The sequence below is a fragment of the Hirundo rustica genome, chromosome 7 (assembly GCF_015227805.2).
Source record: "Hirundo rustica isolate bHirRus1 chromosome 7, bHirRus1.pri.v3, whole genome shotgun sequence".
NCBI lineage: Eukaryota > Metazoa > Chordata > Aves > Passeriformes > Hirundinidae > Hirundo > Hirundo rustica.
In genome coordinates, this window is record NC_053456.1 from 38,275,984 (window position 1) to 38,398,343 (window position 122,360).

At 47.3% G+C, this 122,360-nt stretch overlaps 1 protein-coding gene across 7 annotated transcripts; it reads left to right on the forward strand.

Annotated features, from left to right (window-relative positions):
• Positions 1-6,305: 6,305 nt before the first annotated feature.
• On the forward strand, positions 6,306-64,575 carry COL6A3 (collagen type VI alpha 3 chain). 7 transcript variants are annotated; one of them, XM_040069725.1, is made up of 45 exons: positions 6,306-6,549; positions 15,049-15,195; positions 20,626-21,228; positions 25,204-25,806; positions 28,048-28,647; positions 29,898-30,464; positions 33,136-33,756; positions 34,867-35,466; positions 36,046-36,648; positions 37,035-37,637; positions 39,300-39,646; positions 40,138-40,216; positions 40,565-40,710; positions 41,893-41,985; positions 42,379-42,432; positions 44,025-44,096; positions 44,994-45,020; positions 45,139-45,183; positions 45,287-45,340; positions 45,506-45,568; positions 45,954-46,019; positions 46,709-46,762; positions 47,522-47,557; positions 48,082-48,144; positions 48,415-48,477; positions 49,168-49,230; positions 49,680-49,742; positions 49,955-50,005; positions 50,127-50,162; positions 50,259-50,321; positions 50,457-50,519; positions 51,174-51,206; positions 51,299-51,335; positions 51,444-51,455; positions 51,611-52,104; positions 52,696-52,795; positions 53,002-53,700; positions 54,818-54,926; positions 55,654-55,919; positions 57,203-57,457; positions 58,649-58,723; positions 60,275-60,454; positions 60,570-60,623; positions 63,488-63,658; positions 63,791-64,575. In XM_040069725.1, exons 2-45 carry the CDS (start codon positions 15,108-15,110, stop codon positions 63,829-63,831), a joined length of 9,015 nt encoding a protein of 3,004 aa, XP_039925659.1. In that variant the 5' UTR covers positions 6,306-6,549; positions 15,049-15,107; the 3' UTR covers positions 63,832-64,575. The 7 variants fall into 7 exon arrangements, with proteins under 7 accessions (XP_039925659.1, XP_039925660.1, XP_039925662.1 ...); XM_040069726.1 differs by having other exon boundaries at positions 33,139-33,756; XM_040069728.1 differs by lacking the exon at positions 28,048-28,647.
• The last annotated feature ends 57,785 nt before the right edge of the window (positions 64,576-122,360 follow it).

Genomic DNA, 122,360 nt, shown 5'->3' on the forward strand with positions numbered 1-122,360 from the left:
CTTGCCAAGCAAATTAGCAAAACAACATTATTTTCCCCAGGAAAGTAACTTCCTAATGCTGTCTTTTGGGTGGTGGTTTTTTTTTTTTTTTTTTTTTTTTTTTTTTTTTTTTTTTTGTTTTTGTTTTTGTTTTTGTTTTTGTTTACCTCTTTTACCCCAATCCTTAGCAGGAGCATACATCTGGTCCCTTGTGCCGCTGTACCAGATTAATTTGGTTTGTTTTTCACATTTGAAAATTAATACCGAATTAAGGCCTCTCACTTTCTTGCTAGTTTGTACTTGACTGCGTGGGAATAACCTGGCAGTGCCAAGGAACTGATGTTTTCTTTAAGAAAAAAATCTCCAACAGAGCTCTCATGCAGCAAAATCCATCGCTCTGAAAATTGCCTAGACCAGCTTCAAGTGAGCTTCTAAATGGATTTGGGCAAAACCCGTGGCTTTTTAACTTCCAAAGTTTTCCCTCCGTGTTAGGAACTCGGCATCTCCAGATGTATCAAACATCTCAAGGCAAACATCTCAAGCACAAGTTGTTCCATATGCTCACTATAAATTGTGGACAAGCCCCTCAGGAATAAATACATACCGACCACATACGTGCTGTTTCCTGGGATTTTTTTGGACACTGACTCCAAACAGAACAGCCACGACGTGGAGATGGTGTTTATATAAGCTCCCCCATCAACCGACAGGAAGTTTACAAGGGAGAGAGTGAGATGATGCAGCCTGGATCCCTGTACCCAGCCGGGGGGACTCCCATGGCCTCAGGGAGACCTTAGAGCACCTTCCAGTGTCTACAGAGGCTCCAAGAGACCTGGAGAAGGAATGATGGCAGAGGCATGGAGTCACAGGATGAGGGGAAACAGCTTCCCACTGCCAGAGGGCAGGGTTAGATGGGATATTGGGAAGAATTTCTTCCCTGTGAGGGCGGTGAGGCCCTGGCATGGGTTGCCCTGAGCAGCTGTGGCTGCCCCTGGATCCGTGGAAGTGTTTCAGGCCAGGTGGGAAGGGGCGTGGAGCAACCTGGGAGAGTGGAAGTTGTCCTTGCCTGTGGCAGGGGGTGGGACTGGATGAGCTTTAAGGTCTCTTCCAACCCAAACCCTTAAGTGATCCTATGGAAAGAGATGGAGTGTGGATTCAACCCTCCTCAAATCTCTGTGCTCACCTTGAGCAGAATGTAGGGATTTTTCCTCCCTTAATTCACAGCTCAAGTCAGGAGAGTGGTCCAGTTTTCACAGCTGAATTAAACCTGCTCAGCTTATCCCCAAAGATTTAAACGCAGCAACATTTTGGACAGACCACCGGTCAGGAAGTCACGGCCAGGGCTGACTCAGGACCTGGTGCCCCAGGGGGGAAGCAGAAGCCCTGGCAAGGTTGAGGTGTGGGCCACGATCCTCACGGGTCATTTCAGACTCCAGCACTGCTTGTCTGCAACTTCTGTCTCACCCTACTCACAGGCAGGGAAAGTCATGGAATATTCTATCACGTAAAAAACCACATAGGCAAAATAAAAAAAAGTATTTTCTTATCTCTTTACTAGGGAACCCTAACAAGAACATCCCCCTGGGGCCTGGGTTGTGTGGCACACCAACACAGAGCTCTGCATTTCCTGGGGTCTCTTCTCCCTTTCGCCATAACACACGATTTCTTTCTTTTCAGCACTGGGGCACAATGACCACAGGTTTCCAAGGAACTGCCTACAGCAAACCCCCAGGTATATTTTTCCCCTCTGCATCTTCCCAAGTAACACAACACTCATTCATGGGTATGAATAATTGCTTACAATTCCTCTTTGAGTACGAATAATTCCGCATAATTCCTCTTCAGCTCCTCTGCCATTACATCATCCTGTCCGTGTGGGCAGTGAGTATTTCTGGCCTCTCCGTTTTTCTGACTCCAGCTCTTTTCAAGCCACCTCACCTCTCTCCCTGTAATTAGCAACAGGCTTTTCCATCACAAAAGTTGGAAGTTTCATTGAACTGCTGAAATCCAGCCCATTTCAAACAGTTTTTTGTGCCACACAAGTTGCCACGGGACAGTGAGGCCAAGACTTGGAAAGATTTTTTCATCCCCTTGTGCAAGGCATCACCTGGAAAGGCTCTAAAACAAGAAACCAGGAGTAACCCAGAGCAAAGGCTGGCAAGGTCTGTGTGGGCCAAAACACATTTCATACTCCCTGAATTATCTTTTATTCTGAAAAAGAGCTGAGTTATCTTTCCTAGAAGCCAAGCATCACAGTTCACATTAGAGTTTACTGACCGACAGACTGAGCATTGTGTTAGAGGGGAAGATATCCATATTATTTACATACTTGAGCATAGTTTGTTCCCTGTAATCACAGAAGCTGAAAATCCTTTCTAGCAGAAGGGCTTTTTGCAGGATGTGGTTGGTTAGAGCTCCAAGTTTCACCTTTTGAATTATGATCTTTTTGCAGGCCATGGATTAAGTGTGTATATACACTCAGATAACGCACACAGCCCGGTGTGGGCTTGTTTCTGTTGCTGAGATTTTTTTTATGAGAGGGGAAAAAAAATCATAGAATCATAAAATCACAGAATGGTTTGGTTTGGGAGGGACTTTAAAGTTAATCTTGTTCCAACCACCTGCCATGGTTAGGGACACTTTCCACTAGACCAGGTTGCTCCAAGGCCCGTCTAACCCAGCCTTGAACACTTCCAGGGATGGAGGATGGGAGATTTTGCAGAGATGTTTTACATTCTTGGCCAGTGCTGCAGGATGGGAAGGGCAGAGCCGAGGGTCTCTTATATTTTCTTAATTCCCACTCTGACCTGCCCATCTAGAGGTGCTCTTGCCCCTTTCCCTGACTGCTCCAAAGTCATTTGATGAGACAAAAATACACCAAGAAATATTTGCACAAGGGCAGACAGACAAACAGGAGGAGAAAAGCAGAACCAAGAAAATTTCAGGAAAGTATTTCCTGGACCATTTCCTAACCGGGGTGCTGGGGTGGCATTTGGATAAAAGCAATAGCAAATCCTTTGGAACAAATGAAAACCATCTATTGCAAGCAAAATTAAAATGCAATCTGCAGCTCTGCCCTCTGTCCCAGCAGAGCTGCTCTTTGCCTTGGTTTCCAAACAGGAAAAAGAGTTTGTTCTTTAAAATTGGGCTGTGAGGGGTGGCACCCTGAACCCCTAATCCGCTGTGCAGATGCTCGGCTGAGGATGGGAAAGTAATGGAGCAACGCTTGGTTTTGGTGGTATTCCCTAATTTCAGAGCAAGAAGCATCTCTGTTTTGCAGGAGCAGCTTTTATTTGAGGGCAAAAAGATGACTTTGGGTTTAGCAGATGCCCGAGGAGTCCCTGGAGGAAAAGCCAGCAGATGGTGCTCAAGGATGGAGCCAAGGCGGGATGCTCCTGGGTGTCACCGTGTGTCAGGGACCCGCAGCCAGCCACCCTGTGCTTTGCATGAATCACACGGCCAAAATCCACAGAAGTTTCCTAACTGAGGGTAGAAATTGCCCAGCTGAGTCACATCAGAAAAGAACTGCAAAATTTAACCACTCTGCTAGTTTCACTGGATTTTTTTTTTTAAGAGCTGGGACCCTCATTTCGGGCGGTAGGAGGATATCAAAGTCACCTTTGCATCGTGGAAATGATGTAGCACACAGGGCTTTTAATTTTTTTCATGTGTAGAAAGAGAATTCCTCAAAACCCTCTTCCTGACTCATAGCATTAATCACGTCTGGTTGTTAATGCACCAGGGAGGAAATATTGCTAAACTTAGTCCCAGCTGCCTCTAGAAATTACCAGTGTGATGGGATCCAGTCTTTTACTAATTATCAGAGGGTTTGGTTTGGTGTCTGGGGGTGGAAAGTAGTCTGTCCCTGCAGATGTCACCCCCTCCCAAGGGGTGTCACCCACCCCTGGAATGCCACAGCAGCCACACCCTGGGTTCCCATGGTGGATGGGGATCGCTTTGCTGGGAGTCACCAACACAAACAGAGAGGGAACTGCTAAAGAAAGGATTGTAAGGGGTTGTGAGTGAAAGGGGGGGAAGAATAACCCCACCCCAAAATATCCTGGGCATCCTGTCTGGCTGCTCCCCCACTATGTGTCCCCTTTTTGGAAAGGAAAATCTTCCAGCTTGGTTATTACAGGCACAAAGACAGTCAGATGGGAATTGAAGAGCTCTTGCAGCCTCATTTAATTATTGCAGCACTTGGTAATAGTAATTTCAATATTAAAACCATGTTAAGACAATGAAAAAAAAAATGGAAAAAGAAATGCTAACAGCACAAAAAGGAATCAATCTAACTTCCAAGTTAAACATGTTCTCAGTTGAGCTGTGATAGGCACATAACACAGCTCACACACGTTTTACCAGTGTTGTTACATTATTTATCTGGAATTCTTTGACTTGGCTGTTTTTCACTACTGTTCTGGGGATGCATAGAGATTTCCTGTGGTTTGTTCTTTTAGGGTTTTTTTTTGTTTTTTTTTTTTTGGTTTTTTTCAGTAAATTAAAAGTGTTTCCCTGCACTCCTTCACTGCCACACAGAAAACTCTTGTTTTCAAGGCAGATCTGAAGAAAAGGCAACACAGATCCCAGCTGCATACTGGTTACCACTGGTGGTGGCAAACTGGAATCACTGGTGGATATAATTCTTCATTACAGTAGCAACTGTAGCCTTAAATTCTTGCTTTACTGAATCTCAGAATACCCTGGGTTGGAAGGGACCTTGAAGACCACTTTGTTCTATCCCCCTGCCATGGGCACGGGCATCCTCCACTAGACCTGGTTGCTCCAAGCCCTGTCCAACCTGGCCCAGAACACTTCCAGGGATGGGGCATCCCAGTTGAGCTCTGCCTGACAGCCAAAATCTCCTGGAAAGGCTTTTGGTTTGGATGCTTCTGCCCACATAATGCTCCTCCATCATATGCATTTGACCTTTGAGCTGTCCCTCACCCTGGGTGAAAAGAAAAAAAAATTAAAAATTAAAAAAAAAATAAAATAAGCTGTTTGTCATGGCTTTCCAGCAGTTCCTGTTTCCACCATCCCTTGTTCAGTGCTCTCCTCACTGGGTGAGGAGCTGCAGCTCCCTTTTGCCAGGCTCATTTATTATCTGGGAACTCCCTGCCTGTAAGCTCCAGCTTGACAGATTTTGGAGGGGTGACATAACGCCCTGCTTGCCTTTGGGCATGAGGCTGGAGAGTTTCACTCTGGGTCCCACTGTGTCTTCAGCCTCTGCCAGTGCCAAGCCAAGCACCATTTCTACAAGGAGTTATTGCCTCAGTCCAAGGGCTTAGCACTTCCCTGAAGCATTCCAGCTATTTCTTTATGTGACTGGTCTTTCAAACAGCACAAACCCAGAGCAAACATCATAAATCCCCCTCTGAAAAGAAAAGAACTTGACTATTTGATTCCAGGGACGCCATCTCCACTCCAGCCTTATATGGAACCAAGAAAGAGCAAGAGATAAGAGTTAAAGTTTCCATACCAGTCTTTATTGCAAAACACAACCCAGTCCAGCCTGAAGTGTTTAACTTTGGCCAGTGATCTGCTGTCATTCAAGACACAGAATAAAATTAGCCCCAAACTTTTTAGGCTCTGCTTAATGAAAGGTTAAAATGTTATTTCACTTCACATATGTTTAAAAAAAAAAAAAATTAAAAGTCACCAGTCAGGAACTTGCAGACTGGATTTGTTGCCTTTTTTTCCTTTAAACCTAAATATCTTTAAAAATACTTATCTGTATGCTAAGGTGTTGACTTTTATTTATAAATTATGTATAACATAATTCCCCACTTCTGCCTCCCCCTCTGGGTAGGCACAAAAACCTGCTGTTGCATTTCACCGGGAAGGTACACTGGGAAGACACTGTCCCGGTGTGCTGATGGGACAGTCCCCGCTCAGGGAGAGAGGCTGAGCTTTCCCCAGCCCCGACCATCCCCGAGCGGCGCTGCTCCGGAGCCCTGCGGAACTCAGAGTGGTCCTCGGCACATCCTGACTCCTGCAGGCATCTAAGACTAGCCCTTCCCGACCAAAAGATATAGTTAAACCAGCTTTCTCTAGTTCCACAGAGCTTTCTTTTTTTTTTTTTTTTTTTTTTTTTTTTTTTTTTTTTTTTTTTAATGTTACTACCTGTTTCTCACCTCCAGGCGATCAGCGCTTTGGACGCGGCAGGGCCGGCGCAGGGAGGGGAAGCCACACAGCGCGGAGGCGTCCCCCGAGGCGGGGGGGTGTGGGGGACTGTGTGTGATGAGCAGCTCTGACCTCAGCCCCCGGAACGCCAGCACCAACCATCTGGATCCCATTTGCGACGCCGGCTCGCCCGGCCCCCCGGCATTCCCGAGCCGGCTGCCTCCTCCGGCCTCGCTCAGACCCACGGCAGCCGTCGCGCAGGGACCAGCGTCCCTCCGGTCCCCTCATCCCACCGTTCCCTCATCCCACCGGTGCCTGCACCCCACTGAGCAAGGCAAGAGGGGACTGGGAAGGCTGAGCAGCACCGCGCGCCATGAAGCAAGGGTGAGAGGCGCTTTGGAGCAGAAAATCCTGGAATAAGCAACTCTTCTGGAAGTTCACTCAGGGGTAAGTGTTGCTTTCCGCGTGGGAGCCCTCAGCCTAAGCTCAGCAGCGGCTAAGCCATGGTTCCCTTCCTTGGTGAGGTGATAGGATTTGGTTTTTTTTTTTTTTCGGGGAATTTTGGACAAAACCCATCCCCAGGTTTGTATCAGTCTTAGAAAAGTGGAGCGATGCTGCTGGCTTGCTCAGCTCGTGAGCTCCTCCTGGAGCTGATGCACCGCAGGTGTGTGGGAACACTCCTGTCCCCACCGCCGCAGGGGAATGAAACCCATTCAAAAGCGATGAACAGTTCATTCCCCCTGCTGCCTCAGCATGGGTTTTGGATTTGATGCCTGAGAATCTCTGCAGCAGAAGTGTGATGGGATGGGAGCAAGATGACACGGGAAGCAGTGTCCCAAGGAGGGCATGTGGTGGTTTGGGAAGATGTATCAGCTCGAGGAGGTGGGGGCACCAATGGAACCTTGCAAGGAATGTGCTGATGGGGGATCTCAGTGCCCCTTTCAAGCTCCCAGGGCTGGGGGGTGTCGGATAGCTGCCCTCACCCCTCCTGCCCCAAGGTGAGGTAGGATAAACCCAGCAGAGGCGCTCGGCTATGCCTCTCGGGTCCTGCTGCCAGGCATGTCCCCACTGCTCCGAGGTGGGCCAGCATGTGGCTCCAGGGATAATCCTCATCCTCTTGTGGTCATCCACAGAGAGGGAAATGAGCCAAGCAGCAGCTTTTTCCCCTCAGGGAAAGGGCTCTCCAGCCCTGCATGGAGCCACTGTCCCTCTCCACGGCTCCCATCTGCTCTCCCTCCTGCCTTCCCCAGCCCTTTCCCCCCACAGCCCGAGTTGCCCTCAGCCTCCTGGGACTTGCTGAGGGGGCGGCTATGACTAATCTGGAGACACCCTGCCACCATCCCGCTGGGCTCAGCAAAGCTCTCCCTTCTCAAGTAGAGCTGGGGCGAGAAACGGTTGTGGCCAAACTGATTTCCTGAGCAAGCAAAAGGGCCAAGACTGCCTGGAATGGGGGGAGCCAGAGCCGCTCCGGTTCCAGTGCGTGCAGTGGGAAACTCTCAGCTCGTTTCTGGTTGCTGTGATGATTCATGTGCGCTCTTGGGGGAGGTATCCTGCGTTTTTCAAAATCCTGGCTTTACCCCATTTCTTGCTGGTTTAAGGAAAAAAGAATCAGTATTGGTGGCTGGATAATTACGGTGCTTATACAGTTGTGCTTCTGGGTCACAAAATACCCAGTTTAGGAGGTTTGTAGAGAGATGCCTCCAGACTAAGGCTGTCGCAGGGAGCTGGAGAATTCCTCCAAGGTCGTGTAAGAATGCATGGCAGAGGAGAAACTCAGCCCCACATCTCCCTGGCACCATCCCTCCAGTCAGAGCTCGGGGAAACAGGCTTTTCTTCCCCAAACTTGCTCTGTCTTTGCAGAGAGATTGGTCATGACCAGGGCTGTGACAGTCTTTTAAGACAGGAGCGCAGCGCTGCGTGCTTGCTGCCACCACATCATCGTTCATTCATTCCCTTTGCAGTTTCCAGCACCCTCCCCAGTCCCCTTTCTGGTTTTTCAAACATCTCCACGATTTTCCATTCAAACTCAGTAACTTCCCCTGATTTCAGGGTGAGCTGAACCAGCCCCCGCTTTATTCCCACATGTCAAGGAGGAGAAAAAATATTTTAAAAAATCATGTTCCTCTTCTACTTTTGCTACGTGCCTGTCCAGGAACAGGAGGGAAGGGAACAACTTATTCCTTCCGTCAGTACAAACTGTGGTAACTGCACAGCCTCGCCAGCCTTGGATTGTGTTCCCCACTGGATTTCCAGCAAGGGGGTGAGTCTGCCCCGTGCTGGGCGTGCACGGCGCCGGGTGGCATTGCGTGCCTGCTCCCCGCCGTGAATCACAGCCAGCCTTACCCCTCCACATGCCCATCACTTTTTCCACCTTTTTAAGTGATCTGTGTTCCACATTAAGGAGCCGATTTGTTTGGGTGGAGAGGCTCCGGGAGGCTCCGGTTACTATACATAAAGAGTCATTGATCTTTGAGGGAGTTTCCTCTTTCTTTTTTTTTTTTTTTTTTTTTTTTTTTTTTTAGCAAACACTCCCTTTCCTCTTATTAACGACTCTATTTTGGTCTCAGTCTTTGGATGGAGACAACAACTAGATTTTAAGCCAACAGCATACTTAGAAGGACAGAAATTAATACGAGATTCATATTAAATTCTAGCACCCAGGGAACTTGCCTGGGTAGGATATGGAAGCACCCTAACTCTATTGCTTGCAAAAGTAGGGAGATTTTTTTTTTTCCTCCCACCACCACCCCCCCTTCAGGATTTTTTTTTTTTTTTTTTTTTTTTTTTTTTTTTTTAAATGTTCAGGTCTGCCTTTGTAGGAATTAATGTTTTCAGGGGTAACCCTCAGCCCCACAAGCCTCACCTTCCCACTAGCACTTGGCAGCAACATTTACGCTTCAAAAGAGCTGAGACAAATCTTAATGTCTCCACCTGGAGCCACGAATAAATCCAGGATCCGTCCAATTCAGCTCATCCTGAGTCTCTAGAGCTAGCTTTGCATCTCCCGAGGGCTGTGGAAGCAGGCAGAATACGCTGCAGTGTGATGAGGAGGTGGCCCGGCATGGGACACTTAGGTCCCTTGAAAAGGTGACCAAGCTTTTTTCGCGCTGAAAAACCATGGCATTAAGCCTCAAAATCACTCCGGGAGTGGCTTTTGGCTAACATTTTCCCCAGCTGAGGGAAATTTAAGGGGGAATTCATCCAGGCGAGAGAGGAGCATGCCTCACCTCCAGAGGGCAATCTACAGCTCCCTGGCTCCACATCAGGATTTTGGGAGCTGGCTCTCCCAGCTTCTCACTCCACAGCCATGACTGCAATCATAACCCACTGCTGGGGATGCCAGAGTTGTTCTGGGTGCCTAGTGTCCACTTCCAAGCCACTGGCAGGGCTCACAGCTGCTGCCCCCCATGGCTGTGGATACAGCAGAGAGCAGCCAAGCCAAGGGAATTTGAGGCTGAGCAGTTTGCTTCGGAAACAGGGTGATGGTGGACAAGGGAAAATCCCCACAAAGCAAATGAAGGTGAGGGCAGGCTCTGGTCTGGTGCAGGTGTTTTGTCTCTGACATCCCCGTGAGACAGACTTCTGGAGGGGCCTAGAGGATGCTCACAGCATCCTGCACCAGCTATGGGATGATGCTTTGCTTCCCCTGTCCCCCTTTCAGAAGAGCTGTTGGGGACCCACCTGCAAATCCACCTCTTTTTTTCCACGAGAAAAGCATGATCCACCCCACATGCACGAGGGAATTTAGGGGCTGCAATTGCTTCTCAGGTTTTTAGTCAATATATTTTTTGTGGATGCTGCATTAGCTGGGCAGGAAAACCGGACCAGATGTCCTGTGAGCTGAGGCAGTGAGGCATCGCAGAAGTTCCTGGCCATGCCAGCTAGGAAAGCTGCACAAGGCCAAGCCCAAATCCAGGCCATTTGTCCCCAGAGAATGTGCCAGTCCTGGCTCTGCCTATCATGCTTGCCATGCTCTGATCCTTCCCAGAGGCTGCTCAGCTTTCCCTCAGGAATGTGTCACAGGAACAGGGAGATTATGGGAACAAATGTCATAAATACAATCACAAAATAGTTTGGGTTGGACGGGACGTTAAAAACCATTTTGTTCCATACCCTTCAACACTTCCAGTGATGGGGCAGTCACAGCTTCTCTGGGCACCCTGTGCCAGGGCCTCCCCACCCTCACAGGGAAGACTTTATTCCCATTATCCCATCTATTTTATTTTAACTACACTCTAGTGAAAAAGAAAAAAAAAGACCCCAACACACGCAAACAACTGCTCAGAATGTGAATTTGAAACATCCCCTCAAAGGAAAAAAAAAAAAAAAAGTAAAATGTCAAATTTTATGCGCGGAGAAGTATGCTATATATGCAAAAAATAGCTGCTGGGGAAAATATTTAAGGAAATCACTTCATTGTGTCAGGGGTAGAAATGATTGCTTTTTGAGAGCAGTATTAGGAACAGATGTATTTCTTCTGATGAAATACTGTAATATTAAGAGGTCGGTACACACTATATAAACTCTAGACAGACATAAAACTTTCAGATTATTGAAGGCTACGGGAGTTAATCTTTTAGCACATGAATCATGAAGAAATTGGCTCCCCAGGTTTTGGTGCTAACTTAACAGTTCAGGAAAACTCTTTCCTTTCCTAAAGGCATTTAGCAGTCAGGTTTTTCAGCATAGTTTTCCCAGCTTAAAGTGGATATAGCAAAAGCTTCACCAGAGCTTTTACCCCACAGGACTGCAAGGAACTTTTTATTTAAAGAAAGAAATAAATCCACAATTAAATTGCCCTGTTGAAAATACATTATTAAAAACCCAACAATGCCAGAGAATGTAGTTGCAAAACAAATACTTACCAAAACCAAATATTAAAATGATTTCACATCTCTGATTTTATCATCCATCCCCTGTAAGCTGGTGCCGCCTCCAGCTTCTGTAACTGGTGGTAATTTGGGACACAAAGCAAGAACACATTGAGCAACGGAAATGACTTCTTGTGTCTCACTGGGGCAAGCCAAGCAATAAAAATCACAGCATTCACTGCCTTAAACCCACTTTTCTCGCTGAGCCAGAGACTTTGCTCAGTCAAACAGAGCTGAGTAGAGTTTTGGGTGAACTCGCCCATCCAAGGAAAGAAAAAGAAAAATATCCCCACCCACCCAACTTCCACTACATTACCTTTATTAAAAAAAAAAAAAAAAAAAATCTGTCCTTGCTGCATTGTCTTCTTCTCAAGGGCCACCCCCTAAAGGAAAATCATCTCCTTGCCCACCCCTTTCTGCAGGCACCGAACTCTTCCTCATTAGCTAATGAGTGCAATGGGGAGGGGGCTGTAAGAGAAAACCCTGCTCAGGAACAGCTCTTCTTAAAGGCTCTTCTTTTCCTTAAGCTGTCATTCTCTAAAAGACATCCATCACCTCTTCCTGCAAGACTTTGCTGCCTTTTTCCTTCTGATGACTAATCCTGGCTCCTGTGACTTTAGTATGGTTTTGTGTGATGCTAAAACTCATCTCTTGTTGATGGACGAATCCCCCTGCTTGCACAGAACTATAAATACCATGATGGAGGTCACAGAAAAATGGAAATAGATCTGGAGGCCTTCTAAAAGACAAAATGGGGAATGAGGTGAGATGGGCTGCCCAGGGAGTGGTGGAGCGTCCATCTCTGGAGGTGTCCAGGGAACACCTGGATGTGGCACTCAGTGCTCTGGGCAGGGTGACAAGGTGGGAATCCGTCTCCAGGTTGGACTCGATCTTGGAGGCCTTTTCCAGCTTAAGAAATTCTGTGACTCTGGAAAATCTCAGCTTCCCACTGCTATGGGAGATCATGGGTGATCCTGTGGGCAGGGCAGATTCCATAGCACTGGGAAAAAGTTTCACTTTTCCCTTTGGCTACATTTCGTGGCTGTGAACAGGACCTGAGCAGCTGCTCGATGTTAAAACCAAAAAAGCCCCCAAATGTTTGCTTCAGTCCTGTCACTTTTTAGCCAGCAAGACATCAATTTTCACTGGTTTATCTTGATGCTCTTGCTCATCCCCAGCTGTTGTGTCTGAAGAGGGATTGGCTGCCAGCAGCTAATAAACAGGATGATAACATAACTTCCTGCATTTTGGGAAAGAAATAAGAGCAGTTTTACAGCGCACATTACTTTAATGGGCTGTTTTCCTTAGTGTGGATTTTATTTCATATTTTTCATTCATTGCTAGCAGCCTTTTCACTCTGTGGCATCCCATCCTTATGGGGAAGGGGGCTCCCAAGGTTTGTAGGTGCTCATGGTTGAAAGAAAAGACATAAGTGAGAAGCCCCGAGAAAGTTACAAAGTTTTATTAACAATTTACACACTTGGCGTGGAATTTGGTGTGATCTCCCTGATCTCAGTATAAGCACGTGGCAGTGGCTTTTGGATAAAGGATAGAGTGAAAGGGAAGAGGGAGAGGCAGAAAGGGAGAAAGAAAGATCACCATTCCTGATTCCAGTGTTGATCCAGCTGATGGGCTATCCAGGGGCACAGATGCACTTGGGCTTCATGGCTGTACCTTTTATAGCTGCATTTTCCCCGCCCTGGAGAAAAAAACCTCTCACTTTCTGTGCAAATTAGTTAACAAGTTTTTCCTAGACCTCTCTTGAAATGGGTCAAGGGGCTCCAGAGGTCTTCCTGCTTCTCAACATCATCCCTGTGCTGTGCTTATCTCCCTTAGCCAGAATAAGGACCTTTGTCCCATAAAATGCTGCCCTACCTCCACGTGGCCTCTCCTCCAGCCACATCCTGTTCTTTCCCAGAGTGGGTTACTGCCAACAATCCTTGGTTGTTATTACCAGCAATCCTTGGTTGGCTCCGCAGCTATGAGGATTTGAGACATACACATCTTGAATCAGAGAATCATGGAATATCCTGAGCTGGAAGGAAGCCACAAGGATTATCAAAATCCAATTCCTGGCCCTGCACAGGACACCCCAACAATCCCACCCTAGGCCTGAGAGCATTGTCCGGTGCTTTGAGCTCTTCCAGGCTTCTATACAATCCCAATGGATGCCACAAGCTAATCCCACTCAAAAACTTGAAGCTCTTCCATAAATTTCTTCCCAGAGGGAAGACTCTCCCATGGGGTTAGGTGAGTGGTTGTCATGAGCTTGGTGCTTTTTGCAGAACTCAGCTCTGGGACCTACAGTACTTCCTTTATTTTTGTGCTCAGGGGACAAACCCTCTCCTTGTGTCCTTTGGGTGAAACTGTTTTTTTCTGGGAGTAAGATGCCCATCAGGGACACAGTCCAACTGAGCAGGTTTGCACCTGCTGGAGGCACTGGGAGGTTTGGCATGCACTGGAACAGCCAGGGGGATGGATGGGTGCCAGCTCACAAAGGTGATGGTTTAGTCTCTCTAGGAATTACAACGATACCTCTGGGCTGCAGCAGCTGCCTCTATAAATAGAGGGGCTACCAATAAAAGGGAAGGCTTTGCAATGTCTTGCGTGCTAGCTGCTAGTTCTGGGGGCCTGTTCAATTGTCTCTCCACCTGGTATCATCATCATCATCATCATCATCATCATCATTATTATTATTATATGTTGAGGGAAAGGCAGAGGGGATCTTTTGCCAGACTCAGGCTATAGGACATTCATAAATTCCATCTGGAACACAGGAAAGACCAAATGCTGCAAGTCTCTTCTCTCAAGAAAGACCAGACCCCAGCCCAGCTTTGACACCCAGGGAGCCAGAGGAAGTGTCAGGATAACACTGTATTTCAGGAAACCAGGTGGAAGTTGTCCACTCCTTTCCACAGAGCTACCCTCTGATAGCTTTGAGGAGTGTCTCTTCAGCAGAAGTGGGATTAACTCCTTATGTTCAGATTTTCACATATTCCCAACTCTTGGTTCTGTTTCCAGCCATGCCAGCAATGACCATCAGTGTAATTACCACAGTTTTCCTCAGAAATAAGAGTTACTCTTCCCTTTAGTCCTCTTAGGCTCTTGTATTGTTCTGGTTTGATGGAATTGGCAAGGATGGTAATAAGAAAATTAAATCACTTTTTTTTATTATTATTATTCTTTTGTGATGACCTGGTTAACACTTTGCTGAATTGGAGTAGTTTTTGGCTGATTTGAATAATTGAATCCCTTTGGGGAATGAAAGGTATTAAATCATTGTGTTCCCTTTTGGGAGGATATTTTCCCAGTTAGGCAAGCCTTGCTGGTTTCTGCTCTGTAGGCTTGGAAATTAAGATTAAATAATAAATTGGTCATCTCTATGACAACAGAAACACTGCCTTCATGGCGGAGACGTTGTGTCAGAAGGCTTGCCAGGTGGATCACAGATAAGAAACTTGCTTAAATTATATTTTTGGCTCTAGCAGATAAAATATTATTCTTGGTGCCTTTCCAAAATATGATCAGCCAGTGCAGGCTATTCCTAAACTGGGGCTCTGAGCTTGGGGGAGTCCAAGGGCTTTTTGCTGTGCAGCCAGATCATGTGGCTCACTTGGGTCTAGAGTGCTTAAATTTCCATTTGTATATTTGAGACAGCTGAAAAGGTGAGCTGAGGCAAAGGGGGATGTTCAGGGCAATTATTGTAGTGTTTGGAAGAAATAAAGTGAGAAAAGGCAACAGCAAGAGGAAGTATCTTGGCAAAGTGGTATCAGCTGATCATCCATGGGTGGGGAGGGCAGGTGGGAGACCACTGTGTATATTGGTAATAGAAACCTTAGCATTTTCCTATGTATTACGTATTACCTGGGACAGCACAGGGAAAAAAAAAAATCTAATTCCACAGAAGTGATTAAAGGTCAATTATGTGAATTGTCACTCTGTCCAGTAGCACAGAACTTTTTTTCCTGCCAAAGTGCCACAAAAGCCACATAGTTTGGCTTTTCTACCTCGTACCTCTATCTGTGCCTGGCCAGCACTGCCGCTATTTCTCACTCTCCCTGTTTTCCTCCCTTAGGTCTCACGTCAGGTGCTTCGAAACAAAGAGAATAAAAGAAAAACTCACAAAAGAGCAAAATGAGGAAACATCGACATTTGCCCCTTGTGGCAATGTTTTTCTTCCTGCTCTCAGGCTTTGGCTCAGTTGGTGCTCAGCAGCAAGCAGGTAAGCCCGGGCTGCTTCACCTGACTTTGGCCCTGTACAGCTGCTCATTGGCACTGTTTGGTGTTTAGCGTGCATGTCCATGGGATGTTGTGGATGGATGACCCTCTGCCCCTCAGCTCCCACCTCGCTGAGGGTCCTTGGGACCCAGGCCTTGGCCAACACTCGCAGTGCATGACACTGGCATGACGCTGGCCGGTGCCGTGCCATGGAGGATGCTCTGCAGGGCACCAGGGTGTGGGACCTGCACTCGGGGTGGTCCTGAGAGGGTCGTCTTCTGGGCAGAGCTGTTCTGCCCTCCCTGCATGTGTAGGAGGGCTTTTAGCAGTGAGAAGAGCACAGCCACTGACCTGCAGAAAGGCCGTTTAAAGAGGTGGTGCTGGTGCCTTTGGGACTGGAGCTGGTGTCACCGAGCGGGCGTTAACAGCTGGAAAAATTCCGAAAACTCATGCCAGCACCCAGGCTGCTTAAACCAAGTTGTTCTTCCTTCCTTGAGCACCACCATGGAGCCAGCAAAACACATGCAAGAGACACTGGCAGCTAGAAACTGGATGAGCCTGAATTCACAGACGAAGCTGCCGGTGTCTCTGCCAGGCTCAGGGCTGGTGTCCAAACCCGTGGCTGGGGGTGTGGGAGGGCAGAAGTGCCTTGGCTCCCCCCCTCTGGGCAGAGCAGGTCGCATGCTGTCCCCCAGCACCTGCGGTGCCAGGGCTCTGGTGGCTGCATGGTTGCTCTCCAGCGCTTCCCATTTTGCTGTGGGCGATAAGGGGAACCTGAGCTTCACTTTCACCGTGCCAAGGAGGCTGTTAGTTGTTTGGATGAGGAGGAGGAGGAGGTGTGCTTGTGCTGGCCGATAGAAAATCCTAAACCCCCATCTGTTTTTTTAAAGCTGTCAAAACCGTTGCCGTGGCTGATATAATATTTCTAGTGGATTCCTCCTGGAGCATTGGGAAGGAACACTTCCAACTCGTTCGAGAGTTTCTGTATGATGTTGTAAAAGCTTTAGATGTGGGAGGAAATGATTTTCGCTTTGCCCTGGTCCAGTTCAGCGGAAACCCCCACACAGAATTCCAGCTAAATACCTACCCTTCCACCCGGGATGTCCTGTCCCATATTGCCAACATGACTTACATGGGGGGAGGCACCGAGCCTGGAAAAGGATTAGAGTACCTAATCGAGAAGCACCTCACTAAAGCTGCTGGAAGCAGAGCCAGTGAAGGCGTGCCCCAGGTTATTGTAGTGCTAACAGACGGACAGCCCCGGGATGATGTGGCTCTGCCCTCATCTCTCCTTAACTCGGCCCGTGTAAACCTCTTTGCGGTCGGCGTCCAGGACGCAGTGGAAGGGGAGTTACGGGAAGTAGCGAGCGGACCCCTCGATACGCACCGCTTCAACCTAGAGAATTTTACCGCTCTCCACGGCATAGTTGGAGACTTAGTGGCGAGTGTCCACTCCTCCATGACTCCAGAAAAGGCTGGGGCCAAAGGACTGGTTAAAGACATCACAGGTAATGGCTGACTGGTGGTATCTGCTGGCGCTGTGCTCTTTGGCATTGCCACTCTCTAGGGGCAAGACTGAGATGGACGTTCAGAGGCTTAAAAACAAAGGTTTGAAGCCTGTGGCCCCGTGTTTGCGGCTGCCGAGGTGCTGCTGTTTGCAGACTGAGCCAGGGCTGCCAGGAGTCAGGGCAAGAGTCCTTGAATGGGCAGTGGCACCTTGCAGCCTTCCTTTGGCACACATGTCAAGGAAATTCGAGCGCAGGGAGCTCTGCAGAGTGAGTAAATTGCCCTGGCACCTTGTGGCCATCCTTTGGCACACATGTCATGGAAATTCGAGCGTAGGGAGCTCTGCAGAGTGAGTAAATTGCCCTGGCACCTTGTGGCCATCCTTTGGCACATATGTTATGGAAATTCGAGCGTAGGGAGCTGCAGAGTCAGTAAATTGCCCTGTTCTGTTCACTCCCAAGGTGGGGAAACAGGGGATGAACACACCAGACCTGATGGTGACCCTGACTGAAAATCCTCTGGAGACCAACCTGCTGGTTGTGGAGACACCATGATGGATGTCTCCTTAGAAACAGGTTGGGGGACAGAGAGCTATGCATTGTGCCATTCCAGAAAGTCACTCTTGTGCAGTGTGCCCTTCCAGAAAGTCGCATTCTTGGCTGAAGACAGCAAAAAAAGCTGAGTGGGGAATTTTTCAGTCAAAAGGCCACTCCTGAGCTGTCCCTTAGCCTCTCTCCTCATGCACCTGGAGAAGGTGTGTGGTTGGAGAGTCTTCTCTGAAAGCCCATGGCTTCCACCTGCTGGAACACCAGACCTTTCCCTTGAGTGAAACCTCCTTGCAAACCACGTTGGCTTCAATGCACCTGCACTGACTGCAACACAGGGCCCAATTTCCCTGGAAAAAACCCAAACAAACCAGTCTTCCTCTGTCCCTTCCCTGTTTATGAAATTCCAGCATGGCAAGAGCCTTCTGAGCAGCTTTGTTGTTTTTCAAAACAGAAGTCCTGAGGATCAAACCTTTCTTTTTATTCCTGAGACTCCATCTGAAGGTCGAGAGCTTGTGGGGCAACATAAGGCCACAGCAGTGTGATGAGGCAGTGTGACATTAATCCCCCTGTGTTGTCTTGCCTGATTAACCCTCACGCCAGTTCACTGGGTGCTCTCCATCACTGCATGACACCGAGCAGCACCAAAAGGCTGTGCTCATGTGTGTTTTTTGTCATGCAAAGTGCTTGACAGGGCAAATATCTAGGTTATAGGAAAGTTACAGGGGAGTAGCTGCCCCACAAATACAACAAAAGGCTCGCTAACGCTAAGGAAGTGACACCAATATACGTGGAAAATGAATGTTACACTCAGCCTGCTGACAGCAGGCTGTTACACTCAGCCTCCTGTGGCTGTTGGGCATCTTAGCCATGAAGGAGCCCAGTGCTTCCCTGTTGAAATCAATTGGGGAATTGATCTCTGGAAGCTGGCTGTCCTCCTCTGGGCCATGCCAGCAGGTAACTCCACTGAATGGAAACATCTGGAATCACAGACATTCCTTTAAAAGCTTTAAAGCCAAATTCCTACTTTGTGTATATCATGCATTTCCAGGTTTGTTCCTGCTTAAAGGTATTTTTTGCAAGAATTTCTTTCCCATCCCTATAACACAGATTAAGTTAATCATACTGTTGTAGAATTGCCTCTGTGTGACTTGCATGGGTGATATACAGAGTATTGTTAAATATGGGAAAAGATGTTACAGGTCCTAGACCTTGGATGATAACAGTGTGCAAAGCATGGTGTAAATAACACAAGAGTTTAAGAACTCAGTTTTTCAGCCGATAACTACATGTGGCATTAAAATGTATGAAAGTGCCATGGATACTCTGTTGGAAATGAGCCCTAATATGAAATGGAAGTGTACAAAAGCCCCAGCCCTGTAGTGGTTCCAGTAAAGAGAACCAAAACTGTTGGCCTGTGGCAGTCCCCAGAGCTGACTCACGTAAGTACAACAGTCAGCCCCTAGTTTGCCCTGAAGTATTTGTTAAATCTGAGCTGTCTGTCTCATCTGACCCTCCTTGCTTAGTTGTGTAACCAGCATGCTTTTATTTGTTCTCCACACCGGCTTGTTCCATAAATACGCACTGAAGTACAAGGTTTTTTTACAGTGATGACAAATTATCCAACGCATCTGTTTCATATCTATTTTCTCTTCAGTGGGAGCAACTCATTAATGCCTGTAATTTTACTCCTCCAAAAAGATATCCAGGATATCTAAAGCATCCCTCGGTAAAACCACTGTGAGGTTTCCCTTTCATTTTTATGATGAAGTGGAACGTGTGCATCCCAATTAAAAATGGCTCAGTAAAACCAAGCCTAGGCACCCCTAAATTTTGCCTTGATGAAAAAAAAAACCCTGGAGCTCCTTGAAATTCTGAACCCTGGCCATTTCCTCCAAGCCAACACTGGCCATTGAGTTGGTCCAGGGGAGTGATGGTGATTTTCAGACCTTCTCCATTGTTGCTGGAATTGCAGCATTATTTGAATCTCCTGGTATATGAAAACATGTGCTAGAAAAACAACTAAATCGGCAATAAATTCAGTGGCAGTGCTGGTTAATAGCAAAGACCTCGGGTTTATTCCTGGCCTTGCTAAACCACATACCAGCTTTGCTGCTGGTTTCACCTTTGGCTTTCAGAAGTTCAGAGCTGACTGAGACAGATTTCCAAATGTTGTTTGTCATCCATTTGCAAATAGTCTGAAATTTGAAATCTTGATGAGAGTGGAGAGTAATAGCATGGAAACATCTGAGCATGCTTTGGGGTTTCCGCACCCCTCCTCTTTTTTGCATGCATACAGCTCTTGGTGATTTTGATGGTAAAATTAGTTGAGCAAAAGAAATAAGAGCAGGCACCAGGGCATTTTGGGTCTGCTTTGGTAAGTCTCACAGCAAAAATAGTCCCCCCTCAACACCACGTTTATGCCATGTGCAAGCTTTGTTTGTGTGTGTACATTCTCAGCAAATGCTTGTGATCATCTGGGTATGGTCACAACAACTAGAGTTGGATAATTGTGTCATGACTGGTTTCATCACCCTTTTTTAACCTGATTCTGCATTCCTTGATTGAATATCCAGAATCCCTATGAAAAATACAGGCCCCTCTGGAAATAATCAACCCATATTTCTGCAAAATATTTAAAGTGACACAATTTTTGCATGGCCTGGCTTGAGAACTGTGTGGGTCAGCCTGCTAGACACATAACTTCAGGTCGATGCTGGCAGCTGCTCAAAGAGTTACAGTCCAAGAAAAATAACTGAAACCTTTTCAATTGTTTCTAACAAAGGCATTTTAAATAATACTTATTCACGGTGGGAGAAACCCATATATTCAGCCTCTGTGTTTAGCCAGCAAAAGAGCAGAATCGTGACAGAGAAGCTGAAACTTTCCCTGCATCCAGTAAATCCTGGCTTTTTTCCTCCCAAAAAGTAGAAGGCAGCAATGATGAAAACCTCCTCACCCTCTGCTTTCAGCGTGAATTGCCACCAAAGCCCACCTTTTTATTTTGGCTCTGTCTGAATATTTGGACAGTACTGGCCACTGATGGAATGTACCTAGATTTTCAAAAACTGTATTTTGCCAAGGTTTCTCCTTGTGTGCCAATAATGCCGACCCCCATGTTACTACAGTCACTGGCTGGTGTTGTTTCCACTCAAGCCCTCCCTTGATGGGATGTGGATGTTGCTGGGAAGGGCCTGAGAGCTCATATTCAATCAGAATGCAGAACTAAGAGGCAAAAGTCACCTCCTCAGTGATCACGTTGTTTTGTTTTCTCATTTTCGTGTTTCTCACTGGTTTTCCAAGAAACATGTCAGAACACTGTTACAACTGCATGTAATCACCCATTTTAATGCTTTCACCTTTTGCATTTCTTTTTTTTAAAGCTCAAGAGTCTGCTGACCTTATTTTCCTTATTGACGGATCAAACAACATCGGAGGTGTCAATTTTCCAGCCATACGTGATTTCCTTGTAAATTTGATTGAAATCCTCAGAGTTGGAGCTCAGCAGATACACATTGGGGTGGTGCAGTATAGTGATCAACCCAGAACGGAGTTCGCTTTGAACAGCTACTCCACAAAAGCGGAAGTCCTGGATGCCGTGAAGGCACTCGGCTTCCACGGGGGCGAGGAAGCGAACACCGGTGCGGCACTGGAGTTTGTGGTGGAGAACCTCTTCACCCAGGCGGGAGGCAGCAGGATAGAGGAAGCGGTGCCTCAGATTTTAGTGCTGATAAGTGGTGGAGAGTCTAGTGATGATATCCGAGAGGGCTTGTTAGCGGTGAAGCAAGCTGGTATATTTTCGTTTAGCATTGGGGTCCTGAATGCTGACAGTGCAGAGCTGCAGCAGATTGCTACTGATGGAAGCTTCGCCTATACTGCCCTGGATATCCGTAACCTTGATGCTCTTCAAGAATTATTACTGCCCAACATTGTTGGAGTGGCCCAAAGACTCATTTTGTTAGCAGCCCCAACCATTGTGACTGAAGGTATGTATGCCTTTCTAGACCCTTGCATTTCGGTGAATCGATGAATGACTGAGATTTTGCACACTTTACTAGCACATTTAAAGCTGTATGTACTTTTAATTTTTTTTCCTTTCAATTAATCTCTCTGGTCTGGTTTTGGAGAAGCAATGTTTCTGTGCAGAAACTCATTGGTCCAGTGGGTCATCTCTCAAAAACCATGAGGTCTTGTTGTAATAACTGGCATGACATGGGGCATTTTAAAAGACAGGAGCAGAGTATTAAAAAAAAGGGCTATAATAAAATAAAGCTCATATAATACTTATTGAGGTATCTAAGCAGCCTGGGAGTAAACACTTGCAGCACTGCCAGTTGTAAAAATATTTATGCCATGTAAGCTTACATTATGTGTCAGTTGAAAGTGTCATGAGCATAAAATGTGGCTGAGGAAGGTAACAGGAATGCTAAATGGATCCCTGTGTACCAGAGTTGATACCTGCTTGCTAAAACAGTAAGATTCCACAACTCACTGAAGCTCTGGGCTGCTCTTGGTAAAAAAGGTGACATTCCTGTGTTGTTGAACTTAAAAGCTGAACAACCTTTTGTTCTTCTGAAGTAAAATCCCTACCTTTGATCCATCAGCTGAGAAAGTTTACAGCTTTCCACGAGGCCATGGGAATTAAAAATGCTGGTGCTAATATTCCCCTTACTTTGTCACCTGTAAGTTCCATTGACATAATTTCTGGACCAGCATCAGTTCAGACGTAGAATAATGAATATCTGGATTTATGGGGCAAATAGGTGATTTATGAAAGACACAATATGTCATATTGCAGAGGAGCTGCTGCACTTAGTTAACAGGATGCTTAGGGCAAACAGCACTTTTGGGATCCTGTTGTCAGTCTGGAGTTCTGTACACACTGTTCCTCATGGTGTATGTTGACATATAAAACTGCATTCCAGATGTCTTCACTGATCCCTGCCTAAACATGATTGCTATCCTGTGGCTCAAATCAAAGGGAGGAATTTGCCTTAAAGATCATTTTATGACCTTGCCTTGATTATTCCAGGAAAGAACATTAAGAACTCTTTCTTGTAGCACCCTACAAGAACAATATTTAGCCAAATAATATGAAATCAGCATGTGGAGCTAAAATGTGTATGCTGGGATCCATGCAACTCAATGGAAAATCTCTCTTTCCTCTGTTCTTTAACAGTTTTAATGGCAAGATTAAAATTTTTTGGTACATTTTGTTTCATCTGCACTTGCATATTTCTCACTTAAAGTGCCAGCTCATTTGTGGAAGGTACTATGTCAGCCTGTACAGTTACATACAGATGGATATGCTAAATAGGGAAATAGATTGTTTTTAAAGGATCTTTAGGGAATTTCCTACCCCTGGCACCCATGGAAATCAATTTTGACTGGTTTGCTTGGTTCACATCAACAGCTTGGAAGGCTGCAGGGTAAAGCAGTTTGGGAGACGCTGCAGCCCAAAAGGAATGCCAAACCCTCTGAGGTGCCAAGCACTCCTATGAAATACTGAAGTCATCTCGCTTCGCTTTAGCTCGCCAGCTGTTCATCCTGGGATGAAGGGGTGCTCCAAAGTGTCTTTCTGTTCCTTCACCTCCTGGGGGAACCTGGATGCTGAAGTTAGATGAGGTGCTTCACCAGACAGCTGACACGGCAGTGAGGATGGAACTACGCAGGGCTGGGTTCAGGGCTGACACCCTCCAAACATTCCCAGCTTTGAGAGTCAAAGATACAATGCTTTGATCCCAAATCCTTTGAAATTCTTGGGAGACTTGCCATCAGCTTTACAGGGCTTTGGATTAAACCCTTTGAGATGTGCACAGCCCTGCTTAAAGGCTTTTGCATTAATTGTGTCCATGCAATCCATAACTGTGGGTTGTTTCTTCCTGTGTGTTTTGGGTTTGGTTCTTGCATTCCTCTGAGGAAATATACTGCAGGATTTGAGAGTTGCAACAGGAATGAGAAGCAGAGGGAACTCTTCCTTCCCAGCCTCCTTCATCTTTCCAAATCCCCTTTGATGTTTGCCCCAAAAGTCAGAAGTTTCCAGGCTCTCCACTTTTGGGTTTCTAGCTGCTGACAAGCTAAGGATGTGCTTTGGACATTTCTCCTGGGTCATACAATGCAGCGATGTCAGCCCTTGTTATCCATTTGGAAAGTTTCCCATTTCCAGCCCTCCCCTCAGTTGGAATAACTGAGGAGGAAAAAGAACCTGGCTGGAGGGGTGAACGCTGGAAATCATGGCTCTGGGAAAGGGATCATTTACACAAACTCTCGTTGCTTTTTGCGTGGCTCTGTTCTGACAGCCTGGGCAGCCAATGCAGACCACTGGCAGCTCACTTGAGGTTGTGGCTTGAGGAGGGCACCACCACGTTTGTGCCCTCCTTTGTGCACATCCTCAACATTTTATGCCAGACAGCACCATGGCAGGCAATTTTAAACTTCAATTATTCACAGCTAGTCCTTAATGACAGTATTTCTAGCATGACTCGATGAGGGGCGTTTGCAAAGGTTCACATTTCCTGACACAGGCAGGTCTTTCAGGGCCTGAGGGCAGAGGGGCAGCCGAGTCACAGATGTCATCCCCAGCTCCAAGTCACCCCTCGGGGCAGCCCGGCCTCATGGCACTGACCCGTAGTGAGGAACCTGACGGCACCCAGCCTTTGGGAGCACTGCTATCCGTGGGCAGCTGATGTCGGGCCAAGGAGGACTGCAGCCAAAGTTTTGTTCCTTGTTGAAATCCAAAGTAAACAGTCTCCACGCAGAGAAGCCCAGATGGGCTGGGGGCCGCTCTTCTCCATCCAGGCAGAGCAAGGGAGTGTTTGCTACCGCCCTGAGGGGTGTGAGATCCCCACGGGACTGGGTGTCCTCTCCCCCCAGGCTGTGCACAGCGTGTGGCTGTAAGCCTGGGAGGTGATGGACCTGTGTCCTTGAATCCTGAACCCATCTCAGGAGCTCTTAGGTGGGTGGGTGATTTAAGGATACCCCAAGTCCAACATAACACAGTGATCCATAGTGCTCCAGTATAACTTGGAAGCAACACAGAGTTTCCTTTCTCATGTCAATGGCATGAAATCAGGGAGGTGATGATGTGAGAGGATTTGTCTAAAGGATGGTATTAAGATTAGGCACCACGATAATCATATATAATGCTGTTATCACAATCACATTGGTCTTGTTAATATCTACCTTTAAAAAAATATATATTTGCTGTATTAAATATCATGATGCTTTGGTTCCAATGCCACACAACAGGGTTTTTTTCCTCCCTATCTTTCTTCAAACTTAGCTGGGGCACTGGAGAGCTAATTGTGCTCTTTCTGTGCTCTGTGCCATCATCAATAATAAAGTTTCAGAAGGTACAAGCCAGGGAACCTGTTTGTTAAAGACGTGGCCACCAGAACATAATCCAGCTCATCCATGACTGGGCCACCTGTGCCATGAAAGACCATAAATTGTTTTTGTTAGATATGGAATAAGATTTATGTTGCGAAGACCAAAAATCCAGGTTGAATAGGTGGAGACTGTTCTTTCCTTATGTCATTGCTCTCAGGAACCTAATACTTCTCATACCAAACCACCACCGTTCAAGTCATTCCTCTGTGGATAGAAGGAGAAGCACCTGCTTATTTTATCTCCTGTGCCCCCTGAGTGCCAAGATTTCTCCTTACTGCCTTTCATTCTTGCTTTGACATGTACACGTATTTTAACATTTGAGTGTGTAAAAATCACAGCTTTTGCAACTCTTCAACTCTGTGGTGTTTTAGAAAGGGGAAACAGATTTACTATTAGTCCTCTGCTAGAGCCTAAAAAAAATAATTCTCTTTGGAAAGCAAGACCTTTTTAAAGGCATTGAGAGTAACAGTACTCCAAGCAAACAAGAGGTCCTGAACATTGCTGAGTTGTTGACGGTAGAATTGATGCAGGGTGCTTTGAAGGCTAACATGATGTTCATGTGTTACTTGCAGTTATTGAAGTGAACAAGAAGGATATAGTCTTCCTGATAGATGGCTCAACTGCTTTGGGGGCCGCCCCCTTTAACGCAATTCGTGATTTCGTTGCCAAAATTGTCCAAAGGCTGGAAGTTGGACCCGACCTGATCCAAGTGGCAGTGGCACAGTACGCAGACACTGTGAAGCCAGAGTTTTATTTTAACACCCACCAGACCAGAAAGGATGTGATGGCCAATGTGAGGAAGATGAAGCTCATGGGTGGCACGACACTCAACACCGGCTCGGCGCTGGACTTTGTGAGGAATAACTTCTTCACCAGTGCTGCTGGGTGCAGGGTGGAGGAAGGGGTGCTCCCCATGCTGGTGCTCATCACTGGGGGTAAGTCCAGGGATGCTGTCGACCAGGCCGCAGCGGAGATGAAAAGGAACCGGATAGTGACCCTCGCCATTGGGTCGAGGAATGCCGACCTGACAGAGCTTCAAGAAATTGCTCATGAACAAGATTTTGTGTTCAACCCTAACGATTTCCGCCTACAGTTCATGCAAGCCATTCTTCCTGAAGTGCTGTCACCTATCCGGACCCTCTCTGGAGGACTGATTGTCCCAGAGCCAGCACCAGGTAATTAATGGCCTTTTTCTAATTAGGGAGGTGTGGTTTATGAGTTTGCCAATTCTTATTCTATGACGTGTAGAGATAATGGGGGAAAACCACATCAAACGCATGTTCCAGCATGGTTAAATGTGAGTGCACGAACAGTTCAGTGAACTGGGCAGTGTGGTTGTTGTTACAGCTTTATCTTTCCTTCCTGGAGATTTTTGTCATGTTCTGATTTTTTCACCAACCAAGTCTTTAAAGGCCTGGATGTGGAAGACGTGCTTTACTAGATAGGTATCCAAATTGTCCAGTGGAGGTTTTTGCTCTTCTTAGGGTCTGTGTAGCCTATGAATGGGATACCCATGAATGTTAAAGTCTCTTCCTCAGTTTGGGAATCATCCATGGTGGGTGTTTGCTCAGGAAAGTAGAGGTTTCTTTGGAGGGTAAAGAACATAAGTGAATTTGTTTGTGGAGATGTTCGGAGCTGACATTGTTGGACTGAAACTCACCCTTTTAAGAACATATTTAGTTTTCTTATGATTTACTCAGCTCAAGCCCTAAGAGGCATATTTCAGTGTTGATTTTCATTTAATCTGTTTGGAAAATGATCCAAAGCTGCACAAAGTCAGTGGACTCTTTTTAATTGTCCTTGTCGTGGACATCAGTAGACTTTGGAAGAAACCAAATCATGAGGTCGTGTCTTTTGAGGAAGTTCCCCTTGCATTTCAAGAGATGTTCCAGGTGCATGGAGGTTTTATAGCAAATTTCTCAGAATTTCTTCACAACAGAGATACTTGAGGTGAAATCCATGTTGCACTAGATCATATTTGAACCTTGTATTTCTGTCTCACGGCATATGAACATTAGAAAACCAGGATTTCTTCCAGCTCCCAGTAAGATCAATAGTGATGTTCCCATTGGCTTAAGTAGCTGTTGAATTGTGCCCGTATTTTTTTCTAGTTTCTCTCGTAATTTAAAATTATAAACCGCAGTGGAAAAGAAAGAGAATGTTTGGAAAGAGTTCTGAAAGAATATAAGCATGTGTCTGATTTACATGACAAGAAGACATTTTGAAATCAGTTTGCCAATACTTCTCTTTAATGAAGATGAATATCACAGGACTTATCATTTAATAAGCTTTGTTCCAGAGTGCATTTCCAGCTAATACAGTTTTGCATGGCTGTACACCAAACCTGACATGTTTATTTTTCAATGTAAATTAAAAATGTTCCTGTGTTTTCTTGTTCTTTTAAGGTCATTCATGCAGCTTCTCTATTTTTCCAGTCTTCTTTTTGTGCTCATGGCTATTCACAAACATAATAAGCAAGGCATCATATACTACCTCTACAAATTATTATTGGTAGTAACAAAACTGATTTTGACACTGGGCAGTTGTTTTTTAACTGGCTATTGTCTCACCCTGGGCCTTGAATGCCACTTTTCTGGGAAGAACTAAAAATACAGAAAGCCAACACAATCTGTAAAATCTGAGCGCAATCCCTATGTTCCAAAGAGCCCTTAATTTCCTTTTTGTTCTGAATAGCTCAGTATTTATATAATTTATATACAGGACAGCAAGCTTACAGGGAAAAGGCAAACTAGAGAATGGATTAATCTAGCCAGAAATGTTTTAAACAGAAATATAATGGGCAAAATTAGCAATGGGCATAAATAAATCCTTGAATAACTCATTTGGAGGAAGGCATCTCTAGGGGGATGTCTTGGATGACATCAGTTTTCCGAGATTTTATTTAAAAACTTGGCATTTTGGTCTGTGATCTAGACATGTTAAGAGCAAAATAAAAGACCACAGGATGATGACCCTGTGGTGTCTTTGGGGTGTAGGCTTATGTCCTGGAGCTCAGATACTTGGAGATAGGCCAGGAAGGATTTAACCTTAAAAAAAGAAACCAAGAGCTGGCTGCTTACTGCTGAAAGTGGGAAATTTCTCCCCCTTCAACAGCCTACAAAACGGATGTCTATGACAACAGACAGTAAAAGTGCAGAGCTCAAGAGGGCAGGTATCCTCAGGTAGCTGTTGAACATTTAGAAGAGTTGCTAATCCTTCCCTGCCCAGTGCAGTCATTTCCAGCAAGGTCCTTGTTACTTCTGTGCTGATCACACCCTTGCTCCTCTCCCTCTCTTCTCCCCCTGCAACACGGTTCACATGCGTGTACGGCGTATGCTGCATGCACACATGATAAAAAAAAATTTCCATTTTTGTTTTCTGTGATGTCTCATGTTGTTTTCTGTGCTCTACTGCAGTTCAAGTAACCAAAAGGGATATCATCTTTCTTTTGGATGGATCACTCAACGTTGGAAATGCCAACTTCCCCTTTGTGCGGGACTTTGTTGCCACCCTAGTTAACTACCTTGATGTCGGCACTGACAAAATGCGAGTTGGCTTAGTGCAATTTAGTGACACTCCCAAAACCGAGTTCTCCCTGTACTCCTACCAAACCAAATCTGACATAATCCAGCGCCTGGGGCAGCTGAGGCCCAAGGGTGGGTCAGTGCTGAACACTGGCTCCGCACTGAACTTTGTGCTCTCAAATCACTTCACGGAGGCCGGTGGGAGCAGGATAAATGAACAAGTGCCCCAGGTCCTAGTCCTGGTGGTGGCAGGGAGCTCTGCCGATCCCTTCCTCCAAGTTTCCAATGAATTAGCTCGGGCCGGAGTGCTGACTTTTGCTGTTGGCGTTAGGAATGCGGATAAGGCAGAGCTTGAACAGATTGCCTTTAATCCAAGAATGGTGTATTTTATGGATGATTTCAGTGCTCTGGCAGCTTTACCCCAGGAGTTAAATAAGCCTATAACAACATATGTTAGTGGAGGTGTGGAAGAGGTTCCACTCGCCCCAACAGGTAATACCTACCTTCCTGCATGCTCAACTGCATGAAGTTAATCTTGTTTAAGTGAATTTATTTTTTCTGTTGTACACCTTGACACAGGTCCGAGCCCTGAGTCATCAAAGTGGTTATGGCTGTGCTTAACTTGATGATCTTTAAGGTCTCTTCCAAACCAAACCATTCTGTGATTCTATGAATACATGACTTGACACTGGCAGCTCTTAATTTTGTTCAAGTCATTGCTGCCACACCTTATTTAAGTCTTTTAGTAGGTGAGGACCAAAGGAGGACCTGAGTGAGTCTGTACCCACCAGTCACTGACTCTGGTGTTCCCTTGCTGTTCCCATAATAGGGCCACAACCTGTAAATGCATCATGTGCCCTAAATCAGGCAATGGGAATATGAGATTTTGACAAGAAGTGGTGCGGAAACATTAAAGTCATGCCAAAGAGCACAGAAGAAGCAAAGGTCTAGCCAGGAACAGATGGACAAATCCATCCCCAGAACCACTTGGTCAAAGTGATGCCATCAGGCTGTCACAGAGGCTGGATTTGACTCCAGAAATTCAAAGTTAACCTCCAATATTAAACCCAAAGGCTTTTGGCAAGTCGAACCCTTTTTAAACAGGAACTTTCTCACAAATTCCATTTTTGTGGCTATGTGCCCATGAAGACCTAAGAGCAACTGGGATGGTTAGTATGGTAAGGAGACCATTAAGATTAACATGAAGGTACAAGAGGCTTGGGTTTGCCTTGGGTATTCAGTGACATCAAAAGGACATCAAATTGAAACAGGTGAAAGACTTTTATGGATTTAGATACTCCTTGTAAGTGGGAGAAGATCCAGAAAATGTTTTGTGTACGTGTGCATGAACTGTCTACTTGTTGTCTACTGAGCCTTTAAATAGGAAAAACCCCAATCAGCCCTCCACTGCTGCTTTACTTCATGTCTATATTGTCAACACATTGCTAGAGCTTAAACATCACTGAATCAGCTAATTCATGATGTGATCGGATGTGATGCAATACATGGTATTTCCGTCTGGTGCCTGAATTTATTGAATCTTAGGATAGATATGTCCTTGCTTCCCCTTTTTCCTCAGATGCTGTATAATTCTGCAGACTTTGAATACTTCGGTAAATGAAAATACTGAAAGATTGAAACTCAGCTAACTTGTAGACAATTTTCTAGGATGACATATATGAAGAAAAATGCTTTCATTTCTTTTTTTTTTTTCCCTCTTTTCATTTGTAAATTTATTCTAGAAAGCAAGAAAGATGTTTTATTCCTGATTGATGGCTCAGCCAACCTCTTGGGCAGCTTTCCTGCCGTCCGGGATTTTGTACACAAAGTCATTTCTGACCTGAACGTGGGTTCCGATGCCACACGAGTTGCTGTAGCTCAGTTCAGTGACACCGTCCAAGTGGAATTTAACTTTGCTGAATACTCATCCAAGCAAGATATGCTTGTCAAAGTGAAAAGGATGAAGATTAAAACTGGGAAGCAACTGAATATTGGAGCTGCACTTGATGAAGCTGTAAGAAGGCTGTTTGTGAAGGAAGCTGGAAGCAGGATTGAAGAAGGGGTTCCTCAGTTTTTGGTCCTCCTTGTTGCTGGGAGATCAACTGATGATGTGGAGGAGCCATCAGATGTTCTGAAGCATGCTGGCGTTGTAACCTTTGGTATCAAAGCCAAAAATGCTGACCCCGTAGAGCTGGAAAGGATTGTTTACGCCCCGCAATTCCTTCTGAACGTTGAATCCCTCCAACGGATTTCAGAGCTTCAGCCAAACATAGTCAACCTGTTGAGAACAGTCCAGCTTCAGCCAACAGGTACAGGGAGCCTCGAGGTTTCCAAGAGGCTGAAAGATATGACTTACAAGCCCTGCTCAATTGGTAACTGGAGCATCTGGGTCTGGTGGTGTTTAAAATGATTGTGTAGAAACTGCTGTTGTACCTGGTGTTTCCTCTGCTCACACACTGACCCAGCAAAGCATTAAGTTCCACACCAAATTTTAATGTTAAGTGGTGAAAATGACTTTTTTTCAGCTGCAAGAGCTGCAGCTGATGTTCTTTCCAGTGTGTAGGACATGGGGCAAACCTGAAATAACAGGATGTTATTGCCCCAGAGATGTTGCATTAGTTGATGTGCAGTGCTGGACAAGGGCTGACAGAAGCAAATACCAGCTTGTCTCAATTTCTCTTGCCATCTCCCCTTTTCTGGAGAAGTGGAATCCAGCACACTGGATTCACTCTTGCTCTGTTACCTCTCCCAGGATATGATGGCAGTTTCTACATTTTCTACATACACACCAATAAATCAGATGCTCTTGACTTGGTGACTGTTCAAGCTCAGTAGATGGATTAATTGAAGAATAATTATTAAAAAGTCTTCAGAAAAATCACATGGCCACAACAATAAATTCACACCGCAGTACAGGAAATTATGCATCTCCAGCTGTGTGATTTCCTGAGGCAGCCCTAATTGGAGCATTAGTTCATCTCCCAACAGGAGGTGGAAACAAGGAAAAGTGTCGTAACATCCATACCTTCTCTCCCTAAAAGGGGCAGATGGACTTAGAATCACAGAAACATAAAAAAGAAATAGGGCTGGAAGGAATCTCAGGGTGCCATCTGCTATACACCCTTGTCCCCAGCAGGATCTTTTTGCCCAGAACTAGATGACATTGATTATCCTCTTCTGGAAACCCTTTGGGGGAGACTTCCCAGATTCCATGACCAAACTGTTCAGTTGCTTTTATCAACCAGCACTTTCCCTTCATGTCACACTGCTGTCTCCCCAGTCACAGTTCAAGCCTTCTACATCTCCTTCAACCTGAGGAGGACACAGATGTCAGCTCACTCCCGAATTTTGTGTGGCAGTCTTTTCATCTACTTCAGGCTTGACATGTAGGTCTTGTCTTGGTCCTTGTGTCACCAGCTGTATACCCAGCTTGTTCAATCCTTCCTTGTAGGTCTTGTAGGTTTTCTACATTTTCACCCTTGTCACCCCAACATCAGCCTGCTCTAAATGACCAGAGCGTGACAATGACATCCCCCGTCATCTCTTACCCCATCCTTTCCATGCGGATTCATGACCCTTCCCATATTTGGGCAGCTTCTCTCTCAACCAAGACTTGTGCAATCAGTGCTCTTGAATTCCATCCTCCCTTTAAAAATAATTTCTGTCTTGTCCAGACCATTCGGAATCTCTTTGACCACCAAGGACTATTAATAATTACGCTATTTGCTCAGGGATAGCTGCATCCACCCAGTTTTCCTAGTATTCTTGGCTAAAAGACATCCATTCCATAGGAACAACCATATTTTTCTTCATCTGCTACACCAGGACTTTTAATAGGACTTTTCTATTGTTCCTGAACTTTAGAGGAAGTAAATGAAACTGTGATACACCAGGCAGTGTCTGCTCCCGCTTCTCATACGTTAATATTCCTATGCATTAACCCACAAGGTTTCCAACAATCCACTTAATAAATAAATTTGATCTGAAGTCTGCATTAAGAATTCAGCTGCTCTTGTTAACTTTTTATAGGGCTAAGCACTCATAAGTAGGTAATGAATATTTTCTTCAGAGGGGCAGAATATGCTTCTGCTTCTCCCAATCGACCTTGCTCTAAACAAGCCAACAGTACTTTTTGGGATGTCATCCAGCAGTTGCTGTGTTTGAGAGGCAGTGATGTTTTCTGCTTGGCTCAGCCAAAGCTCTGCAATTCTTTTGGTCAGCAGCATAACAGGTCGAAGTTCTCTGATCTTTGATACTTCATTTTTTTGTTTGCTTCTTTGGTGTTTTTTTTTTTTTTTTTTTTTTTTTTTTTTGGTTTGGTTTGGTTTGGTTTGGTTTGGCTTGGTCACAGTTAGCATGTTTTTCCCGCCTGAAGATAGTAGAGAAAAAAATCCCAAAGATCAGTGTCTAGCATTTTGGAAGAGCATTTTAGCATTTTTAGCTGGATGTCCTCTCAAGCAGTTTCTTAATTTCTTTTCCGAAGTATTTATTTCTAAGTTCAGTAATGCATCAAAAAAGCTTTTCTCTCCCTCTCTTCACCATCTCCCTGTGAGAACTCGTATGCCATTTCATCCAGAAACTCATTGTTTCTTGGGAACAAAAGATCCCAGGCTCCTGTTGCATATTGCAAAGCCACAGGTCACCTTCCCATGCCCCTTGGGAGCTGTTGACTTTTCCCAGCCTCAAGTAGGAGATGGCACCCAGAAGTCCCTTGGCACCCTGTTTCCCATGGTTCTGTGATTCTATGACTTGGTGAGTAAGGCATGGAATGTGCTGCACTCCCGTTTCCACCAACTTCCACCCATCTGCCTCCTCACCAGGGATTGCATCCAGTGGCAAAGGAACCCAACAACTTCTCCTGACATCTTGCCTTCCCCTCCCCAAGCTTTGTATCCCTTCAGTTCAATGTATGAGGAGAATATTAATCACCGCAAAAGATAATCTCACTTTTCCTCCCCTTCCCTTACTTGTCTCAAACAGTAGTTGAGAGAGGTGAGAAGAAGGATGTGGTGTTTCTAATCGATGGCTCGGATGGGGTCAGAAGAGGTTTCCCTCTCCTGAAGACGTTTGTCCAAAGAGTTGTTGAGAGCCTGGACGTTGGCCGTGACAAGGTGCGCGTGGCTGTGGCACAGTACAGCAACACCATACAGCCCGAGTTCTTGCTCGACACCTACGAGGACAAAGCAGACCTCGTCAGTGCCATCCAGCAGCTGAAGCTCATGGGAGGGTCTCCTCTGAACACCGGGGCAGCCCTCGACTATCTCATCAAGAACGTGTTCACGGTGTCCAGCGGCAGCAGGATAGCGGAGGGTGTCCCACAGTTCCTGATCCTGTTGACTGCAGACCGGTCCCAGGACGATGTCAGGAGGCCCTCAGTGGTCCTGAAGACGAGTGGCACGGTGCCCTTTGGCATTGGGATCGGAAATGCTGACCTCACAGAGCTGCAGACCATTTCCTTCCTCCCAGATTTTGCTATCTCTGTGCCCGACTTCAGCCAGCTGGACTCGGTGCAGCAGGTCGTCTCCAACAGAGTCATCCGGCTGACCAAGCAAGAGATAGAATCTCTTGCCCCTGATCTGGTTTTTACATCACCCAGCCCAGGTGAGAAGATGTTTGTGTCTGCACCGAGAGCCAGTGACAAAATATGATGTTTAGTAACATCATGGCTGCAACACAAACTGAGAAAAGCAAAGATGGTCACGACTAAGACTCCAGGTCTGTCGTGCTCTCCCTATTGGGAGGAGATGTTCAATTAAACTGAGCCACTTTTAAGCCCAGCCCCTCGAGGTGGTCCATGCTGTATCCACGTGGAAGACCCACAAAGTGAATGCTATTGCCTTAATCTTATTTTAAGTGGATGGATCTTAAGTCCATGCTGTTCCTTCTGGAATGGAAATTGTGTCATTTAGATGCTACAGGGACACCTTCACACCACTATAAATCAAGGTCAGCTTTCTGCTAAATGTAAGACATGCTGATTTTTCCTACTTTTGCCTCCCTCATTCACTGGGGAAAGGGAAATTGGAAGTGGGCACCAGGAAAAGGATCAGATCTTACATTCCTGGTCTCCCTTGGAATGAAATCCAGCCAGCACATGCCTGGGATGAAGAGTATCCACCCTGGATCAGTTCCTTAGAAATTCGCTGTCCTACTCTGTTCATTCCCATCTAAGCCAGATCATTTTCCTCCATCCCCATTTATCAGTGTGATATTCTGTGATAATTCAGGCTCTGAATTACCTGAATTACCACTGCAGAAAACACTTTATTAGGAATCAAAAAGTCATCCTGGAAGGGTAGAAGCTGAGAATAATAGGACAGAATCCTTCCTAGAGGGCAAAGCCAAAGAAAGAGGGGTGGTTGTGAATGTAAAGCAACCTGCTCTGAGTAAGGACTGCCACCGGGCTACATTTTCTTGGGTAGAGATCTCACAAGGAATTACTGTTCCGGGTGTTCTGTTGCTCCCTCCCCCTTCCTTTGCTCTGGAAGTTGCTGTTCTTGTATGCCCTGGGATGTGCCTTGCAGACTGCTCCTGTCTCTGGGTTGAACCCAGAGCTTCCTGCTGGGGCTCCCAGGAGTTATCCCAGGCAGGGAGACAAGGAGTACCATCCCCATGGCCAGAGGCATGGGTCAGAGGTGTAGATGATGAGCTTAGCTGCTCTCTGTAAGCAATTCCTGCGGTTCCTTCTGACCAATGTCTTCTCTCCTGCAGCGGGTGTGAAGAGGGACGTCGTGTTCCTGGTTGACGGCTCCCGCTACGCTGCCCAGGAGTTCTACCTCATCCGTGACCTCATCGGGAGGATCGTGAACAACCTGGACGTGGGCATTGACACCACCAGGATTTCGGTGGTCCAGTTCAGCGAGCATCCCCACGTGGAGTTCCTGCTCAACACCCACTCCACCAAGGATGAGGTGCAAAACGCCGTGAGGCAGCTGCGGTCCAAAGGTGGCCAGCTGGTGAACGTGGGGGAGGCCCTGGAGTTTGTGGCCAAGACCATCTTCACCCGGCCCTCCGGGAGCCGCATAGAGGAGGGCGTCCCGCAGTTCTTGGTCCTCCTCTCCTCCCGCAAGTCTGACGATGACTTTGAGTATCCCTCCCTCCAAGTCAAGCAAGTGGGGGTGGCACCTATGATGATAGCAAAGAACGTGGACACTGAAGAGATGATACAGATTTCCCTTAGTCCTGAATACATATTCCAAGTCTCCAGCTTCCAGGAGCTGCCCAGCCTCGAGCAGAAGCTGCTGACCCCAATTGAAACCCTGACTGTGGATGAAATCAGGCGGCTGCTGGGAGATGTGCAACCCCCCATAGGTAAGGCACTGGCTCTCTCTGGGTTGCTGCTCGAACAAATGTTGCCCAAAGGACCTTCTCTTCAAGTCAAGATTTTCCTGTGTTAAAACCAAAGCCATAGCACATGTACAATTTTGGAAGGAAAGCTTTAGATAGATGGCAGTTCTACCCAAGTACTTAAATACATTATAACCTATGATTTCCAAGTCAAGCACCTAAACATGACACCTGTTTGGGTCAATTTCAATTCAAATACACGATGTATACAATTGGCTATCCCCACTTAGCAACTCCCTAGGAAACAGGTGTAAATCTGGGGCAAAATAAAGCTGGAAACATTGACAGATCCAGAGAAGAGTATTAATGAATGAAACAGATACGGCTCTGAGTAATGCTTGCTTCAGATACTAGGCAGACACCCATTCCCACTTGCACACAGCCCCTTTTGGAGAGGCTCCCAGAAGCACCATGCCTAAGGTGGGCCAAAATACACAATGTGGTTTTACCTCACATGACAGCGGATCACACAGAAATCCTCCAGCAGAGCTAAAGCAAAGGCTTGGCACGCCAATAATTTCCTCTCTTCTCACTTCCCCATAGATGTTTCTGGAGATGAAAAGGACATAGTCTTCCTCATTGACAGCTCTGACAGTGTTCAGCCAGATGGGCTTGCCCATATTCGGGATTTCATCAGCAGAATTGTCCAGCAGCTGGAAGTGGGACCAAACAAAGTGCGTATTGGGGTGGTGCAGTTCAGCAATGGTGTCTTCCCTGAGTTCTACTTGAAGACCCACAAGTCCAAAAATGCCGTCCTGGAAGCCATCCGCCGCTTGAGGCTTAGAGGTGGGTCCCCCCTGAACGCTGGCAAAGCCCTGGACTTCGTGGTGAAGAACTACTTCATCAAGTCTGCGGGGAGCAGGATAGAGGATGGAGTGCCCCAGCACCTGGTCGTCATCCTTGGAGACAGGTCCCAGGATGACGTGGACAGACCTGCCAGAGTGATCACTTCCACAAGCATCAAACCTCTGGGTGTTGGAGCCAGGAATGTGGACAGGGACCAGCTGCAGGTCATTACCAATGATCCTGGGCGCGTGCTCGTGGTACAGGACTTCACGGGACTTTCCACCATAGAAAAGAGGGTGCAGAATATTCTTGACGAGCTCCCGATACCTCCAACTGACTCACCCGGACCATTCCCACCTGGTAAGGCTGCTATTCATCCTGAAGACTTTTCTGAACAGGTGGTATTTGTATAAAGTGAAAATGATTCCGCAATAACACCTTTTGATTCCCAAACCTTTAGTTGTATTGATTGAAAGAACTCTTTGAAGTTGTTGAGTTAGGAAAGAATTCAATTAAATTTGAAAGGAGATGAGGGTGCCTATCACAAGTAATGCTGTATGAAGTGTTATACAAAAATCTTCTTTTATGGATGTAAAATTCTGCCAAGAGTTAATGAAACTAAAATGGTAGAAAGAAGAGGAAAATTTAATTTACAAAGTGCTACTTCACAAAGGCCTGAGCAGCTTAAATGTTATAGATGCTGCAAGCAATTACTAACAACCGTGTTTTCTTCGTAATCTTTTCAGGAGGTAAAAAGCAGGCTGACATTGTGTTTTTGCTGGACGGCTCCATCAATCTGGGGAGAGATAACTTCCAAGAAGTTCTCCAGTTTGTCTACTCTGTTGTTGATGCCATTTACAGGGATGGTGACTCTATCCAGGTAGGACTGGCCCAGTACAACTCAGATGTCACTGATGAGTTTTTCCTCAAGGACCACTCCACCAAAGCTCAGATTTTGGACGCTATCAACAAAGTCATCTACAAAGGCGGGCGAGTGGCCAACACGGGTGCGGCCATCAAGCACATCCAGGAAAGACACTTTGTGAAGGAGGCCGGCAGCCGGATTGACCAGAGGGTGCCCCAGATCGCCTTCATCGTCACGGGTGGGAAGTCTACGGATGATGCGCCAAGGGCCTCTCTGGAAATCACACAGAAAGGCGTCAAGGTGTTCGCAGTCGGCGTGAGGAACATTGACCTGAAGGAAGTCAGCCTGCTGGCCAGCGAGAGCGCCATGAGTTTCAGAGCATCCACAGCCCAGGAGCTGTCAGAGCTGAATGAGCAGGTCCTGGTCACACTGGAAGCCGCCATGGAGGAGAGATTGTGCCCAGGAACAACAGACGTGACAAGAGGTAAGGATAATCCCTTCATAATGTTCTCAGGTCATACTCAGGGGTGGCTTTTAATGCCCAGTGTGCTTTGATGGACTCGTCTGTCCTACTGTTATGCTTTGCCTATGGCCTGAGGTGCAGCATGGGTTCACTCCTCCTCCGGGAGACTGATGGGGGCTGCAAACCTTTGGTACAAGAGCTGTCTGTCCATGGCCTTCAGCCTGTGGATGACTAGGGTAACATCACCACAGAGGTGCCACCGTGGTGGAATTCATTCCAGATGTGACAGCCAGGCACTAAATCGCTGGCCTCCGAACACCACATTTAGCCTTTGGACTAAATTCCGCTTTGGACTTTCTCACAGGGACATGATACCAGTATTGTCTTGACAGACCAACTTGTTTCTTGCCAAAATGATGTGTTTCCTTTGTTTCCCCTCCCTGTGTCTATTGCAATATAATTGGAATTTTTGGCCATTCAGGCATGCATGGTGTGCTGGAAATCACAGAATCATAGAATTCTAGTATAGTTGGAGTAGGAGGGGACCCCAAATAACATCTCCTTCCAGCTTCCCTGCCATGAATAACCTTCCACTATCCCAGGTTGCTCCAAGCCCTGTCCAACCTGGCCTGGAACACTTCCAGGGATGGGACAGTCACAGTTTCTCTGGGTAACCCGTGCCAGGACCTCACCACCCTCACAGGGAAGAACTTCTTCCCAATATCCCATCTAACCCTGCCCTCTGGCAGTGGGAAGCCATTCCCCCTGCTGTCACTCCAGGATCTTGTCCAAAGCCTGTATCCAGCTCTCTTGTAACCCCTTTAGACAATGGAGGGGAAGAACAGAATTTCCCTTGCCAGATCATCCAGGGTGTCCACCTGATCTCTTGACAGGTATATGAGGAAGAACCAGGTCACGAGAGGTTTTAGTTCAAGGTAAAATTGGCTTAAGAAGGAATCCCATGATTTGGCTACTTCAGAAGCCAAGCAGGGGAATTGTAGTGAGTAAGTGAGCTGGTATTGCTGTTGGCTCAGACTCCCAGCAGCTGATTTTACTTACTACATTACAGCCAGTCCTACTCCCAGCACGACTGACCATGGCTCAGCCCTCTGACTTTGAGCAGAGGCATCTCCTGAACCTTTGGAGAAGCAGAAGGAGAGGCACAACAGCCCTGAGCTGAGCAGCAGATCCAGCTGAGAAGAAAAACTGAGTGCTGGGAAAATCAAACCACTGCTGGTGGTATTAACTCATCCCAAGTGTGGTTAAGATATTAACCAGGCAGCGTGGCTAATATGAAAGAGATTTCAAACACCTCCCTGTGATTCTCTGAGTGTCACTTTGAGCATAGGCAGAAGGTGCACACTGTACAAGTACTGATGGGTTTCCATGTGCTGGAGAGAGAAAAGCAGTCTTAGCTGCCTGATGAAAATGCAAATTTCTCTGGGACTTGGTTTAGGCTAAAATTGCTAAAATTAACAAAAGCAAATTAATAAAACACAAGTTTTCCCAGGTTATCACGCTATGGTGAAAGGAAACAGAAAGCACTTGTGCAGCAGGCGGTGTCAGTTCTTAATGCAGTGTCTTCATTAACTACTAAAAGGGTAATTAGAAAAGCCATTACTTGAAAACCAATCATCACACTGCTCCATGATGCTCTTCTCTCCTTCTTTATTCCCCTCTCAGACTGTGACTTAGATGTGATAATTGGCTTCGATGTCAGTGACGTTGGGCCCGGTCAAAGCGTATTCACTTCCCAGCGAGGTCTGGAGTCGAGAGTGGAGTCCGTGCTGAAGAGGATAACGCAGATGCAGAAGATCAGCTGCACTGGCAACCAGGCACCCAACGTCAGGGTGGCCATCATGGCCCAGGCCCAGGGGGGACCCGTGGAGGGGCTGGACTTCTCCGAGTACCGGCCCGAGCTCTTGGAGAGGTTCCTGGACATGCGGACCCGTGGGCCCTATTACCTCAGGGCAGACACACTGAGGTCCTACCTGAGCAAATTCCGATCCTCGCCCTCTGGCAGCACCAAGGTGAGTCGAGGCCAAGGCCTCTGGGGTGATATTGGCCAGTAAAGCTGACTTCTGGTGTCCTTTAGTTGGTAAGGAAACTGTAAATTCATAATAATTTTTTAAAATGTATTAAATTAATTGAATTTATTCACCATGAATTTAGTCACTTAAGCCCTACTTGTTTGCTGCACTCTCCCTGCATTGTCGAGGTCCTGTCCTGGCAGCTGATGAGCATCACTGCAACCAGTTCCCACAATCACTGCTTATCTGCAAATTATTGCTCTCCAGAAATTTCCCACGTTGTACTCTAGCAACACCTGCGTGATGTACAGGAACAGGGATGTACAGGAACCTGGCACAGGAATGCAGAGCTCCATGGCCTGGAAAAGGTCTAGAAGTTCCCTCACCTTGTCTCGGATGAAGCATTGGAAAAAGGCCCTCCAGGTTGCACACTGATTGGGTTTCACACCTGAAATATTCTGGCTCCTGACAGAAATTTGTTTCTCTCCCAGGTCATAATCCATTTTACTGATGGTGTAGATGAGCCGATAAGTCAGCTGGAGGCTGCTTCATCTGCTTTACACTCAGAAGGTAATTTTTTTGCTCTTCCAGGTGGTGATTATAGTCCATGTTAACATGTAGCCCATTTTACCACCATTTCTCCTAAATCCATCTGCTTTTGATAGTAAAGGCTAAGGATTTTGTGAGAAACATGCACTCGCTGTTCTTCACTGCCTTCCTGTGATGTTTAGCTGCCTGCTGCCACCTCAGCATGTGGGCAACTTACACTGGATGTGTCTGAAGATGTTTGTTTTCTACTGAAAGGGCTCTTTGTGCAATCAGAGATGTGGATAGCGAAGTGTTGTCACAGGGTACGGTGTGCAGGCCCTCCAGAGCACCTCTCCCCACCACAAAATCCCTTTTGCTTCTCCCTGCCAGGAGTCAACGCTCTCATCTTTGTTGGGCTGGACCGAGTGACCAACTTTGACAGAGTGATGCAGCTGGAGTTTGGCCGTGGGTTCACCTACAACAGACCACTCAGAGTTAATCTGCTGGACTTGGATTTTGAGCTGGCAGAGCAGCTTGTAAGTAACTTGGCGCAGGCAGTGCTGCCTTGTAATGCTGGAGGAAAGCCCATGGCTGGATCTCCAGCGGGGCTGAGCCGTGGCTGGATTACACCCTCTTGGCTCTGCTCCTCTCCCCTCCCTGCCTCACGTCAGCTCTTTTCACAGATGCCACAGCAAATAAAGTTCAGAGCAGATCACAGTCTCTTCCTGCTCCTGAAGAAACCCTGCTCCAGCTGAGGTTTTAGGTCAAATGGGATGGGATGAGATGCCATCAAAAGCTGCAGTGCCAAAAACCCGCCCTCTGCCTGTGTTTATACTGTTGGTTTTTTTAACCGTACACTAATGCCCTGTTGTGCCTGGTCAGTGCTAAACCTCTTGTAAAAGCGTTGCTTTCGAGGTTTTTCCCTGATCTCATACACTGCCTGTACTTCAGACATGCTTTCCACAGAAGAAGCAGCTGTCCTTTAAGGCCTTTCTTTTCCACAGATTCACTTCTTTCCCAAGGCTTTGTCCCTCTCAAGTGTTGACTTAATTTGCTGTCAACCTCATTATGTCCAGTTCCTCCCAACTTCTCAGCTGCTACCAGCATGATTGAGCTCCTTTTCCAGTAGATTTAATGATTGGGCTTAACCACTGGTCCCTGTGGTAACCTTGCTGGGCCCGTCCCTGCACATCATACTGAAGCCACTTGTGAATGGTGTTGGGTTTTGGGACAAGAGCTGGTCCTCAGCCCCTCCCCAAGTAATTCAGCCTGGAAAAGTCCTTCCAAAATGTAAACGCACAAAGCTGGCATGAAACGTTTGCAGCCAGCAAATGTACTTGGCAAAGAAAGTGAATTTTTTTTCCCTCTTCTGTTGGATGATGTAAAACCAAGCTGTGGTTTCTCTGAGTCCATATCATTCTTTTTAACGCTCTTTTTCTCCTTTACTGTGTGCTCGTGAATCATTCTCAGCCTATGGGCTGCTGGTGAGCTGCTCACTGCATTGACTTTCTCAAGGCCCTCTCCACAGCCTGGATTTTTTTCTTTGGAGATGAGATTTCTCTCTTCAGTGACAGGCACTGCTCTGGGGACTGATGTCTTGCTAAATGCACTCTACGAATTCTGCCCCACGCAGTTTCTGTTTAAACCCTCCCCTCTGATGTCCAAAATCAGGAGCTGGGGCTCTGGCAGGTTTCTAAGGCTTCCCATTTTTCCGGCAGGACAACATCGCAGAGAGGACGTGCTGCAAGGTCCCCTGCAAGTGCTCAGGGCAGAGAGGGGACAGAGGTGTGCCAGGCCCTATAGGACCAAAGGTAGGCCATTTCACTGGGGGGTGAAGGGTCCCTGTGCACAGGAACCTGGTGTTGACATGCAGGTCATGTAGTTGTAGTGGGTGATGTTAAAGGGGGATCAGCTCCACTTACTCCTCCCATTTGGAACCTGACTTTGGGACACGCAGAGCAATTGAGAGCTGCTCTTCCCTTTCCCCACAGCCTCAGCGCTGCAAAACATCCAAGAGGGTAGGGATAAATGGCTGGAAAGATGGGGTGAAGCATCCTGTAAAACAATTTAGGGGCATCAAAAGGAGATTATATCTCTCATTAAGACATAGGACCGAGCGGCTGCTTTGTGCTTATCTAGGGGAACCTTGAATACCAATCACAGAACTAGGAAGGAAATTCACAATTTTCTTTGTTGTCTTCTAGGGTGTCACGGGGGATCTTGGCTACGGAGGCTACCCTGGTGATGAAGGAGGACCGGTGAGTGACTGTCCCTGTGCAAATGGAGACCTCACCATAGTCAAGTATTTGGAAGTGTTTCTACTAAATTGTCCTGGTTTGGGACAAATTTGGGAGAAAACCCCTGTAGAGGATCCCTCTAAGGAAGCAAGCCCAAGTGGCCCCTCCCTCCAACCGGTCCAGTAAAAAAAAAACCTCTTTGGAGAAAAGTAGAAAAAACTATTTTACTAAACAAATGAAGTGCATACAAGTATAAAGAATGAATAATAAGAAACAATAAGACCTCTCCTTCTGAAGTGAGATGGCAAATTGAGAAAGTCCTTGCCGTGGGTGTAGCTTGGCTCTCTCTCTCAGTCTCTCCTCAGTCCCAGTCTCTCCGGCGCTGCTGGAAAATGCCGAGGTCCAGGCCCCGGTGGGCCGCAGGTGCAGCCCCCAGTGCTCCCCTGGGCTTTCAGTCCAGAGCAGGTTTAAACAGTTCCAAGAAAAAGGAAAAAAAAAACAGTCCAGGGAACTTCTCTGCCCTAGCTAGCTGAAACTAACTAAAAGCAAAATAGATCTCTGTCTTGCAGTCTCTCCAAGCCTCCGCCGAACACCCCGTCCGCAGAAGAATGTGGAGGAGTCGGGCAGTTTTCTCAAAACAAACTCCGCGCTTCTCCTTGCTCTTAGAACCAGTCTTAAAGGCACAGGACTCAATATACAGCACAAACAGAACAGACGATTGGGGATACAAGCATCATAAAGTTACCCTAGGACATAAATGAAAGGCCTCCAAACTTTTTTCTGCTGGGAATAAGGATCTGGGTTAGAAGAGACACCAAAAGTCCCGAGTTTCCCACACCTGACAGGCTGAGTTGCTGGTCCCAGCTTCTCCCAAAAGAAAGTCAGTAGGGAGCTTCTCAAGAGCTGGAGAAGGATGGTGGCTGTGTAACTCCCATTATTTGATGTGACTCATCTCTGTGCTGTTCCCCAAGGCAAATAAAGTCCTCAGCTTCACCAAATCTGCAGCCTGCGCCGAAGTTATCCGTACCACCTGCAGCTGAAAGATCTGAGTTAGTCCAAAAGTGAACCAAGAGCGATGTTCCTACCCATCACACGGTGGACAACATGAATCCCTTGAATTCTTACTAACCCTCTTCATCCAAACTCTGCATGAATCCCACGTCAGCCCTGGAATAAACGTCCCTCCATGCATCACTCCCAAGGGGAGGGGGCCAAGGGGCTGACGTGCTCATGGCTTTTCCAACAGCGCAGGCAGGGGCTAAAGGCTGCTGTGAGACATCTCATGCCAGACAACGTTTCCTTGGGGCTTGAAGGTCAGGATGGGATTAGACATCTGTGCAGAACCCTGAGGACTTCGTCTTGTCATTTTAATTTTGAAAGAGAAGCTTCCCAAATCTCTTTCACAGCTGAGGGACTGGGAAGGGTGTTTCTCTCTTGGTGATGAGGACTTACAGTTGGTCTCTACATCAGGAAGGTTGTGGGCAAGAGATAGTGGGGTGGCCAGGCAAAACCTGCTGCTCCTGTACCTCCACACCACCTCCTGTGACAGGTAGCCACAGAAACAGGCTTAGCAGGCAACTCCTGACTGTTGTTTTTTCCTCTCTGTGCTCCAGGGTGAGCGTGGACCACCAGGTGTGAATGGGACACAAGGTTTCCAGGGATGCCCCGGGCACAGAGGAACAAAGGTACGTGTGTGGAACAAGAGCAAACCCAGAGAGCAGTGGGTCTGGGGAGTCCTCCAGGGGTAACTCCTGCTGCCTTAGGAGGTCACACATGCCCTTGAGTGGTTGTGTCCACCTGGGCAGGCACCAGGGCTTTCAGAGGCTGCTGTGGCTTTGGTGTTGCTATGAAGAACAAAAAGGCAGGCCAGAGACCCAGGCTCAATCCGCAGACAAGGACGATCTGTCTTCTGCAGTCTGGCTCTGGCGGAAAGATTTGGGAAGAGATGGATGTGCGTGTCTTGGCACATGGCTGGGACAGTGAGTGGGTGGAACTCTGCTGTTGGGGAAGAGGGAGACAAGTGAGCCATGGCTGAGGCTTTAAGGAGGAGCCTTGAGCTAGTGGTCCAGGACAGCAGCTGCACCCCAAGCCAGAAAAGGTGCTGAAACATATAATATTTATGGGAAATAGTGAAATTAAGGGGATGTTTCCTACCATTTGCTCTGACCACATGATCCTCTGGCAGGGAGAAGAGGAATGCATGAACCAAGCCCATTGGTTGCAGCTGAGATACTGAGTCTCGTTAAAAATCTGTTTGGCCTTGGACAAAGGCACTAGGACTGGCTCTGGATTAACATAAAAATGGGTGCAGGGGGAAACAAAAGTCATGAAGGAAGAGTTATGGCTAAGGAGTGAGATATTTTATTGGATCAGCTGGATTAACTCCCATGCCCCACATATTTTACCTTGGCACAAATGCTAGGGAGGCAGCTGAAGACAAACATTGACGTAAGAGAAATTAGGGAAAGCCCTGTCCTGGTCATGGCTCTGGGTCTGTCCCCAAGCCCAGCCCTCCTTTTCCACTGCTTCTGACGGCAGTGAGCTGGACAAAAGTGGAGTAACTCTCTTTTCCGTCTCCTTAGGGTTCTCGGGGATTCCCAGGAGAGAAGGTAGGGAGCTATTTCCTCATGCCCCAGCCATGAGCGTGACTGTGCGGCGCTTCAACATCCCCCATGCCCATTCCCCCTTCCTCTCAGTGAGCATTTGCCCCCTGTCTCCCTGCCACAGGGTGAACTCGGAGAAATGGGTCTGGATGGCATTGATGGAGAAGAGGTCAGTAATTTTAATTGTTTTTCTCTTAATGACACGATGCTTCAGTGAAGTATCTAAAAAGCACCTTGGAAGTGGCAAATATCCTAAAATCTTTTTTTTTTAGGGAGACAAGGGTTTGCCTGGCTCCTCTGGAGAGAAGGGATATTCTGGCAGGAGGGTAGGCTTTAATCACTTTTACGGTGGGGCTAAATGATGGTGTAGGGGTGGATTTGAGCCAGGGGAGGGTGGAAAGCCATCATGCTCCCCTCAGGGCTGAGGCCTGGGCAGAGATGCTTTCAACAAGCAAGAGCTGCTCCTCCTAACTTTCCATCTCTTCCCACAGGGAGATAAGGGAGTCAAGGGAGAACGAGGAGAACGAGGCGACCGTGGGCTCCGTGGAGATCCGGTAAATACTGCTAAGGCATCTTCTTGATTTTCCACCCACTTCCCATTGATCCCAGGGTCATCAGAGAGGGTAGCTGTGGCTTATTTAAATGCAGCTTGACAGTGGCAGGTCCCATGACAAAGCAAGAACTTAGAGGCGACATGTGGGTACCACATGATACCAACCCATCAATTTACCATATTAAAATTCCCCTTCCTCATCTTCTTCAGTATTATTTCTCAGTTGAAAAGCTGCGTCTGTCTGAAAGCAGCAGCAATACCTCATCTATTTCAGTCAAAAAAGGGAAAAAAGAGAAGTTGGTTCTCGGCTCTAGCAGAGCAGTTTGGGAAATTTGCTTTTCATGTCCCACTTACACAGATGTTTCTCATTGCTCTGTTGCTTTCAGGGAGATTCAGGAGCTGATAATACTCAGCGGGGCCCCAGAGGACAAAAGGGTGAAATTGGACCAATGGTAAAATTTCTTTGTTGTCTTGTGCTGTTTTTTTTTGGTTTTTACAACAGAATGGGCCAGAGAAAGGAAGAAAAAAGGATGCTGCCAAAGAGATGCAAGTCTTTAAACTCACTGTGCCTTGTCAGATGGAATATTTTTCTCCACTAGAAAATGTTGTTGGTTTGCAACCAAAACTTTCTCTGGAAAGATGTCAGTTTAGAAGATGTTTTGTGTAAAAAAGCACCTTTTAAAAAAATTATTATTATTTTACAACGCCTTTTTGGGATATTGCCTGTGAAAATAACTTTGTACTTGGAAATTACCTTTGCATGTTCTCATGGGTCAAAAGCAGAGAACTGATGAGATTATACCAAATCTAGACCTCCTGCTTCACCTGAAACCTTTGCAAGAAAAAACACCCCACATGCTCCTTGGAAAATTTCAAAACCCATCTGTTTTCACATCAGCTCATAATAAAAAATGCATCTTAAATTGCCAGAAGGCATTTCCCAACGAATAGGAATGCTGACTTCTGCTGGCTCAGAAGCTTGATGGAAAGTCTCTGTGAGTTGTTAGAAGGATTCCCACCAAAGCAGGACTATTAACTAGTGTGAAAGCATGAAGGGAGCCATTTTTTTTTGAGATTTGAAACTGTTTTGGCAGTGCCTGCCCATCTCAGGGCTCTCACTTGAGTTGTGTTTTTCCCTTAGGGAGATCCTGGACCAGCAGGGCTGGAGGGCCAAGATGGTGAAGCCGGGAGGAGGGTGAGTTGCCAGACCCCCAGTCAGCAAAGCCCAAGCTTAGACTGACAATAACTTTTCCCCTCCTTCCTTTCCATGTATTTTGTTTCACGAACGCCAGGCATTCAACCCTAAAATCCAACAAGCCACCCCCCAAAAAAGAAAAAAAAAATCTCAAAAGGAAAATGCCTCATGGCTTCTTGGCTCATTGTAGGGACTTTAAAAGTTGAATTTATTCCCGTGCAAAAAACTCAGTGCTCAGAACAGTGGAATTACACAGGATTCATATATAAGGCCAGGTTGGAATGTGCTTGCAACAACCTGGTCTAGTGGAAAGTGTCCTTGCTCGTGGCAGGGGGCTGGAATTAGATGGTTTTGGAGGTCCCTTCCAATCCTAACCAGTCTGTGATTCCGTGATACACATCTGCATTTGGCTGCTGGTTTTGGAAAGGCAAATCCCAAGCTGGAGCTGGGATGTCTGGGATGCGCTCCCTGCTGCATGTCCCTCCTGTCCCATGGGTGGTGACATACTCCTGACAGGCATGAGGGAGCAACTCATCTACGTGGGGGATGTGAGGAGGGAGAAAACATGCCCAAGTCTAATTTAAGAGATCTGACCATGTGGATTTCCCTCTCCCTTTCCCCCCCAGTAGTTTAAAATGTACATCCAAATGTAATTTTTGGACTATAAGAAGCATTGATAACAAGCATTGATCTAAAAGCAATAGGGAAAGGTGTGCTTACATATTAGATCAACAAGCCTCATTGTTCCTTCATTTGCAGGGCATGGCAGGACGAAGGGGGCCTATGGGAATTAAGGTAGGTGGTGATGGGACAACACATGGGGCTCCTGCCATACTACGGGCCAGGCAGCCTCAGCACCCAGAGAGATGTGCCAAGAGAAGGGTCATGAAGGCTTTGCTTGTTCCTCTCTGCCTCCTCTCTCCTCCAAATTTCCCAACTCCTCCTCAGGTTCATCTCCCTGTGTGCTTCTTGCTGGACTCAGTGCAGAACCAACTGTCCACGTGCCTGCCTGTGTCCTACAGCATTCCCTGGTCAGTTGTTTTGTCCCTGTGTGCTACTGGAGCAGTGTAACAGGGCCAGAGCATGGTGGTTGATGCCCATCAATTGCAGGAGGCAAATTACCCCCACCATCGCTGTGTTTATTGCCTGCTATCACCATATCTTGGGAAAAAAAAAAGCAAGAAAGAAACACCCAACTGAGAATCTGTTCTTCCCTGCTCTTTGTGCAGCTGTGGATACCCTGATCTCCCCTCTCCCTTCCCATGGTGCTGACCATGTTCTCCTGTGCTAACCTGCACTGTCCTGTTTTACACTTCCAGGGCACCAAGGGCTCGCCTGGTCAAGCAGGGCCAGCTGGAGAGCAAGGCATGCGAGGGCCACAGGTCAGTGAGCTCCCAGCAGGGAAAAGGCCTTGCCTCATGATGCTGTGGTGCTCCTTCATCACAGCCACTTCCCCAAAGAGTCTCCTCCACAAAGACTATTGGGATTTGGGTATTTTTTGGGGGTGCTGCGGCCTGGCCACTGCGTTCACACCAGCCAAGGTGTGATGTGTTTGCAAAGCATCCCTCAGACACTGCAGCATTTGCTTCCCCTTGGATCTCAGTGTGTTCCTGCCCACGTGTGCTGACAGCCTCTCTTTTCTTCCCACACAGGGTCCCCCTGGCCAGGTTGGCACACCAGGCATCAGAGGAGAGCAGGGTGTCCCTGGACCCAGGGTAATCCTTCTGCTGCTTCCCAGAGACTGGTCCAACTCTGCTGTTGTTGAACTAATAAGATTCCAATGTGTCTTCACATTCCCCTCTCCTAGGGCTCCAGCTCTGCTCCACTCTCTTTTAACATACTCTTCCAGCATGATTTTCCTCTCAACTTATGCTTAAGACTTCTTGATCAAGAGTTACAGAACAGAAGGAGCTAAAAGCAACCACACAGGGGTCAGGACTTCAGTGTTTGGCCCATTATTGCAATTTTAGTTAAAGAGGATCCCTGAGTGACTGGTGGGGCATCTCTGTGATGCTTCATCCTCTGAAACCAGAGCATGACCATCGCACATGCCTGCAGGGGCCACCTCATGCATTTGGTTCTCCCTCCTGCTGCATTCCTCAGCCATACCCATCAACATAAAGCCATATTGCATTTCCCCACCCCCAGCATGATTTGCCCCCTCCTGCTTTCCCGTGGGTGTTCTCTTAGGGACCATATAAATTGCTGCTGACATTTGCATTGAACTGAGCTGGACCTCCAGCTCTTCCCAAACATGAAGCAGACTTCTGAATCTCCTGAAGTGTTTTGAGAGACGCCAGCCCTGGTAGCCAATACGTGATTTCTATGGTCATCCAATTCCCCAGTTCCTGGCACACATGTTTTATTGAACGTTGCCAATATGCCTCTCCCCGTTTCCATTCCAGGCTGGGAGTGGACCTCCAGGACCCCCAGGAGAACGTGGCAGGATTGGTCCCCTGGGAAGGAAGGTGTGTCCTTAGGAGCACTGGGCATCAGCAACTAAAGCTGCATTGAAAAGCTACTGGATTTTGTATGGGCTTGAAGAAATACATGAGATGAAGCTCTTGGGCTTGCACAGTGAGGAGAAAAGTGACTCTGTCCTCATTGTCTCATTAGGCTCCCATTTCAGTGAGCAGAAAGGCAAAAGAAACTGACCAACTGAGATTCCCAAGCAACTTTCCTGGTCAGATTCTCAGAAAATGCCCACGTGGGAAGGTTTTATCTTTCCTGAAATCACCAAAGGTCCCCCTAAAGAACACTTGGCAGCATTTTGGGCTGTGTAGGTCGGGTCAGGCATTTCTGCCACAAGGAGGGCTGCAGACTGCTCTGTGAGAAGAAACCAGTGTTGGTGGGTTGGGGAAGGCTCAGAGCTGCCTGGAGTTTCAGCACATGCTTTAACAGATGCTCCTCTTTTTAGGGTGAGCCTGGAAACCCTGGACCCAAAGGGCCAAATGGACAGCCAGGCCCACGAGGAGAGATGGTGAGTGTGGCCATGCCCTCACACCTCTAAGGACACCTAAGGAACTTTAAGGGCACTTTAGGAGTTTCACAAAGGCCTGTGGGTTCTTTCTGTTGGTGCTGCTGGACCTGTGGGGTTTATGTTGTTTACATATGACATTTACAGATGTCATATGTCATATGTTGTTTATATATGACGTTTACAGATGAATGATTTTGGCTTTCCAATTTTAGGGTGATGATGGACGAGATGGAATTGGTGGCCCGGGTCCTAAAGGCAGGAAGGTAGGTGTATGCTCAGCATTCCCACCTCCTCAGCAAGGATGAGGAAGCAGCCAAGATCTCCAGTACAGATGGATAAGGGCATTTCCTAGAACATATTCAAATTAACCTTTCTGTGTTTCAGGGAGAACGTGGCTTCATAGGTTATGCTGGGCCAAAGGTAGGTGCAGCCCATGAGCTGTGCATTTATTTTCCAAGCAATTTTCCATGGACCTGTGCAGATTTAGAGCTGCTGTTTGTGGTTTTCCCCTCCTAGGGTGGACCTGGTGACCGTGGTGTCGCTGGAGGCCCCGGCCCCAAAGGAAACAGAGGCCGCAGAGTAAGTTGGACTGTGGTACCAATTTTCTCTTCTGCATGAATGCCCTGAAAGATGGACACATCTTTTCCTCCAATTGCTCCTGGGAGTCTTCCTGCAGATGCTCATGGAGAGGACTTCTCTGCTCTCTCTTTCTAGGGAGATGCAGGAGTACCTGGGACACCTGGTCAGAAAGGAGAGATTGGATACCCTGGGCCATCTGTAAGTGTTCATTGCATTGCTGATTGGCTTCACGTAATGGTCCCTGTGGGTGCTAGGGGTTAAAAAAGTAAGTCCATCACTGCCTCCTGCTGATTTCAAGTTGGTGAAATCCCTCTTCATTTGTCTTGGATTTGTCTCTATAAATATTTAAGCAGCTGTTTATTGCTGACAAATATTTACCCTTCCTCAAACCAAAGGAAAAAGTCAAGAAACATGCTCTTACTAGACATTAGGAATTCCCCATGGCAATATGCCCCTTAAAATTCCTTCTAGGAGATTCTCGTCTCTTTATCATTTACTACCCCACACAGGATATGTGCCATGACCAAATCTGACTAGAACAAGGCTCCCTAGAAAAGCCGAGGTGACTGGGCTTGCTTTGCTTGTGAACCTGGAGCACCATAACCCATAGAATGGCCTGGGTTGGAAGGGACCTGAAAGACCACCTAGTTCCAACCTCCCTTTTAGGTTTGGCCTCAGCTAGGTTTGGTCCTCACACAGAAGAGCGCTGCACTCTGTAGTTGGAAACACAGCTGAAAACAGATTTTCCCTTGGCTTCTGCATGGCCCATGGTTCAGAAATTATTCTGACAGGGTTCATGGGGCACCCTGGAGATAGACTTTGCACTCAATTTCTCTTCATTCTTTGAAACAGGGCCTTAAAGGCGAGAAAGGAGAATCCAGAGATGTAAGTGTGGTATAATTTCTCTCTTGTTTTGAAACACCCTTGGGCTGGCTGTGTGACGTATCTCTTTCCCTCCCTTCCTTCATTTTCTACAGCAATGCGCGCTGGTGCGGAACATCAAAGACAAATGCCGTGAGTACCTCAGTGCTTTGCTAAGCCCCTCTCTCCACCCTTATTTGCTCACCATGTTACAAGAATGGCACTGACCAAGCTGTATTTTTCTCTCCATCTTTTCCACAGCTTGCTGCTATGGTAAGTCTCCTTCAGCCCTTTAAACCCCAGGGTGGCTGCCTGTCACAATTCTTGCTCTCCCCACATGTGGATGATTTACTGCAGCTGGGGACACTGTCCTCGAATCCTGACAGCTGTTTGAGGCATGACTTGCTCCCAATGCACATTCCCAACAGGTCCCAAGGAGTGCCCTGTCTTCCCAACCGAGCTGGCCTTTGCTATTGACACCTCCTCGGGTGTCGTGAGGGAGGTTTTCAACAGGATGAAGCAAACTGTGCTCAGAGTGGTCAACAACTTGACCATCGCCGAGAGCAACTGTCCCCGGGGGGCACGGGTGGCTCTGGTCACCTACAACAACGAGGTCACCACTGAGATCCGCTTTGCTGACGCCAGGAAGAAATCCAGCCTCCTCCAGCAGATCCAAAACTTCCAGGCAACCCTGACCACAAAGCCACGCAGCCTGGAGACCGCCATGTCCTTCGTGGCCAGGAATACCTTCAAGCGTGCCCGCAGTGGTTTCCTGATGAGGAAGGTGGCTGTCTTCTTCAGCAACGGGGACACGAGAGCATCCCCGCAGCTCAACGATGCTGTGCTGAAGCTCTACGACGCCGGGGTTGTGCCGGTGTTCCTCACCAGCAGGCAGGATGCGGTTCTTGCCAGAGCTCTGGAGGTTGGGGTCCTTCACCCTTCCTTTATTTTCTCTTCATGCCCTTGGTCTGGTTTGATGGTGTTGGGTGCCACGGGCAATGCTTGGCTTTCACAGGCCTCTCAAATGTGGAAGAGAGTATTGCTGGCCAAACTCATCCATCCATTGGGAGAGAAACCCTAATTCCATAATCACCACAGTAAATGCTGGGAAATGCTAGTGAGACTCTCAGGAATCACTCTTTTCCCAGGCCATGGCTCCAGGGTGCCAGGTGTGGGATGAAACAGAAGGGAGAGTCTGACGAAAAGGCAAAGGGTGGGAAGGTGGGAGCGCATTAGCTTTGTTGGCAGAGGGAGAGTAGACAGACAGAGATTGAAAGCCACAAAAGAGCCCCAGATAAACTCACTGAGCACTGGTTCAAGTGGTCCCTCTTCTTGGAGTTTGTGACTCTAAACTGACATCGGGGGCACATGGGTCCTCCAAAAGGGAACCACCGAGAGCACTGTGCTGAGCAGAGAATCCCTCAGAGCTGTGCATTGCCCTCCCCTCCTCCGAGCTGAGAACAACAGAAGTCAGCATAACTGACTCCGTGTCTTTCTGTTTCCATCTCACCAGATCAACAACACAGCGGTTGGTCACGCCATTGTTCTTCCCACCAGCGGCGGTCAGCTGAACCAAACCATTCAGAGGCTTTTGACTTGTCACATTTGTTTGGGTAAAGCATCCAATTTCTCCTCTAGGCAGTTCCAAATCCTTCTGGTCACACAACGGTCGGTTGTAAGAAGGGAAGCCCACTTGGGAATTGGCCCCTTTTGCTGATGAATAAGGGATTCTTGAGCTGAGCAGAAAACATTGGCATTGTGAACGAGGGAGGGTTATGTTTGGGTCCTGCAGGTGAAACCCACTGTATTTCTTCCCCAGATGTGTGTGACCCCCATCCCAGCTGTGGTGGAACTAGCCAGAGACCTTCATTCAGAGACAGAAGGGCAGCTCCCACAGACGTGGACACGGACATAGCCTTCATCCTGGACAGCTCTGAGTCCACCACCCCTCTGCAGTTCAGCGAGATGAGGAAGTACATCTCCCATATTGTAACTAACCTGGAAATCAGCTCAGAGCCGAAGGTATCCCAGCACCACGCCAGAGTGGCCGTTCTCCAGCAAGCTCCTTACGAGCACGAAACCAACTCAAGCTTCCCACCAGTAAAAACTGAGTTCTTACTAACTGATTACACATCCAAAGAGAAGATTGTTAATTACCTCCACAACCAAATGACCCAGCTCCATGGCACGAGGGCCCTAGGAAATGCAGTTGAACACACAATCGCTCATGTTTTTGAAAGTGCGCCGAGCCCTCGGGATCTAAAAGTCATAGTACTGATGATGACTGGAAACGTGAACAAAAAAGAACTTGAGCACCTGCAGAGGGTTGTCATCAATGCAAAATGCAAAGGGTACTTCTTTGTTGTCCTGGGCATTGGCAGGAAGGTGAATGCCAAGAACATCTACAGCCTCGCCAGCGAGCCAAACGATGTCTTCTTCAAGCTGGTTGACAAGGCAGGAGAGCTCCATGAAGAGCCCTTGCTGCGTTTTGGGACACTGCTGCCATCCTTTATCAAAAGTAAGGGTAGCATCCTGCAGCCAAAGTGTCATGGAAGGGGCAGCATGTGGCCTCAGAGGGGTTAATTTGAAAGGTTCTGGGGAGCAGGGCCCACTGAAGTTAGTCTCTTTTTTTATGGTTTGTACTGTTTGGTGCAATTTGGGGTGCTGATACTTTACCTAGTTGGGCACGTCTGGGTTTTGTTCACTTTGGCCTCCCCACCCCCTTCCATGTTGACCCACCAAGTACAGTTTGCACTTCAGTGTGCTTTGCCTTGGTGTCCACGGGCTCACCTGTGGATTCTGATCTCATCCCACCTGGCCTGCCTCTCACATAGGTCCTACTGAGGCCCTTTGCAGCATTTCTTTGGAGCTCCTTGAACACCCAGCAGATCTTTCTTCCCAACTTCAGCATAAAGGTCATGTCCAGCAGGCCCCTGGCTGGCTCAGGCTGAGATCTGGAGTTGCTGTATGCAGATTTAAGGACCAGATGTACAGGATTCTTGGCTCAGGGATAAATAAAGCTGCTGTATTTAGGATGTGCTGACTGTGCCTGAAAAGTTTACATCTCAGCTTAGCTAGAGACCCCAGGCTGGACCTCCAGCTGCCACAGATCCTAAACACACCTGTCCAGCAAGGATAAGAAGTAGACTTCTTTTAGAAGATGTAGTATTTAGCAAAAAATCCTGAAAATCAGCTTAGTGGGCTGATGTACCACAGATTCAGGAATGTCTTGCCCTAAATAGGAAGCAAACATCTGGAAATAAATGTTTAGGTTATCTCAGTTTGCTTTTTTCATTTAGTGCTTACAGGAGCCCTGGAAACGTCTAACTCTTGAAAAAGTAACATTACCTATGTGGTTGGAAGTGCCTTGTTGTAAGAAATGTGTTTATAAGTGATAGACTCAGGAAAACATCCCTCTTATAGTTAAGGCCCTCATGTCTGTAAACTGGAATAACAAATCTCCCTGCCCAGGATGTTGCAGTAACCAAACATGAAGAAAGAAAAGTTATTTTGGTGGGGTTTTTTTTCTTGTTGTTTGTTTTTTCATTTGTTAAATTAAGAAGTAAGTGTAATGTGTTGGTGGTGAGTACCCACCGTCCTGAACTCCAGTATTTTATGTCTCTCTCTATCTCCAGGTGAATTTGCTTTCTACTTGTCTCCAGAGATAAGGAAACAGTGTGAGTGGCTCCAGAATGGTCAGCAAGTCCAGAGCCAACAACCTGTGCTCACCGGGCAGAAAGCAGTGTGAGTAATACTTTGGGAAAAAGGAAAGAAAATGCATCTTCACTTTCAGAAATAAGGATTATCTTTTAGTTAATATAATTCTAATAATATTTCAATTAATTTTACTGATTCCCCCAGTGCTGTGTCAAGAGAGCATCAAAGATATCTTATAGAGAAGGATTATGTATAATTTTAAACTTGGAGTAAATTTCATATATGTATAAAAATATAAAGGAGGAATATGCTGACTTTGATTGTGTAGGTCAGGAATTCCAGAAATTACTATTCATTTGGGGCTTTCTACTCCAAACACAAATTTCAGAGGCTGGGCTGCCCTGGATTATCTGATATACAGAATCCATCACAGCATTCATGCTAATATTTTCTGAAGAGAAGTGAAAGCTTGTGGCACCCAGACTCACTGGTGGCAGAGAGCTGTCCTGGCTTTAGAAGGCCAAGCCCCTTGAAGTCAGGCATGCTACAGATCTGCCTACTGAATTCACTCTTATCAGAGGACCCCAGAAGAGTTTGAGTTGGAAGGAACCTTAAAGAACATCTTGTTCCAGCCATGGGCAGGTACACCTTCCACTAGACTAGGTTGCCCCAAGCACTTTTTGGCTCTTGGATCTGAGCACTTTGCACTCTTCACTGTGGGCAAATCTAAAGCCAGCAAAGACCCTTGACCTCAGGTGGGTTCTTGCCAATGGTTTCTACATCCACTCTTCTCCCCTTCCAAAATTCTGCTCAGGTTCGTGGCTCCCAACGCGACCGTCAGCCGAACCTTCACTGCCAGCACCACGGTCAGCGCAACCATCAAGCCGGCGGCGAGGGACAGACCCACCCCTGCCAGCACCACGGCCCAGGGCAGAGCCACCGAGCCCACCCCGGCCACCTCCGTGGTCCAGGGGAACATCACCGCCCAGGGAGCAGCCAGTGCCACCGCCCACACCAAAGCCAGCGGCCGGGCCACCGCCAACACCACGGCCACTGCAGCCGGCGGCAGGAGGAGACACGGTACGTGAACAACTCTCCCCGCGTGGGCAGTGCCTCCCCCTAGGCTGAGCCACAGCAGGCTGTGGCTCTTCTTGCCCCCTGAGAGGATTATTCCTCTGGGAAATGTCACCCAGAGGCCAAATTTCGGTTTTAGGTGTAAATCTGGAAATCCGTGCTGGGGCTTTGCCAACTTGTGTTAAGAATTTTGTGCAAAAATGGGTGGGGCACAGGCTGACCCTAGGCAAAACACAGTCAGGAACAATCCATCCAGCTACAGAGAATTTATCTTTCTAGTGTGGCTTATTTGTTTCCATGACTTCCTCATAGTATCGCCCCTTGGCCAAGTTTTGCTATTTTTGGTGGTTCATATAGTGGCATTTTTTGAACTCTCAGCTAAAATGAATAGTTAGTTCATCAGTGGATCAGTGTGGATACCTATTTGGGAATGCCGAGCCTCTTTCATGTGAGCACAGTTCATACAAAGGAGGTTTTCCAGGTATTTTTGCAAGGGGGTACAGGCAGATCTGCTCTAGCCGAGCAAGGATCAAAGAATGTGTCCAAGCACATCCAGTCGCTGATCGCACGTCCCTGCATAAATAATAAATAAAAAGCAATAAATAAAGGCAGTCAGCTTTTGCAGGGCTTATGCTTTTATCAGCTTGAAGGGAATAAATTTTTCTGAGTGTTTCTTGCTCCACCAGTGCTTTAAGTATTGTTTATAAAGGTCTTATCCAGTGATCTGCCAGAGCAGGAAAACCTTTCCATAGTAATTTCTTTGACCTGTTAAGGTTATCGTCCCTGGAAGTGTTCAAGACCAGGCTGGATGGGTCTTGGAGCAACCTGATCTAGGGGAAGGTGCCCCTCCCCATGGCAGGGGGTTGGAATGAGATAGTTTGGAAGGTCCCTTCCAACCCAAACCAGCCTGTGATTTTGTGTTCACTCTTAGGCAGGCTTGGCTTGAAGGTCTTCAGCAGTTCAGTGAATCCCTTGCACCCTAGAGAAGGAACAATCTGACTGGGCACACTTACAGGAATTTCAAGCTGTGAGAATCTTGCTAAAAAAAAAATAAATAAGGCTTTGATTTGCTAGATTGCAGCAGATTATTAAAGACAAATAAACCACTTGGTGAATCATCTGAGCTATGGAAAACAAAGCCTCCCCTGCAGTGGCATTTGAGAGAGCCAAGTACCAACCTGGCTTGCACTTTCCATGGAAAGAAGATTCTGCAGCACTGAGGCACTTTTCCCTTGGGACCTTTCCCCCTTCATTCACTGCCTGGTGCCCCTTCTTATTCTGCCCTGCAGCAAAGACCCATGACATCCAGATCACAGACGTCACCGAGAACAGTGCCAGGCTGCGCTGGGCCAGCCCCGAGCCGCACAACACCTTTGATGTCACCGTCACCTTGGCCCACGACCACTCCCTCGTGCAGAGGCAAAACCTGACGGGCACAGAGCACGTGATCCGAGGGCTCAGGAGTGGGCAAAAGTACGTCGTCGTCATCACTGGCTACCAAAAATCCCAGCCCAAAGTAACCTACACAGGGTCATTCAGCACAAGTAAGTGACTCCTAAAAACATGTGGACATTTATTTTTTCGTTAAGTGGACACAGAAAGTGGGAGGGAAAACAAAAAATAAGGGATCGGGAATCGGTGCCAACAATCCCAGCCGTGGCTGTGCTAAGTTGTGTCACCTCATGTCTGCGGTCCTCTGCATCGCCAGCAGGGTATGACATGTGGCAAATGTGTTTCTTTGAAGAATGGGAGTTACCCTTCAGTGGGGTTAAATCTGCACGGAATGTGGGATAATGAAAAGCAGTCCCAGAGCGGGTGTGTTACATGCTGGAGGGTTTGTACATCCGTGCAAAAGGTCTTGGTGGGGGTTCAGCCTGCACTACTGCAATTAATAATGAGTCAAACTGGTAAACACAGTCCAGCCCGATTTCAAAATAAGCAAGAAAAGCTGCTTCCCTGGTAGCCATTCCCATAGCTACTGATCTTCTTCCCACACTATCCAGAAAAACCCACAAAGAAGAGATGAAATGGAAGGTTTAGTCCTTTGGGGATCCAAACTCCATGTGTGCAGATCCAATGTGAACCTCACCAAACTCTTTGGCGTGGCCAAAAGTTGCTGTCTAAGGCACAGCCAGTTTTTTTTAAATACAGTTGGCACAGAGGTGGCTTGGCTTAGTGGTGTGAAGTTTGTGCTGGTCCTGCCAGTGCCATGTCTGGCTTCCTCTGGCACTTCCAAGACAATCCCAGTGTCCATGGAGAGCCCTTCCTCTGGCTTCAGTGGTTTTGGACCAGTCCCTTACCTTCGCAAGCAATAAACATGCCCACAAAAATGTTGAGAAAATGAGTGGGTAGGAGTAACATTTTCATGTGATGAATTGGAGCTCCCACTGCCCAGGGAAGCTGTTTTTCCCGTAGAATAAATCTTGGCCCAAGTGGAATAAATCAGTGGCCCAAGTGGTGCCACTGGCTGGGGACAGAAGGCGATCCCTCTCTGGCACAGCTGGGTGGTTGGGGATTACTCATCCCATCAGCTGCCGCCAATCAACATTTCTCACGTGTGTGTGTGTGTGTGTGTGTGTGTGTGTGTGTGTGTGTGTGTGTGTGTGTGTGTGTGTGGCTAAACAGATCCAGATCCCTGTGCTGCAGCTGGGGCCAGGGAGTTTGTTTATGGCTGCACTGAGGGTGCTGCTGCTGCTGCCCTCCCCCTCGACTGACCCTCTGCCTCTCCTCCACAGAGACCCCGGCACAGTCCCAGGTGTCCCTGGCCAACATGATGCTCAATGCTGAGCCACTGGAAGGGCCCGAGAATGGTGAGTGTGGGCCACGGGGGGATTGCTGGGCCAGGGGCTCTCACAGTCCCACTAACACCAAAGGATCTGCCAGTCCTTGGCTTTGCAGAGCCAGCTGATCGTGGCCTTGGTGATATCCTTGGCTGCACGGGTGTGAGCCCTCCACTGGGGTCTCTGCCTTTTTTCATCGCTTCGGGTGGCATCAGGCTCATCACATCAGTGCTGTCAAACTCAGTGTCACAACCCCTCCTCCAAGGACCTGGAAGGGCTCTCAGACTTCATCAAGCAGCACAACCGCTGCAGGCACACCGACAGTGGATCTGTCATCCAAAACCCATCCCTGAATCATCGCTCCATGCTTTCCTTTAAACATTTTGCTTGCGCTGTGGCTCATTTTCTTCACAAAGTGGTCTGAGAGCATGGGGAGATGCTGCAGCTCAGTGTGTTCAGCCAGGAGTTGTGGAGCTGCTGTTGAGCTCTGGCTGCTGGTGTTGAGTGGGATGAGCGCAGGTCTCATTCATGCCTAGCTGGTGGCACCACTGGAGCTTTGTGCAGCAGAGGGACCAAAGCTTTGTGCTGGACCAATTAATTTCTCCTTCCTGCATGGCCCATCATCCTTCCCTTCCCATGTGCTCCCGCTCATTTGGCCCCTCTCCCTGACACCCTCAGAAGCCTTGTTCCCACCAGGTGACAAGCACCCCGTGGTGGCTTTATTTAACCCCTTGTTTAACCCCTTGGTGCCAGCCCTTGGGATACCAGGTGTGTGGGTTTCTCCTGCTCCAGGGAAAAAGGATGTGCTGCGTGCTTGCTCTGCACTTCCACACACACCGCTCCGTCACAGCTCCTTTCACCCACCCACTTGCAGCAAACACCTCTGTCTGAGGATTTATGGCAGCCAGCAATCTGGGGGGAGCATTCCCCTGGGATGCTAACCCAAAGGCTTTCAACAGGATAAAGACTCAAAAGAGGGCAGGGAATTGGGGATGGGTTTGGCTGAGCCTCCTCTAGTTCATGGAAGACACCCATGTGTAAATCTTCTGAGAGACCTTGGAGGAAAGCCCACACTCTGCCCTCCTTACATAGGTACAGTAGCATGGATGGGCCAGCATAGCTAATAAAAACTCTGAGATTTGGACCTAAATTATCATTTTGGGGGGAGGAAAGGAGCACATGTTTAAGTCTTCATTGAGCCTTCACATATACTTGCTTTTAGAGATAAACACACATAAGGACTACCAGTTACTGCCAAGACAAAGAGCCTTGAAAAGAGAGCGGGGGATTTGTGTGAGGGCTCAGTCCTGAGTGCACCCTGAGTGGGGAGTAAGGGGTTCCCACTGTGTTGCTCCAAGGATTTTGGGTTTGGATCTTGGACAAAACCAAGAGCAAGAAGAGGTAAGCTGGAGGCTGTGGAAGGTTTGCATCCAGCAAAGCAAGACAAAACACATGAGAGAGAAATGCCGCCAGTTCTGAACCAGGCTTTAGTTTCCCTTTTTTTTCTCTTTTCAATCTCTTTGCTTTTTCAGCTTTTAACCCTCTCAGAGTCACTTAACCTTTGCACCTTTTGCCGTGCAGATTGGCCAGACCCTTGCTTGCTGGACTTTGACATGGGCATGCAGTGCAAGGACTATCAGATTGTGTGGTTCTTTGACTCCAAACACAAGTTCTGCAGCCAGGGTTGGTATGGTGGCTGTGGAGGTAATGCCAATAGATTTGAGACCGAAGCTGAGTGCAATAACAAATGCTTAAAGCCATGTAAGTACCCCATGAGGATTCACCCTTTTGCATTTTGTGCTATTGTCAAATGATGTTTGGATCAGAGAGAAAACGCCGTTTAAAATCCAAACCCGTGCACTTTTTCCTCCTCCAGCAGCGGATGAGAAAGCCATGCAGCAGCCACCCCTTGAGAAAAGTTTATCATCAGGTAACATGCCCCCCAAAAAAATTTAATCATCACAAACAAAGCAAACCCATTCTTTCACCTTGACCATTTCACAGCATGCATCCGAGCCTGTCCAACCCCAGACCAAAAGTAGCACAGACTTAGTTTTCACTTGCTCCTTCACAGGACCATGCCCTTCCATCTGCTTTGCATGAGCAAGTCACTTTGCATGTGTGTTGTCCCACTGGGATGTGTTGTGTTGGCCCCACCTGAGTGGCAAAGCCCACTGGCTTTCATGAGGGACCTAGGGCTGCTGAACTGGAGTGTGGCACCGTCCCAGACTGGCTTGTGTTATCTCTGTGTGACCAAAAAGTGCCACATCCCTGCTGAAATACAGAGAATTCCCAACATTTTGCTGCCTGTAACCAAAACACCTGATGGAAAGTGACGCCATGGGGCTCGGGTGTTCCATGGAGACATTTTCCTTCATCATCAAAAGATAAAAGTCAAGGTTGAGGGAGGAGCCCACAGGAAAATGCTGATGCTCTCCTCTCCTCAAGGAGTTTCTGAGGTTAAGGGGTGGTGTTTGCAAACCTCTTCAAGAGCTGGGAAGGGAGAAGAGGTTTGAAATCACCTGTGTTGGTTCAGCAAGGGGTTGGGATGGGAACAGAGCCCAGAAAATCCTCATAAGAACAGCCTTCCCCTCCCAGAGGTGTTTCAGGGCCCTTTGTGGAGCTGGGAGGGAAACCAAGGAGTGAAGACAGCTCTGGTACTTAAAGGCAGGGCTTTAGTCCTTGCAGTGGCATGACAGGGTTTGAAAAGGCAAATTACCAACCCCTCCACCTCATTTGACTTTCTTAGGTTTATTCTAGGATCCTTAAATCACGCTTGGGAATTTTTCTCACTGGCAGCCCTGCAGAGATGTGGAGGCAAGGAGGAGGTGGCTGCTATCAGCCACAGAGATGTCTGGGGCAGCAAAAGGGGGTTTCAGGGTGCTTTGGGGATGCAAATGGGCATCATGGATCCTCTGGCTGTAGTCTGAACACTATGCTGCTGGAGGAAGCAGCACAGGGCTTGTGCAGGAACCTGCAGCTTCATTCCAGAGCAGGATTCTACCCTCAGAGAGCAGGGAAGCCTCCCTGATGAGCTTTTCTCCGGAGGACGTGTGTTTCTGCTAGCCCGGTCCCACAGGCCAGCCCCTTCTGATCATTGTCACATGCCTTGATGATGTTTCCAGCAACTGCTTCTGAGGCTAAAGCGATATTTCATCAACTTGGCACTGCTCTGCCCTGGACACAGAGCCAAGAAAAGCAGTCGAGGGGCCCTGGAGGGATGTTCAGGTCTCTGCTCGCTGTGCTCTGCTCACTTTACTCCCTTTCCATTTTCTGCAAAGCCAGAGCTTGAATCCACATGGAAAATGGACACAGGAGTTCAGTGCAGCTCAGCTTTTAAGGTGCTGGGTGGTGGCTCAGGTTCTGCGTTCAGCCCATAGCTGTTGCAACACTGAGAAATGAGTTGAGCTCCCAAACCTTAAGGCACTTTGGGTGCAAAGCCAGGCACCAGACCCACTTCCCTTTTGAAGCCTTTTAAATGCTGTGTTCCCCTTTAATTATGAACTTTTTATATAATTTTTCATGTGTAGATGTGGAACTTGAGGCATGGGGTTGGCAGTGCTGGGGTAATGGTTGGGCTCAAGGGTCTTAGAGGACTTTTCCAACCTTAATGATCCTATGGGTTTGTTTGTTTAGTTTTTTCCAATGTTATTAACTTTTTTACCATGACAAACATAACTCTAAGTGTAACTGAGGAGCCCAGGCACATTTTCTCCATGGGATAACTTACAACCCTGTCTCTCCCCATCTTTTCAACCTGCTACAGCTTAAAACACATTTTAACTCCCTAATTCTTGCTCTCCATCAATCAATTCTTGGAAATTTTTGGTTAAGATTTTGTTTAATTTCAGACTGAAATAGGGGAACATTAGGTTATATATGCAAAATAAATTCTTCTGTTTTGCTTAGTGTTTAGGATTTGATTCCTATGCAGGGTTTGGGGTAGAGTAATTCCTGTGCTCACATCTGATGGATTTCAGTGTTTTGGAAGGTGGGGGAAAGGGAGATGCGCTTTGAAAAAAGAAACAAACTGAATATAGAAAAGGCAAAGAGTCTGCTGAAGGCATGGGGAAGCTTTTGGCTGTAGGAGCACAAAAGCGAAGCTGAACTGGGAGGTCAGTGCTGATTTCTGACTCTCCCTCATCTGTGGCGTTTACGCTGTGCTGAGCAGAGGCGGCATGGCTCCTTCTGCATCCCTGTGTGAAGGGAGTTGTGTGACCTGATGGCAAATCAGTGGCTGATAGTGGATATCTCTTTAATTTTATTTTTTAAAAATTATTTGGCAGTTTCATTTTGCCACATCCAAACGCTTTGTTTTGCTCCCCGCTCACCCAGCACAGGATGCAAGATGCCACGTGCAGTGTGTGGTGGACCCAGGAGTTCCTTCACATGGAAGATTTCTCTTTTCAGAGGAAGTCATTCATTTTAGTGGTGCCAGTACTTCTTCCCTTGCAGCCCAGCCAGCCCTCCCCCAGTCCTGAGACCTGCCAGCTCATTTCCTACAGATCCAAGGGATTTGCAGACAACCACTGCCATGCAACACTCTTCCTTCACTGCTCCCGGATGCACAGCAGCAACATGAAACAAACCTGTGCAGCCGGGTTGGTGACCTCCAGGGAAAGAGGTTCTTGCTAAGAAAGAGATGGGATTAAGTCACAGGAGGTGTGCACAGTCTGTGCTGTGGATGCCCTTTCTCAGCTTGCATTCCAGCCCTGCCCTGCAGATACACTCAGAAAAGGCTGCGCTTCACCCAGGAGCGCTGCTGACTACCTCTGCTCCCGCTTTTTTCCACAGTCATGGATATCTGCCGGCTGCAGAAGGAGGAGGGCACCTGCAGGAACTTTGTGCTGAAGTGGTACTACGACCCCAAGACCAAGAGCTGTGCCCGCTTCTGGTACGGTGGCTGCGGCGGCAACGAGAACAGGTTCAACACACAGAAAGAATGTGAAAAACTCTGCATCCCCGGTAAGAGGGACTCTGCCAAACCCCTGGCATTCCCGCTCTGCTGCACGGGGTTGGACTCCTGGCAATTACCTTGTTCTATCTTCCCTCCATATCCTGCATCAAACCCTTATTTATTCCTTCCTTCTCCACCAGGTGCCATCAACCCCGGCGTGGTGACGACGATAGGGACATAGAGCCGGGGGCTGGCCGACACCTCTGAGACAGCGTCACCTTTGCCACCTTGCCCCTATAGAAGCTAAGGGTATAGACGACCTTGCACTGTAATATTTCATGCTTTAACTCCCAAGCAAGCCCCGAGGAGAGGGTTTTGCTGCATGACCTATCAATATGGTGCTAAACTGTTTTGTGGACTGAGTGCTACATGTGCCCAGGTTATATTGTATAGCTTCAACATTGCCAAATATTTACCTAAGTGCAGATTGTTATTGTCTCTCAACATGACTCTAAATTAGCCTTTCCGGCCTCTCCCAATTCTGGCCATCTGCCTATCTAAGGCACCATAAATATGAGTCAAAAAAAGAAAAAAAAAAAAAGAAAAAAAAAATCATAATTATTTCACTGCAACTTGTTACTTGCTTGCTTTTATCCTTCTCATAATTGAGTGTAATTTTACAGGGGAAGCCTTTGTGTAAGAGAGCAGCTGATTCTGAGAAACAAGTGATTCCATTTTCACTCTTCCTCTTTTATTTTTTTTCCCCTTCTTTTGCTGGATTCGATCTCAGACTAGATCTCTTGTATGCATTTGTACCACATGTGGCCAACCGAACTAGCAAGGAAAAGGAAGCAAAGTTTCCGAATGCAAATGCACTGCTGGGACCAAGGCCTCAGTTAACAAATCTTTAAATTGTGGTGTAGGATGCCTCGGGCATTCCTCTGATGTTGTATGTTTTATAAAGTACAAAGCAAAACAATCTGGGGAGGGGGGAGCAGTGGGAGGGAGGGGGGTTTTATTTTTATTGTGGATTCTGTGTCAGGAAGTCTATACAAAGAACTTTAAAATAAAGTCTAATGGAGGTTTTGAGAAACTCATGGGTTTGTCTTTGTTAAAGCCAAATTGTGGGTATCAATGGAATAATTTTCCAGGGTCTGGAAAGCAATTACTTGGGGTGGGGAATCCCACTGTTCCTCAGAGGGAGGATAGATGTAGTAAGGGTATGCAAGAGCACAGCACCCAGGGGCTGCTGGCAACCTGGAGATTTCCAGCTTGGAAAAAAGGTGGAAAAAGAGATGTCCTGGTTGTAAAATCTCCATCCTGAAGGAATTTAAACTCAACTGGACATGGCATGGAGCAACTTGGCCTCAGCCAGTCCTGGGTGTCCTTTCCAACCTGTGTGACTCAATGACCTCATAATAAGTATTTTCATCTGTCTCCTTCACTTTCCACAGCCACGATTTTTATCCCTCCTGTCCTCCTCTGAGCTCATCCAAGGAATATAAAATTCCCATTAACAATGCACATTTCCCTGCCCCTTCAAAAATCCCCCCTGAAAGCACAAATCAGATGAAAGTGGCCACCCCAGGGCACAGACCAGCTCTGGGCTGTGGGGCTGACAGCCTCAGCTTCCCTCTGTCTCTGTGGCTGTCCACAGGCAGGGCTTGATAACGCTTCCCATGGCCAGCTGGAGGTGCCTGGAAAGAAAAATGGAGCCTTGCAGGCACGTGCCATGGAGAGGGCAGCTGGAACACCAAAATCTGGGCATTGGTGAGGGAAGAACTGGCAGAGGGCATTGCCTTCTGGAGAACTGGGTTGGATTAGTTAAATCTTGGAAAGGAGATCCTTGCAATTCAGGGCTCATCCAGGTGTTCTTCCATGGGTGGGGGTGGGACTGGCAGGAGGAGAAGGCCACCTGGTGCTGTCCTGCTGCCTTCTGGAGCACTTCAGGCGTCCCCATGGGCCACGACGGGAGATGTTCCGTGTGTGCTGCACACACAGCAGCGACGCCTTTGGCAGCACCTCCCAGGAGGAGGATTTGCCCTCCACAACACCATTTGCAAGATTAAATTAAATCTAAAATAAGTCTGACACCTCAGCTCCCTGTTGAGTTCTGCACGCGATCCGCAGGGTGCCAAGGGCCTCGCCCTGACTTGTCCGGGGCACAGGAGGAGCTCGCAGGGCTGCTCTGGGCTTTGTCCTCCTGGGGATTCACAGCTCGGGCATGCCGCCCTTGGCACGAGGAGCAGCCCGGATCCCAGAACTTCCCGTCAGCAGCACCGAGCCATTTGCGTGGGGACAGGGGACAGGGGACAGCTCAGCTGCGGGCGAGCCAAGCAGCCGTGGCAGCAGAGCCGGGGAAGCTGCGCTGCTTGTTTGGCACCTTCCCCGAGCGCACCGCAAGGGCTGCATCAGAAAAAGAAGGGAACGGGTAAATGTTTATTTATTTATTGTTGTAACCGGCTCCTGCAGCGGCTCCGAGGGACTCAGGAGCCCGCCCTGCACCTCCGTGCCCCGGGCGTGGCCGAGCCCCGCTTTTCTGCTCGCACGGGGTTTAAAAGCTGCACGTAGGTTAAAGTGATCCTTCCCTCCGCCCTCCCACCCCTCTGCAGCGCCGGAGAGGTTCTTCCCAATGCCTGCCCCGTCTCCGTTTCCCGGGAAAGCTGCTTTCCATGGCCCGTGCATCCCTCCATGGTGCCAGGGCGCAGCAGCATCCATCCCGAGAATGGAGCTGGGGAAGGGGCCCCTCATCCCCTCATCCCCTCACCCCTTCATCTCCTCATCCCCTCACCCCCTCATCTCCTCATCCCCTCACCCCCTCATCCCCTCACCCCCTCATCCCCTCATCCTCTCATCCGCCTCTCCCCTCACCCCCTCACCCCCTCATCCCCCTCACCCCCTCACCCCCTCACCCCCTCACCCCCTCATCCCCTCATCCTCTCATCCCCTCATCCCCTCATCCCCCTCACCCCCTCATCCCCCTCATCCCCTCATCTCCTCATCCCCTCATCCCCTCACCCCCTCACCCCCTCACCCCCTCATCCCCCTCATCCCCTCATCCCCTCATCTCCTCATCCCGTCACCCCCTCACCCCCTCATCCCCTCATCCCCCTCACCCCCTCATCCCCTCATCTCCTCATCCCGTCACCCCCTCACCCCCTCATCCCCTCACCCCCTCATCCCCCTCACCCCCTCATCCCCTCATCCCCTCATCCCCTCATCCCCTCACCCCCTCATCCCCTCATTCCCCCCCTCATCCCCCTCATCCCCTCACCCCCTCATCCCCTCACCCCCTCATCCCCTCATACCCTCACCCCCTCATCCCCTCATCTCCTCATCCCCTCACCCCCTCATCCCCCTCATCCCCTCATCCCCTCATCCCCTCACCCCCTCGTCCCCTCCCATCCCCGGGGCGCTGCCGGCGCCTCCCGAGCCTTGTAAGGAAGCGCGTTACGCCCCGGGCCCGCGGCCAGCGGCCGCCAGGGGCTGCACATGGAAGTCATCTGCAGCTGGGAGCGCATCTGCCAGCGTGGCTGCGGGACCAGACCGGGAATAAAAATAGCCCGGCCTGGCCCGAGCCACGCGCTCCGCTCCCGGCTGCCGCCGGGGAGCCCCGAGATCCACGCCCTGCTGCTTTTGGGGCGGCCTCAGACCCCCCTTTAAGCAGGATTTCTTCTGGTAGGCATCACCCTCCTGCAACAAAAATGCCCCTGGCCTTGGTTCAAAAGGTACTGCCTCGGTCTTACACCCCTGCCCAGGAGGGGAACGGCCACGCCATGAAAGCCAGACTCCAGCCTAGAATTTCCCTTCAAGCTGAGGGCGCGTTGTGAGATGAAAGAATGTCACCGGAATTGCTCTAAATCTCTGGAGTTCTCCAGGACTGAGTCAGGGGAACCTTCCCAGGGCTGGTGTAGGTTGAGGTGACCCTGCCTCGGGGACCTGCATAAAAAGTCCAAGTGAGCCTTGACTGTAGTGCTGTGTGTTCAAATCTGAGCGCTGATTCTGTGCCAGTGAAAGAACCCAAGAATGGTCGGGGTTGGAAGAGACCGTAAAGCCCCTCCAGTGCCACCCCCTGCCATGGGCAGGGACACCTTCCACTGTCCCAGGCTGCTCCAAGTCCCATCCAGCCTGGCCTTGGACACTTCCAGGGATCCAGGGGCAGCCACAGCTTCTCTGGGCACCCTGTGCCAGGGACTCACCACCCTCACAGGGAAGAGTTTCTCCCTAATATCCAATCTAAACCTACTGTCTTTCAGCTTGAATTCATTCCCCCTTGTCCTGTCACTACATTTTTCTTGTATTGTCCCTTCAGGTCCTGAAGGGAGATGGGTGAAGCACAATCAGCAGAGCCACCAGCCCTCATTTTACCTGGGAATTTCCTCATGGAGCATTTCACAGTCAGGCCACCCAGAAGAAGCCATAAAATCCTACACTCCCTCCTACACCCACACTTCCTCCTTAAAGAGTGATAGTGGACAGTCCCTGGGACAAACAAATGGTCACTGTCAAATCTCACTTTCTCCAGTTGAAATCCAGAGGGTTTTAGATGACTCTGCTGCCCTTGGAGACCAGAAAGCTACGAGAACGCTGGTGAGATCTCCAGGGTTCAATCCTAGAGCACAGACATAACCACTTATGGTACCAGTAGTGTTGTAAAAAGGAGGAGTAGGCTGTGTCCTAGAGTTCAACATTGAAGCCAGACCCTTAAATTTAGGACAGTGTCATCATTCAATGCTTGGTTAGGTTCCCTCAATACTTCAGCTTTGCATTTAATCACAACCTTTAGGAAGACCTTTACAAGGAGAGGCAAAGTGGCTCTGACACATTTTATTGGCCAGTATTAAATTTATTACATCAGTGAAAGAAGCCAGTCTAGAAGTCTATAGACACTCAGATGTACCTGCCCAGATCCTTCCTTGGTTTTCCAGCAATGCCCTACACAGCCAGTGTTGACATTTGCAAGGTCAGGAGTTCAAGGAAAACTACATCTTCCACGCCAGGCATTACTGGAAATTAGGACTGTATCCAAGTGCTTGAGCAGAGATGCAGATAAACTTGGAGCAGCTGAGCCTGCAGCAAAGGATCTTCGGATAACTGGGACGGAAGAGTGGGTATCTCCTTGGCCAGGGGTGGAAATACTGCAACTCCCAACCCCAAAGTCATTGGAGCAAGAAGGAGATGATAAGGTAAAAGAAGGGGATTTGGAAGCTCCTAGATTTTCTAGGTGATCCATTGCTTTCTGCCTATGTTTTACAGCCCCATAAGTGTTCTAGGGGCAGGATAGAACAATGGGTCTCACATTTTTCCTGGAGTTTGCATCAGGTTGGAAATCAGGCATCTTTCATTTGGTTTAGATCATTTTGGAAGGGTGAGAAGAGAACCACCCCATTTTTGTGCATAGTCTGTTCTGCCTGGAGTTTAGAGCCCAGGAGGAAAGCACGGCCTGTCAAACAGATTTAGCTCAACCCACCGGTGTTGCTTTTTCTGTTTTGTTTTTAGAAAGATGTTGATGAAGCTGGCACAAGTTATTTAGTTTTCCCAGGTCTTGAGGTAAATTCACAGGAAACTGATCAAGGATGATCCTGGAGCAATATAAAGCCAAAACTGCTAGGGAGCTAGGCAGCAGCACCTGGCAGGGAGCTCACTGCAAGCAAGCACTATTCCTGTGAGCTGAGCATCCCGGGTGGTTTTAAATCCCAAAACTGTAATCCCTGATAACGTTAAACTTCTCAGGCCTTGCCCACTCAAAATGGCAGCAGGCAGCTCTCAGGAAGCGCAGCCTTCCCAAAAGCAAAGCCCACGGCTCAGTGAGACGTGGCGGGATAAACAGCCCCAGCGAGAGCCGGGAGTGCGCTCCAGCTGCGGGATGATTTATGGGACAGCAGGAGCGCGGCTTGGTTGGGTTTTTTTGGTGGTGTGTTGGGTGTTTTTTTGTTTTTTTTTTTTTTTTTGGTTAAACAGAGCAGATCCGAACCAGATGTGTAACCTTTATCTCCATTGCCGCGCAGAGAGACGGGGGAGCAGACAGGGGAGAGGGAAAGACGTTTGAGTTTCCATACGCGGCCGCTCTGCTGCCTCCCAGAGCCAGCTCATAGAGAGAAAAATGAGCTCCAGCAGCCAGGAAACTTCGCTGCGTTCAACTCCGTGTTTTGTTTCTGCCTCCGTTGCCGCGGCGACCGCGCCAAAATAAAAGCGCGTCCGGCTGCGATGACCTCACTGTGCTGCTCCATAAATCCTGATTTTATAAAGATATAACCCGGGCAGGGGGTTGAGGATGAGCCTTGCACCGTGCTCCCCGGGGCTGGAAGGGCAGGAGGTTCAGCCATCCTTCCTCTGAGATTTTTCCCCACCAGGCAGCAAGAGGCAAGAGAGAGGGATGTGAGAGAGGGATGGGCGCTGCCTGGTGATCCCTGGGACACCTGTGAGGAAAAGCTCTTGGGAAGGCTCCGCTGGGGAAAGCCACAAAATGGGGAGGTCTGTGTCCAGCTCTGGGGTCCCCAGGACATGGAGCTGTTGGAGTCAGTCCAGAGGAGGGCCACAGAGATGCTCCAGAGGGATGGAGCAAAGGCTGATGGGATTCAGCCTTTCCTTTGCTGTGAGGAAAGGCTGCAAGAATTTGGATTGTTCAGCCTGGAGGAGCCTTTGAGGTGACCTAATTGTGGCTGTCCAGTACCTGAAGGGAGCCTACAGGAAACATGGAGAAAAACTTTCTACAAGGGCCTGGCGTGACAGGACAAGGGGGAATGGCTTCAAAATGACATTAAAGAGTTCAAACTGAAAAATGTTAGATTTTCATTAGGTGTTAGGAAGAAATTCTCCCCTGTGAGGGGGGTGAGGCCCTGGCACAGGGTGCCCAGAGAAGCTTTGGCTGTCCCTGGATCCCTGGAAGTGTCCAAGGCCAGGTTGGACACTGGGGCTTGGAGCAGCCTGGGACAGTGGAAGGTGTCCCTGCCCATGGAACAGGATGGAACCAAGATGATCTTTAAGGTCCCTTCCAACCTGAACCGTTCTATAATTCTCTGATTTCCAAACTCATAGCTCCATGCCTTGCAGCCAGGGAAGCACTCTAGGAATAACATCCAGCTCTCAGTGAAAATTAGTTTCCAAACCTGGGATGAAAGCACCTCAGTGTGCTGGGGATCTCCTCTGAAATGGGAGTGTCCTAGTGTGCAAAGGCCAAATCAGCCATTGCTGTTGAATAAAGGCAGAAATTATTGACGTGTGTGTGAGTTTATATATATATATTATATTTATGCCTTACAAATGGGCTCTGCAAGAGCATGGTCAATGAATTAATGTGGAACTGAAAGGCCTGAAGAAAAAAAAAAAAAAAAAAAAAAAAGGAGGTTGTTAGGGACAGAATCAGTAGTTTGTTATTTCTAAAATACTCCAGCAGTGATTAATTCAGCAGATGGGGAGGTTGCGTTGGAGGTTAATGAAAAAAAATGAGCATTGCATTAGATTGACTGGAATATTGCAGAGGCCATGACACAGCCTTTTGGAAATAAGTGGAGCACTGTGGCTGCTCCTCTGTAGCGTTTGGATTCCAGGCTCCCCTACTGCTTCCCTGCTCCAGCCCTTAGAACATCCTTTTACTGATGGTAAATCTGGGGTGACAGCATTACCTCTCACTGTCCAGCAGCTGAGAGCTTCAACTAATGCCATTTGGAAAGGCAAGTTCAATATACTGCTCACATATTTATGCCCGGAGCTCCAGTGATTTTGGGGGCAAGACTGGTTTTCTAAGTAAAAAGTGTTAAAAGAGGAGTTTTGCCGTGGGAGGGTTACATACGGTGAACCTGACCTTTCCCACAGCTCCACAGATCTCATGGCATTGCATTTTGCCACAGTTCAAGGGGCTTTTTTTTAAAGCTGCTAGAAATGAGAAATGAATTTGGAAAAGCCAAAATCCTGTCCCAGCTGCTGAGGTCCCTGCACGGCCTGCTGGGTGAAGCATCCAGATCCCTGAATTCCCAGTGTTTGGAGTTATGCACGTGTGGATTTTGGATTAAACACCTGACCGTTTGACACACAGCAAAAAGTCGGAGATCCAAAAGCTTTTTCTAAAATAACCACTCAAAATCCCCACCCGCATCGTAATTCTCCTTCTTCTCTCTGTGCTTTCTCGCCTTCCATCCTTTTTCCTTGGGCGCAAAAAGCAGCTCGGCTCTGCGATGGATGCAGGTGGCCCCAGAATGTCAGGGGCATTATATTTAATTCTATTTCTCCCTCAGGATGGAAAGGGAGAAAGGCAGAAGGGCACCCCCAGAGCAGCCTGGAAGCTGCACCTCCTCTTCCTACCTTGAAAGCCTGCGGGTTGTAGGTATCAATCTGGGACCAAAAGCAGCAAGCTGAGCAATGGGAAACCTAAAAATGGAAAGGTTACCCTGAGAAACCACAATGGACAAGCACACCGGGTGTCTGAGAACAGCCACAGCTCATCACACAGGGGTATGACACTGACTAAGCAAGGAGAATTAGAATTCTCTTCCCATTGTGGGACTGTTGAAGTTGGGCAAGTCAGAGAATCCTCCCAATGCAGCCCCTTTTTGTCTCCTTCCCAGCAGGACAGGGCAGGTGAGCCAGGTTTGACACCCAAGTGCAAAAGCCTTGTTTAGTACTAGAAAAATACCAGAAGTTTGGAAGAGCTAAATGAGATCTGAAGTGTTTGGGATTAAAGCCAGCTCCATCCTGGAAGTGGGAGCTGAGTAAGGAAGCCTGGTGTGATGGGGTGGGATTCCACGATCCTTGTGGATCCTTTCAACTCTGGATATTCTGTGATTTGATGATTCTGACTTGAGGGTTACCTCCCAATTTCAGCATTTTCCCCACCCCGATCTGACCAAAGCCACATCTGCCCCATTTTCCTGCCCCAGCTGCCTTGGGAAGGGGTGTGAGCGTAGTGAAAGGGATGGTGACCCTTCCCAACCTTGGGTCTCCCTGTCTCTTTGAGAACCAGCAACTATCACTTCCATACCTGCACTTACCACTCCAGGCATTTTCCCACTTTTCCATAGGTGTATTTAACCCCTCCATTTGACCCCTCTCCATTCAAAGCCCCCCATTTTGAGCCCCCAGCCCTGCTCCAGGTATTTGAGCATGGCTGGATCAGGAAGACTGAAAACTGCTCTTCCTTTCCACCCCTCCTCTCCTGATGCTGCAACAGGCAGCAGCTGGAAGGCTGCCTCCCTTTTCTAATCTTATTTTTGGGAATAAAAAAGGCAGCTTTGCTTGCAGTCTGGAGCCAAGCTCCTTGCAAAAGAGCAGGCTGTACTCTGGTCAGCCCCGTGCATTGTCCCTACAGCTGTGTCCCATCCTGGGAACATCTGATGCCGGTGGTCACGTAAGGATGGGGAGGAGAACATCCCCCTTGCACATTTCCTTCGGCAGCCCGTGGCAGGGAATGCTTTTCCAAGGGGGCTGTGCTGATCCCTGGGTGCCCGTGAGGCAGCTTGGGCTCAAATCTTTTCCCAGATGGGTTTCCCTGTGCAGGGGCAGCTCATCCTGACTCACAGGATCACAGAAGGATTTGGGTTGGAAGGGACTTTGAAGATAATCTAATTCCGTTCTAATTTCCCTTGCTACATGCCCCACAACTGTGCATCCCACCAAACTCCTCCGAGCATGCCACAGGCAGATGTGATGAGTTTTTCCCAGCCTCAGCAGCAGCATGGGAGAAGCCCACTGCCAAAATGCACCACCTCCCCGGGTTTTCATCATGCCTTTGCTCCCTTGGTATTTCCAGCAGGCAGGGAGAGCTCCAAGCCACATTTCCAAGCTCCCAATCTGCCAGAGGCACAAAGTAGCTACAGAAAGTTGGCACAGCGGTGAATGTTTGAGCCTTCCCTTGGTTCTGGGGTACCACAGGGTGAAAACCCCTTTGGCAGGTGCGGAGTGCAGAGGGTGAGCAGAAGGGATTTATTTCTGTGGGAAATGCACCTCCTAAATGGCCGTCTCCTCCTTCCCTACGTGTCCATCCACACCAGAAATCTCAGGAATTTCCATGGCAGCACTCTCAGGAAATCTGCGTTTCTCCCAGACGTGTCTACAATGGGACATCGATTGCACAAGAAGGTCTGAGAGCTGGGGAAGGTTGAGTCTAGAAAAAAAGAGAGACAAAAATCCTGAACAACAACGCTGCTTGGAAAAAGCAGTCAGAAGTTTGAAGCACATCCAGACCACTGCTCTGGAAATCAGGCTGAATGGTCTTGTGACATCAAGCTCTCTCAGGAGGTTGCTGCTATTTCCCAGCTGTAAAGGCCTGGGAATGTTGCTAGCAGCCCATGTTTGACTTTGGAAGAGCTGGAAAAGACAATGCTGCAGTGGGCAAGCAGCAAATCACAGAATCGCTAAGGTTGGAAAAAGTCACGAAGGTTGGAAAAGAACTCCAAGACCATGGAGTCCAACCTTGATCCCCACCTTGTCACCCAGCCCAGAGCACCGACTGCCACGTCCAGGCATTCCTTGGCCACCTCCAGGGATGTGGGATGCACCATCTCCCTGGGACCCCCTTTCCAATGCCTGACCACCCTTTCCATGAAGAAATTCTTCCTGATCCTCCCCTGGCATAGCTTGAGGCCGCCTCCTCTTGTCCTGTCCCTTGTTCCCTCTGGGAGAAGAACTCCACCCTCCTGCCAGGGATTTGCAGGCAATGAACTTCCCATTGATTGGCAAGCTCAGAACTGGGCAGCACGAACCACAAATATTCTCCAGAGGTCATGGATTCACCCTGAAGGTCCAACAAGTCCCTCACTGCAGTTTCACCCCCTCTGGCCTCAGCCAGTGGGAACTGGGAAGAGCCCCAGTGGGAACTTTTGTTCTGAGGCACAACTGGCACCTCTGAATTTCAATCAGGGCACGTTTGAGGAGATAAGTACTTGCGTTTTTGAAATGGGCACACACTTATTCCAAGGAGCATCACGGAAGTTTACGGATATGTTGGAAAGCCACTCATCAATGGGTTGGGATGGCTATCCCAAACGAGACAGCAGAATCCCTTTGCACTCCTCCATCCAGAGGCTGGGACTGACCCCAAGCTCAGACTGTAGCCAGCTTTTGCCATCCCTTCCCAGAGTCACCAGCACAAACAGCACTTGGATGTCGGGCTCAGCCCCCACGGTGATCCCAAAATGTGGCCAGCGCTGGGCTGAGCAGCATCTCCCTGCCTCCCACGCAGATCCGGGATCCAGCCGGGACCCGCATGAGCTCATGGCTGGGGTGTCGCCAGCCCGGCCGGGAGGGAAGGGACAGGGAGGGAGAGCAGCACGGGAAAAAGGAGGATCGGGGGGAAAAAAAAGGAAGGGATAAAAAACAAAGAGAGAGAGAGAAAAGGAGAAAGGAAAATGTATATGTATTTAAATAAGGCGTATAAAAGGGAAAGGGGGAAAAAGAAAAGGAAAAAAGGGAAATGCATACGGATATGAAAATAAATAAGAGGGAAGAAAGAAAGGAAGAAGGAAAAAGAGAAAAGGAAAAATGGAAAAGGGAAAAGGGAAAAGGGAAAAGGGAAAAGGGAAAAGGGAAAAGGAAAAAGGGAAAAGGGAAAAGGGAAAAGGGAAAAGGGAAAAAGGAAAAAAAAAGGAAAAACAAACAAACAAACAAAACCAAAACAAAGAAAGAAGAAAAAGAAAAGAAAAAGACTACACAAAGAAAAGAACAAAATAAAATAAAATAAAATAAAAATTAAAGAAAAAAGAGAAAAAGAAAAAAGAAAATAAATACCTTGATGCCAAGTCCACATGGATCAACAGCAACTCCCAGAGGGGACAAGGAGAGGGATGGGGACCAGGGCAGGGTAAAAGGAGCCTGTTCTCTGCTGAAAATAGTTCTCTTGCCAACCCCACAAATTGGGGGAAAAATCATCTTAGCTTCATGCCTTTTGAGCCCCTAAGAATGTTTTGAGCCCTGTAGGTATTGAGCACGTGGATGAGCAGGGAAATCTCTGGAGCCAAGAGGCAGGAAGGGGACTTCTTGGATTTCAGGGACCTCTCTGCTCACTGGTGGGGGGGCAACAACAGCAGCAGCACCAGCTCAGACAACGAGGGGTGCAAGGAAATAAGTCATCAGTGGAGAGCCAAGTGTTTTTAGAGACCCTGCATGGCTGGCCTTCCCTCTGGGCTGGTTAAGACAAGGGGATGATTTGTGGCCATGGATGCAACTTGGAAGAGGTCCCTTGTTGACGTTATGGCTGCTGTCCCTGCTCTGGTGGAAAAAAAAGGAGGCTTTTGTCAACAGCCCCAACAAGTTTAATCCTCCTGAGATCACCATCGTCTGCTCTGGTTCCTGCACACTTGGAATGGCATCATGGAGCAGCATCCCATGGGAAAGCCTATGGGGCAGCTCATCCTCTACCTCTCCGCATCACAGCCAGGCCATCCAGGGAAAAACACCATTACATTTTCCAGGAAAAATTCTACAGTTTTGGCAGAAGTGTGATTCTCATGACCTCAACTACCAAAACCCCATCTACCCTACCTGGGTACTCCAGCAGTCCTCACCCCACCTCAGGATAAATCTCAACCATCTTCTGGGAATTGGGAAGACACCTGCAAGACAGGATTTTATCTGCGCTCTCCCTGTGGGAGCCAGCTGGGAGGACAGCCATGGAGGGGGATTGTACACCCAGAGCCAGCAAACAAAACTGGTGATGCCAACACAGGGGCCCTGAGAAAAACCAACCCCTTGTGTAGCTACAGCCCAGCTGCACCCTGATTTTTCTGGGGTGATTTTATGAACAAGGCAAGGTAGAAAAGGAGATCTTCCTCCCAAAACCCAGCCCTGCTAATATCTTGAAAAATGTGTGAGGAGTGAGACTCGAGCATGTTTGGAGCTCTCTTCCATGAGAGTGGGAATCAGAGATGTGCTGTGGGGAGCTTGGGGTGGAGTAGGGGGCTGCTTCTCCATGCCTCCCCTGCAGGCTTCTGGTCCTACCCTAAAGTGGGAGGCTGGCACTGGGCCTTCCCAGTGTTCTTGGAGTTCTTTTCCATCCTTCCTCCCTTGACTTTGCAGCTTTCTCCCCACGTCTTTTTAACTCACAGTGTTCCCACTCCATCCCAGTCCTTAACCAGCCCGCTAAATGAGCTTTGATTCCCTTGCAGCCCTACCAACGTGGCTAATCCTCAGGAAACAAGCCAGCAACTCCTCCAGCACTCCAAGCCCTTGGCTCTGCTGTTTTCCAGAAACGCTGGGGTTGGTACCGGCTGATCCAAGGCAGAAATTCGAGTAATTTCCTCCAATTAGTATCTTTTTCCTTTACTTCACTAGCACAATTTTCTGCAGAGAGCTTTTTTTGCAGCACGTGGTGTCTCGTGTTTTACAGGGCTGGCCAAACACCTTCTTGAAACAGCCCAAGCTCGGCTTAAAGAAACTCTGCACTTTCTAGTAATACTTAACCTAATAATACCTTAATATGGGAGAAACTTCAAGCTTTAGTTTAAGTTTGCACCCTCTGATTCCCTGGGGCCTTTACCATGGGAGAAGGCTTTGCTTGTCCAGAATTCCTCTTCCGTCTCCTGGTGGCACGGGGCTGCCTCCAAGCATGTCCTCAAAGCTTTGCTCTTTGGCTGCTTTCCCTGTCATTTTTTCAGATGAAACAATATTTTACAGCAAATCAAAGCCAGGCGTGAGAGCCTGACTTTTCTGGCAGACACTTGGGGTGTGAAGCTGGCACTGTGCTGGGCTGGATGAAACGCCCCTGTCCCACTTCTGATCCCACCTAGAGCTGAAAACCGGGATCAGGTCTCCCCTAGCAGACAGGAAAAAACAAGTTTTTCCATGAAACAGTTTTAAAGTGAGAAAATCAGTGAAAGTCTGACTGCCACGCTTCTCATGGGGGCAGGAAAATTCCCAAACCATGAGGAGAGGAGGGAGATGCCAAGCTGGCAGCGAGAGTTCCCAGTTCCTTCCCCATCACAGCCACAGATAAGAATCAGGCAATCCCCAGGGATGTGCTACCGAGGCCAGACTGATGGGTGAAGAAGCCAAACACGCTGCACTGGGGAATGGCATGGCTTGGAAACTGTCACTGCAGGTCGAAATGTCACCCTGATACAGACCTCTCTTCCCACCCAAGCAAAAGGTCCTGTTTCACACGACTGCAAAACTGAGTTTGCATTCTCTGGTGGCTGGAACAGACTGATTCAGCTCAGCTTTAACGTTGCCAGGTGTGCAACAGCCCAGCAGTCCTGCAAAGGTCTTTAAAATTCTTTAATTTAAATTTCATTAATTTAAAATTCATTAAAATCTTGCTCCTGCCCAGAGACATGTGGGTGCTGCTCAGTTCCAGGTTCGCTGGGCACAAAGCAGGGCTGACAAGTGTTGCTGAAACACACCAGCTTTGCCCCCAAATCCTGTGTGAGAGCCAAAGTCTCCCTCCTGTCTCCCTATCGTCCTGCTTTCCCATAAATCCAGCAGCTGCCCCTTCACTTCCACTATCATCAAACAGCAGCGAGGATAAGAAGAAATTTATTTCCATGGGAGCCTGATCCTGTTCTGGCATCACCAGGGTAAAAAATAAAGACCCCAGGGAAGGTGATGGTCACTCAGTGACTAAAGGTAGGTGGCTGGAGCCCTCCTCCATCCCAGTGCAGATCAGCAATGCCACATCCTTGCTTTAGAGCATCACCTCCTTCTCTAAAAGCTGCTTTTATAGGCACTTGATGGCTCAGCTGCTTCTCTCACTTATTTTGCTGCTGAGATTATGTTATTGAGTGGTTTATTTGCTTGCACAAAATGCTCACAAAAAGAAAAAAAAAAAAAAAAATCCGCAAGCTCAAACTTATTTTTCTATTTCTGTATTTACTTTTTGGCCACATGCTTCCAAAATAGCAGTTTTGGACAGCTTGGGTGGGGACTGTTTGCTGTTACAGGTTTGTGCAGCCCCAAGTGCACACGGGGACACGCTGTCCTTGGCTGGCAGGGCCACAGGACCAACAGAGCTCTGCCACCAAGGAGGGGAAGATGGCACAGCTTGATCACGGTGAGGGACACAGCTCCCCAAATGAAGGGCAGCTGGGTGGATTCCAAAAGGGAAGCCAAGGGTCAGGAGATGGACGGTGGGAGGCACGGAGGGTGCTGCTGGTGGTGCAGTGACCATCTAGGCACGGCAAGAAACCTCCCCCCAGTTCAGCCTCCTCGTCTGAGGGATTGGCAGTGGGCAGAACGCCGGCCAGGGCCTGGAGTGACGGATTTTCGGGGTCCCTCTTTGGGATCACATGACTAAACTGAGAGGAGGGGGTGATCGGCCTTTTTCTGGCTGGTTTTGCCTTTTCTTTCAGCACATTCCAGAGCTTTCTGCAGTGTTTGCTGTGGCCCGAGCTGAGTGCAGCTGGAGCCCGGCCACGGGAAGATGCAGAGGTGGGACTTGGTTTAACACAGAAGTGCCAGGGTGGTGTTTTTAGAAGCCTTCCACTGATTTTTAGGAAAACGTGGACAAAAGGCAGGTCCTGGGCCAGCATCAAGGGATACTGGCACATTCCTCTAGCCACTCCCCCCCAAGGGTCCCTGGAAGAGTTCAGGGGAACTCAGCCCCAGGAAGGCCAGCATGTGGTACTCACAGGCAAGGTCAGGTTTGCCTCAATGCCTTGGCATTCCCCAGCATCACCAGGGGGAAGGGACAGGGATATTTCTAATAAGCACTGACTGCAGGTTTTTAGAGCAGGGACTCTAGAGAATCACTAAGTAATGCAGAAGTGAATTATACCTATTTTGTAATGTCCCTGACCTCACTGTCAATGCCAGCCTTTTCTTATTTTTTTCTTAATTTTCTGGTTGCTGCTGAAATCTCCCAAGCCTGCACTGTGCTTTTTTCCCCTTTGCATTTACCCTTTGCTCTTGCTGCTACCTCTGACCAGTACTGGGAAAGGCTGGATGCTTTTTGTCCCCCAAATTTTGCCTGAGATTGCTCTTTTTCATCCTCCCTCCTATTTCGTATGAGAGGCCTCAGCATTTCCTTCATCCCCTGAGCCTCTCACATGATTGCACTGGCACAGAAATCAGAAAAGTTTAGTTGTGGCCTCTGTGCATGCTGTGCCAAGGAGGACAGAAATGAAAACAACCCCATTCGAAGCCAGTTGAGGGAATAAATCCCAGCCCAGAGCTAACGAGCTAAGGACACAATTAGCTCAGGAATCCCATTAGACACACAGCCACCCTTTCAGTTAAGTGAAAGGAACATCCAATTTGAAAAACCTGAAGTTTCAGGCCAGTGATCAAATCAGAAAACCCCACAAGCTGAGGACTTTAAAAAGAAGTTTGTGTCATTGAGTATTTCCCAGTTTTCCCAATTTCCACGAGCTCTGCATCAAGGAAATGGCAATGATCCTCCCTCCCTGCAGCAGCTGATGCTGGAGATGTCATCTCCCTCTGGTCTTCTCCTCCAGCCTTGCCACTGTCCCTCGGGAAGCTGTGCTTCCACCTCTGCCTCAGCTCTTACAAAATAAAAGAAGCCAAACCTCAGGAAAATCCTGATATTGCGAGGAGTTTAAAAGAAAAATTGGTGTCATCTTTGTTCTGCTCATTCCTGTGGATGTTAGGGGTTTCATCCTGAAACTCCTCTGTGAATCCTTCCCCAGAAGGACTGGAAACTCCCCACAAGCTGGGATTTCAGGGAAGATCCCAGAGCTGTGTGTGAAAAGCGGGCAGCTCCACAATGCGTGACTGCTGTGGCTTTCGCCCTTGTTTTTCTTTTTTCTGAAAGAAGAAACAGAGCAAAAGAAAAACTGATTAAATGTTTCCCTTGGTTTTGAAGTAGAAGCTCCTACTTTGTTGACAGCATCTGAGCCAGTCACTGCTGAAGGAGGGCTGAAAGGAAGTCTTGCCATGGACCAAGGGCAGGCAAAATTCAGGCTTCCCAACACCTTCCCCACCCCTCCGGCTCCAGGACCAGGTCATTGTGCTGGAAGGCAAGGCTGCAAATGTCCACTGCATGGACAGCTGTGGACTGGATGTGATTTTCATCAATTCTGTATAAAAACCCCCTGGTTTTTGAATGCCTTTGAAAGTCTTGAAAAGCTCCAGTGAGCCATGTGGAGGGTCAGACTGCAGGAGATGTAAGAGGTGGGTGAGAGCTGGGGGGACTAACACGGATAAAATACCAAGCTGAGCTAGACTGCAGGGGCAAGCCATGGAACTCCGTACGATGCATCACAAAAGAGAGGAGTTTTGCTCCGAGAAGAGGTTCACAGAGACCATCAAGGATCTTTCGGAAAGAAAACGAGTGAGAGAGAAAATTCTGGAGCAATAAGAGGGCAAGTCATGATCGGAGGAACAAACGAATGTGGGGAGAAGTTCACTGCAAAACAAGAGCTTGCTCTGGTCAAAACGATGGGGAAACTCATGTGGGAGGAGAAGCAATCCAAATCTCTAGCCCTTAAATGGATAAAAAAATGCTGGGATACACTGGAAGCAACATCAGGACAGATGCTGTCCACAAGCTCTGGCAAGGCAGACACCGCAGGATTGATGATCTGTGGGCAAGATACTGCTCCCCACATCTGGGAGCAACTGGTGTCCAGAGCTACTGCTAAACAAACATGCCATCTGGCTAAATAACTCTTCTGGAAAAACCTTTGGGATGCAATCTGGCTGTGGCCACATAAGGGGAAAAAAAAGAAATAAAAAAGAGGTAAAAATGTGGGAGCAGAACACAAGCAGCACCTCAGGTCTCAGGAAGGTCACACTGCCCAAAGCCTTGGGGCAGGGCTAAATGGGGAGTGTAGTTAAAACTAAACCCAAAACAAACTTGCAGCCTTAGAATCCCAAGCAGAGAGAGGCTGCATGGCCCTCTGGATGGAATGGTGGATCATTCCCAGGGTAAGGAGTCCCATGGTATATTTGGGTTCCCTCCACTGGCACCTACCAGAGGTTTTCCCCACACTGCACGGATGGACCTTAACTGCTGTCCCCTTTCGAAGGACAGTCCTCTGCTGCTTAACTGCACAAATAAACCCCAAATGCAGGATTTTACAAGTTCCCCTTTTAACTTGGTGTGCTAGCAACGCGCCTGAAATATTCGAGCCCCAGGGAATCTAACCAGAAGAGGTTGGATCCCAGAAAACAGCAGCTTCTTTTCAAGGAAGACACATTATTTAGGTTTAAAGTTACATCAGGGGGATTTTACAGGGTACAAAGTGCCCTGGTACTTGTTGGATCGACGGCAAACAGCGCCCTTCTCCTTCCCTTGGGCACTGTGGGGGCAAGGGACGCTCTGCAGCCACTGCCATCCCCTCGCTGCTCTTGCCCCCATTCCTCAGCCAGGAACAGCATCTGGGGATGTTCCCATGTTAGGAAGTGAGCTGTTACTTCCCTTCTTCTGGCCAACACTGATTTGTGCAATTTGGCACTGATGAGGGACAGAGTCCTAACACAACACGCTCCACTGTCTCCAGCACTTTCAGTTTTCAGCAGACCTTCTTGTCCCTTTGTGCTCAGTGATGGTTTCTTGGAGTACTTAGAAAGGCAAGATATGAGGGCTGATTCCAGTGGAAAGTGTACCTGGCCAGGGCTTGGAACAAGAGGATTTTTAAGGTCCCGTCCAACACAAACGAATCTGTGATTCTATAATTTCAGAACCATCCTCTGAAAAATATATCATGGAGATGTAAAACACTGCTTTGAAGCATTTCCTGACTGGTAAAGGATGTGGCTTTGATTTTGGGCTGCACCACAAACCAGCCCTGTGGGGCAACAGAGCTGGTAGAGCCTTCTGAACTGGATTCCTCCAGCTTTCTAACCTTGGATGAGCTGGGCTGTCCCAAGGCCACCCACCTGCCCGTGCCTCTTTAGAGGCACCTCTGAAGAGTGGCATCACAGGAGACGTGGTGTGGTGGGACCATCAGAGATGTGCTGCGCTTCGTCCCCTCAGCATGGAAGGAAAAATGCTTCCATAACCTGAAATATTCCGACAGCAGATGTGGCTTCCAGGCCACTGGGACCATGGAGCTTGGGGAGAATTGTCCATCACTTAAGGCACTGCCCATAATGAGCTCCAGAGTGCCCGTGCTCAGCCCCAGGCGGATCAGGAGGGAGGGATAAAGGGCTGAAGGCTCTGGGAGGAGGTTGTTTGGAGGTAGGACCTCCACACTTGGCCCGGAGCACGCCCAGGGCAGGCGCTTTGATCTCTCTGTGAATGCATTAATGTGCAGGGCGGAAATATCTGGTGGTCAGCTGGGACAACATACAGCACAGCTGGGGACCCTGGAGGGATCTCAGGCTTTCTGAACTCCTCTGAACACTTCCTTCTTCTCCCCCTGTACTCCATTTGCTTTTTTTCCTAAAAAGTGTTTCTTTTCCCAGGGAGAGATATCAAGTTCATGATGTAATAGCTTGTGGTGAGGGCTGTTCTTTAAGTCAGCGGGGATGTGCAGTCAGAGAAATATGAAAGACCATGCAAAAAGTATCTTTAATAAAATCAGTCTTCTCTCACTCAGCACAAAGAACTGATCTTTAAATCCAAACTCTGATTTCAGATACATTAACCCCAAATTTGCAAATGTCGTTTGTGAGTGCCCAGATAATTGTGCCTGGCTTAAAACAAGAAGCTTTGCATGTTTTACTCTATTTACTACATTACTGAAGAAATGCTTCCCTGTGAGGGTGCTGAGGCCCTGGCACAGGGTGCCCAGAGAAGCTGCGGCTGCCCCTGGATCCCTGGAAATGTCCAAGGCCAGGCTGGATGGGACTTGGAGCAGCCTGGGACAGTGGAAGCTGTCCCTGCCTATGGCAGGGGGTGGGATGGGATGGGCCTTGGGGTCCCTTCCAACCCAAATCATCTATAATTTTGTGATTCATTTTATGATTAAAGCACAAGTCAGCTGCCCAGGAGCTAGGGTGGTCATTTCCAACCTGAAAAGAGAATTTAAGATTTTACAGAGTCCTTCAAAGATCCTGGAAGTTAAATGCCCAGCTAAGCTACATGTGCAGGATCCTGCAACTGAGGGAAATAGAAAGAAGAAGCAGCCCCAGAGGGTGAGTCAGTCTTTCCAAAGATAGGTGGGAGGAATGCATACTTGAGCCAGCCTGCCATTCCCTGGGGAAGACAAATCTCACTTTGCAATATTTTGCATTTTATCCCAACAATAGTGTAATTTCCAGGAAAATTTTGCCCCCCCTCTTTTTTTTTTTTTTTTTTTTTTTTTTTTTTTTTTTTTTTTTTTTGCAACATCTGCAATGTCTTTGGGAGCCTTCTGGAAGAAAGGGCCTTTTATCTACGTAGGCCATGAGTCATTTGGAGGAAAGGGAAGCCCCTTGGACATGGGGATGCGGCTGGTTCACAGGGCTGCTTGGAAATCCGCAAAAGCCACAGGCAGCTGTGGGCATGGAAATCCATGCAGGGACTGGGAACAGTGACCAGTTAGGTGCTGAGCCAAACCAGGGCAAGATTTTTGCCCAGTGAGTCTGATGATCATGTCTGTGAGCCAAGGGGGGAATTTGACAGGAATGTCGCCAGAATGCCTGCCATGGAAATTGCTGGCAAAAGGCACAGAGCCAAAGGAGCGGAAAGAAGAGAGAAAGTCCCGGCAGAATCTATCCCATGTTCTCCCTTCCCATCATCAAGTGGATATTTAATAGGCTGGGGTCAGGGTTTTCCAACCTACTCCTTTTCATCCCCTGAAGAATACCACGGGCTTCCCTCAGTTCAAGCTTTCCTGACTCATAACCTGAAATCATAAGTTCAGGTTACATGGGAACATTGGGACTGAGGTTTCAGGGCACCCAGAATCTTGCACACAACACAGACTTTGCCAGGCTGAGGGCCACAGTGCCTGTGCCAAGGTATTTCAGTTACATACAAGACTTGGGAGAGAAAGAGAGATCTTTTGGCTAAAGTTCTTGCATTTCTGGAGGCCTGAAAAACCTGTAAATGGCCTCTACAAGGTCACTTCTGGACACTGAGAGAAGGAAGTGGCAGGGAGCAGTGACTGCCCTGGGCTTGTGGCCACATGAAAATGATATTTTCCATGAGATGGACACATCTCTCTGTCACTGCTGGTGGTCCCCACCCCGACAAGCAGCTCAAGGGTGTTGAATGACAAGAGGTGCAGAGACAAACCACAGGGCTGGGTGGGCCATCTGAAATGAGATTTTCAGCCATCCTTACCTCTGGTTCCTCATTCTGGGGAAAAAGGGTGTGACAGCATCAGGAAAGGCTTCCCACACCCAGGGACGAGTGTGTGACATATAAAGTGTCTGGGGCACGACTTTCCTTCAAGATATGATATTTTGCATGCTGGCAACATCTCAGTTATGTGAAGAGGGGGGTGGAAAGTCAGCTCAAAGCACTGGGCCATGTGCAAAAGAAAGCAGTAGCACAGATTTCTCTCTGGGGAGAAAGAAAACCCCAACAAAACGCAGAAGATCTCAGAAACAGAGGTTCCTTGGGTAAAGACAGCCCTGGCCAGCTGACATCCTGTGCAAGCCCTCACCTCCTCCTCGGATTAAACACCTCTGGCTCTAGTCAGAAATCATGTTTTAACCTAAGAAACACCAAAAAATATTCCAGGACTTAGGATTTGGGGTTTCATTCTTTTGATGGGAAAGTGTGTTTATAAAAATAAAATAGTTGTCCCTGGATACATCTGGGAGCACTGGAAAGATGTGGGTAAGTGTCTTTATGCAATCCACTAGCATGAGTTAGTTCTCTGTGGCTCAAAGGGCAACCTCCAAAGTTAAAATGAGTGTTTTTGTCAGGAGAAATTCCTCTTGGCTTTGAATGGGAGCTCCAAAGAGAAGTCTATTTACTCACGTCACTTGACCTCCTGTTTCTCCAGAGCTTTATTAACAGAACCCTGCTCCGATGGATTTGCTTTGAACAGCACATCAAAAGTGCTCTTAGTGGAGGAGTTAGAGCTATATTTGGTTGCAGAGGAAACTGCTTTTCCTAGAAAGCTCAGGGAATGGTGAAAAAAACCCCACCCCAAACAACACAAGGAATGGAATGGCTTGGCCCAAACATATGATAGGTGACACTTGAAGGAAGCAGCATCCTGGCAAGCTGAATGTTAGCATGTTATCTTAAATCAGATCACTCTAAGCCTGGGTAGCTGCAATATGGGCAAAAGCTGGAGGATGGACTGCATTTCTCAATACATGGGAAGGGCAAGCCCTCTCCTAAGTTCTTTCACTTTAGGATCTGCTTTACGTGCAGCATCTGACGCTCCTGAAAAAGGCAAGACATCGCAAAGCACAAAGGCCAGTCTGAAATGTCCCCAGACTCCTGGATTTCCTGGGGACTGGGGGAGCTCCCGGGCGGGTCTCCTTGAATAAAGGAATATGTGTTTAATAGGCAATTAGAAAACAGCTGTTTAATAGGCACTCTGAGAGCTGCAGACCCACACAAACGCTGCTGCAGGGCTGCCTGTCTCCAATCCCCCTCTGTGAATCTGTCCTACAGCACTGACGGACTCCCTCTAATTCCTTCCAGGGGACTGCAGGACGTCTCCAGGGCAGGGCCTGCAATCTCCACTTCAAGCCAGACTCCACTGCACCAGATTCCTGCTTGGGCATTCCACAGATATTCCAACCCCCACCCTCCTGTTGTAAGCCGGCTGCCCAGTCCTTGCCATTCCATCCAGTTTCACCCAGATGGAGCCAAAACTCTTCTGGCAGTGAAATCAGGCTTTTCTCTGGATAAACTGGGGTAGAGGCCATGCATGTGCTGCAAAGACGCATTTCTTTACCTGAGCGGGACCAACACAAACTGTTTTAAGCCCTTTACTACTCCCAAGCTAGGCTTTAAAGTTCAGAACAATCTTGGTATGCTGCTATCTGTGAGCAAATTCGAAATTATGCATGTACTAGCCATCTCTCTCATCTTCAGAAAGTAAGAATTTTGGATGGGGGGAAGCTGTTGAGAAAACAGTTTTATGCAGCTTCATGTCAATTAATTTCCTGAGATGCTACAGCTGAAGAGAGCCCAAGTTCCAAGAATTTCAGATTTTTTCCTTTTTCCTCAAGGACAGAGCAAAGTTTTAAACAGAAGAGAGTGGATGCTCCTGAAAGAGATTTACAAGGCCTCTCTCTAGAGAAAGCTGGGATCTGGGAAAAACATTGGCAAGACAAAATGGAAAACACAGGTAGCACCTCCTGGACCTGCTGGGGATCCTGATGCTGTGTGGGAGGTCTGGGACCAGTGTTCATGGTTTCACCTCCCTTTGATTCCCTGCACCACCTCTGAAAAAGAATTGCTGTCTCCATTCCCAAGTTCCCCAGGTTATAATGCGAGGATTAACAATATCCCTCTGACTCTGTATGGAATCCATCCTCAGAGTCAGTGAAACTCCCCTGGGTGAAGTCAGGTACATGTAGTAACAGATATAAAATCAGTAACATTAAATTACTGCAGGTTCATATGGCCAGGCCATTTGGATCATGAAATAGGTTTATAAAGGAACATCATGCCAGTGAAATAAATGCTTATTAATCCTTATCTCTGCAAAAAGAACCACACTCATGTGGGCTGGGAGGTATAATTTTTGGTCTCTGGAAAGCCCCAGTATTTTTCTATAAGCTCTTCAAAAGGCAAATAAAATGAAAACTGTAGAAATTATTCAAAAAAACACCCAGATATATCAGTATAATTTGCTTAAGTCAAGCTGATTTTTTTTTTCTGATAGTATAAAAATTTCTTCTTCTCAAAGATGTAGAAATAATTTGGTGCACTAACAGCTAAGCAATAGAGCAGACCATTAATATACTATAAAAATCACACAGTCTATAGCATACTGGTCAGATTTTGATAAAAGCATCTCCATCAAAAAGGCAAAGCACCACCAAAAAAAGTAAAAAAAAAAAAAAAAAAAAAAAGAGAGAGAGAAATGTTTTGACAGTGTCAAAACAAAAACCATTCTGTCAAGCCCTAAGAAACCCACACCAGCCTAGAAAAACTCAGCTCCCTTTCCTGGCTGCAAATGAAACATCCAGACATTTTTATCACAATGCCTCCCACTTGAGCCAGATTCCTAATAACTGATCCATGAATACTGATCCCGAGACAGGTGTTGATGTGCAGTTGCAAAACTACACAAGCACATCCCAGCTCTCCTCCAAGCACCCACAGCTCCCTGCAGACCAGGAAGGATTTGACAGCAACACCAAGTGGCCTTGACCCATGAAAGAGCTTTCTTGAGGTTTCAGGGGTGATTCGATCCAGGAGGACCTGGTAGGATTTGCATCCTGCTTGGAGACTCTTCCTAACCTCTGAAGCACCCCTCCAAGGGATAGCGTGAGTATCCCAAAGCAGAGTCATTCCCCTGGCCGCGGCTCAGCTTTGCAGAGAGAGAACAAAATCCAAAGCAAACCCTTCAGTATTTCATGGAAAGATTCCCACTGGCTCCGGCAGGCTTTCATTTGGATTTCTGAGCTACAGCCCAAAACACCCAAGTTCTCCAGGTGTGTTTGAGGGCTAAGGTGACGCCTTGGTGATCCTTGGCTGCAGGTGGAAGCAAGGGGCTGGAAGGGACCCCTGCCTGCTTGGCACACCGAGGAAAAGGTGACTCAGACAACGACGACATTGTTTTTGCCTTTGTCATGCAAACAGAGCTCATCTCCCCGAGAGCTCAAGGCTTGGAACAGCTGTGCGTCTTCCTAAAGGCAAAAACCGCTGGAAGCCACTCCACTGGAATATTTCACAAACCCCTACACCCTGCTCTGTGTTCCTGCATATGTGAGCATAATATCTGCTTGCCCTACACGTCGTAGGCTGCACAAGTATCTTCTATTTCCTGGCAATCCTGGAAACCATTAATGACCTCAGAGCATCACAGATGGTCTTGCCCTGATTAAGAAAAAAACCACACAAAAGCAGGAAAAATTTGCAACACCTGCTCAGAGCCCTTGGGCCAGCCCTGCTCGTGAGAGCCCAGCAGTCCAGAGGGACCCAGCTGCTCTGGGGACAGTGTGGGCTAGGACAGAACCTCCAGGGAGCTCCCTCTCTGAGCAGAGACAGTCCGGTGGCCTTTTGTAAATGTGCCTGGCTAACCTGTGCTGGGATCTGGCGACTCAGAGGCAGATCCTGGCTCCTTGTCCCTGGTGCTGTGACAGGAAACCCAAAGGGCTTCCTGGCTGGTCCTGAGCAGAGAGGGGAAGACATGCTCATTCCCTCATTAAAAGGGATATAATGGCAGAAGCTACAGCCAGGAGCAGGCATGCTGGGAGATGGAACTGGGCCCCAGTTTTAGACAGCTGACAATCCAAACAGCTAACGAGAAAAGAGAAAAGTACCACCCCATTTAATTGCTGGAAAATTGAGGCAGAGAGGAGTTTAAAAGGTAGGCTTAAGGTTGCATGGAAAAACCTCTGGCAGACCATGATCTGAACTCGCTGTCCTGAAAGAAACCCACATCCCATCCCATCCCATCCCATGCTATCTCTCTGATCCCCAGCGTGACCCCTGCACCGGATCTGTCCTCCTCAGGGTGCCAGCAATCCTGGGGAAACAGCATTTCTGGGGAAGAACTAAAGGGTGGGGTGAGATGAGACTGACTACGAGGGAATTGGGGATTATTATTATTATTATCATCATTGTGGTACTTCAGACTTTTTCTTGGTCTCTCTCCATTTTCAGCTTTGCAGATGGAGGAGAAACTGTGGCTATCAGCACTGAAGCTTCTGCCTGGCACTTTGACTGTTGCCCTGGCTCTGACCCCTCCTGGAAGCAGAGCTGGGAAGAGAAGAATCAGCAGCTGTGAGCAGCACAGCCCTGCAGCTTCCTGAGCCTCTCTTCCTCTACAATTGATACAGGATTTACAAGGATACAGCCACCCTTAGTCCTAACTTCTGGATCAGCTGGGCTCCTTTTCACCTCATTAGAACCCATCTTAGACAGTCAGCTCATTCAAGGAGGCACCTAAAAGCAGCCAGAGGAGCCCACAGTCCCCACATCTGACCAACCCTCCTGTTTCTTGCTTCGAATTTGCAACAGCCTCTTTATTTCTGTTTCTCATTTCTCTTGGGAGCAGTTTCTTGGGGGCAACAACCCATCCCTTTCACCTCTCCCACACAGCCCTGTGGGCAGTGGGTGCTATCACTGCCCAAAACCTCCAGGAATTTCACAGCAGAGCTCTCGCAGACTCAGTGTTGCCGGTCAGGTTTGTTGGTTGTTGGGATTGCTGTAACATTTTAAGGCCCTGCCGCAGAGCTCTTTTACCTCAGGGATGTCACATGGATTCAATCATCTCCCAGTAGCCACCTCCAGTTCTCCCAGCAGCTGCACAGAGAGGAAAATACCCGCAGCCATGAGTCAAACAATAACAGTTCAAAACTCCCAAAGTCTAATTTTCTCCGTCATTTGGGGCTTTTTTCCCAAGTCGGCTGACTGCCTGGGACTCTTCCCACTGATCTAAAAGGTCAGGGATTGGCTAAATGCAATTAGGCAGGGACTGCATCCCTACTAACTGCTGAAAAGCATCTGCCTGCCAGGTGAACATCTTGCCCACCTCGTGCCACAGGATTAATTCCTGCTCTCCCTTCTCCTCCCCACCTTTCAGACCACACTGCACAACTCAGTCCTTCACCAGAGCATTAAACTTCTTTAGGAGCTTGGGCTAAAAAACCCTCAGGGGAGGTTTTCGGTTTAAAAAAAAAAAAAAAAAAAAAAAAAAAAAAAAAAAAAAAAAAAAAAAAAAAAAAAAGCGTGGGGCTTTTGTTTTGTTTTGTTTGTTCTTTTCTAATTGGAAAAGCACTCTGACAGCAATTCACCGTGATGCTCATGGCCCACTCGGAAAGCAGCCTGAGGGCCAAGGAGCAAAAAAGATAAAAGTGAGAAGCTGGAACCAAGTGTCAGGTCCTGTGGAGCCTGGGATCTTGCACAGGGAGCCACGGGAAGGTCAGCTCTGCCTCTGGCAGTGATGGTGAAGAGCGTCCTCAGGAGAGGTGATTTCAGCTCCTGGCTCCGACACGGGCCTCCTGCCTGACTTGGCCAACTCCATCTTGTCCCCCTTTATCCAGCATTTCTTCTGCTGTGCCTTGTCACTGTTTGTGGAGGAAGGGTAAAGTTAGGCACGTGCTTTCTGGGCGTTGTTGGACCATGGCTGTGATTCCCAGCAGCTGCTGCGTATGATCCCGATGTCTACCTTGCTGGGAAACTGCAAGTGCCCCTTCAGCCCAAGCAGGATCCTGGCTCTGCTTGGGTTTTTTAAAAAAACAAATAATTATTAAACACATGCCTCAGCTATTAGCATGTCATTAATCCACACATCACAAATAAAGAACCTTTTTTTGTTATCTTGGGGCCCTCCCCAAGAAATTATTTTAATCGTTGATGATTACTTGGCTTATATTCTTCTGATGTGCTTTCTTGCTGTGTGTTTTTGAATGCAGTTTCCCCCCCTCCCCCCGACCCCGTGAAAAATCTTGTTTTGTCAGAAAAATAAAATGTGTTTTTATTATAAAGGAACTTATCTATGTTGGGGAAGAGGTTTACTTCAGGTCTGGAAGAAATTCTCTAGTTTGGGGAAAGGGAACACATCCCAGCACGTGCAGCACTGACATGGGGAGCAGCATGGATTTTGTTTTATCCATCCAGTGACACTGAGCAGCATTTTAAAGAAGTTTTTCCAAACCCCACAAAGGATTGGGGCTGACTCAGATATTGGCTCTAGAGTGCCATTCTCTGCCCCCATTTTCATCTGGGAGAGAAAACAAGCCCTTTCCAGGAATATTTCTGAGATGACTCCTGTTATCATGGTGCAGAAAAATCTCTTCAGAAAGCAAGACCGCATTTGGTGTTGATTAGCCTGAATACTAAGAGTGCAGTCAAGGCACTGTGGCCACTATGGTGAGCCAAAGAGTGCACCCAGAGAGCAGCATTCCTTCAATGGGAGAAATGGCCATCATGCTGGGAATTGTGCAGCTGAAGGGACTAAAGCAGCTGTGGGGAGGAGCTCAGCTCTGTCTCCCGAGGAAAGGAGGCTCAGGGGAAACATTCTCACTCCAAAACAGGAGCCAGGTAGGGATCGGCAACTTTTCCCAGGCAACAAGTGACAGGACGAGAGGAAACGACCTCAAGTTGTGCCAGGGGACGTTCAGGAGGAATTTCTTCATGGAAAGGGTTGTCAGGCACTGGAAGGGGCTGCCCAGGGAGGTTTGGAGTGCCCATCCCTGGAGGTGGCACTCACTGCTCTGGGTGAGAGGGTGGGGATCAGGCACAGCTTGGATTCAATGGCCTTGGATGTCTTTTCCAACCTAAATGATTCTGTCATTCCATGATTCTTTAAACTGACAGAGGGCAGGTTAAGGTTATATATTAGGAAGAACTCCTGCCCTGTGAGCGTGGGAAGGCCCTGGCACAGGCTGCCCAGAGAAGCTGTGGCTGCCTCTGGATCCCTGGAAGTGTCCAAGACCAGGCTGGACAGGGCTTGGAGCAACCTGGGCTAGTGGAAGTTGTCCCTGTCCATGGCAGGGGGTGGAGCCAGATGGGCTTTAAGGTCCCTCCCAACAAAAACCATTCTGGGATTCCTTCTGGATTCTCTGGCTGCTGCTGTGGTTTCAGAGTCAGCCTGACCACAGCAGCCGCAGTGGAAGCAGTGGAAGGTGTATTTTGGAGGCCTGTTTCACTCACAGCCACCTGCCTGTTGCACCTCCCCTTAATGTTACATTTCAGGTGGGATACCTGGAGCCCTGGCTTTCCTTATCCCAGCTGAGGGAAGGAAAGACAAGGATCTTATAGACAGTGTGACCTTACACCAAGCAAATCCTTCATCTTCCTTGTTCAAAAGGGACATTGTGCTCACCAGTTTTCAAGCAGCTCCTCTCACTAGTGTTTCATTCTTCCCGTTCACTTCAGTGTTAAAAACCTCATGGTTAATTCCAGCTGTGACCTAAAAAAGAAACAGAACTACAGTCACTTTTTATGCATTTCTTTCCCTGCTCCTGAGCCAGCAGGCAAAGCTTTACGAGCTGATGTTTTCCCCTCCCAACCTCCCTCGTGCCCTGAGTTTGCGAGAAGTGTTTGCCCCAGGATTTCACACACTCAGCCCACGAGAGGTGCTTGCTCTCTTACACTGTGCACATGATGCTGTCCAGGTCTGCACACTGTGATTTCCTAGAAAAGTGGAGCCAGGAATTGCATCTCAGTTGCTGATAGGAAACTGGTTCCCATCAGTTTTCCAGGGCACATCCCCAGGGAGAGATTCGGGGCTTCAAAGCTGACGCCAAAAACCAACAGACAGGAAGCAGAAGAGTTTCTGTTTAACAAAGAGGAATGCTCCTGAGGCAGGCTGGGGTGAAGAGGAGGAGGGAAGGGCCTTTCCAAGACTCTGTCATGGAAAGGGAAGAGCCCTCAGTGTTAACAGAGCAGTCTTTTGTCTCCTTCCCTTACAATTTCTACAGGTTCTTTGAATAGAGATGAATGTAAGTGACAGACACTGAAGCTGAAGGCTCCCTGGCAACTCTGCTGCCTTCATGTTTCCATCACCACAATCCCAAGAAAATCCAGATTTGCACCTTCTCAGCCATGTATACATTATTAACAGGGCCCTGGGGATGCACAGCTTCTGCCAGAAAAACAAATGTCAGCTAAGAACAGTTAATTCTATTGACTAGCACTTATTTTTGCTAGCTGGCAATATCTAACCCTTTAAATGATATCAGATGGGCATGAGTCAACAACTTGCCTCCAATAACAGGCCACTCAGACTGCCTAAAAATAGATTTTACTTTCCCTCTTTCACATAAAGCTACACACAGCCAAGGGATCTGCTGGGGACAGGCACACGCCTGGAACAAGGGGGTATTGAAGTAGCTGTTATTCCCTCTAATCCCTTCCTGCCAGAGGGGCCACTAAAAATACAGGAACCACCGAGTTGCTGTAGCTCTCAGAGTGGCTGGGTGGTGCAGGAGCAAGGAACAGCAGCCAAATTCTTCCTATCTCCTCAGTCTCGGCTGAAAGAAAAAAGCTCCGAAGCAGATGATAATTAAGCCCTTAATATTTCCACTAGATTTCAAATGGGGTTATTTTTACCACACTGACATGCAGAGCCAGGAGCTGCACAGACTGGGAGAGGCAGCTCCGTGCTGCTGCTGACACAGCTGGAGCCTTCACATCTGGGACAGGGAGAGCTTCAACTAAAGTTGGCTTTTCACTCAGATTTCAGTGGGTTTTTGCCAAGCCAGGTGATACTGAGGACACGGCTTTATTTTAATCAGCTACAGGAAAAAGCCGTATCAACTCCTTTTCAGAGGATGTAATGTTTTCTAGTTGGGACTCAAGGAGAGGCCCCTGGAGGAGTGAAATTGAAGTTCAGCCTTTCTCCAAGTCATGGGCTCAGTCACACATGGCTTATGGCCCTCTGGGCTAGCCAGCAGCAAGGATGTGAAACAGCATTCCTCAAGCCAATGGAGAACATAACCTTAGGCAGATTAGTCAACCTGGGCTGAATTCTGGTGGGAATTCTAACCCAATAACCACTTGGAGCCTTATTGTTCAACCAACCACATCATTTTATGCCCCCCTCCCTCAGCAGCATCTTGATCTATTTTCATGACAAATATTTCAGACAGGAATCACTTGCTTCCTTTATCTGCAAGTCTCAGTCTCACATCACATCATTGATCCATTGGCTGAAATTGTCAATATCTTGATTAAAATTAATAAGAGAAATATAATTTACCCAGGTGTTTTTGTTTGTTTGTTGTTGGTTTTTTTTTTTTTTTTTAATTTTTTATTTTTTTTAATTTTTTTTAACTATACAGCGTAATTATATGGATTTCAGGGCCAGGAAAAGAAGGAACTCTTCCCTGTGAGGGTGGGCAGACCCTGACACAGGTTGCCCAGAGAAGCTGTGGCTGCCTCTGGATCCCTGGAAGTGTCCAAGGCCAGGCTGGATGGGGTTTGGAGCAACCTGGGCTAGTGGAAGTTGTCCCTGTCCATGGCAAGGGGTGGAATAGGATGGGCTTTAAGGTCCCTTTCAGTATGATTGTTCTTGTGATATTTTTGGGAGAAGCCCATTCCCTCTAAGACCAATGTCACTGTCTGCACTTTAGAGCAAAGGGGATTCACAAAATGTCCTGGTACTTCAAGACCAAGGCTCATTTAAATCAAGATCACACAGGTGTATGCATCTGAAAAAGCCCCTCTTTTGTTCAGATCCCATATTTTGCACAATAAATAGAGGGAGGAGCATCCAGGCAAGTTCACAGGAGGTCTCTGCTCCCACACTGTCTGCTGAAGCGAGCATAGAAAATTTAATGTTCCTATGGGGTCTCCTGTTGGGATTTCCCTTCTTATCCTTAAAGAGAATTCAGGATGGTGAGTGCTTAAAACTTGGCTTGATCTGTGGGATTCTACAAAAATCCTATTGTTGCTCTGACCTTGGTCCCACAGAAAGGGAGACTGCTCACCACTTATTTCCACAGAAGGGCAGTTCACAGGGTGAGTGCTTCGGAAAAATCCCATCCTCCCTCTCACAGCTGCTAAAGGGTTATGAAAATCTTCTGGCCTGTTGCAGGCCAGAAGAGATGAGCTCATAAGAGATGAGATGTCAGAAGAAATGCCCCACAGAACCTGGGAATGATGATAAGAAGGAGACTGAGATGATGGAATTAGGTCAGAAGCTTCCTACTCCTCATCATATGTTGAGGGTAATGAAGGTCCAGCTTGTACCACGAGGCTGCCTGGGGGTGAACAGTACACAGTTTTGCAACATGTCACAAAAAATTTCCCAGTAAGCAAGCCAAGGAGAATCAATCCTTGTGTCACATACTGTATGTACTGGGGCAGGGTGACCAACTCAGCTGGGAGTTGAGTCATCACAACCTGTTGAATGGGATCTAAAGGTTACCCCATTTGGGTTGACAGAAATAGACACATTTTTAACAACTCTCTGATTGCGAAGAAGATTTCCTTCTGTTGCAGCTCAGGGCAGGGCCATGTTGCACCACAGAATATAAATCAGTCCCAGTTTAGAGCCTGTCAGATAAGGTCATATTTCTCTCCATTTGTGCTTTTTTCCTGCCCACGGGGTGAGTTTGAAAAACAATTAAGATTTTCTGCATTAGTCAGAGATTTCAGCGAGTGTCTGACAGACCTGCAGAACAATGAGGAATGGGAAATCCAGCTCCCAGAGGATTATGCACACATTGTGGGTGAATCCAGAGTAGACCTGGGCCTTCCATGCAAGAAGCAGATTAATTTCTGTCTGAACATGCTGGGAAGTCCCAGAGCAAGCAATAGCCACCCCAAGAAGGGGAAGCCCCACATTGCTGGAGATCATCTGCTCCAGCACGTTAGTAAGAGCCAAGAAATCCTCAGGGAGGTGTGGTTGGCACATAATTCCTCACTACTGTCAGCCCTTAGAGCTGAAATGAATGAGCAGAATCCACTCATGCAATGCTCTAATGTAACATCATTCATGGAATAACAGTGCTGGGAGACACTGTGCTCCCCCCTGGAGCAGATTATCCCACCCTGGTGTAGGATACTGTCTCTCCTGGGATTCAGCACTGTCTCCCACACTCAGCCCTGATGCTGGGCTCTGCTTGGCCCTCAGTGACAAATTCAGAGACTAAGGCCAGAGAGAAGCACCATATTACTACAATCAATTACTGGTTTTAATCCAGTTATGCTCCATCGTGCCTCTCTTTCCATCTTATTCCACAGTCCACAAGGGGTGAGGAAATAACACGTGGTGAAAGGTAGAACGCAGTGCACAGTCCAAAGTCAAACACCATACAAAAGTCAGTAAAAACGTCATCTTGTTTTACTCCCAAGCTAAAATCTTTTCCCTCCCAGAATATCATGAACACACAATTACTCTGGAAGTTGTGGACTGACTCTGAGTTCCACAGACCATCGCAGATCTGTATAAAGGAGAGGTAACAAATACCTAAGGAGAAATCCTGGAGGAAGAAGCAGGAGACACCTGCATGAGGAGGGAGACAGTCAGACCTCTTGGGGCACAGCCAGCTCAAGAAAACTGGAGGCTTTTTGACAAGGAAGCTGTTTGTTTCTTTTGAGGTCATGGCAACAGAACATCACAGACATGGCGTGTGAGTAAATCACGAGTTTTCCAAGGAATACCTCCCTCCAAATAATATAATCCATTTCCCATCTTAATGGGAAAAAAGCCCCAAACCTATACAAACCTGCCAGGCCAGAGAGACAACAGTATCTTCCTCCAGCACATCTTCTGTTTTTCCAAAAGCATTTCCCAGCCGTAATTCCAGGGAAGTGAGTCCTCTCATCCCGAGAGCTGAACAGCCTATCCTTGAGAAATACAAATCACAGATAAGGAGGTGACCCAGACAGTTCTCAGAAACAGTAAAAACCCAATGTTTGTTTGCTTTCAGCTGCTTCCTCCAGGCATCCCCACAGCTGCTGCTGGGAACTGATCCAACGGTTTCCAGCTCAAATAAAAGCCATTGTCCCACAGCAGCTTTGCAGGTAGCTGTAGCCACCCTTACCTGCTACAACCCAGCAATCCCCCAAGCCTGGACCTGAGGGAATTTCAAGGGAATGGGAACTCTCCTCCAGTCCTTAGCTGGCTTTGGTTTCACAGAATCCCAGAATGGGTCAGGTTGGAAGGGCCCACAGGGTGTCAGTGTCCGACCTCCCTGCTCCAGCAGGGTCATCCCAGAGCACAGAGCACAGGATTGTGTCCCGATGGCTCTGGAATACCCCCAGTGAGGTGTCACCAGCTATCCTGGTGGGCTAGCGGCAGAAAATGTCCTGACGTGAAGAGCCACACTCCTGAATATCTGTTTGTTTTTCTCCTTTCTTTTCCAGCTCCTTTTGGCCTGGCAAACAGGAGGAAATAAATGTTATAGCTATCCCATTCTCTTTTCATGGAATCATTTTGAGTGACTTCTTGAATCACTTCAGGGACTTCTTTTGGAAATAGTTACAGAGGTGTAAATCAGACAAAGCTGCTGTGACCCTCCTATGTGGAAAAGTGAAAGCCACATTAATAAGCAGCTTGATAAAACTGTGAGGAGGGAAATGATAATTAGGACAGATCATTGATACACCACATGCTGAATTATTCTGTCTGCTGGGGCTTAGCAGCAGTAGGGACACACAGAAAGAGAATCAGGAAGAAGCTTTTCATCCTGGGATAACACATTCCAAGAGGTGCCTGAGGTTTTAGTCTTTATTATTATTTATTATTTATCATTTATTCCCGCTTGGTAATTAAGGAACAGATGCCAAAAAAGCCAAGCATGGGTGAGGCACGGCAGTGTCAGGCCCATGCACACAGATTGCTCTGTTTCTTTGCTCCCTGACACTTCAGAAAACAAAAGGTCATGACACAATGTTGATCCAACGTTGCACTTTGAACAGCTACTGCTCTGCAGCTGATTTGCTTGATGCTCGTGATGGCTGTGAATCAATTACACATTGAAAAGTGCGTACAGTTAACATTCACAGCTGAGAATATTTCCCTAAAGCTATGCAATCTTAACTGATATTCCACAATATCAGTTTGATTCTTGCCTCATCTTCCATCCAAATTCAATAAACACACAGTCCTATTAGAGTGAGCCTGGATGATTACATTAAAATGAGGCTTCAAAAAGTTTTTGGTTGAGGATTTTCATACTGTATCCAGGTGCTTCTGTCACTTCAAAAATGTGACAGAACTCATCCAGCCTCATCTCTGAATGCCCTGTTCTTAACAACATTAAAACTACGAGGAAAGCAGCATCTGAATTAAAATCTTGATTGTTCTTGGAATATAAATGGAGCCTTTTTTTTTTTTTTTTTTTTTTAAGTTTCAAAACGTCACACTCCAAAACAAAACAAAACAACAAACAAACAAACAAAACAAAACAACAGAATAGACATTTCTTGGTAGATGAAAAACTATTTTTCTAACTAAACATACTGATAGGAACGTGTTCAAAAAAGCCAAACACATGCAGAAGGACTTTTTAATGGCTGCAGTTACTTTGGGAAACTAATTCCTTTAAGCCCGTCTGTTTATCAAAACAACAGTTTGTCACAAACTCTCCATCCTCACTCATGTACTCCAATGATTTGGGAAAAAAAAAAAAAACCCTGTGTGCTATCCATGGTAATGTGTCTTTTAGGTACAAGAGAAAAAAAACAAAAAAAAAGACAATTTGAGTGTGCAAAAATCATTGCTGCAAGCATAAACATTCCAAGAGCAGGTTGAAATGATTGACTACATTGCTATCCAAGGGGAAATATTTTATAAGGGGAAGCCAGGGTTCATTTGTAAAGAACTTCAGAACTGCAAGATAAAAACTATCTCTGGGTGGGGAAGAACTCAATTAGGAACTCATTTTTTAAATCTTGTCTCAAGCTGACTCCAGTCAGATGCTCTGATTTATGTCTGGTCTTACTGTCGCTGGGGCCAAAACCTCCTCTCTGCCCCCGAGGCATGTGTTTAAATGCCTTGTTAAACTCAAAGGAAAGCTTCGCAATGAGAAGCTGACTGTTCCAGAGAATCCACGGTTCATCCATGGCTCCAGAGCATGCATGGCTGTGTGAAAGCTCAGGATTAACGTTAGACAACACCTACTGATTGCAGGGGGTTTTCGGTTGGTTGGTTGGTTGGTTGGTTTTTTTGTTTGTTGGTGTTTTTTTTTTTTTTTTTTTTGGCTCAGCACCCAGCCTTATTATTTATCCCACTCCTACTCAGCATTCCCACTGTTTTTCAAGGCCAGGGAGGAGCCTGTTGGCTCTTCCTGCAGTGGTACCCAGGTTGTTGGTGCCTGAGTCAGGGCTGGTTTGCGACAATGGTCTGTGCACGATTACTCACTGGAATTTGGTGGAAGAGTATTTAATTACACCCTTCCCTCCAGAGAAACAGGGAGCCAGAGAATCCCTGAGGAGCACAGATGCATTACAAACTCCTTCCACAACGGCACCAGTGTAGCCAGCAAGGAGACAGACAAATCAGCCCCCGAAAAATAAAGGATAGATGGAAGCAGGAGGGCGGCAGTGCCCTGAGCACCAGGAAAGAGTTTAGCTAAAAAAAGTAAGGGTCTTGTAGCAAACTCAACCAATGCCAAAACTCTGCTTTCCTCCAGCGCTGTCACCAGCTTCTCCTAACTCATTCCAAGCTAAACAGATGAGGATTATTGTCTGTTCACGATCCAGTTTTCCCACATGAAAGAGAAGGATAACTCTCTATAACTTTTTGCTCCACAGGGGCCATGGAAGACATAGATATTAATGCTCAGAGATGCCCAGACTGACCCCCAGCCAAGAGTTACCACAGTCAAAGGAGGCTTTTCAGAGAATTTTATGCTTTTAGTCTAAAAACACAGGAAAAAGAAATCAGCATCAGCAGAGACACATCAATGTAGCTTGACGTCACAGAAGAGGCATCTCCCAGTGATGAAACTTGTTCAATATTCTAAACAAAATTGAAATGTGTTTAGTCTGGAAGTGATTATTTTGCTTATTCTGATGCATTTGATGTTTAACCACACACTGCAAATATGGTTAGGTGGCCCAGGTCCAACGCAGGAAAAGAGATCACAGCACCACAACCAAAAGTGCATTACACAGAACTGAATAATACAGATACACCATCATTAAAATCCCACAGTTTAAACTGTGGAGCCCATGTTTTATGGTGACTGGGACAAGCATGATACGTGTTCTCCGTTTTCAGATCCTGCAGTGTTTCAGGATACATGGGAAAGCAGATGTTTTCAATAGCCTGAACCCTAAATAAGCATATTCTTCCAAACCAACTGCATGCGGCCAGGAGTGAGACACTGCTGCACGAATGGGCAAAGTGTTCCATCTGTCTTGGCTCCAGTGGAAAATGTGCGTTCTGACCAAAACAGAGATTTTCACATTAAGACTAATTTTTCCCCAAAGCGTTCATGGCCAGGTTGGCCAGAGCTTGGAGCGACCTGGTCTAGTGGAAGGTGTCCCTGCCCACGGCAAGGGGTGGATTGAGATGAGTTTTAAGACCCCTCCCAACCCAGATGATTCTGGGAATCTGCGATATTGCTGTCCTTACACACAGTGAATGCACGGATACTGCCTGGCCCTGCGCTGGCTGTGGTGTCACCTGAGGTGGCAGAACCAGGCCCAGACGCAAGGGGAAGCCACAGACCTTCTGGGCGCACTGACTTCAATATGTCACACCAACAGCTGGGAGAGGCTCGAGCACAGCTCAGAGGGTGTTCAGAAAGCAGGGGGAGAGAGCAAATGCAAATCTAGAAGCAAAACACCAGAGTCCCAGCCTCCAAGGAAAGAAACCAGAGAGGACTATCAGGAAGCAACGTTTTACAGGCAGGACCACAAGCACACGACACAGGAAGGCTTTCGAAAGAAATGTGGCATGGGCTTAGACCAGAAACTGTAAAGCACAGCTGCCCTGGTCATCTTACACCGTTAAGAGAGAAGGGAGAGATGTTTGCTGGGAATATCGCTGCTTCCCATTGCCCAGAGGATGCAGGCTGCACCCCTCCTACTCAGCCCATAAGGCTCTGCAGTTAAGCCAACAGAGTCTTCCCAAGAGCAAGCAACCAGGAAACCATTCCCAAACACTACTCACATTATGTCAGCTACTCACAGATCACTCTGTCCACATCTCTCTCTGTGTTAAACCCCTGGTACACCCATCCCCTGCTCCCTGTGCCAGTCAAAAGCCTCATGAGGTGAAGAGCATAGTGTCATGGACTGGTTTGGGTTGGGAGGGACCTTAAAGCCCACCTTGTTCTGCCGCCATTGCATCCAAATCCTTGAACGCTGGCCTCCTTGCCTAGAAGCAGCCTTGAGGCTGCCTCCCAGCTCCTCCAGGTGCAGGAGCTATAACAGCAGGGAAAGTTCTTCTGAGGTGAGGCAGCTCCTGAACAGGAGGACTTGATGGGGATCACAGTTTTGTATTCAGTCACTGCTGGCTGCTCACTGGGAAACACTGTGCTCCTGTGAGTGCCAACTCCTCCACACTTGGAGGTGCATTTTCCTGGGATTTGTGGGAGTGGCGCATCTGAGGTGTCACAGGACACTCAGAGGTGCTGAGGACTGTGCATTGTCACAGGTTACAGAGATGGCAGGAAGAGACCAGTGAGCAGAGAGGAAATGCCATTTATTCCTTTTCCCAGGCTCCCACCAAGCTGTCCAGTACCACTCATGAGGTGAGTGCTTTGTTCAGCAGAGCAGCAGCGCAGCCCCTTGATTTCCTTAGGCCAGAGGACTTTAACTGGGTTGCAGAGGCTGAGAGCAAGGGGCATGTGGCCCTTGGGGACAATCCGCATCGGATGCAAGCAAGACAGACACCAGCAAGGCCTCTGCCTCCCAAACACCAGGAAAGATGCACTTGTATCATGAGAAATCCCTTTAAAGACATTCCCAGTTTTCCTTCGCAGTGACAGCAAGGAGAGAGAACTGGCAGGGTCACCTCTCCCAGCTGCACACATCTAATCCAGCTGAAGTTTTTTTCCATCCTGATTCACGGAAACATTTGCCTTGGAGAAGCCAAGGTTTTACTGCTTCCAACTCCAAAGATGCTTCTTCTGCATCATCCATTTTCTACCAGCTGTCTGAGCTCAAGGCACAAGTCAGGCCAGAGCTGCAGGAGCAAGCCTGGTCCCTTCCAGAGATGGAGCACAGGCTGTCTCCTCCATCCCAGGCACTGTGGCCTTGCCTTCTCTCTTCTCCACACTGACCAATCCCTGCTTTTCTCTTGAGGGTACCTCCATCCACAGACATCTGCCAAACTGCTTGGGGCTTCCCAGAAAAGCCCTGGTTTCCCTGAAGAGCCTGTATCCAGCTCAGAAATGCACTTGCTTCACACAGCATTATGAGGGAGCATCATCTCATACCAGCTCATCTCATTCCACTCCCTGCCATTGGCAAGGACACCTTCCACCAGACCTGGTTGCTTCAAGCCCCATCCAACCTGGCCTTGGACACTTCCAGGGATCCAGGGGCAGCCACAGCTTCTCTGGGCAACCTGTGCCAGGGCCTTACAGGGAAGAATTTCTTCCATATATCAACCCCCTCCAGGCTAAACAGCCCCAACTTCCTCAGCCTGTCCCTGTGGAGGAGGTGCTTCCGTTCCCTTATCAACTCCGTGGCCTCCTCCAGACTTGCTGCAACAGTTCCATGTCCTTCATGCCTTGGAGGCACCAGGACTGGACACTGTATTCCAGGTGGGGGCTCAGAAGAGCAGAGCAGAGCGGGAGAATCGCGTCCCTGTGCCTGCTGCCCACGCTGCATGGAGTGCAGACACCCAGTGACACAGGAGAGCTGTCCTCCCACCTCTTTCCAAGGAAAGGTGGCACAGGAGAGAGAACATCTGCTCCTCAGGCACTGATATATGCAGCCTAGCCTATGGAGAGCCTGCTCTGGCACAGCCCAGGTGTTCCCAACCTGCTGATGTTACACTCACCAGGAAACAGCACTACTTACTTTGGATTAGGAGCTGGAGCTGTTGGGGAGGGACATGATGCCAGGAACCAGTGACCTCCCAGCAGCAAAGCAAAGCAAGTAACCTCACCTTGTCAGGGCAGGGCCCTGTACAGCAACACCTTAACACCCACCACGACATGACAGACAAACCCTTACCTACATGATCCAAAACCCAGGAAAACACACCAGTTCCCCCAAATCCCAGCTCTTCACCCCATTTGCCACAGGAAACCTTAACTGCCAAGTCATATTTTCCAACCCTACAATCATTTTCCCTAACTAACCAAAACCAAGTAATAACAGAATGAATTATTTTTCTCTTCCCTCCTCCTCCTCCCCACTCACAGCTCCTCATTAGTCCTGGTATTAATTAGAACAGGCTGTGAAGTTCACTACATCTGAGCAAAAGAGCAGGGGTGGGCAGATACGTGACATGAGATCTTGCGAAACCAGGTCCCAAAAAAATGACCCATATGATGGTGACAGCTTCTTCAATCATTTCTTTTGGTATTTAGCTTCCCAAGAAGCTTAGTAAAAAGAAAAATAAAGAGGAGGCTACAAAACAAACAAACAAACAAAAAAACCCTCCAAAAAACCCCAAAAACAAACAAAAAAACCCCACCAAAAAAAAAAAAAACCAAAAAAACCCAAACAAAAAAACCAAACAAAAAAACCTCACCAACCTTGGAGGGAGAGGGAGCTATTTTGGTGGAAGGCCTTTCATTAATAATCTCCTTAATAACAACTTTTATTGGTTTGTAATGTTCCCTTTCACTCAGCCTTTTGATGGCATCCTTGGCAGTGGCAGCCTATAATTTTTCATTGCATGTGTGTCTGTCTGCTGTTTAAAATTTAAATTAAAGCAAGGCTTGTGGCTGAGGCTCTAGAGCACAAAAAGGAGAGGAAAGCATCAGCCTTTAAAGTAACAGTGTTGCTAAAAGCATGTCAGCCTAATACACAGAAAAATCCTGCAAAATTGTATCCCCCTCCTGAGAACTGGATTCAAACTCTGGCGGTATAACCTGGCCTGGAATACTTCCAAGTATGGAGCAGCCACAGCTTCTCCGGGCAACCTGTGCCACGGCCTCAGCACCCTCACAGGGAAGGATTTCCCCCCCAGTATCTGATCTAAACATGCCCTTTTTCACTTTGATGCACTCAAACTCATGAACTGCATCTTACACGCTGCTCAGTTCGGTGGTGTCACTCTCTCTGATCTTCCAAAGCCGCTGTGCAAACTTCACGGTGCAAACAAGGATGGAAGCTGTAGGACTTTGGACTACGTCCCGATGTCCCTCCCGCTCTCTTTTGGCTTGGTTATATGGAGGCTTCTGGAGAAGAACCCTGGATTAACATTCTCAGGATAAAAATGAGTAGGAGGCCTGGCAAGCAAGTTTTCCCTCTCCCCGTGATTCACAAGGAAGTCAGACAAGGAATGTCTCCATCAGGAGACAAATGGGATAGGTTTAATGGCATCTTCCACGGTGACATATTTCTTTAGGAACTGCCAGTTAGTTACTGGAACAGCCTCAAGTACAGCACAAGAGTGACTTCTAGTGCAGTCCAGGGATATGGCAAGTTATTGCTTGGCATTATCCCTGCATGTGTTTGAGCTCATCAGCCCGTGCTGCCTAATGCAAATTAGACTTGGTCTGAGCTGCAAAGTGCCTGTAAAAGTGACAGGGATGTGGCTGCCCTGGTGGAAGCAAAAGCCTTGCCACGCTCCATCTGACGGACTAGGAAAGCCAGGGCATCCGAGGTGAATTCATGAGGAGACAGCACACAGATGGCTGCTCCTGGCAGCAAACTGCACTTCCTAACTCAAGAGCTCATTCAGCCTCTGCAGAATTTTCAATTCCAGTGATAGACACAGGTACCTCAATGACCAGTGCAAGAGCTGGGAGAAGTCAGACCGCTGAAAGCAGCCTGGTTGGTCTAAAACTTCAAGAACCACAGTCCCACTATTTCCATCACTCCCTTTCAGAGCCTCTTTCTCTCTGCCTGCATTTTTATAGCTTTACACTATCCTCAACCTATAGCAACTGAAAACAAGCCCCTTTCCCAACATAAAATAGTAGACAGGAACAGAAAAGGATAAAATAGGAGTAATAGGGGGGGGGGGGGCGTAAAAATGAAATGGTTAATACAGTTCATACTTCGTGCAGCCCTCGTGCAAACACGTCAGCTGGAAAGTGCTGGCAGGCAAAACCAAGAGGGATGTATGTCAGCTGAGCAGCATATATCCCTGGGAAAGAGAACACAGAATTGCCTATAACTGCACGTGGCTGTCCTGTTTGTACAGGATCAAATTCTTCCCCGTGCACGTAGCAGCCATCCAGGAAGCACAGCCCACGGCGTCACGCAGGAGGCACAGTGCCGAACGCCCTCCTCGTGGCTGTGCTTCCGACAGACAGTGACACCAAAACAGCTGCATGGACTCAAAATGTCATGTGCAGCCACAGCAGGTGAAGCCCTGGGTGCACGGGCATCACAGAACCCCAGAATGGTTTGGGTTGGAAGCAACCTCAAAGCCCTTCTCATTCCACCCCCCTGCCATGGGCAGGGACACCTTCCACTATCCCAGGCTGCCCCAAGCCCCATCCAACCCAGCCTCGGACACTGCCAGGGATCCAGGGGCAGCCATCCCAGCTTCTCTGGGCAACCGATGCCAGGGCCTCCCCACCCTCACAGGGAAGAACTTCTTTCCAATATCTGATCTAAACATTATCTCTTTAAGTTTTAAATCATTCCCTCTTCTTCTATCACTCAGTGCCTTTCAAAAATTCTCTCTCCATCTTCCAGCACCACCCAGATAAGAATGACTGAATGTATCTTTGAACTTCAGGTTCTTCCTATTGCAACTATACCTTGGCACATCTTCTCCCTTCATAGAAACGGTTATTTGAACAACAGTTGGTTTGAATGCAGGGAAGAGACACTTTTTTAGGGGCATACATTGTTTAGGGATATTTCACTAGAGCACTGGAGCAAATAGAGACCTCATTGAAAATGAAAATATTAATAGGAAAGACTGACTCCATATGAGTTTTAAGTTTCAAATTTCACAAAATGTTTTGCTGTAACATTTTTCAAGGGAGAAGTTCCAAGTTTAGAACTTGAAGCGGTTTTATTTAAAACAATGTTTCTTTCTTCTAATAATTTTCTTTTCCAAGCTCAGCTGTTGAAGCTGAACTGAAATATAAGACTTTTTTGTGTCCTCAGCAGGTCCAATAAAATTCTTCTCTTCTTTTTTTTAGAGGTGTGATCTTTACCCCCGCAGATTCCAAACCGAAAAAGTTACAGCTCATCTTTTTTTTTTTTTTTTTTTCATTCTTGTTAAAAAAAACCTCTTCCCCACCCTAACACAGTGAAGAGGAAAACAATAAAAAAAAATTATGGCTCTTTCTCCCTGATATAAAAAACCAAATAACAACAGAGTGCCTCGGGCTTTCTAATTCAAGTGCATGACTTTTCCTGGAGCAGTGGAGCAAGTTCAGCTTGGGAAGCAGAACTTTAAGGCTAATAAGCAGCTGGTTTGGTTCACAGAAATGCTGCAGCATTTCTCCATGGCACCCATTCCCCATTTCCCAGGAAAACTCCAACAATCACTGGAAGACAGTATCAAAGATTTCCCTGCAATGACCATAAGAAGAGGCTTTAATCCCACACCCAATGTAAGAACTTCGTGTACGTTCCAGGCTGCTGCCAAGGCCTGGACTCTTCTCCCTGCATCTTTAGTTCCTGGGCAAATCTACATTTCTAATCTGTACATAATGTTCAGCTTCATCTCTTGCAGTTTATGGACTTGAACACAAAGGCAATTCTCACTGCCACTGGAAGGAGTGAATCTCTTCCCCTCATTCCCTGGAAAAGGAAAAACAGTGCCTTGCCAAGGCAGATACTCCAGCCTAACCTTCTTTTCATACAACACAAGGAAAAAGCACCTCTAACTCCCTTGCAGTGATGAGATCAAGTCTTTGGAGACATGGGGTTTATTTCTAGCTCTGACACGGATACCTGGTGTGAACATGGAGATGCTTGAAGACCCACCTCTAGCTGATCCAACTCCTTGAAATCTTATCACATTAGACAAAGCTGTGAGGAAAGCAACATGCTTAAGAAAAAGTCAGAACCATATCCTGAAATTCTCTGCAGCTCAGTTGTGAACAAAACAAGCATCTTGACTCTTTGTTGTCTATTGCCAAATTTCTTTCCAAAACAAATGTTCCCAGTCCTTAGTGCCAGCCTAACTGGAGAGTGGTTTATCACTAAGCTGGGGAGAACCTGCCTCCCACCACGGCCAAGATTCAGCCCAGCTGATGGGAGGCACTGAGCTCCATTCCCAGTCTACGCAAGGTCCTCAGGTGGTTAACGAAGACACAGACAATGTTGTAAGGCAGCTCAGATGTTGACAAAGCTGAGTCACCCCCTCTCTGTAACCTGAACACCCCAGACGTGACTATAAAGACAGTAATAATCACCACTTTGGGGGACAAGGCCAACTTTTCATCCATCACTCACTACCCAGACTGTGACCTCACTGGGGGTTTAGTCCCTGCTGTGTTTTTTAAAAGACTTAAGCAGCACAAATGAAAGCTGCCTTAAAGCCTGGAGCCTCAACCAGAGCCAATGGCAGCTAAATTTTCCATGGAAAGCTCTGGCTGGAGGACGGGGGAGCAGGGTGGAGCTAAGAATATCAGTTACAGAGTGACAAACTCCTGCCCGGCATTTCCTCCTCAAACTGTGAGCCAGCTGCAGCTGCTCCTGCCAACCTTCAGCGTCCTCAACCAGGTCAAGGGGCTCTGTTCGTATTGAAATACTTATTTTACGGAGCAGTTCCAGCCCTGGGAATCTCTTTGAGGACAAGATAAGCCTAGTGGGATTTGGCCTCTTAATGCCTATCCATTTCACTGGGTATCCAAACACCAACTCAAAGAATATGGGATAAAAATCCTTGCATTACATCTAGGAAGATAAACAGACAAGAGACCATCCTTTTCTCATGGATAAGGGAAAAGAAAGAGGAAGAGAAGAACACCACTCTTACCACCCCAACATATGGTAGAAAGGGCACTTGATGCCTGTACCTTTGTGATTAATCTGCCAGCGACAGGGTGGTTTGCTGTAACCATTCCACACTGGCAAGAAAATCGCTATCTTTTTCTTTCCAGTCACTGCTAACATCCCAAGACCACAAAAGCTTTGGGTGCTGCCTGATACTCCCACCCAGGTCCTGCAAACCAAGCCATTTTAGAGTGTCCCACACCAGTCAGCACATGCTTTTAGGTGCTCAAAACAGTTCACACTGCAGGAAATCCCTGCCACAGGCTAGAGACCCAGAAGAAATATCCTCCTTGGACTACTATCAAATACACATCCCATAAAAAATGAACAGAGTCCCTCTGGAAGCTCTCAGAGCTGAGAAAGTTTCTCAAGGCACGCATTTGAAAATTGAGACTGCTTCTTGTCCAGCTGCAAGATATTCCTACAGCAGATGGACTGGTAAATCCATCCTCTTCCTGCCATCCCCCATGTTGGTGATGGCAGTGGCAGCAGGAACAGGGGAGAACAGAAGCTACTGGATGCAGGCACACACATGTATTGCTTCAAGTCAGCTCTGTGTCTTTTCGGAGAAGCCCTGGATTCCCTCATCTCCCTTTCACACAGCAGCCTGCAGGACAGATGGAAAAGATTCTGGAGTAAAGGTGGGATCTGGTGTGAATAAGAGTGGAAGTATTTTGGCTGGGAATTAGTGTGTATGCGAAGGCGTGGGAGTTGTGATTCATGAAATGCTTCCCTCCCCCAGCAGCTCCCTACCTTGCAAGGAGCCAGTTGTTGGTGCTGGGAAGCAGGGACTCAGTGGCCAGGCATTTGGCAGGAATGTTTCTGAAGCAGGCTCCAAGGATGGAACTGTGTGTCAGCCAGAGCATCTCCTCAGAGAAGCTCTGATGGAGCATCACCAGGAACAAAACAACATTTCCTGAAACTACTGCAGGGGAAGATAGAAAATTCATCCAACCCTTGATCCAAGGGGGCGTAAAATGCACTAGGATCGTGGTTTTTCTCCAGTTCCAAATAAAATCCCCAATATGGATATGTTGAATGGTCCCAAGGAGCAAATTCAGCAGTAGCTGTGCCTGAGAGATCACAACCAAAAAAAAAAACAAAAAAACCCTGGAGTGCAAACTGAGCTGCAGCAGCACAGGATTTCTCTCTCCTTGACATCAGGGACTCTGGTATCTGTACATGCCCTCTGTCTAACACTGGGAATGATCTTTTCCAACCACACTGGTGCTTGGAAAGGTCCTGACCTCAGTTCCTCTGCTAGGGAATGCATAAACAAGGAAGATGCTCCATGTGTTGCACGCAGAACCCAGATTTTAATCCATCTGCCTCAAATCCAGCCCAGGTCTTGCACAGACAACCTGAGGATGAGCACATCAAAATTTTAATCACATTCTCAGCAATATCCAACACCACTGAAATGTTTAAAATCAGCACAGGGAACAAGCCAATAAAACTCTGCACAATCAATGCTGCCAGCCCTGGGATTACCCAATATCTTGTTCAAAATGCTGCTCTGAGAGTAATTTTGTTCAGCAGCTACAGTTCAGGAAGGGAATGGATGGGGAATGGGAACTAACAAGCCTTAAAAGATTTAGAAACAGAAGATGTGGAAAGAAATAATTTTGATTTTACTTTTCAGTCTTTGAGGTTCTGACTTACTGTTTCTAACCCACTAGGGACCAACAACATTTACTTAAGACCTTGTTAGGAAAGTATCAAAGGCCCTGTCAAAAATATGAGTCAGCTTGAATTGTTCCTCGGGGAACTTTCAAGACTAGGAAGAAAAACATCAGTTTCCTTATTAATTGAGTTAACTCATTAAGCATCAATAACTTTTCAGAGCAGAACATGAAGCAGTAAAACCAAACAGTTTGGATTGGGAATATGAACTACTGAGCATGATCTGAGATGCAATCAGATCTCAAAGTCTATGAAAACAGGCAAATCCTGAGTGAAAAGTCTTGAATGCCTTTGTGTTGGAGTCCAGGGCATTCCTTTGGTTGCCCTGGAGGGTCAGGGACCTGGGCAGGGAGGCCTGGGACCCCAGCCCAGAGCTCAGAGAGACACTGGCTTTGATTTCAGTCCATGGGAAACACTTCCTACATTGAGAGAAGGTTTACAGGCCACAAGAATGTGAAAAAACAGTAGTTTAGCTTATCACAGGGTGAGAAAATAGTAATTTTAGGTTCCTAGCATTGAAGTGAATGGGGACAAGATGGAGAATCTGGGGCGTTGTCTCCTTCTTCTTCTCCTTCTCCTTCCCTCACTCCATTGCTGCATTGACGTGGCACAAAGTAGTTAGTGAGGATTGGGTCAGAGTAAAGATGACCTTTTTAGTAATAGTGATAGACATTAAAAAACAACATTGAAAAATCTAAACCTGAGAACTCCGTCTCTTCCTTCGGCTTGGCTCGGAGCTGTGCAGGGGAGCAAGGACCCTGAAACCACCTGAATGTCGGGGAAAGCCCCCGACACCTTTGGAAGGAAATACGTATCTGCTGCTTTACAAAGAAACAAGATCCCTGCAAAAGCAGAGTTCCCATCCATGCACAATCACCAGTTCTCCATCCTCCTGAGCCACTGGCAAAGGGACAAACCTTCCACGCTCAAATTAATATTTCCACTCCCCCAGTCCAGCACGCAAGCAGGAAGATCGTGGACTCACAGTCAAAACCAGAACCAACCACAGTGGAAATTACAGCTCCTGCCACCATGAAATTATCTAGGAACCAGATGATCTTTGGCATTCCATTCTCCACTCTCTCCTGAGCTATGCAGGGCTGCTACAGAGGCAATCTTCTTTCCTAGTACTCTGGGAAAGCAAGTGCAAGAGCTATCCCAGCTGTCCTGAGCAGAGGGCACTGCTCTCAGCCAAATTATCATTAATGCAAGTGTGCTGAGCGACCACAGGCCTTTGTGGGGATGGATTGATGGGAGGGCAGATGCCGAAGGCAACATTCATCTCTGTGGGGTAGAAAGAGCAACAAAAATATCCTAAGAGCAGGGAAGATAAAACAGGAGTAAAAAGCACTCATTCACTGCTTCTCTTTTTCCACCTCTATTTGTAGCTGAGCTGCTAAAGAAAAAGGATTTCAGAAAAAACTCCCACCTTTTCCTTCCTTTCTTCCCAACTGCTAACAAAAAGGGCTTGCTGAATTATGAAGTATTTATGTGCAAAACAGAGTTAAAATACCATTATGAACATCGGTGGCACAAATTCAGCAGATGGAACTTGGGGCCAGTTGAGAGATGAAAGAGGGGATGGAGTTGGAGCCCTCTCATCTTTTCCTCTAGTGATGAGGAAGTCTGTGTGACATGGGAGATCTCCAAAAAGCAAACTCCTCCTCAAACTGACATAAAACTAAACCTCAGGTGGGATCCTGTGTGCCCTTCAGGGCTGCTCACACATCTGAGATGCTGTTTTGGCCTCTTTCTACAGCTTCTGGTCACAGACAATATAAAAAGCTAAAAATAACCATCAAAACAAAATCTGGAAGCCCCCTGGATTATATTTTAAAAATAGGATAGAGAAAATACTGCTTTACTGAATCATGGGCTTTGGTTTTAGCTGAATATGCTCACAAAATGGCTCAGGGATCCATTTTAGCTGTTATGGGAAGAATTTAGTTCACTTCAGTCAACACACAGAACTTCACCAGTCACCACTACCTGCTCCTCATGACTGTGAGCAAACCTGCTGGTCAAAAGCCAGTTCACAGTTTATTGGTCCAGAACAGGAACAGAAATAGAAACATTAAATAAATGTCTTTGCCCTGCCCTGTTCCCTCTGCTGTTGTTGCAGCACAAAAAGGCTCCAAGGAGCTTGTCAGTGAATCCAACATAGTATCCATGATATTACTAGGACATGGCAGCACTCCTTGGCAGTCAGCTTGGGGGGTAGAAGGTCTCATTCCTCTCTCCTCTGGAGCCACTGGGTAGATGACTCACAGTAGATTGGTGTTGCAAGGTTCCCCGTTTCTCTTCAAATGGAGGGGTGGAGCTTCCCACTGCTCCAGAAGCAAAGCAGCCAGAGCCAAACATCACACATTAATGGATTTTTCCACATGCTGAGACCCAAGAGCTTGAAGGAGCTCCTAGAAATAGAAATCTTCCTTACCTGCCTTGGAAAACTTTGCTTGGTACTCTACAGCACAGTCCTGCCCATGTTTGTGAGGACACCTGAGGTTGTGAGTAAAAAGTATCACCACGGTTTCTGTTCAATTCTGTGAGGAAGGAAAGAGTGTTTAAAGCAGATTTGTAACCAGAGCGTCCTGCGATCCCTGTGACAATCAGGGCAGAGTCCCTTCCCAAGGAGTCAAGGGGAGCAGAACACATTCAGGACATGAAGAGCTTCACCAAAGGATTGCCACACTCAGGGGCTGCAAAATCTGTCTCTCCAAATTAGTGCCACATGTTGTAAGTCTTGAGTGGTAGCAGATGTTGGCAGCGAGCTCCAGACCTTTTTTTCCCAGATTCCCAGATAACTGCTGCCTTTGTGCAAGCCCTTCTCTAGCAATAACTATAATTAAGTGCTATTTATATAAGATCTTTCATTCAGGAGTCCCAAAGCGCTCAATAAATTTAACAAACCATTAGGACTTAACAGATGTATTGGTTTTCAATTTTAAAAAGACTGCATTCTTCTCCAGGATCCTCCACATTCCCACAAATGGCAGGCACCCTAATTACCATAATTACCATAATCACCATAATCATCTATTAGTTTCCAGAGAAGCAGAATTAGGGGATGCCAAAGGCCACAGTACATTCTGCTAATAACAAAAGGATTTAAGCAGAGTTCCTGGCCTTTAACTTTGTTCACACTGTGAGCAGGAAGCCACCCCGCCTGCAGAAATTCACATGCACTGATAATTTCATCTAGCCAGAACACTGAACTGAAAGGCAAGGATGCATTCCCAGAGCACATGAAAAACTCACTGGTTAAATAAAGCCAGGTCCAATCAAAGCAACAAGAATTTTTTCACTAGGACGCCTTAAGCTCACGAAAATTGAATTTAGTGGCCCAAGCAGGATGCTGAGAGAGACACAGTAGTCACCAAGTGACCGTAAACTTGCTTATACATTCCTCAGGATTCCCCCTAAAAAATAGTCAGGGAAGGTATTGCTCGAGAGGACAAGTCTTGCCACAACAACAGTGCCATCTCTTTACACCACCTAGATTAGACACTCAATTAGACACATGACTGTGGCCTTACAGGACCTGCAGGAACCTGCAGAAAAGATGGAGAGAGACTATTTTCAAGGGGCTGGGGTGACATAACAAAGGGAAATGGATTCAACCTGACAGAAGGCAGGTTACACTCTCAAAACAACTTGCTTTCCCCACCTCATCCTCCCCCAGCAGAACCACAGGAGCTGAGCATCCAAGCCTGGGGTGCACAGAAAAGGAGGAACAGGTTTTGGCTAAGGCACAACTCACACAGTTATCAGCTGTGAGGGTGTGGAGAAGCAGTGATTCCTTGACCTGTATCTGAGCCTCAGTGCAAAGCAAAATACTTACTTTTCTTTCTTAATCATAGAATATTTTGAGTTGGAAGGGACCCACAAGGATCATTGATCTAACTCCAGACTTGACAGAGTCTATTTAACTTCTATATTTATTATGCCGCTGCTACCAAAGGCAGTTCAAGTTCTGTCACACAGTTTGAATTATATTGCATTTGTTCCTATTTGGGGCAACATAAGAAGGCATTTGCAGAAATCTCAGATGGTTTGAGACTGTGGCTCAATAGTCACAGTAATATAAACTGCAACTTAGCTGTGTATCTCACTCCATAGTTACAATAATTAGAGGTTCAAGGGTTTTTTTTACCTAAGTTTTATCTACTTATAAAGAAGACTGCACAAGGTCTAACACCACATCACAATCCCTTTGTACCACATCATGCAATAAAATCCAATGTTTAACTATTGCACCTCATGCGGGACAGAGGGAGAATATTCCCACCCTCTCCAAAGCTTCCTTGCCTCTGATTATCTGATATACTTCTCCTGCTGGCCTCACACTGAGCTTGAAACAGGAATTGGAAGTGGGAACCATGGCTATGGGAAGGGCTTCTTTCTCTATTTTCCACCAAGCATACCTTGGACAACTGATCTGCAACCAGCTGACAGCACAACCCAAGGGAGACATGGCCAAACTTTTCTCAGCTGAATTAAAATAATAGCAAATAAGTAATATGGATTGTATTTAGAAAGTCACAAGAGCAGTGCTTAGACCTGACTAGGGGTGAGGAGAAGGCCCATCCAAGGTGACACCCAATCCTTTTCAGCTGAAATAAATTTAATTCCTACAAAGGGAAGCCAGGTTTCACAAGCTGTGACAGGGAAATCGTTCAATGGACAGAGACCATGCGAATGCATAAGAGGGACTAGACTGGGGCCCGTTTTTTTCATCACACAGAAATGTAACAGCTTTTTATTCTGTTTTATGAGTCAGTGTTCCCAATGGAAAGAGCACACACATCATGGCTTTGGCACTGCACACCACTGCATTTCCTACCAGCCCCATCCCACGATGAATCCAATCTGTCCGGTTAACCTCTTCAAGGAGGGGTTTGTGCCAGCTGTGCTCTCCAGGAGCAGGAGGGGAGCAAGGCAGGGATGTGTCAGAGGAAGGATGAATGCCCTCTCCTTGCAGTCCCTGCAGCACAACCCACCCCTGTAAGAAAAACAAATGAGCCCAGAAGGCAGCCGGGAAACTACTGAGAGAAAGGTCCCCTCCTGGCGTGAGTCAAACTCCAAAACAGTTCAAGGAGCTGTTCTGGCTTGCTATGGGGACAAATTGTCCAGCAGAACCTCTGACAGCTTTTCTCCCCACTGATTCACTCCTCAATATGCCACTGGACTGACGGACACAAGGATGCCACAGCTGATCATGAGAGACACGGGGGTTTCAACAGGACATTGCCTGCCATCGTTCTCCAGTGTCACAAACACGGCAAAATGTTTGGGAGATGCCTGAGCTGCCAGACTCTGAGGGTTTCTGGTTTGGCCACAAAGTGCATCTGGGAGGGCTGCAAAACTGCCAAGGTGCTCAAGAACTAATTTAATAATAATAACCCCCAGAATCAAAAGATCCAGCTCTAAACCCAGTCTCAAACCTAAGACAAGCCTTTGGTGAGTTAATGAGCTTGCCAAGAGAGCTCTGAGTCCATAGTGTGTTATCTTCCTTCTAATTCTAAGCTCCTTCCCCAGGATCTTTGGGCTAAATCCGTATCTCCAATCTCTCAGAGGGTCCAGGGTGCTTAGGCACATGAAAACATACCACATGTGGGGGAAGTGCTCCAAATTATGGGAATTCTTATAATTTTCTTTTCTGATTCTGTCCCCTAATCACACTCATGTTGTGAATACACTACTAAATATTATAGTTCCTCCTCAAAGTCCCTATCTCTTTGCCTTTGTCTGCAACTAGTGCAATGAAACTAGTATTACATTTTATGTGTTTTAGTTAATTTGGACTGCCTGAATAAGCAATTTGCCAGGCCAAAACATTAAAATTAAAATGCTTTCAGTGCAGTAACTTGAATTTCCCCAGATTACTCCCCCAGCTGACTGGTTTTGCTGCTGTAGAGCTGACCACTCACATGTGACAACACACACTGTGGAGGCAAGGGATGATACCAGCTCCTCCAACAAACACAGAACACAGCTAAAAACCCAATAGGTTTCAAACATGAATATTGAAGGATGCCAAATTCTGCAACAAATCCTACAGAGACAAGAAACTAAGAGTTGTTTCAAGTTTTCCAGCTGCATCTGTGATATACAAGAAAAGTCCTCCAGTAATTCTGAATAAGATCTCTTTTGGAGTCAAAACTTTGGGTTTTGAGTCTACCCTCTAACTTCATGACTTCTGTCCAAAGCAGCTATAACAGGGAAAACCATCGTTTGCCATTGTGTTGGATACAACACAACCAGAAGAAAGCGCTCCTTTTCAGTTGATCAGACCAGTATTTCTGGAGTTCATCCTCCCCCACTTAATCTACAGAATCTAAGTTCTGTACTACACGCCTAGAGACAACATGAAGCTTAGAGGTAGAGGCAAAAGCAGCACTGCCTTCTCCCTCATGTAAAAGACACTGAAAAACAGAAATAAATTTGAATTTAAGGTTAAACAGGTCTACATTTGGTTTTTTTTGTTGTTGTTGTTTTGGTTTGGTTTGGTTTTTTTTTTTTTTTGGTTTTTTTTTGGTTTTTTTAATTTCCTTTCCCCTCTTCTGTTTCCTGTGCTTTAGGCAGTCTTGTTCTCAGTGGCTTCCTAACAGAGCCTGCAAAATTCTTTATCACAGTTGTCCTCTTCCCACTGGCCAGATGTGTTTTCTAGAGGTTGTGTTAGATCCAAGATGGGATCCTTGTCCTCTCTGAAGTCACTGGAAGGTTTTCCATGGGCTACTGTGGGAACAGCACTGCAACAATGTGACTTAAATCTTGCCTACAAAGAATGGGATTCAGTTTATATCCATACATATATCAAGACACCGCCCCTTATACCTACCTTGACTGTTTTAATTTTTTTTTTTTTTAAAGGCTTTTAGCTAAGGTTTCCTGACTTTTATTTATGATAGCTTAGATCTCTGTAAAAAAGTCTGGAGTAAATCCATGCTTCCAACAGGACACATCCTACAGAAGTCTGGGAACTCTTACCCACAGGAAAAATGACCAGGCTTCAGGATGACTCACTGTCACTATTTTTCAAAGACCTTGGAAGAAACCGGGAAGCAAAGACTAATTAATGTACTTCCAACTCTTTTGTAGATTCCCATCTGCTCCGCCTAACTCTCTGAAGGCCTCAACACACACAGAAGAAATGCTCTGCCTGCAGACACATGGCAAGGACTGGACCCAGTCCCAGGCCTCCTCTTTAGAGGAGCTTTTTACAAAAGCATGGAGAGGCAGGACACAGGGAATGGCTTCCCACTGACAGAGGGTAGGGTTAGATAAGATATTGGGAATAAATCCTTCCCTGTGAGGGTGCTGAGGCCCTAGCACAGGGTACCCAGAGCAGCTGTGGCTGCCCCTGGATCCCTGGAAGTGTCCAAGGCCAGGCTGGGATGGGTTTGGAGCAACCTGGAATAGCAAAAGGTGTCACTGACCATGGCAGAGGGTGGGACTGGATGGACTTTAAGGCCCCTTCCAACAAAAAGCATTCCAGGACTTTTGTGAAATTCTTTCTAACTGGCTTTTTCTTGAGACTCTAAGAACATTTTTGTAAATGCCAGAGAGTCATGTTCTAGTGAAGAATACTTCATTAAAAGCTCTTCAGATACCAAGAAAGAGCTGAAAATTTGATAAGTGCAAGTTACAATAAGAATTTTCTAAAAGAGGAAAGGACTTCTCTTTCAGCTTGACTAGAGCCCCACATGTTTCCCGGCAGCATCTCACATGTCTGGGAGGACATCCAACATGCCCTGGAATGTTATTTTTCCTAATGAAAATTAAGCAGTGAAGTTGCTTATTAAAAAAAAAAAAAAAAAAAAAAAAAAAAAAAATTTAAAAAAAAAAAAAAAAGGGTAGCCATTTATGCCCTTCTAAGGAAAAAGAAACCCTCATCTGTCACATCTCATGACAAAAAAAATGCCAAAATTGAAACTTATCATTTCAGAGTCAATACTCCTGTTCATCTTTGGAGGCAATGGAGGAAAAAAAATCCATGTTATTTGCCACAGGGCTTTGTTTGGAGGTGTTCCTTGTCTGGAAGTTCTCCTAACTTCCTTCACATTGTTAAAATCATGGATCTTGACCCATATCAACTTGCTGTGAAGTCAGATGACTTGTGACTGACTAGAGTGGGAACTGGATGGAACTTGAAAGAGAAATGGGTTTTAAAGGGAGACCTCCTGCCCCCAAGGCGAGACAATCCTAGGAAACTACAGAAACATGTTCTTTTCCAGCTTTTTGCTAAGGCCAGAGATTTAAAACAAACATGGTTCTAAAACACAAAGGCAAAGACTTGCATTCCTCCCCCAGACAGTCAATATTCTACTCTTTGCTATCACTGCAGAGTATGTCCAGCTTCAGCAAATAGCACAGAAGAAATGAAAACTTCCATTTTGCAGCTTGTCTGGAAATTAAATCCCTGATGCTCTATGTAAATCAGTTATTCACAAGAAAAAAAAGGTTCAGACCTCTCAAACATCCTCTTGGCTCTTGCATTGCATTGAATTATCTTCAGAAAAATGGAAAGACTTCTAAGTTCATGAGAACACAAAAAGGAGGGTTTCAACCAACAAAGGGACAACAAAATTATCAAGTAAATATTAAGGGTTCTCTGAAAACAGAAGTGAAAGCCATGCAGATTTGACAGCACAAATATTTCCCATGTCTCAAGAAAAACAAGTGCTGAACACACTAACTCTGGACAAGACAAGCTGTGAAGCTGCTCTCCAAAGAAGTCCAGAAATAGTGAACATTCATTCTGCTAACATGAATCTCACAAAGCATAATAAAAAAATCTCACAGGACCCTGCCTTCCTATCTGCACAGGAACAGGGAGAACCTGAGCAAATGACATTTCCCTGTGCTAGGGAACCAAGCCTAGATCTTGTTTCTAAAAATTAACTGCAGTCCCAGAGCCATACTATAATGTCTCAATTTGCTGTTCAGTCTTTTTCTACTCCACAGCATAGTTTTATTTCTCATCTGAGCCCATATCTCCCTCTGCTTCCCCAAGTTGGGCATGGTTTTCTTTTAAATCAGTATCTCTTCTTGTGGTAGGAATGCTCAGGCTGAAGGACAGAGGAGAACTCAAAGATCTCCCTGCCCTTAAAATTTTTCACAGGGAAAAAAAAAAAAGGAAGTCAAGTCCTTGCTGCAAACTCATCTCCAGACATATACCTGAATACCTGTTCTCCACTGAGCTAAACATTAGTGCTCCAAAAAAGGGCTGCTTGAGGGAACAGGCAGGATTTTGAACAGGACAGATTAAATTCTCTCCTTCCCTAGGAGCACACATACTCTCCTGTTTCTCCTTTTCAGGTTCACAAGCTGCATCATTACTTTTCTCCTTCAGCAACATCCATATGGAAACTATTAACTCTCTACCACCAATAAATTTCTTCTTCTGATTCTAATCTTGCAATCTTGGCTTTTTTACATGATCACTCAGCAAGTTCTCAGGAAAGGAGGAATCCAAGAAAGAAGTGCAATACTCTCTGACAACTTGTCTACAGAGGTATTTAGCAAGAGAGAGTGCTAACAAGCCTCTCAGTCCACACAAAAATCACTGCTTGTGGGACAAAGAGCCACCACAAAACCTTCTCCTGCTTGTATATTAAGACCAAAACCAGGGTCTTAACCATGAAGCTACTGACTGCAACAATCAAAAAAACTTTTAATCATTACCAGGAAGGGGAAATTGAGTAGGGAATGTACATTCTCACTTCCACAAGCACATGGATAAATATCTGCTGAAACTACACTTGGAAACATCCAATACAAGCAAGTACTTGAGGAAATCAAAGTTAGAGTGGCTCTTACAAACAATGATTTCAGAGATGCAGGGGTGTGTTCACATTATCACCCAAAGATACTTTTCTTGATACTGGAACAGCACTCAGCTACATTAAATCTCTAGCCTGCTTCCACTGATCTGATCTGGTTGTTCCCTTGGCTACTCAGCAAAGCCAAACAAGTATTCACTGATCTCCTCTTCAGACAAATACTCAAACCCCATAGTCTGGGGTTTTGTTTTAAAAGTCACCTTAGTCATCAGTCGCTGAACTACACCAAACTTAGCGAGGCTCCAGATCTCACATCTTCAGGTTACCAGAAGCCTTTCAATAGAAATAGAGCTGTTCCCTAAGCTTCCTTTCCTTTATTCTGTTACTTGCCAGGAAGAACATATAACAGCAATCTCTGTGATACCCAGATCTCTGCCCCAGCATGAGGATCTGCAGTTCATCAACCCCAGAGAAACTAAACTTACTCCACTTCCCATAATCTTCACCTCTTATTGTTTTGAAAAGGAAAGAGGTGGTAAATTTCACAAGAGCAAACTTTATCCTTTCCTCACATTTTGTAGTCACAGGCATCACCTCTCCAACAAGACGATTTGAAGGATACCATTTAGTGAAACATTACCAGGTTTCCTTGTCAGTCAAGAAAAACTTCAGCTTATTCAGTCTTTTGCAAAAAGTTCTGAAGATCATCCATCTTTCAGATTCACAAATTCGGATTCAAGTTTGAATTTACATATTGAGCATATAGTGGCAGGACAAGGGAGAATGGCTTTAAAGGAAAAAAGTAGGTTTATATTAGACATTAGGTAGAAATTCTTCCCTGTGAGGGTGACTGAGCCATAACAGACACTGGCCAGAAAACCTGGCCATCCCTGGAAGTGTTCACGACCGGACTGGAAGCAACGTTATCAAGTGGAAGGCATCCCTGCCCATGACAGACAGTGGAAGCAGATGACACCTAAGGTCCCATTGAACAAAAACTATTCCTTGATTCTACGATGATTCAATCCCCACAGGTCCATGTGGATGCCAAACCTGCTCTTCACAGCCTTCTCCTCAAGGACGGAAAGGACCACAGAGAGCCAGGGGAGGCACTTGCACCTACCTCACTGGGAGCTCCTTGGACAGCACTTTCCTTGAGAAGCAAGCCCCTTTCCCCTAAAGGCTTTTCTCCAAATGTATAGCTTTCCTGGGGAACACCAACACACTCTTAAGAATCCCTGGCAAGGCTGGGGTTAAGAAACCCTGAGGTCACTGCAGCAAAACCAGGCTGCTCCCAGCCAGAGACCAGAGCCCTGTTCCCACAGGACACTCTTGCCAGCACCTTCCAGGACTCTCCGCTGTGCACACAGCACTTTCATGCCAGCTCTCAACAGCCTTTGGTGCACAGAGCACAACCTGGCTGGCGCTGCCATCAGCACACCCCAAACACAGGTGGAGTAAGAAGAAGCAGGGGCTGGCAGGTAGCTATGCCCAAGAGAGACTGGAAGGGTGCCCACCTGCCTCTGGTCTCACTTGGTTGGCTTTCTGACTGGGTCTGAGGCAGGGGCTGCGATCCCTCAGTTGTGGGGCCCAGTTCCCACACCCAGGATCCCAGCACTGCCTGACAGTGCTCCGGCCATTGGCACGGTCGCACGTCTGAGTCTCGGCCTCCGTGCTGCTGCTTCGCTTGCCCTTCGGCACACCCAAGGCTGTTGTAATGCATTGATGGGGTTTACATTTGTGGTGTTCTTCTATATATCTGTCCCTGTCTGATGGTGCACATCCTCCTCGGGTCGGGTCCGGTTTCCCCCCTTCCTTCTGAACCTGATTGGGTGTTGCCTCTGGGTCTAGCCCATGGGCCCTGCCCCTGGGGGAAAAAGCCATGGCAGGGGAGGGGCCGGGGACACTCGGGACCGGCGAGCCATCGGGACAGGTGAGCAAACGAAGCAGGACAAGTGAATAAAGCTGTAAAATCCCAAAGGAGCCGGGAATAGACTCTCTTATTTTGCCATCGGCGGCCATCTGATCTCATGGGGAGGGCTACAACTGGCACCTGAACTGGGGCTTGAAGCCACAAAAGGTTCCCAAAAAGCTGGAAGAACCACTCAGCACGTGGCCGAAGAAACCCACGCAGAGACAGACCCGTCAGGCTTGGCGTTCGCTGTGGAGTCTCCAGATACAGGATTCTACAGGCCAGGGCTGCAGTTTTCTCTCTTGGACTCAAAAATCCCATCGGAGTGCTGTAAAGAAGCCTTAACGACCGACAGGCTGCTCCCAGAGAGAGTGACCACGTGTTCGTGGAAAACTAATCCGGGAGACTGAGACTAGAAGCCCTTTTTGCACCAAAAAGGGTCAGTCTTAGGCAAAACAAGGAACAAGGAAAGAAAAGGAAAGAAACGCTGGAATTTTGGTGAGTACCACTTTCGGTTTTCTAAGGGAAAATTTTCTTCAGAGGTGGGATTCCTCAGGGAAAAGGGTTTTTCCCTCTATCGGGGAAGGTTATACTTTCAGAGTAAACACCTTCAAAGTCCTCTTATCAGTTTTGGGGGGTGGAAAAGGAAACTGTTTCCCCTTTTTTGGCTTTTTTTCTCTCCAGCGAAGGTTTTTTTTTTCTCTTTCTCTTTTTCTTCCTTGCAATTTCTCAGTCACAATAGAGAGGACACAGAAACTTAAAATCTGAGCCAAAAATGGGTGCGAAATTATCTGTGTCTCAAAAGAGGGTCTATTACAATATTTTAAATGCCTTGGAGGATGGGAAAACCCATTCCAAGAAGCAATTAAAAAATTTCCTTCGGTGCTTATTTGCTCAATTTCCAGAGGTATCTGAGCAAATAAACTCCCCAGAATTTTGGGAAACTTGTAAAAGAATTGTAATAAATTTTCCAAGCCAAATTCAGAAAATCA

Excerpts from the sequence above, each read along its gene's own strand:
- COL6A3 (XM_040069725.1), top strand. The coding sequence starts at position 15,108 with ATGAGGAAACATCGACATTTGCCCCTTGTGGCAATGTTTTTCTTCCTG. Across the intron at positions 46,763-47,521 it reads ATGGTGAAGCCGGGAGGAGG|GGCATGGCAGGACGAAGGGG; the intron begins GTGAGTTGCCAG and ends CTTCATTTGCAG. Across the intron at positions 49,231-49,679 it reads TTGGTCCCCTGGGAAGGAAG|GGTGAGCCTGGAAACCCTGG; the intron begins GTGTGTCCTTAG and ends TCCTCTTTTTAG.